The sequence below is a fragment of the Pituophis catenifer genome, unplaced genomic scaffold, assembly GCF_029215685.1.
Source record: "Pituophis catenifer annectens isolate HBS135680 unplaced genomic scaffold, rPitCat1.0.hap2 SCAF_2, whole genome shotgun sequence".
NCBI classification, from domain to species: Eukaryota; Metazoa; Chordata; class Lepidosauria; order Squamata; family Colubridae; genus Pituophis; species Pituophis catenifer.
The window spans coordinates 163,708,302-163,852,480 of record NW_027256882.1 but is presented as its reverse complement, the minus strand read 5'-3'; the positions used below and the strand labels follow the sequence as shown (position 1 = coordinate 163,852,480).

At 40.2% G+C, this 144,179-nt stretch overlaps 4 protein-coding genes across 11 annotated transcripts in view; 2 read left to right on the top strand and 2 right to left on the bottom strand.

The window, feature by feature from the left end:
• The window catches only part of COPZ1 (COPI coat complex subunit zeta 1), a 19,805-nt gene extending 12,283 nt beyond the window's left edge, over nucleotides 1-7,522 (bottom strand). Inside the window, 2 exon segments of the mRNA XM_070934953.1 lie at nucleotides 7,356-7,498; nucleotides 7,501-7,522. Of these exon segments, the coding sequence (XP_070791054.1) occupies nucleotides 7,356-7,498; nucleotides 7,501-7,522 (165 nt within the window).
• Nucleotides 7,523-29,255: 21,733 nt separating this feature from the next.
• Nucleotides 29,256-53,251, top strand: NFE2 (nuclear factor, erythroid 2). Of its 2 annotated transcripts, XM_070937949.1 has the most exons (4): nucleotides 29,256-29,473; nucleotides 41,453-41,534; nucleotides 47,187-47,399; nucleotides 51,695-53,251. In XM_070937949.1, the coding sequence occupies exons 2-4, from the start codon at nucleotides 41,484-41,486 to the stop codon at nucleotides 52,700-52,702; spliced, it is 1,272 nt and encodes a 423-aa protein (XP_070794050.1). In that variant the 5' UTR covers nucleotides 29,256-29,473; nucleotides 41,453-41,483; the 3' UTR covers nucleotides 52,703-53,251. The 2 variants fall into 2 exon arrangements, with proteins under 2 accessions (XP_070794050.1, XP_070794051.1); XM_070937950.1 differs by lacking the exon at nucleotides 41,453-41,534.
• A 4,763-nt stretch (nucleotides 53,252-58,014) lies between these two features.
• Nucleotides 58,015-67,189, bottom strand: HNRNPA1 (heterogeneous nuclear ribonucleoprotein A1). 5 transcript variants are annotated; one of them, XM_070937951.1, is made up of 12 exons: nucleotides 67,082-67,189; nucleotides 66,953-66,991; nucleotides 65,053-65,169; nucleotides 64,652-64,798; nucleotides 63,872-64,082; nucleotides 63,674-63,766; nucleotides 63,505-63,597; nucleotides 63,146-63,241; nucleotides 62,855-62,968; nucleotides 62,058-62,186; nucleotides 58,831-58,911; nucleotides 58,015-58,133 (listed from the first exon to the last, which is right to left on the bottom strand). In XM_070937951.1, exons 1-12 carry the CDS (start codon nucleotides 67,094-67,096, stop codon nucleotides 58,075-58,077), a joined length of 1,194 nt encoding a protein of 397 aa, XP_070794052.1. In that variant the 5' UTR covers nucleotides 67,097-67,189; the 3' UTR covers nucleotides 58,015-58,074. The 5 variants fall into 5 exon arrangements, with proteins under 5 accessions (XP_070794052.1, XP_070794053.1, XP_070794054.1 ...); XM_070937953.1 differs by lacking the exons at nucleotides 58,015-58,133; nucleotides 58,831-58,911 and adding exons at nucleotides 61,245-61,567; nucleotides 61,797-61,859 and having other exon boundaries at nucleotides 67,082-67,188; XM_070937952.1 differs by lacking the exon at nucleotides 66,953-66,991 and having other exon boundaries at nucleotides 67,082-67,185.
• A 423-nt stretch (nucleotides 67,190-67,612) lies between these two features.
• On the top strand, nucleotides 67,613-112,624 carry CBX5 (chromobox 5). Of its 3 annotated transcripts, XM_070937946.1 has the most exons (6): nucleotides 67,720-67,948; nucleotides 86,211-86,388; nucleotides 93,389-93,572; nucleotides 100,902-100,999; nucleotides 104,543-104,723; nucleotides 111,578-112,624. In XM_070937946.1, the coding sequence occupies exons 2-5, from the start codon at nucleotides 86,252-86,254 to the stop codon at nucleotides 104,691-104,693; spliced, it is 570 nt and encodes a 189-aa protein (XP_070794047.1). In that variant the 5' UTR covers nucleotides 67,720-67,948; nucleotides 86,211-86,251; the 3' UTR covers nucleotides 104,694-104,723; nucleotides 111,578-112,624. The 3 variants fall into 3 exon arrangements, with proteins under 3 accessions (XP_070794048.1, XP_070794047.1, XP_070794049.1); XM_070937947.1 differs by lacking the exons at nucleotides 67,720-67,948; nucleotides 111,578-112,624 and adding an exon at nucleotides 67,613-67,633 and having other exon boundaries at nucleotides 104,543-105,141; XM_070937948.1 differs by lacking the exons at nucleotides 67,720-67,948; nucleotides 111,578-112,624 and adding an exon at nucleotides 72,847-72,872 and having other exon boundaries at nucleotides 104,543-105,141.
• Nucleotides 112,625-144,179: the final 31,555 nt, after the last annotated feature.

Sequence of the window (144,179 nt, the reverse complement as noted above, 5' to 3'; positions counted from 1 at the left end):
TCTTCAGGAAGCAATATTATTTTATCCAAGAAAAGTTGTTCTAACATGGTTAATGTAATGATTCTCAAAAACTGTCCCACCCAGTACATGTTAGAACAGTTCAGTCAGGATGTAACTGAAGCACATTATCGATTTTACCGTCATGCACACGGCACAAAGATGTCTGAAAATAGCCTAAGAGATCTCTAAGGAGACCATACCATGGCCCCATTTTTATTAAGATGTTCAATCAGTTTCTAGGCTGTGACTTTGCATCTCAAGACATTTTTTTAAAAAGCTGCAGTTTCTTTTTCGTCATAGTCTCAAGTAGATTATACCAACTCCAGACAGAGATATATAATACCTCAGTGAAACATTCAGTTTAAACTCCAGTATGAATACTAGCTTCCCAGAGTTTCAAAATGAAGGATAAGAATCATCTGCTTCCCACAACCTAAATAAAACAAAATGGTATTTGAACATTAATATTTTATTTATTTTATTAAGTTTGCTTGTTGTCCATCTCACTGCAAGGTGACTTACAATTTAAAATTTTTCTTTTTAAAAATTCAAAATCAACTTAATTCTGGATTATTTATGTAATTTTGTAAAGTGATATTAAACCATACCCTGTTTCCCTGAAAATAAGACATCCCCTGATAATAAGCCCAATCGGGCTTTTGAGTGCATGCGCGAAAATAGGCTTCTCCCTGAAAATAAGCCCTCCCCGAAAATATTTAAACGCAGAGCTGGAAATCAGATAAGACGGCAAGAGGAGCCCCATCTTGCTCCACGCGCCCCAAAATAATAAGACCTCTCTGAAAATAAGGCCAAGCGCTTATTTCGGGGTTCAAAAAAATATAAGACAGGGTCTTATTTTCGGGAAAACACGGTAGGTAATTAAATATAAAATGAGAATAACAAAACAACCTCCTGACAGATGTACTGTAATATTGAATGGACTAAGGTTTTTAGCATGTAATGGCTCTACATAAAAACATTGCTCACATGAATGTCAGTTACCATCATAATACAGTAAAAAAAGGCAGATTCAAAATGGACTACATGCAGGCAACTTCAATTTCTCTATGCATAATTAAGAATGTTGGAGCATTTTTTCTCCAAGAAGCACTGTTGACAATATTAAAAAAATCTTTCCTATTTTAACCTCATAGCATTCCATGAGGTCAGATTATCTTGAAACAACAGACTTAAAATCCCTGATACGGCATCACGTGCATCAGAAACAAGTAAAAACAAATAAAAAAGTAAAAATCCTCATGCTATTTTCATTTTGTTTTCAACCCTTTTGTAGCCTGCCAAGGGGAAAGGAGGACATACATTTAATAAAATGAGTCATTTAGTGAGCTACATAACTAAAAGCATACCACTCTAAACCATTTAGTTTAAACTGAATGAAACTGTTCAGGACTGTTTAGAACTAAATTGAAGCACAAATCCAGAATACTGTTCAGTTAAACAAGCAGGAAAGGCTAGTAGCTGAGCCATTTAGCCTTACCAAGTCTTGAAGTCACTGAAGTAATGCACATTAACATAGATGCAGTGGTGCCCAACTTTTTCTTGGATATATTACAAAAAGGAATAGATGGGGCTACACCAGAAACTTTCATTTCATTTATATTTAATTGAAATTAATTATACTTACCATGATTACTTTCTAATTATGTATTTAATCACTTATCCTACCACATTAAAAGTTATAATGTGATAGCAAGTTTGGGAATTTTCTGCAGGCACAAGTAACTCTGAGCCTCAGGCAGTACATCTCTAATTTAAAAGAAGTGGGTATAACACCAGCAAGTCCAGAGTTTAAGATTACAGAAGGTAATGAAACCAAAATGGCTTATATCCTTTATAAATCAATAAATGAAGCTACTGTTTATAAGAGACTGACCTTGTGCATCCTTTTAATGCAGGTTCTCGAAACATTGCTGTGTAAAGTTTACAACCAAATCAGCCCACTTTTTTTTTCAAAGAAGAGCTAGCATTATTGGGTACCAGCAAAATCAAAAACATTCATTTTCCATCTCAAACACCAATCTTCTTTGCCATTATCTCTGGATAATCCAGGTGAGGAGTAAGAGAATCAGAGTTGGAAGAGGTCTGTTAGACCATCAAGTTGGATTCCTGCTTGGTTCAGGAATTTAAATTACAGCATCCCAGACATGCAGCATGAACACAGTAAGGAGAGCCCACCAGTTTCCTGGATAACTGGTATCAGTATCAACTATTCTTACTCACTGGAATTTTTTTCTATCTTTCAAGTGGAATCTGACTTTCTCCATCTTAAAATTATTACTCCAATTTTGGTACTGTGGAATAAGAAAGAAAAGTTGTTGTGCTGCTTCTTTACATCATCCTTTCAAGCTATTTCAGGAATGCTGTCATGTCCATGCTCCAGTGGTGGGTTCAGCTCAGTTCCACCGAGCCAGTAGCGGTGACGATATGACGTCACCGAACCGGTTCTGCCCCCCCCCCCCGCTGCCCCTGCATTATTCTTACTTTTTATTTGGCCCCACCCCCAATCTATTGCTGCCTCCTGAGTCCCAGCTGATGGGCTATAAGGAAAAAAAAACTGTTTAAACTCTTGCTGTGGGGCTTCAAAGGGCCGCCCTACAGCTGATCAGTGTTAAAAGAAAACAAATGAGTAGACCGGTGCCTGCAAAAATAAATGGGTAGACCGGTGCCTGCAAAAATAAATGGGTAAACCAGTGCCTCCAAAAACAAATGAGTAGACCGATGCCTGCAAAAATAAATGGGTAGACCGGTATAGCTCTGCAAGCAGTTAAGAAGCCTGGTAGACCAGTACCTCTGCTAAATCCTAAATAATTGTCACATGACCATCAAGCCACACCCACAAAATAAGCCATGCCCACAGAACTGGTAGTAAAAAAATTTAGAACCCACCCCTGCCCTGCTCCTTATCCTTTTTTAACATCTTTCAGTTTTTTCCCATAGTGGCCTACACTTTTTTGTCCCCTGATTATATGCCTGTCTCTGTTCCGGTTGAATTTTTTTCCTGGATCCTTTTTAAAGCATAGTACTTAGAATTAAGCACAATAGTTGAGGTAAGGTCGGACCAATGGAGAATAGAGTACAACAATTATTTCTGTGATTTGCAAAGTAGGCTTCAGGTTCACAGAACCTTTAAAAAAGAATTCACTTGCTTTGCAGACACAGCACACTGATGGCTCATTTTAAGTTTGCAATCGACAATTATTTTAAAACCATGTAACTTTTAAATGCACTCGCTTCTTTTAAATTGCATTGTTATTTTCAGCCCCATTTCTTTGACCTATTGTGACTGTTTTGAATATTATTTCTATATTCCAGGTCTGGGGTTCTCAACTTATTTTTTTGCTCATGGAACCCTTCTGAGCCTCATTTACCTCTGTGATCCCTCAGTCACTGCTGAAGGTACTTTATTGTATGCACTGTTTATTAATCTGTATCATATATTGTACTATAAACTATAGCGATTTTCATTGATTATGCTGCTGAAATTAGCAGAGATACTGAAATGTGAGGATTATGACAAATGTCTTGCTGTTAAGTTTGAATACTTCTAAAAATTCTCTGTGGCTTCCTAGAAATACAGGATGACTTCATCAGGGGCCATAGGGCTCCTTTTGAGAATAACTGCTACAGAGCAGTATTTCTTAACCTTTTTACTCTCAGGACCCCATTTAGTAGTGGGTTGCCCCTGGTTCACACCTGTTCTATAGAACTGGTAGTAAAACTGGCGGGAGGCTCCGCCCACCAACCCCGATGTCACTAAAACACTTCTGCGCATGCGCAGAAGATCACGCACACGCGCAAGCAAAGCGAGCGCACAGGGCCCTGCTGCAAACCGGTAGTAAAGGTAAGTAGAACCCACCCCTGACCCCATCCCATATTATGGACGACCCAAAGAGCTTTTGTTTATAAATCGATGCATTCACAGAATATTTATCGAGTCATGTAAAAATAACAGTATTAAATCCATCAGATTACTAACATGTTTCAGAAAAAAAAATTATTTAGAAATAAAAATAGCGAGAAGCGTGACATTATTTTACATTTTTTCAAATATCTTCAATATTTGGCAAATAATTGTGATTTTAGCTATCCCATTCAATTTTATGTTACAACGTCCCACTAATGCTTCAATAGTTTGCTTGCTAGAATAGGTGTTTATAAGAAACACTAATTTCTGCACCTCATCCTATCTGTTTCTCATAGAAAACCTCAACTGGACCCAAGTGCAAAGTTAAATGTTTGGCAACAATAAAGGGGAAAAGAATGTGAGATCATTAAAAACATCTTGGTTTCTCAAACAACTCAAATCATCCCTACCCAAAAGAACTCCATCAGGAGGTGTGTTTTTTTGCAAAACAATTTTTGTATTGATACTAATTGTCATTTTTATTACTGTGTATTACTGTTCTCCTAAGCCAGAGCAAGACAACCCACTATTTTAAAAATTCTGCTAAGAGATCTGAAGTAGAATTTCTGACTCCCTGCTGTTCAATAAGAACAGGTAGAGGCACCTGCCTACTTTTGGATCCTAAGAAGGATCAGGGTTGGCAGGTTCTTAGACCTGCCACTAGACCACTAGAAGAAATTGCAAGCTATAATAGGAAGTCAAAAAAAGTCTACTCCACCTCGAAAATTACTTCCACCCCATTGTCAAGAATATTATATGGTTATATCCATGAAATCAACAGAAATCAAACTTGACTCAAAGGCATTTGACCTACACTTAAATTTACTGCCAAGACTTGCCAATCATGAGTTCCAAGACAAATTCCTAGTCCTATCATTCTTTAATTCTATGTCCTTTGCATTACTTTGAGACATTATCTGATACAGGTTTTCATTATTGTCTCACATATCTGACATCTACTAAGCCTGTTTTAAAAAACTGTAACTGCTGCCCCCTAAAAAGGAGACCTTCCCAGCATTAATGCTACCCTGTTTTCCCCAAAATAAGACATCCCTTGATAATAAGCCCAATCGGGCTTTTGAGCGCATGGCAATAAGGCCAAGTGCTTATTTTAGGGTTCAAAAAAATATAAGGCAGAATCTTATTTTCGGGGAAACATGGTATTAGACCACGGGGATAAATTCTGGTATTTTTAATTTCACTATAAGTATAGTAAATATTAAGAAAAAGAGGTTGGGATGCAGAAGAATCAACATTTGAAAATCATAAAATAAAATTTAATGAGGTAGCTGGTCATATTAGAAGCAGATTCAGAATGTCTTCAAATGCTACAAATTATAAATTATTCCATCTATTATTACAATTTTATGCCATAATATTTTCCTCTTCAAGCATGAAAATATATTCCAGCACCTACAAAATATCAAGCACCTTAGAGCGTCTTGTTGATCTTGTATTTGTATTAATGGCATGTAATGTGTTTGAAATGTGGCTGACTGACAAAGAGATGAATACATACTGGTTCTCCATTGTTCAGAATAAGGCCAACACCACAGGGTTGGGGAATTTATTGAGTACCCCAATATTTCGACCCAAGCCTGCAAAACAATTTATAAAGCACAGAGATTCCAACTAAAAGTTACTCTCAGCAGGATGTATTTCCAGAAGCTGTCAAGACTTCAACTAAAATTGTGCTAAACAGGATTCCAAAATTTCAAATACAAACATATGAGATGCATATGTGATTTCATAATAACTCATGTTGTGGTACAATTGTAGATACTTAGCCAGCAGTCAGTGAACATTTAATGTTCCACGTTTTACAAGATATATGCTGCATACTCATGGAAAATCAAATTTCACTACAACCCTTCTGAAAAGAACAAGAGCGATACTGATTTCAAGTGAAACATACTCCCAACAAGTGCATTTAGGATTATTTGCTCAACTTCACAAAGTTATGTTGTCGTCAGGTTTCTCATCACTAATCTATCAATAAATGGTAACAGGAGGTAGAACTCTTTGTAAAATTTGTGGTGTATCATAGGAATATGATCAAAATAAATAATTTTCTGGACTTGATTTGACTGGATTGAGCAGGGCTGCTATTTCTCATCTGTTAAAGGCTAGATTATCATTTTCTAGTAGGCTCCAGTGTAGATGTATTATGGGAAAAAGTTCAGCAGGAAACTTTTCCCATTGTTCACTTGTATTTTTATCTGTCCTGTAGCTGTTAAAAAGCTGACCTCTGCGAAGTGAGAGTTAGATATTTTACTTTGAATTGGAGACTTCAATTGTCTTCCTGTGATATCAAGGTACTGTACTCTCCAGATGCCCTGAAAAGTTTGGGGCAGAGATAGAGATTCTTTCATGGGATAAAGATTTATTGGCTTTTGAAAGGGGCACATGCTCCAAAATGGAAACTGGGTCAGATGAATAAAATACAGTGAATATGCTTTGTACCTTATACATTAAAAATTACACACTGTCCTTGATAAATCAAATAAGTAAATTAATATAGCAGCGCTTTCTGAAAATGCTTTTGAAGGCTGGTTTAGAGTCTTGATTATGTTTTACTTATGGAATGAGCATAAGCTTTTTTTTTTTTTTTTGGCATCAGAACAAACCTGCATAAAAGTTTTCTTTCAGTTTAATTTTACAAATACCGCAAAGACACCAACCAATCCTGGTAAGTCCTATGGTGGCCTTGTAGCAACTCTGAATGCCTCTGATGCAGATTGCAGATCATATTCAGAGCCAGCTGTTTTTTGCAGCTCATCCCAAAGAAGTTCCAAGGTCCTTGGAAATATTATTTTCACAACCTCCCGGTTTAAAAGAGGCAGTTCTGTAACCAAACATATTTCTGTGGGGGGGAAAAAAAATATCTCCTGCTCCTAAAAGTCAGGTCAACAGCAAGCAGTTAAGAAATAAAGAGTACAAAGAGTGCTTTCCTTCAGTGGAAGTCCCACTTTATCCATCTGTGAAATGGGAACGAAAGGCTTAACTCGGCTTTTTGTTCTTTCCTTGATGAAATCCATAGATGGAACAGCAACCACTGGATTTTTATATATATATATATTTTCTATAAAAGAGAGAGCTGATTTGGCCCACGTTTCTGCTACTTGAGCAGAGAATCTCTAAAAGGGACCTTCCTTGCTCTGTCTCATCCTGGCTGGTGTGTCAAGCAGCACCTGGAGCTTCTCACACCCTCAGCCTGCCGTCCCCTCTCCGCCATACGGACCGGCCCAGCCTCCCTGCGTCTCCACGGGTGGCCGGGCCCGAACTCCCTCCAAAGGAGCTCAAGCCCAGGCCCAGAAGCACCCCAGCAGCAACCGACTAGCTCCGCCCCGCCCACCTGCCGGTCTCCATGGTAACAGGCGCGCACCCCAGCAATTCTCCCTCTCCCCTCTCTTGCCCCTCCGGCTCCTACCAGGATCAGCGCCTCCATCTTGGTCGCCCCGATGCCGACGTGGAGCACAAGCCGCGGCTGCCCAGCATTGGCTGGCTCCGTGCCAATCTGTTTCTTAGACCACGCCTCCACCTTTCTAAGCGACCGCTCATTGGCTAAGTCGCTTCTTCCTCGTCTAACCTGCGCATCCCGTTTTCCTACCTCCTTTTCAGCCAAGGCTACCTTTTGCGAATTTCTAGCGTGGGGCGTGATGCACCTTGAAGACCCTCCCTCATCTGTGATTCGAAGAAAAAGCTGCCGCTCACCTTGCCACGGATCGATGTCGAGGAAGGCGGGGAACGGAAGAATGTGACTGTTTCCATGGTGAAGGAGAAAGCGGTTAGGCCGTTTCGGCCCTAGATAATTATTGGCCAAATGCGATCACGTGATCGTAGAAAGATCATCTCTTCCTGCAAAGGGGGAAATACAGTTTTATTCGTTTTCAAGGGGGGATTTCATTGCTTTTTAACGCGGAGGTTGTATGAAGGGTTGTGACGGAAGTTCAATGGAAGCCTTTGGAATGATCCCGTTATTAGGATTTTCAACTATATTGGGAGTTTGGGGAAGAAGTCACACGGACGAGCAAGCAAAGTGGAGCTGGAGAAAGTAGTGTTCGTTGGTGGCAGCGAAGAGACTTGTGGCATTTTAAAGGCGAAAGCATTTGTTACGACATCGACTTTCATCAGCCAAAGCTTGCTCTTAAAATCCACGAAGTACCATCAGGATATTCCTTCCGTCATTGTTTCCTCCCTCTTGTGTATTGATTTAAAGTTTACCAAAGTTCAAGAAATGTATAAAAACAGTATATACTTTAATATTACGTAATACTTAATCAGCATATTTTAATGAGGATACTACAAAGTCAAAGATGCTCATGTTATATTTCTCTCATATCCGGAATTATATAATATTATTGGTGTTTGCCCTATCTGCAAATATTGCCAATGTCCATGTTTCATTCCGATTTTTCTCACAACACTGATGACATGTAACCTCTTGCCTGCAATGGTAAGCTTGGTTGAAAGGCATTTCTCAGACCATGCCTGAACAGATCAAAATATTTCACCCGGTCTTTCAATGTTCACACTTTTGTAACATTTTCTGTTCAAATTCTAAGAGAAATAAATCAGATTTATTTGTATTAGATTTATGCCCTGACTGATCATAGGATTTCAATTCCTGGCTCAGTGGCTAAGACGCTGAGCTTGTCAATCAGAAAGGTCGGCAGTTCAGCGGTTCGAATCCCTAGTATAGGTCTGCATGAGCAGGGGGTTGGATTAGATGATCTCCAAGGTCCCTTCAAATTCTATTACTGTTACTGCTCCCCATGACACTGAGTGGTAGATTGTACTGGGAGAAAATGACTGGCCGAAAGTCACTCTGTAATAATATTCCATGGCTCATGTTGTAATTGCACCTGCAGCCTCTTGGTTCTAGCTCCACGTTTTAACCTCTATGCTTCACTGGCTCTCTTTATCGGTAACAGCAAAGCTTTGGCAGATGGCTGGCAGATGATTTCAAGGAGACATGTGAGAGCTCTATGTAGAAATAACCACCAGAGGGCCAATTTTAATTTCAGAGGAAAGTCCCTCAGAAGCATGTCTTCTGTTAGACAATTATCTATTTATCATTGCTATAATTAGTATGAAGGGGAAATAGTTCTATCTCAGCAATGTCTGATGAATTTCAGCTACCTGTTCCCCCCCCCCCCATTTTATAGAGAGTTTTTACTTTTCTTGGCTATATATGCTAAGTGTAGGAAATTAGCACCCATTCCTCTCCTAGAAAAATGAAATATTCTAGGAAATATTAAAAAGCAGAATATTTCCCTAAAAGAGAAATAGAAATCTTAAGACAGAAGCTCAGCCCCAGCTCCCTACCCCCGGCAGATACTTTGGTTATTTGCAAGACAAAAGGCTGGGCCAGTTAATCTACAATACAAAAGACAAAGCCATTAAGCCATAATAAGAATTGCCCAAAACCCCTTCATTACATCACCCAGCAAGATTCAACCAGGCCTGGGACACAGACAGCCTACAAAGTTAGCTAAGATCCCCGCCCCCTGGGAGTCTGACAGCCAATGGGATACATTTCTTGTACAGGAACAGGAAACTCTAAGGCCCAAGAAAGTGTATAAATATATCCCTCTCTCTACACCATGTGCTTTTTTTTGCCCAGGACCCAAAAACCCCATGTGGTCCTGTCCACCATTAAACCATCTTTCCAAGCAGTCTCCATGTTTCCGGTGTCTTTCTTCTCACTTGGAACTGAACCCCAGATGGACATTTCTTCCAACATAAGGGAATGAGAAAGCACAACACATCGATAAAAAGTTGATCTGTTTTACTGTGAGGGAGTTGCCATTGAAAAAAATCCCATAGAGGTAAAAGGAGGAAATAAGAATCTTTGCTAAAGTAGACTAGGTAGGCTAAGCAAGGTTTTGCCTATATGCTGAAAATGGCAAACTTTCCTTTTGCCATCCTGTCCAGGACAAGGTTGGTAAACTGTCCATTTTACTTTTTTCCTCTCTTAAAATTAAAAGCTTAGAATATTTTCGCTTCCAAGAACTCTACAGCAAAAGACTCTTCTAAAAGTGCTGATAATACCGTAGATCATGAAAGAAATGAGGTTAGGGTTAGGCATATATTTAAAAACACAATTAGAGACATTCTAAATGATATCTAGAGGAATAGATACAATAAATAGGCAATTGCATATGAAATAAAGCAAGACCCTTTGAAGATACCTATTGCATTAATTCTCATCTTTTTTGTGGTACAGTTGTTAAGGGATCCAAAATGGCTACACTTAGTATTAAAACAGAAGATACAAGAATGCACAAAGCCTCAAAGTGTGATGGAATTAAAGCTATGAGTTCTGGGCTGAGCCCCAACAGTAGCAATGAGATGGAAACAATAGTAACTCTTTGTGGCCATCTTGCAGTCATTGGTAGTAGAAGTTTAGTATAAACATTCAACCATGGATTATGATCTAGAGTGCTATTATATGACCCTGATCCATTGTGGCTCACTTAATAGACCATACCATAACATGAGCTATAAATTTGTGTTTCATTGCTTGAGGTACTTGAATAATTGGCATTTTTTTACTGAATAGGGATGTTGAAAGAAAGGGAGGAGTTGGTGGGCAAATGGAAATAGCTTGTGTTTTTACCAACTATATTGTATATTCCAGATTGCAAAATGCAAGAAGTTCAGAGAACTGAATTGCACAATATATTTAAAAAAGAGTGTTTGTTCTACTTTAAACAACCATGATTTTGTTGGCGGTATTTTCCATGCTTTCTACAGAAGGGAAAAACCAAGAGTTTGACATAACATCTCTCTAAAATATTGATCCAGCCAAGGCTTAAAATACATAGTCCTAATTAAAAATCCAGTTATCTGCAAAATGTTAACTTTAACTAGTTATTAGAAAACAGAGTTTGTTCTGGGGCTATTTGAGCATATTTTCAGAATGCATGTGAAGAGTGTACCATATAGAGAAGAACAGTGATGTCTCATTATTGGCAGCTGATGCAAACCAAAATTGGGCTAGTAAAAAAATCTCACTTCACAAGCAATGTGAGATTCCTGTTCTAGGCAACTTATTTTGCATGTCGTAAAACAGTATTTAAGACTGAATATTAAAATAATATCAAATATTGTTTATGACCTTGCAGAGTGTTTGATGGATTTTCTGCCATTAGTACAAAATAACTTGGTTTGACTATGTTCTTCAGATCAAGGCCTTTTTTTTCCTGCTTTCCCGCTGAAACACCTGGGTAAGGAAATGGTGTGGAAAAATAACTTTGTGTTCAACTAGTGTTGAAAAAGTAATAGTAGCAATCTATGCATTGTTTTATAGGAGATCCAGATAATTAGGTTCCCTTGTTGTTACCTCCAACTTATCTTTCCCACCATTTCTTCTTTACCAAGAAAAGAAGGCTACATCATGCCATTTGATCAGTTATGCTAAGAACGCTCCATCGAGATGCAGAGAGTCAAGACATAAGCTGCAGGTCAAGACACTCAGACAAGATACACCGAGAATGCCCCCCTTTCACATCCCCAGTCCTCTCACTTTAACAAGCATTTGTAATCATAACCATTTCACGATCTGAATTGGGATCTTTGCAGCACTCTTGTCAAATAGAAAAATGTACTTAAGTGTTACATTTTTCTGCTTACATGCAAGACAAAGCATTGGTTTATTAAAAACAATTAAAATCTCATAATACAATAAAGGTAGAAATAAATAAAAAAATAAGATAGGAAATAAGAAAAAATAAAAATAAAAATGAACATATTTTGACTTCAGCCATGTTTCTACTGGGTAATTGCTATTTTGCTATTTCCCCCCTTTCTTTAACCCTTTTTAATCCCTCGTTAAATAAATAAAGTTAAATATCAGCTCTGTCCTTTCTTTTGCTGAGTCCATATAAGGCATTCAATTTTTTTAAAAAAGTTCTTATTGTATTTTCCTGACCAAACTAGTCAGCTTCACCCTTTCTGCAAGTTCTGTCAATTTTATAAACCAATCTTTTACTGTGGGTATTTCATTATTTTTCCAATTCATCTTTGTGCATACAATAGCCTGGTAACATCATCAGTGCTGGTAGGGTGAGGTCTTGATGGTTCTTTGGTTCAGTAGTGGGATTCTAATCCCGTTGCTACCAGTTCACTCGTGGGCACGCACGTGCGTGCGTGTGAAGCTTCTGCGCATGTGCAGAGACATCCGGGCAGGTGAGCGGAGCCTCCCGCCGCCACTGCTACTAGTTCACCCAATTCCGGGGCGAACCGGTAGCAACCCACTACTGCTTTGGTTGGGCTCTTTACTCTTAGCTTGTTTGGCAGTTCCTTGATTGAAATTAAAGACAAAAGAACCACCAAGGTTATTCTCGCCAACATTGACAAGGCAAGCTGTTATAATACAAATTGAGAGCAAACCCCACTCTTCACCAGCACTGATGATGTTACCCAGTCTGGGTAATAAAATGTCTGCAAGAAAACAATCAAACCCAGAGAGCACCAAGGAGCCCTTATTTCAACCTTGAGCTACAAATATTCCCCTCTATTGATATAATATTATTTTCCCACATTTTTTTCTAGTTCAGCATCCATAAAACCTAATAAAAAAGCACTGCCTATTTAATATATGTGTATTGGGATAGAGGGGATGGAGGTTTCCCCCTCTTTAAGGGCAGCTTCTCTGAGTGATATGCTGCCCTTGTTTGCATTCCAGTCAGGACCAGTTCAGATTCTGTGGGTGGATAGGAAAGTATTAAAAACAACAATTCTTTCTGCCCACCATTTTCTTTCCCTCCCTCTTCTATGAACTCTACAGGAGTAACAAACTTACTGTAAAATCTGAAATGATCTTTTTAAACATAAGCCTGCCTTTGCTATCTTGTGGAACCGGAGAAGAAACATGCTTTTGCAGTACTATGCTGCCAAAATCTGAGTCCTTCAGAGGATTTGTATATGGCACAGGCATATTGTAAAGGAACCTGGGTTTTTTTTCCCCAAAAGAGAAGATATGCACACATTCATAATATGTGCAGTACTCTGTATTCTGTACTGTACAATATTATGCATTTGTATTACGCAGTATTATCTATTCCCCTTCTTAAGTACTCTATACACATATTCATAATCTGTAAAATCTGTTTTACGCAACACATTTCAGAAGCAACCAACAACAATGGAATTCAGATTGCTTTGATGAATCAGTCCAAGCGACGTTCATATATTTTATGTAAGTTGTGTTTATATTACATAAAGTACAGATAATTTATATATAAAGTATGCAATTTGCATAAAATGTACATTGTATAAATTCATTACCAGAGGTTTGGCTTCAACAAATACTCTCAATTAGTCCATAAAAATCTAATTTTCACTGTATGTAGATTCCCATAATACTATAATGCTACTATCTTTTGGAGTAAGGAGCTTTATGTAGCACAAAGAGAAGGAGTAAAAATTACCCCCAAAAAATTAAAGGTGTGGGATAAGAAAACATAGCTAAAATAGTTTATACCAAACCCAATCACTATACTTTTTCATATCTTTGCAGACCCATCTTACTCCAATTGTTTATCACTATCCATTGGAACATAGCATATCACTGTCAGCAACCTATGGATTCATACTCACCCACAGGTGACATCAACCCATATTTTCAGGCACATATTTTAGACTTTTCCTTCATAAATGAAACCGTTAAAACTGCTGTAGACCTTTAGTTTCTTTTATGAATTCCATGAATTTATAGAATTTATGGAATTTATCAATTCCACTCTACAAGAACAGGTTATCTTTATTCAAAGGTATTACATTCTTAGTCTCACATACAATTTATTTTTTTGTTCATTTCATTAATTTGAGCTCTTTGCTGCATACTGTTTTTCTAAAATCCAATTTTGCATATTCCAAAGCGAATAGCAGATTGGTCCATATATATTGACTTCCACCATCTATTGTGGCTTTAGTCAATCAAGGTTTTCATATAATGCTTTTTAGTAAAATAAAGTGTAGTCTAGATTACCGATCTTAAATGGGTCATGATGCATGCAGCGTTCCCTGTTAATGATAAGAATGGTGTCAATTAGTTTTAGCATATTTTGGGGTAAGTATGCCAGAAGAACAGCCAAAGCCCAAGCATATGAACCGCGTGCGGTGGCGCAGTAGTTAGAGTGCAGTACTGCAGGCTACTTCTGCTGGCTACCTGCTGCCTGCAATTTGGCAGTTCAAATCTCACCAGGCTCAAGGTTGACTCAGCCTTCCATCCTCCCGAGGTGGGTAAAATGAGGACCCAGACTATTGGGGGCAAGATGCTGACTCTGTAAACTGTTTAGAGAGGGCTGTAAAGCACTGTGAAGCGGTATATAAGTCTAAGTGCTATTGCCATTGCTATCTGCACACTACTCTGTTCAAATTATAAAGGGACTATTTGCAAGCCAACTTATTTGTAGCTATATGGAATGGCCTGCTTTAGAGGCAAAAAAAAAAAAAAAAATCCAAATTTTTACAATATTTTTTGCCAAATCTATGAGTCAGGAATCTGTGAGTACAATGAAATCAGTTTTAAAATGACCAGTTGTTTCTTGGTAAAGACTGCTTACTGAAAACAAAGAGCTTTGGCATAGTCTGTATTAGAAAGAGCAGCATAAAGAATATGAATCACAGTTTGTATCATAGTTCCCTTATCTGTTCTTCCATTGAGCAAGAAGTCATTATAGTTTAGGAGCCTAGTTTAGCTCAACAGACAGAAGCACTGTAATTTAACACCAGCTGTCTGCAATTAAAGTAAGTTCGAATCTTGCCAGGCTCAAGGTTGACTCAGCCTTCCATCCTTTCTAAGGTAGGTAAATTGAGGACCCAGTTTGTGGGGGCAATAAGCTGACTTTGTATAAAATATACAAAAGTATGAAGGCTATTGCTTAACGCACTGTAAGCCACCCTGAGTCTCTGGAGAAGGGCGGCATATAAATCAAATTAATTAAAAAAAAATAGTTTGGTTTAACTTTCAGTCAACTTGCCCTTCTTTTATGCATTAACAACAGTGATGGGTTGCTCCTGGTTCAGTCCGGTTCTATAGAACTGGTAGTAAAACCAATGGGAGGCTCCGCCCACCCACTACGACGTCATCATGGGTGATCTGCGCATGCGCAGAAGCAAAACACTCCTGTTGCGAACTGGTAGTAAAGGTTAGTGGAACTCATCCCTGATTAACAATATCCGACATTGATTTACTGTAGAAACCCATCAGCTTCTTGAATTTCAGTGGAAAACAGAGTAAGAAACAGAGAGAGAGAGTCTGTTGTTGTCATCAGATCAGTTTTATTACCAGTCAGAAGCTCTAACCAAACTTTTCCAGCACATTAAAAAGCATGGGGGATAAAACAAGACCCCGAAGAATGCTTGAGTTCAGTTGCCATATTGTTGAATAAGTCTTCCAGAGCACTGTTTCAAACTACTTTCCAAGAAGGAATAGAAAGGACATATATTCTCCTTCCCTAGCTCTTTGAAAGTTATTTGTTATCATTCCCTTTCCATTAAAGGTACCATAGAATTATACATTTTCTTGCTTTTAGCAATGTTTTTAAAACCAGGAAGTCCTAATTTAAGCACTACTTATCTATGCACAGGAAATAAATGATACCCCACCCTCGCCCCCTTGGACAAGTATTAATATACTCTTGAATTGTATACCTACTACATGGAATTGAAAACCCAACAACATAACTGGTTCTCCTTGCCCCCCCCCTCTCTCTCTTTATTTCTATCTCCATATCTATCTATCTATCTATCTATCTATCTATCTATCTATCTATCTATCTATAGATATAGATCCCGACGATGCAAACAGAATCAGACTCGAAATCACCAATATCCTCTGCACCAGCAAGCCACCCAAAAGTAACTTACCCAAAGAGGAACAGACAGCACTACTTAACCTGAAAGAAGACACCAGCATAATAATCCTACCAGCAGACAAGGGCAATGCCACGGTGGTTATGAACACATCTGACTACCAAACCAAATTAACCAACCTACTCCAAGACTCCATATACAAACCCCTAAACACAGACCCCACCACCTACCTGGAAAAAACCACCAGATCCAAAATAAAAGCCTCCCCCATCAGCGAAGAGATTCAGCAAAGAATCATACCCAGAGAGAAATCATCCAGATGCCCCAAGCTTTATGGTCTCCCCAAGATACACAAAGAAGGAACCCCACTTAGACCCATAGTCAGCTCCATAGGCTCACCTCTACAAAACCTAGCCAAATTTCTCACCAAACAACTACAGCCCTATGCAGAATCCATCACCTCATACGTAAAAAACTCATTCCAGTTCATAGACATCATAAAGCAACAAAACTTACAGCCCAGTGACCTACTCGTGAGCTTTGATGTCATATCCCTCTTCACCCAAGTACCAATCAAAGAAGCCTTGACAGTTATCCAAAACAAATATAACCCCCCCAAGCACATCTTAGATCTGACCAACCACTGCCTATCCAACACATACTTCATCTATAATGGACAGAAATACAAACAAACAGAAGGAGCACCCATGGGATCACCTCTCTCACCTGTCATTGCCAACCTCTATATGGAATACTTTGAAACCCAAGCTCTAGAAAAATCCGATCACAAACCCAAACTCTGGCTCAGATATGTGGACGACACCTTCATAATCTGGCCACATGGGAAAGAAAAACTGGACAACTTCCTCACACACCTCAACAGCCTACACCCCAAAATACAGTTCACCATGGAAACAGAAGTGAACAACCAACTTCCCTTCCTGGATGTCTTAGTCTACAGAAAATCCAATGGCTCCCTAGGACACACTATATACCAGAAGAAAACACACACAAACCGCTATCTGCACGCACTCTCACACCACCACCCTGCCCAGATCAACTCTGTAGCCAAGACACTCATTTCCAGAACAAAACGCTTAGCTGACGAACAACACCTAAAAACCGAACTACACACCCTCACTAACGTACTCACATCCAATGGATTCCAAAGAAATAAGATCACCAACCTAATCCAAAAAGAAACCCCCACTAAAATCCAAGACAGAGAACAAGAAAACGGCAAGGCCCTCCTCCCATACATAAAAGGCACCACAGACAGAATAAGCAAAATCCTCCACAAACATAACATCAAGACAGCATTCTGCACAAACCGAAAAATATCCACCATCCTAAGGAACCCCAAAGACAAAATTGAGTTAGAAAATCAAGGAGTATATGAAATCCCATGCACCGCCTGCCCCACCACATACATCGGACAAACCAACAGACGAATAAGTGCACGCATAGAAGAACACAAGAACTCAGTCAGAAAAGAGGAACCAACTTCTTCCCTGGTCCAACACCTTAAAGCCACAGGACATGATATTGACTTTAAAAAGACCAGAACTATCGCCAAAACTGAACACTTTAACAACAGAATAATCAGAGAAGCCATCGAGATAGAAAAACGCCCACACAGCATGAACAAACGAGACGATACCTCCCGCCTACCAGCCATTTGGAAACCCGCCCTTATTGACAAACGAGTCCCTAACACGACGAATGACACCAGACCCACACTCACAAGTGCCACACCTGATGTCACCACCACACATCCACGCAGAAAGCAGACTCAAACCCACACTGATAATGAGCCACGACCAAGGACCAGAAGCCAGACCGCAGCTGCATCATTAGCCACTTTAAACCCCTCCAATCCATACATGAAGCAGACTGACACCCACCATGAAGAGCTCGCACGGCCACAAACACGAAGCCAAACAACAACAACGCAGCTCACCAGCTCAAATCCCCCTGCAACTCAGACTAAGCTGAGCACAACCAAGCCCCCACCCAAAAAGAACACAACCCCAGCCAATCAGAGCACAGCCAAGCCCCTAACCAATCAGAACACACCTCCACCCAATCAGAACACAGCCAAGTTCCCACCCAATCAGCTCACACCTCCACTAGCAGTTAAAAGGAAGAGACAGCTGCGATCTCACATTGCTCCTGGAAGCACGAAGCCGAGAACACCAGCCTGAAGATGACGAATGAGACTTCGTCGAAACGTCGCCAAGACACTTCCAATTTTACGTGGGAGAAGACCCGAATAACCAAAGACCTACATATAGTATGTATCTATATATCTATACCATATATCTATCTAATCTATATATACCTATACATACACAGACACACACATATATGTACGTATATAGTACTTACTATATGTAGTATATACTATAAAGACTGCTATTGCAGTATTGTAAAGATAAATGTACGGCCCCATTTACTCAATGAATTGAAGACCTGATTGCACTTGACACTTAGGAGCAGATTGCTTATAGACATAGACTTTGTGTGGACAAGTATAATGAGCTATAGAACTCATTTATGCAAAATACAAGAAATTAAAAAAGAATGATAGTTATATAAGTGTATTTGAAATAAATATATATGTACTGTTTTGTTGCTTTTCTCTTTTTGTTAAAAGTGATAAAAATACATTTTAAAACATGGACAAGTATGCCAAATGATTGTACATTCAAATCCCTGTACTATACAGTCACAACTATTTTTTTTTTTTTTTGGTGAGGTTATTTTTAATGTTTTGTTTTGATTTAATGTCCTTGCAGTCATTTTTTATCTGCCAAAGTTTGGAAAATCACTAGGGGGCAGCAGAGATGGGGGAAAAAAAGTTTGTTTGCTACCATCTGGTGGTAGTCCTGATTTTTATATTCTATTTAGGACAGACCCCCATAGCAGAACCTTGTACTGCATCACAGAGTCAAGACAAAATAAAATGTACACGCAGACATTTTAAAGCTCTAAACTTCTAAAATTTGGATAGTCCGTTATCATTCCACTTATGAATTAAAGTGGAAAAACCATGACACTAGGAGGAGCCCCCTTTCTGAAAACATGGTTGTTCTCTTCCTTAAAGGGAGAGAGGAAAATCTTTCTTTTCTCAACATTTATTATGACATAATAAATATATTACACTTTTTAAGATGCCATAAAAATGTTTCCATGCTAAACTAAACTTATTTGCTGCTTTCCTGGAATACTATAGTATCCTGTGATAGGGAGGAATCAGTTTCACCATTCAGACGTTAAGGAAGGGATGGGAAACACCCTACAATCTGCATTCTGCAGTAGACACAAGTCATGGCTTGTGCCACATATGTGCATACACCCGTTTACACATATACTGCTTTCCCAGTTCAACATGGAGCTAGTTTCTGAGAGGTCTTTGTGCCTCCCCTTGCCAAGCAGAGGGATAATGGGGAACATTTTAAATGTTTAAGCTGCTATTGCCTTCCCTTTGTAACCACCTCTACTGTCTCACCTCTTCTGTGGTTTTTCTTTATGCAGAAAACCCATTAAGAAAGATGGCATAACTACAATAAGTTTTTTGATTGGCTGGGCTAGAAGCTATCTGTTTGAAAGCATCCTTTGTTCTATCTTACCACTAGGGCTAAGTGGGGGTTGCTGTTTATGAGGGCTGGAGAGTGTCATGCAAGGGATTTTATTAAAGAACTTTCTTCTGTTTCCCCACAGACAGAACACAGTATAAGTAGTCCTCGGCTTACAACCGTTCATTTAGTGACCATTTGAAGTTACAATGACACTTTAAAAAGTGACTTATGACCATTTTTCATACTTATGACCCCAGCATCTCCATGGTCACGTGATCAAAATTCAAACACTTGGCAACTGACTCATATTTATGACGGTTGCAGTGTCCCTGGGTCATGTGATCCCCTTTTTGCAATCTTCTGACAAGCAAAGTCAATGGGGAAGCCAGATTCACTTAACAACTATGTTGCTAACTTAACAACTGCGGTGATTCACTTAATAACTGTGATAAGAAAGCTCGTAAAATGGGGTAAAATTTATTTAACAACTTTTCACTTAACAACAGAAATTTTGGGCTCAATTGTGGTCGTTAAGTTGAGGAGTACCTGTATTACAGGGATGTGGAAAGGGGATACAGTAGAACCCAGAGCAAAGAATTGTCTCAGTACCAGGGGTGAAATCCAGCAGGTTCTGACAGGTTCTGGAAAAGCAGTAGCCGAAATTTTGAGTAGTTCGGAGAACCAGTAGCAGAAATGTTGAATAGTTTGGAGAACCGGCAAATGCCACCTCTGGCTGGCCCCAGGCTGGGATGGAAATGGGGATTTTGCAGTATCCTTCCCCTGGAGTGGGGTGGGAATAGAGATTTTGCAATATGTGCCACGCCCACCAAGCCACATCACACCCACCAAGCCACGCCCACAGAACCAGTAGTAAAAAAAATTTGATTTCACCACTGCTCAGTACCCCATGTAGTTATAAAAGCAATGTTTGCATATTATTTTATGTTTTAATTTTAATTGGTTGGTCTTATCTTGGCCTAGTGGGTTAAACCGATCATTGTGGCTTTTAAACCATCGCTAACCCTTTAATATGTGCAAGTCCATCCTCTTGTGCCTTGTAAACTGTGGCTTAGTGATAGGTAAACAAGAACAGAAAGTGAGCAAATAAATTCTAGGAATGTTGACAGCTCATGATGAAATAATCTTGGTCTTCTTTTGTAGTTCACTGCACAGAAACCTGTGGCTGCTTTTGAAGAGGGGATGTGGTACCATGCTTGTCTATCTGAATTGTTACCCAAATAATATGGATTTCAAAAAAAGCTGACCAAGTGCAATGTTAAAATAGCCTTCATGTGTAGAATCAGGTTCAGGTCAAACTTGTGCTCTTGTACCTGCTTTGCAATCTTTGCAGATTGCAAAGATTATGTCTGGCTCTCATCTTATTATGCTAACTTGTTGGACACTTGCAAGGAAGTGTTTCTAATTGTTTAGTCCATGCATACCAAAATTGTGTATTTTGTGAAGCAACAGAACTGATGCTTGTATAAAAAGTTCTGCTTAATGATATAGTAAGCATTCTGATCACTTTGAATGGGAGGAGAGAAGTAGAATTGTTTTAGTGGATATTTCAAAGTACTAGTACCATCTAAAGACAAGAAGATTGCAACTTCTGCTATGTTACTACTGCTACTATATTAGCTCCATACATATATTGATAAAATCAAGTATATATATATATAAAAATATGTGTGGCAGGTAGTTCATGACTTATTACCACAGTTGGGACTGGAATTTCCATCGCTAAGCAAGGCAGTTGTTAAGTGAGTTGCATCCAGGGGTGGGTTCTACTTATCTTTACTACAGGTTCGCAGCAGGGCCATGCGCGTGCGCTCGCTCGCTTCGCTCACGTATGCATGTACTCTTCTGCGCAAGCGCAGAAGCTTCTGCACATGTGCAGAAGCATTTTGATGACATCGGGGTCAGTGGGCGGAGCCTCCTGCCGGTTTTATTACCGTTTCTACAGAACCAGTGCGAACCAGGGACAACCCACCACTGGTTGCATCCAAATTTATGACTTTTTTTTTGCCATGGTCAATCAGCGAATCCAGCTGCCCCCATCGACTTTGCTTGTTGGAAACTGGCTGGGAAGATTGCAAATAGTGATCACATGACCCCGGTATGCTACATCCATTGTAAATACATGCCAAATATCCAAAATTTGATCATGTAACCCAGGGGTGAAATGCTCCCGGTTCGGATCAGATCGCCCGATCCGGTAGTGATGGAGGTGGGTGGTTCGGAGAACCGGTAGCAAAAATCCCTGCCCCCCCATGCCCAGCTGAGCCGCGCGATCATCAGAGGCTTTTTTTTTTTTTTTAATTAAAGCATTTTTTCGGCCAAAAAAATGCTTTTAAAAGTAAAAAAAAAGCCTCTGATGATCGTGACCTCTGAAGAGGTTGTAGAAAAAATGCTTTTAAAAGCCTCCGATGATCCCAGCTGAGTTGCCTGATTATCAGAGGCTTTTTTTCTTTTAAAAGCCTCTGATGATCCAAGCTGAGTTGCCTGATCGTCAGAGGCTTTTTTCCTTTTAAAAACATTTTTTCTACAACCTCTTTGGCTGAAGGTTGTAGAACCTTGACCATCAGGCAACTCAGCTGGGATCATCAGAGCCTTTTGAAAGCATTTTTTACAACCTCTTCGCTGAAGAGGTTGTGAAAAAAATGGTTTTAAAAGTAAAAAAAAAATATTGGCCACGCCCACCCAGTCACATTTCCCGCCCCCCCCCCCCCCCCCCAAGTCATGCCCACAGAACCAGTAGTAACAAATTTTAGATTTCACCACTGATGTGACCTCAGGATGCTGTAACAGAGTAAGTGCAAGGACTGGTCATAAATCACTTTCAGCTGCAGTGTAACTTTGAAGGTTGCTAAGTAAATAGTCATAAATTGAGGACTACCTATAATGTGTTAGGGCAATCTACTTTGGTGTTCTGAGGGTCGTGTGAACTTCAGCTTCTAGAATTTTCTAACCAGCCTGGCCATTATTAACAATTCTTCACATTGTAGTCCACCCGTCTGAAAAGTGTCCTGGTTGGGATAGGTTGTATAAGAAGGTCATGTGACAGAAATGGAGTCTGAATTGTTGTTGTAGTACTCAAGAAGGTTAGGGCAAACAAAATGCTCTGCCACTGAATTAAGCTCAGAAAAGGGGATCTGGAAAAGGATAGCAATAGCAATAGCACTTAGATTTATGCACCGCTTCATAGTGCTTTACAGCCCTCTCTAAGCAGTTTACAGAGTCAGCATATCGTCCCCCAACAATCTGGGTCCTTATTTTACTGACCTCAGAAGGATGAAAGGCTGAGTCAACCTTGAGCCTGGTGAGATTCGATCTGCCAAACTGCTGGCAGCCAGTAATCAGCAGAAGTAGCCTGTAGTACTGCACTCTAACCACTGCGCCACTGCGGCTCTCAGGATAATGGAAGAAATGCAGATTTGCCCTTACTAAAATACCGTAACCTTTGCTTTGGCAGGCTAGAAATATGGATGGCTCCAATGCTGAGGTGGCCATTCTTATCCTCTCTTTGCCTAGTCTTTGTATATTAGTTTTCATAATATTTATTTTTAATGTGGATTTTTGTATTTTTATAGCAATAGCAATAGATATAAATATATATTTATATTTGATGTTTTTATATTCACTGTTTTATTGATTATGGTACACTGCCCAGAATTGCTTTTTGTGAAATGGGTGGCTATATAAATTAGATAAATAAATAAATGGTCTAGGATCTTTTCTCCCCTCCTTATACTGTATGCATCATCTGCTTTTTTTATCTGTACTTCTGTTTCTAAACATGACATTAAGCTAGGGGAGCTAACATTTAAATGTTAGAATTTTAGACCATGATTATATATTTTAGTTTTAGAAATATGTTGAAATTAAATTTCAACTTGTTTTAATTAGGTTTATGAGCCTTGTTTTATATTTTTATGTAGTGTTTAGTGTTATATTGTACATTGCTGTAATTTATTTTACTATTGTTATTAGACAACTTGGGGGAAAAGCAGAGTATTATAATAAAGGAAACTCAAACTAGAATAACTAGGATTTTAGATTAGGCAGTTTGAAAATCCTTCCAGGGTCTTCCTTTGCCAGCAAAATCTTATCTTGAATATCTAACTACCAGCTAACTCTATTTCTTCCTTTTTGGGTTTGCTTCCTTTTTCTTCCCAAAAAATCTGAAGGGGAAAAAAGACCAGCTTGTTCTTATTCGAATGGATAAATAAAAAATATAGCAGGGTTACTCTCCTTTAATGGTCGTTTAAAGAAAGTATTTCAGCCATGAATCAGGTCAAGTTATTTCTTCACTACAGTTTAGAATTTTCCAATAAACTAGCCTAGTTTTTGTGCTTTTTAAACAGCAACTTAATCTGCAAAAATCAACAAATAACATTTTTGTGACATGGACAGCAGCAGATAAGATCTTTGTTTAACAGAATTGCTATTAAAGCACAGGAACCAAATCTGCTGTCTGTGTGTGTTGTGGCAAACCTCCCTAGAGTGACATTTTACCCTTCTCAAGGCCTACGGAGGACAAGGCAATGAAGCCAAGTGGCTTTTGAAAATTAAGGTACCAACTATAAACCGATTTGAGATCCGTGCTGCCCAACTCCAGCCACCCACTAGATGGCAGCAAAACTTCCCACATTTTGCTGCCATCTGCTGGGTATTTGATTTTTTGCAGCACATCCGTTAATCCTATCCTGCACTTTTCATTCCAAGAAGATATTCATGGATGTGCTATCTACCATGACCACTTTTTTCACTTACTTAAAGGGCAGTTTTATAATATCCAAGAATTCTCCGTAGGATCTATAGACAGTGCCCCTTGAAAGCAAATGCCAGGTTTTGCAGTCTACCCTTCTTAAGTAAGTAATCTGGATTTATGAAAGCACTCCCTGGTAAATATGAAGAGGAGGAAAGATGCCTCATACACAAACCCATGTGCACGTTTCTGCCTCATAGCATATGGTGCTGGAGGGTAGGGGACAGGGTTCCTCCCCTGAACTCTGCAGGACGATGTTGTGAGGCTCTTTGGATGAGTCTCTGGGGGACCTGACTGTTGGAGTGGAGGGAAGCGCCTGGGTTAGGAATAACTGCCACCCAAGCCTGTCAGCTTGTTGTACAGGAAGTTAGGAAGGCGGATGCATTGTGAGGAGCTGATAACTCAACTCAACGCTCCTTCCTGGCCTTGCCAGCTGCCTCCCCTCCTCCTTTTCTGGTTTCATAATATCCCACAGGCCCAGGGGAGTGGCCTGGAGGTGGGGGGAGAGGGTTCAAAGAGGCCTCTTCCAGGCATCGTTTTGGCTTGGCATGTTTCTTGTACCGCGGATACAAGCCGAGTTCGGTTCTCCCAGTGAATAGTGGATATTAGTGTATAAAGTTACAATAGTGTAACTTTCACGAGTAAAACTGCCTCGGAGCAAACTGACCATCTTTCTCCTTCCCCACTGAATCATCAAGCACATCTTGAAGGGAAGGAAGCCTCGATGCTCATTCTAGAAGGCCGATTGTCTACCAGGCAGCCGCAATGGATGGAGCCATTGAGGAATAAGGAGGGCAACTACACTTGAATGGCAATACCCTTCTAAATGCCCACACCTTCCCCCTTCTGCAAATTTTAGAGTTATTTGTTGTCAGAATGATTCTACTTATTGCATTTCCCTTTGACCTGCTCCAAAAGTGGCCTTGAGAGTCCTACAGTTCCCCTTCCTCTGCTTTTATCGTTTTCTGGATAACATAGGCCAGAATTCCTTTCTTTTATGCTCACAGAGGCCTTCAGGGAATATCCAGAAATAGGTCTAACCCTTGAGGGTTTTGAGGGGTCCATATGGCAGAAGAAGACAGGAGGCACCACAGAAACCACAGTAACTGCCTTCCTGTGGTGGGCAGTCTTGAAAGATGCAACTGTGGGGCAGAGCAAGGTAGGAAAAGGATGGGGACTTAGAAAGGGAGAAACACGTACACAGCAGCATGCCCACCCGGATGATGACATTGTTATATAGTTTGTAAAAGGGAGTATGTATGTCACTCCATATTCTGTCCTGGACTATTAAGAGCTACAAATCTTTTTTTGACTCAGTTGCATGAGCCTAATAAATAGTTGAACGGTGATCAATACAACGCTAGCTTCAGTCCACAGTCTGGTGTCTTCTTCTCTGTGAAAAAGCTCGTTGTAATTTGTGTGGTATATTTCAGAAAATAATTTAGTAGATTGGATTCTGTGGCTGAATTGATATCTGATATTCTTATGCATGCATGACAACTGGGCATGAGATGCCTTCGCTTTTCAGTTATGCTACGTGAAGTTTTAATTTTCCGTCTTTTTTTCTTACAATTCCAACCCCAGTTTTGGTTTTGTCATAACTGCAGCCACATTGAGCGAGCATTTCTATTGGGGGGGGGATGTTTGTTCCTTGTGATTTCATAAGTAACCATAGTGTGTGCAAAATTTCAGATGTGCACTTTGAATATTATGTTGCACTTTCTTTAGCCCAGTTGTTAAATAACACTGGTTTCCATGAACGCATTAGGAAATCCCACTGCTCCCTTATTTATAAATACAGTAAGTACATCATTACTTAAGCATATTTAATTTTTTTTCCTGGACTTCCTGTTTTAACTTGCAACTTAGAATAGAGTAGAATAACAGAGTTGGAAGGGACCTTGGAGGTCTTCTAGTCCAACCCCCTGCTCAGGCAAGAAACCCTATACCATTTCAGGCAAATGGTTGTCCAATCTCTTCTTAAAAACTTCCAGTGTTGGAGAATTCACAAGTTCTGGAGGCAAGTTGTTCCACTGGTTAATTGTTCTGTCAGGAATTTTTTTCTTAATTCTAGGTTGCTTCTCTTCTTGATTAGTTTCCATCCTTGCTTCTTGTCCTGCCCTCAGGTGCTTTGGAGAATAGCTTGATTCCCTCTTCTTTGTAGCAGCTCCTGAGATATTGGAACACTGCTATCATGTCACCCGTAGTCCTTCTTTTCATTAAACTAGACATACCCAATTCCAGCAACTGTTCTTTATATGTTTTAGCCTCCAGTCCCCTAATCCTCTTTCTTGCTCTTCTCTGCACTCTTTCTAGAGTCTCAACATATTTTTTACATCGTGGTGACCAAAACCAGATGCAATATTCCAAGTGTGCCCTTACCAAGGCATTATAAAGTAGTATTAACACTTCACGTGATTTTGATTTTTATTCTGTGATTTTTTTTTCAAAAACACATTTAGCTGCAAATGTATGTTAAATTGTGTATGTCTACTTTTTCTTGCTATTCAAAATTTGCTGAAATGTTGGTTATTTTTTCATTAGAAAGACTTATTTTGCTACATGTCTCACAATGCAAAGTTTAAGTACACTTTACCCCATTGGCATATTTTTGACAGATCTATAGATTTTTGGATTTTCTCTCTCTTTAAATTTGCTTTTGAAATTGCTATTCTTAAATCAGAGAACAAGTTTGGTTGTATGCAGTTGTTGTGATTGTTGGAAAGCAAAGCACAACTGGATGTTGCCTAATCTATTTTTAAAATTGGAGTATTCTCCATTGCAGGTTTCATTTGTGCATAGAGGAAGGGGCTGCAGGGATATAGAAAGCAAAAAGTACCCTTTTCCTCAATTACACATTACTCAAATTATATTTAGTTTGTAAACTTCTTTTTAATAAATGCAAATAAACCAACTTTCTTAGCTTATTGAACTAATGCATTTCCATTGCCATCTTACTGTTATAGTAAGTCACAGTATTAATGCTGGGGATGGAGGCTGAGTAATAAATCCTTCTAATGTATAATATCTAGCATATATACTAGCCTAGTTTATGAAAAACATTTCTTCATGTTAAACAAGCCTAAAAGATTGTCATATTTTTTCTGAACTTTTCTGGTGAAATTCTAATGATTATCTCATTTCTTATACTGCTAATGTCTAACCCATGTTAATCTAGTCTGCCAAAGATTGCTATACCTTCCCAGAAGAGTAACATGCCTCAAACAATAATGATTCCTAGTAATTCTTACTAGTAACTATCTGCTCCTTAATTACTTTTGTCAATTACAATTTACACAGAACATGGGCAGTAGTTGAAGGGAGGGTAATGAAAGTTGAAGCAAGCAGTCTGGTATCCAAGCATCTCTCTCCCCCCTTTTTTCCACCTGCTACAGAAGCCCAACCTTCCCAAAGGGGCCATCCCTCTCAAGCAAGAAAACAAAGACCTCTTTATCACCCCCTCTACCCATATGGGAAATTTGCAAGCACAAGAACCTGTCTTAAAGGAACAGGTAGGTTCTCTGTCCATTCCTGGGCTGTATTGGAAGGAAGCTTCAACACAATAAACTCTATTATAGAATTAGGAACTACAGTACATATCTTTAAAGGGCCATAGTTCGTTCATTGTCCCCCATCTATATGCTAGATCATACATCTAAAACAGTGGTGGGTTTCAAAAATTTTTACTACCGGTTCTGTGGGTGTGGCTTGGTGGGCATGACAGGGAAAGGATACTGTAAAATCTCCATTCCCACCCCACTCCAGGGGAAGGATACTGTAAAATCCCCATTCCCTCCCCAATCCAGGGGAAGGTTACTGCAAAATCCCCATTTCCTCCCAATCAGCTGGGACTTGGGAGGCAGAGAATAGTCAGAATTTTTACTACCGGTTCTCCGAACTACTCAAAATTTCTGCTACTGGTTCTCAAGAACTGGTCAGTACCTGCTGAAGCTTACCTCTGATCTAAAAACCAATAATATTAGCTATCAGAAAAAGCATACCTGAACTAAGCTTCGAATATGAAACTTGAGAGCAAGTTTATAAACGTCCTTTTTATAAATAAGATATCTATGTATTCTACATTAAGCAGAATGAATATAGACATATACTTTTCCAATGGTGCAAGCTAGGAGACAGGAAAAGTGTTTTTATTATATATTGAAGAATAACGATTAATTATGTTCACTTACCATCAGATTGAGAAGATGACTTTCAGTGCCATAAAATATAAAAACCAATGAAAACACAAAATTACTATGATGGTGACATGGACACCTAGGTCTTAGTGGGGAAAAAAATTGCAAATTAAGAAATCACGTATCATGCTAATACCACCCAGCAGGTTTTAAAGAACTCAAGTGTGAAGTCACTGATCATTTGACAAAAATAACCTATTGATATAACCTTGTATAACTGCTATAGCTTATCTCAGGCAATTTAAGAATTGGACTCTAATGTGACAATTAACAGTAACTGTTTTAAGGATTTTGAAAATGTCCCAAAGTCATAATTCCCAAAAGCCTTTGAGATATGCCTTGCAAGCAGTCAAACCAGTTTTTAAATATTGGGTTTGACAAATGGGTACAATTGTTGGTTTCTTTCATTTGGGAGAAGGAATGGGCATTTCATTTTAAAGATAAATTACGTATGCCAAATATCTCTTTAGTCCAGTCATTCCAGGATTCTCTTTGCTGTGCACTTCTGCAAACAATATAAAACAATGCATAGTGTCTGTATTGAATGCCTTTCTCAATGCCGACACAGTGTGGGTGTATCCCATTCATGCCTGTGTTGTAATTAAGTGTGGTCTTGATTTTTCTTCCTTGTTCTGACTATATACCCCGTTCTCTGGTTTGGTTGACTGTGTGGTAACCTCAGAGTAGCTTAGATCATTTCTCTAGTTTTCTTCCTTTTGGTACATGTGTGCATTACTGTATTGTAGTGATCTGCTTGTTTTCTTTTCCTGAGCTCTGAAAACTTAGATAGGAAGCTACTCTGTGGAGTGTGTTTCTTGGAAAGAGTGCAATACAGGGTTTCTTGGGAGGGAAAAGAATACTGCTAGGGCCATCTCCACCAGTACCAACACTGTGGTTTCCCTGCCCCTTGCACAGGGGCGGCTCCTGTTATGTAATATCAGCAGCCCCCAGCGAGGCGAGGCGGGGCTCATACTGTACAGCTCTGGCCACCTGGAGTCTGGAACAGCAACAGCGATGGAAGCACCCTGAAGCCCCATAGCAACTGGGCCCGGAGAGGTGGAAGGCGCTTACATGTGGGGAAAATTGGGGGTCCTTTCTGCTGCACATCCTGGAGGAAAGCCTTTTCTTCCCCACCCCCAAGCTGCACACCTGGCTAGACAGCTAGGAATTTCAGCAGGTAAGGGGCCATGCCACAGCCTCAAAGGATATCATTGTTTCCACTCCTGTTAGGGAAGGAGGGAGGGTGGATGCTATTTCTGTACCTGAATGCCTAACCAGGCAAGCTTTTTTGGGGGGGGGAGGAGTAATGGGACCTCTAACCAAATGTGTGTTTGAAACTCCAAGACCAGTCAGTTCCTTGGCCCATGGAGCTATGCATCACCTTCAAAAGGTTCCCCAGGAAGTAAATTCTGCTGGATTGTTGTTCCTGTCTCCAGGCATTAGGATTTTGCTTGATTTTAAATCCTTCATCAGTGGAAATAGATGTTCTATGTTCCATATAATATGACCCAAGGGATTTTCTGGGAAATATATGGGAATGGAGAATGGGAAGCAAATGAAGGGGTTTTTTTTGCTCACCCGTCAATTCTGATGTAGAAATTGCAGGTGTGTCAATGTGATATTTTGTTCAGGAACTTTGAGATAATACCCATTGAGTTACTCTTTTTAGGCAACATAGCTTTGGCTGGAGAAAATATAACTTTCTAGTGAGATCTGAACTTCTAGGGCAGCAGGAGATCAATGCAGACATAAATGAAGGTGAAGCACACAAAACCGTACATAAACAACGATCTCCTGCATGCATAGAGGAACATATAACTGTAAAAACGAGAAAGAAACTTGTGATCTCTGAATGCCTAACAAATTTATTATGGCATAAACTTTCCTGGACTACAATCCTCTTACTCAGATGTTGATAAATTTCCTGTAATAAATTTGTTGGGTTGTACGCCGCCACAAGACACTGTCTGTTGAACATGATTATAACCACTAGAAAGTATAACTGTAGAAGTTCACTTACAAACAGTGTAGCATACAGTCAATTGAGTGCACAAATGTCACTCCACGATACAAAGATCACAAAGATAATTTTATATATCATCAAGTCTTTTGAATGTTCTTGTAAGCTCATACCAGGAAAACATAGACACAATTCCACACAGATCATGAGTAAACACTGTCTGCCTTATCCATTTCATAGCATTGTTGTTGTGGGATTCAAATTAAGTAGCTCTCATTATCTATTAGATCTCTAGCTAAATGCAGTAAGCAAATAAAATATGAAGCATTCATTGCAAATATCGGATAGATCAAATACTTGGGTATTGGCAGCCACCTCCTAAATTGGTTTAATAGTGATTTTTTTACAGTGTACATGCTTGGGAAATTTGCTTCCATAACATGAGAGTTATGCTTATGTAATGTGATATAAAACATGATGTAAAAATAAAATATTTTTTCAGGTTCCATAATATTCAATAATGGAAGTCGTCTTTTGGGGATACATTGTCATAATTTTAAACTGTTTTTAATAGGGTTGCTGATTTTAATTTTATTTCATTGTGATTTGTATTGGAATTTGTCATTTTGTAAGCCGCCTTGAGTCCCTAGGGAGAAAGGCGGCATATAAATCGCAATAACAAATAATAAATAAATAACAGTGAATGGAACTGGGAAATTTTGTCTGGTGAAAGGCACCAAGTTTAATTTGTTTCATAACTTAAAGCTAGGAACAAGGTTTGGATGTTATGGCTGATGTGAAGTATGTAAACCAGCATAATGCAATGGGGATAAACTCAAATTCATATTTAGCTCTTTCATTAACTTGGACCAAGGCACTCTGCATAATGCCAATAGGTAAGCCGAGAGCTGTACATGCCACAGGGTTTGATAATCATCAGAGGCCAAAACAAAGTTATTAGTTGTAGATATTCTTAGGTGTTTTGCAGAATACTAAAAGTGGCCAAGAAAATTTAATGTTTGTAGTGCATATATGCTATTGCATTTTTAACCTCCAGTAAAGAGGGGTTGTGGTATTATTTCAGATACCTGAAAAACTATTTGACAGGGGATGCATATCTACTAGCTAGCTAGCATATCTACCAGAAAAGCTAAAAAGTCTATTTCAGTTAGAGAATAATTGTATCTTGTTGATTTATCCTCTATGCTTTGTGGTGCGTTAATGTAGATTGCATTTCCTGTACAATCTTGATGAAGAGGTTACTATAGTAAGAATCAGTAACCCAGTTCATACATATGTTTAACCATTATGTGGGTTCTGGCTTAGCAAGTTGTATATACTATGATATGAAGAAGATGGTAAGATGGAAGTTTTGACTAGAAGTCTTTGGTTATGTCTGGTTTATTTTACCCTCTACTGAATTGAAGAGTTCCCTCTACTCTTTGAGTACTCTATAGACGCTTTCACTAATGCTGTTTCCTCCTATATGATATGCAGTACACAAGAACTATTATTGATCCAACCTACGTTGTCTATGATTTATAAGGATGCAATTGCAAACTCACATTTTAAATTCACTGTAATATGGCGTGTTGTGAGCATGCAAAACTATATGTTGTGTATATGTTGTTATATATTTCAGTATCTATATGTGTATACATACATGTGCATATGTTTTCAATCTACTGCCCTCTTCTGGGTGTATATAGGTGACACTGCTTTATATTTTTTTTTTCTCAAGTGGAAACCAGAGGGGAGTCTGGAAAAACTTCAGATGCTGTTCTAGGGATGGAAGTAGGGATTTTCTACCAAACTTACTATGGGTCAATATACATCAATGGGTATGCTCCACTATACATTGATAAGGGATTCAAAACTCAAATACTTGTATGTCCTAATTTCTGTGTCCCATTTAGGGAGCATGTGAATAAATGTTATATGTGGGAATATATCAATGCAGACATAAACAGATAATGTGCTAAGAAGCAAAAATGGGATTACTTTACAGGCCCATCTGTGCATCTGCTTTTTGCAGCAACACAATCAAAGAAGCACCTCTTCTTCAATCACCATATTTTATTATTAATATATGCATTTTTGCCAAGTGAATTTCAAGGTCATTTGCAGCACAGTTGAATGGGAGGATGAGAAGCAAGCAAGCAACTGCTTGATAGATCAACTGCAAAGACTCAGGATAGGACGTTACTTTCCTTCAGATCTGTCTAGCTCAGGATTACTGATTTTGACTGACAAGAACAACTGCTTTCCGAATTTTGACTAGAGGTCTTTCCCTATCACCAGTTAATGATAGTTCAAACTAGAGATGTCTATCATATATATGCTTTATCATCAGGCTGTGGTTTTAAGGGTGTGGGATGAATTGATTATTGTCCATTCAGAAGACGTATGGGACATTCCTTGGCTCTGTGTGTAAATACCACATTCTAGCCAGATTGATTACCTACTTATTTATTACCTAGAAAAAAATGTCCCTCACCCCTATAGTACATGCATAGAATGTTCTCTTCTTGCTTATCACACTTTCTTTGAACATGGAGATTATATTTAGTAGACCATGGGTGTCAAAGTCAATTTCATTGAGGGCCGAATCAGGGTTGTGTTTGACCTTGGGGGGGTGGGGGGGGCATGGCCAGCTCGACAGCACTCATATCAGGGGTGCTTGTGGAGGCCCGAGCACTCTTCCAGCGAAAACGGGCTTCCGAGCTCTGTTTTTTGGCTGCAATGGCCTCCTGCAACCCTCTGCCACTGAAAACGTGTCCGGCCCTCCCAACTCCGTTTTCACTGGCAGTGGCACTGTGGGCCAGTCCTTTGCTGTTTCCAGTTGGCCCCGTGGGCTGGATCCATCCCGTGGACTTTGAGATTGACACCCCTGTAGTAGACACTGGCCATTCGTAACTCATGTTTTCAGATCATGAATCTGATGAAATAACTTCTGTCAGTTGTTGGGCATTATTCAACTATAGTTCCCATCTCTTCCAATGAATGTGATTAATGAGCAGAAATAAGGGGAGTAACAGTTCAACAAGGTTAGAAAAAGATGAATAATTATTCTATATTCATCCTCACTCAGCTAGAATCCTCTAGGCCCACTTTCCAAATTCCCTCTCAAGTAGCTTAACTTTTGGAGGGTGGGGGAAACCTGTTGACAGACTTATTTTCACTCATCTAAAACTCTTGTGTCATTTACCTGATTATTGCTTGAGGGTGGGAGAAGTGAGCACGAGAATGTAACATTTTGGAGCTCTGCTAAAGCCTTCATGCATTTTCTTCTCCTGTCCCTGGAGCTCTGACAGAAGTTCTGGGTGTACTTTTTCTCTCTTGTGCAACATCCCAACAGAGAGGCTGAGGAAATTGCAGGACAGGTCTCTGTTGAAATATACATGAGAAAAGCCAAGAGTGAGTGGCGATAACGGACCACAAAGGGAATGGAGGAAGAAGATCGTGGAACAATTACTTTCAGATATTTGGTGCTTTCCACAGTAACTCCTCCCCGCCCAACTAAGCAACATGTCTCGTCCTTTGCCCTAAGTTATGGTAGCTAAGTGTGATGGCATACAAACTTATTTATCCATCCTTGAGAATCAAACAAGAAACATCCCACAGTTATACCAGAAAGCTATGCCAGTAATATTTCAAAAGAGATGTGTTGGATCGGAATTGTAAAGTAATCAATATGATTCACCGTTATCCAAATATTATCCGCTCTGACAGTTAGGGATTTTTGCAAGATCTCCAACAGAGAGGAGTCTGTCACTGATATATGATTCCCCTTTCTCACAATTGGAGATGGCAATGACTGAAAGCAAAGGAGGTGTATGAGGAATATGACCTGAGTGCTACTATTGAGTTTTTGTCTATCAATAACTCCTTTTTCTTGTAGCTTCTCAGCACAGGTCTAATTTAATCATTACTCTTTTCTCTTAGCACCTTGGCAATTCTGTTTATATGAGGAGGTTTTTAGCAACTTCTTAAGAGGAAACTCAATAGGTTCCCAAGATTCTTGGAGGAAGCCATGCTTGCTAGAACAAGAAAGAGCCATCTGAAAATCATAAGAGATTTATTGTATTTTAACAAGGAGTGGCCGGAGAAGAGTTGGACTCAATTCCTCCTCCTGAAACAAGTGGATTTGTAGCTGAATTTTATCTCAGTTGTATTTATGACATTAGCTATTTTAAAGAAGTGGAGAAACAGCCCTATGACATACCGTTAGGTTTTTTTTTCAACAGAAAGAAATGATCAGAAGGTTTACAAATAATGGCAGGGAGATGGGGGACTGCTCCAGACCTCAAAAACTGCCACCTGCAGCTGTGGTGGCTCAGTGGTTAGAATGCAGTACTGCTGGCTACTTCTGCTGACTGCTGGCTACCTGCAATTTGGCAGTTCGATTCTCACCAGCTCAAGGTTGACTCAGCCTTCCATCCTTCCAAGGTTGGTAAAATGAGGACCCAGATTGTTGGGAGCAATAGGCAGACTCTATAAACCACTTAGGACTGTAAAGAACTGTGAAGCAGTATATAAGTCTAAATGCTATTGCTATTCTTTCCTCATTTTTGTCAACAGCAACAGATCATCCTAAAATGGGCCAGGAGTCCAGAATCTTTAACAGCAACTAACAAAGTGGACTTTGGCCAAGATAATTTTTATGCTGTGCTCTAGTTGAAATATTTAAGATCTTCTCTATATACTCTTTGGTAGCTTTGTTTCCATAAATTAATTTGGCTACTACTTGTCTGGAATTTGTCATGAATATTAAAATGACATAAGGGGTATGAGAGAAAACAGAAGACATAGGATAAATGAGTCCAGACCTAAAGTAATAATATTTTTCAAATACCTAAGTAATTGCAGTAGGACTTCTAGCTGTTTGATCTTCCGAGATTTTAAACAGTTCTCCTTTGTGCATAGTTGTGTAATTGCTTCAAGCAATTTACTAAAAATTATCATTTCTCCATCGCATTCCATTACTCTGATGCAGTCTTTTGCAGTTTGTTCCATGCTGCCAGTCACTTAAATAGTGTCCAATGTTTTCCCCAATTCAGATACCTCAGAAGCAGACGTGAGTGAAAAGGTGAGGCTTAGTGGACATTTCTGCCGTTGGTGCTGCAGATATATAATTTTAGACTTTAATTGTGTAATATGAGTGAGCATGTATCTTTTTAAATGATAATGTTTTATTTCAATAGCCCATTTCTATTACCATCAGCTGAATGATGGCTTAGGCTTCTGTCCAAAATGTTCTATAATTTTACATTTCCATGCTTCTGCCATGTATGTCACGAGGAAATTTGGAATCCTTAGAAGAGCAGGAACTTCCAGAGGTAGCAGGAATTACCCATTATATTTTTAATTCTCTTGGCATATACTTCCCCTCTCAGCCACAAATGACATAAAAATATATTTTTAACCCACTTCATTCTACATGGGTCTGAAATAAGTAATAAATAATGCTTTGAAACAATAAGAACAATCTAAGAGGAAGAAAGTCAGCAGATAGTAGTGACTAAACCACATAAAGAAAATAATTCACATTGTCTGACCATTCCTTCATTTAGCTTGGTATATTTCCCTACCATCACCTCAAATACAAGCTGATGCTAACCTACAGAATCACAGCCCTTTTTAAACAATAAATACTATATCCAAATTTATGATATTAAAGTGATACCTAGTTAAAGAAATCTACTGCTGAAACATGAGTTTGAACTGGTTAATCAAATAATTCATGGATTATATTCGTACATGATTAAAAACCATAATTCAGAATAAGATGATGATATACGTAATATATGTCACAATAGATACAATCTTAAAACAGGTATTTTTTTCCTGCACTTGAGGGAATGGGAAATGCCTCTTCTTAAATGGTATTTTCCATCAGCGTTTCTAATAAATACTTTTACTACAAATACTTTAAAATATTCAATTAAATGAGGGCTTTTTAAAAGGCACGTTTAATCAATGAATTATTTAAACAGTAAAATCCTGAATATATATGGATGGGAAAAAATGCATGTTCTTGTAGAAGGTTTTGTCAATAGACATTTGGTTCAGAAACCACAAAGACTACTGCACTAGATCACACATCAGATATATTTTAATTGCATTGTGTGTTTCAGATAAAACGTGTTATGTGTTTCAGGTAAATATTTGTGAAAACACTGTTCTGAAAGTGAGACTTTCTTAATCACTGACAGACAGATTTGTGACTTTAAAAGGATTTGTACACCGGTCGGATACATTTGTGCAGTACTAGATATATTTCCAAATAGCTGAGGACTTAGTTCAAAGATACTGAGAAATATCCATTCATGCAGCTTTTCACAGAACTTGATTAAAGAGAGAACAGGATTGGAAAATTTATTTGGCCTGTGATTGACATCACATAAGTCTGTTGGATTTTGGAGCACCCCTCCCCCCTCAAAAAAACCCCCTCCCATCCAAAATTTTGTGATGTCATGAAATTTTATAAGATTTGGCCAATCTTGCTCCCCCCCTTTTTTTTTTTTTGCAAGTTCTGTATAAGAACACTGAAAGCAGAAAATCTGGAAATTTGGTGAGATTGTGGGTTATTTTATGAATTTGTTTTGTAATTATTTCTAGATGAAGCTTGGAGTCAGATTGGATACCATGATATTCATGGGTAAAATTTCTGGCTGTCATAATAGATTTTTAAAAAATTATGTAAACATTTTAAACCTTGCCTTTTTGATAAATTCTCATAGTTTGCAACGTATTGCAATAATATACGCAAGGAAATGAAAATATCAAGTGAGAGGCAGGTGAAATACATCATTCTGCTTCTTTCTAGGAGTTGGTTGCACGGATCAACAAAAAAGGCTACATAAACTAAATTAATCACAATTAAATTGTGAAACAAGAGATCACCGAAAGAATCTTTATCACCCCTCAAATTAGAGACTCATGGATATGCCAGAACAGTCAAAGAACACAGTGTGGATCTTTCGATAGGAAGAAAGTATCAATAAAAGGCAATTCAGAATTCATAAAACAGCCAGACACAATCAGACGCCTGCAGTGCAGCCATCTTCAATATGTTCACTTAAGAATGCAGCTGTTGAATCCAGCCAATTGTTTTCTTCAAGAGGGTCTGGAACAGATATAATTGCCTTGATTAACAGGTTTTCTGTTAATCCCCAGTGATCAACTTAATTCACACAATAATTAATTGATATGCAATCATATGAATGAAATTGTATGTCTGGCTTAGTTGAAAAATAGTAAAATCTTGAAACAAATACCCTAATAATGAACATAATTTGATGGAAAACACAAATGAAACATATTGTTTTGAGTGGTGCAGAAAGCAGAACATTGTTCTTCTTGCCCTCCATATTTTATCTGACCATAATGATAATTTTCAGGATTGCTGAACTTTATAGTTAGTGTTTTGTTTTTTTAATGGCTCCATAAAAATGAAAGAATTTCACTTGTTTCAGATCCCTAGTTTAGGTGTGTGTACTGTACTCTGGAGCAGGGGTCTCCAACCTTGGCAACTTTAAGACTTGTGGACTTCAACTCCCAGAATTCTGGGAGTTGAAGTCCACAAGTCTTAAAGTTGCCAAGGTTGGAGACCCTTGCTCTGGAGCACTCCTATTTTGTCCTTGTGCTGAGCTTCTCCAGTGCTGCCCACTTCATGGTACATGAGCATAATTGTTTGTTCAAGAGTTAAGAATATCAGTGAGCTTGCTCCCAGGAGAGAGGAGGCATTTCTGAAGTCTGGCCAAGGGAAGAATACAGTATGCTTAACATACATGTGCATCTAGAAGCATTATGATTGGTCTTGCCTTCTCTCTGTCAGTGCAATGTCAGCCCAAGATATTTTGTTGCCTGGAATGGAGCTAGGGTCAGCATATAACACTTTTTTTCCAGTTCAGACACCGATTCCTGTATTCAGTGTCATGTTTTGCCCTCCATCCATACTGCCATTCAAAGTCAGTTATTCATCTTGCTGAGGAACAGGATTGGATCTATAAACGGAGAGATAAATAAGGGCTATAAGCCATCCCCAGCAAGCTCAGCCTCTGTATATTTATTTATTTATATCCCACCTTTATTATTTTTATAAATAACTCAAGGCGGTGAACATAACTAACACTCCTTCCTTCTCCTATTTCCCCAGTGATAACCCTGTGAGGTGAGTTAGGCTGAAAGAGAGGTGACTGGCTCAAAGTCACCCGGTTAGCTTTCGTGCCCATGGCAGAATTAGAACTCACAATTTCCTGCTTTCTAGCCTGGTGCCTTAACCACTAGTCTAGACCAAACTGACTCTAGATTCACATTTTTAGGTTAAGCAGCAAGATATCGAGAGAAAGGTAAACATGTACTACTATACAGTACCTAAAGGAGGATAGGCATAGGAGATCAAGCTAGGTATGTCAATCTTCTTCTTCCTTTCATTTGTCACTCACAACTTGTGATTAAGCCCGTGTTTCCAATTTACTGTGTGCAAACTGTCCAAGCCTTCCCTCTGCAAGCACATTGTAGCTGCGATTGTGGATTCAAGTATCAGAATACGCTTTTGTGTTTTAATATCAGAGCAGGGTTACGCGTTCATACACAAAGACACACACCCATATAAACAAAAGTGCACAGTTTGTCTCCTGTTGCATAATTTATTCTGGTTTTGGTAATAAGGGGAGTAATTCGTTCTCCACCCTTAACCACAGGAAATCTTATTCAACAACTCTTCTGCCTTCTGAAATTTCTCCAGGCTTTCCCCATCTAATTAACAGCTAATAATTTACTGTTCCAAGAGTTGTAAATAAGATTCTTAAACAGCTATATCCTGCCACTATCACTGTTTTCTGTGACTTTTCTTCTTCTGTTATGGAATGATGAGATACAATAATCAAGAATAATGTTTAGCTTAGAAAGTTTGGTTCATTTTCTCTTCTCTGCTGAAAATATTCTTCAAGACCTTCTTGGTGGGTCTTCTCAGGCATTGGAATTTCCTGGAACATCCTCCTCTACATTTAAAAGAAAATAATCTGATTTCAAAGATGTTCAACTGGTTTTCATAGTAAGATTGCCTTCCTACAAGTCTGTTGCGGTTCTGTTTTTTTAAAGCATTACAATAACTTGTGCTGGCTCTGAAATTTACAGTTGGGCAATACATTTGTTCAGGTCAACTACAGTGTCACAAAATCTTTGTTTTAAAGGCCCATATAGATACGAGTAGTGATGGGATTCAGCCGGTTCGCACCACTTTGGGAGAACTGGTTATTAACTTTCTGAGCAGTTTGGCAAACTGGTCGTTGGAAGAAATCATTAGGGCAGAGAACCGGTTGCTAAATTACTTGAATCCCACCACTGGATACGAGCAACAAAAAGGTATATCTTTTCCCTTCAGAGTTGGCTATTTGAACCATCCTCTTCTTTTTCTTTAACTAAGGTTAAAAATAGAATTGGAGGAGGATTAAAGCATAGAAAATTGATAAGAAGCATTTGGCTGAAGCCCTCCACTTAGAAGAACATTCTTGGATCAGTTGAGCAGAGCTCAAGTAGTCATACCAACTCCAGCTTTCCTCTTAAGACAGGGGTGACAGCTGTCTTAAGACAGCTTGGCTGTCTCAGGAATTCTGGGAGTTGAAGTCCACAGGTTGTAAAAGGGCCACATTTGCCCACCCCTGTGACTTAAGAAAAAGTTTTTGCACACATATCTTTTCTAACAAACTGACAGAAAACGTGTTTGCCCAAAGCAAGCAAGCAAGCAAGCAAGCAAATAAACAAACCAACAAGCAACTAGGCAGTAGAAATCAAAAGGAAGAGGAGCAGTTAGCAACTATGACCATGAGGGAGTAGTTTAGTGAATGAGAAAAAAACAGAGAACTGTTTTAATTCTTAGTGAATTAAAATGTTAATCAGTTAATAATCCAGTAATTAAGAGCGCTTAAGATTTATATAATACTTCATAGTGCTTTATAGCCCTCTCTAAGTGGTTTACAGAGTCAGCCTATTGCCCCCAACAATCTGGATCCTCATTTTACACATCTTGGAAGGATGGAAGGCTGAGTCAACTTTGAGCCAGTCAGGATCGAACCCCTGGCAGTCAGCAGAATTAGCCTGCAATATGCATGCTGACCACTGCGCCATCATGGCTCTGCTAATGTCTTCTAGTGAAGACCCCTTGCCCAAATGCCCCCCAAAACATGGATCTGACTCTCATTATGTTTATATCTTCACCTCTTTCACAATTGCTCAGGATTGTAACTTGGAAAGAGTGGAGAATAATTTTTATTCTCATGATAACCTTACAAGGTAAGTTAAGCTAACATAGAAACAGAGTTCGCATAGCACAGCACTGCAAGCATACTGTAGACTGTTTGTTTGGAGCTAGCTGTGTGACACCTGCCAATTGGTTAAGTTGCTTAAATAAGTCATGGCTCAGTTGCATTGAAGAATACAATTGGTGGCCTATAATTTCCCTTTCTGAGCTTTTGAGGTCCTATTTGAACATGAATTCTGAAAATAAGGCTTGATTTCATGCCATTTTGAAGTGGGAAACTAATGGAAAAAACAATTGTGATTTATGCCATAGCTAAAAGACAAAGAACATTTCCAAAACAGAACTGTCCCCATCTGTTCTGCAGCCTTATTACACCAAACATATGCCATGGAACATCATATAGGTGCCATCTGAAGTCTTGTAATTTCACAAACACTTCCACTATTCAAAAGGTTTGACTTCTTGTTCTCAGCAGCCTTATCAATTTGGAAAAAAGCTTGTAGATGACAGCTTTTCCTTTAACCTCTGGAACAAGCTTCAATAAATAAAAATACAGGTGCTATGGAATCAATTCAATATGTTCTAACAGTTATGACCAGAGCATAAAGTTCCGGAAATCTCAGCTTCATGGAATTTAGCCTGACTTGACAAAAAAGGAAGATGGTGTGAAGGATTGGGCTACTATCATTCCAGCTCTTTTTGTTGCATTCTGCCACATTCTCCCTCAAACTGTTCTTTGTCCTATAACGATGACCTCAGCCTGTACTTTACACGATTTTTAATAATGAATAAAATTGTGGGCCCAGAGCTCTTGATTGATGAGCAGTTGACAAAATACCCCACACATATTTTTTAAAAAGAACACCCCTCCAACACTTCTCTGGACAAACCCTAGGACTGATACGAAGGTTGTTATCTGTCTCTTGCAGGAAGAAACTTGGCATCCTTGTGGCTTCATGAATGTCTGATCCAGGCAGCTGCACGCTGCAGATTCACAGGGCTGCTGCAGAGGTAAGGGGAAGAAACATAGCAGCTTATCGGGGACCAGATGGGCAATCCCACCCTTGCCAAATTGGGACTAAGAAATGGAGGCAGGGAAAAAGGAAACAAAGTTTCTGAAAATCATCCAGAAAGAGAAAGTGGTAAATTGTTCCATTCTACTGCCCCCTAGAGAAATCTCTTATTTGGGCTAGGTAGGAGATGAGACTAGTAAAGTGAGAATGAAGAAAGTATAGAAAATCCACAGAGTAGAGCTTTTGGAATTTTTTCCAACCCTTTTACCACTAGCGGCCATAAAAAGTTTCTGTATTTCATCTGTGTAATAAACTAATGTGCTTTGTGTGTTTCTGTTTTGATTTCTTGTGCTGCATCTGTGTATCCAATAAAAGAAAATATTTGTAGTTCAGGATTGAAATGAGGGCTCCTAGGTACTCCCTGAGCTTGACTGCTTTCTTGCAGATGCTTCATTACCAAAACTAGGTAACACCATATTCTATCCCCGTCCCCACACACACACAAACAGCCAGCCGGGGGTTAAAGAATTACTTGGCACACACAAGGTTCGTTATCAGGAACTTGGCAGCAATATGATAACCGTCTGCCAAGTGCTTTACTTCAAGAAGAGGGAGTTTTCCTCCACCAGATAAACACCAACAAATACACACAGTTTTCAAAAACAGTTCAGCTCAAACAGAAACCTTCAGCAGATTCAGGCATTGTACAAAGTGACTAGCCAGAAGTTAGCTTTGTCCGTCACAGAGTCTAAATGGCCACCACACTCTCTTATATAGCCTGTGGGGTATGGTCCAGTGACTCAGCTTAATCCCTGGCACGCCTCCTCATCTGCTGCAAACGTTTATCTCGCCTTCGTTGGCGTGGATCCAGGAACGACGTATCACCGTCATCGCTGTCATTGGAGACACCTGGCTCCTGGCCAATCTCCTCTCCCTCAGCAGACACCTGATGCATAGCCAGAGAGGAGGGGCCTGGAGAGGGAGGCCTGGCCGGCTCCTCTCCTTCATATTCGGAGCCTTCTCCCTCTGATAAAATGGGCTCGGGGGTCGGAGCCACAACACACCATTAGTGCGAGAAAGGAGTGGGGATTGCTCTCACTTTATATTCTAATGGCTTGCCCTGTCGGTGTTGGCGAGCATGGTCTTTGAGGTTCTTTGGTTGGGCTGTTAAGCTTGTTTGGCAGTTCCTTGATCGGGGAACTTGATTGTTGGTCTGATGTTAATCTTGGAGATAATCTATGTTCATCTAGGTCAGGGGGTGTCAAACTCAGATCGTCATGGTGGCATCACATCACATATCGGGACTTTTTCCCCCTTCGCTAAACGGGGCGTGGCGAGCACATGACGCACCCAGCCCATGGGCCGGGAATTTGATAGCCCTGATCTAGGTGCTGATAGCTAGTGGGGAGATGTTTTGGTCTTTTTGTTCCCTTTTTGGCTTGTTGATTGACTCTTTTGCATAGTATGTAGATATTGTTTGTGTCTATGTGTCTATTGATGGCTTAATTTGCCAGAGTGCCAGGCTTCTAGAAATTTCCTAGTGTTTTTGGACTAGGCTTGGTCTACGATGGTCACAGTTTCCCAGTTGAAATTACGGTTAAGTGATCTGTCCATTAAGTTTGAACTTACCCCAACAAACTCCCACTCCTTACTAGCACTGATGATGTTACCTAGTTTGGGTAATGAAATGTCTGCCAGAAAACAACCAAGCTCAGAGAGCACCAAGCAATTCACATCTGTGTGTTTTTGTGCACATGCCCCACTCTAGAGAATATGAACAAGAGGGAGAAGGACTTTAGACCAGAGCAGTCAGCAGCATTCTGAGTCACTGCCCAGTGGCCTCTCCTTATTGGAATATCCTAGGACCATGATGATGAAACTATGGCACGCATGCCATAGGTGGCACACGAAGCCATATCTGTGGGCACGCGAGTGTTGCCCAACTTCAGTTCCAGCAAAACATGCGCACGCCAGCCACCTGATTTTCGGCCCTTCTGGGCCACTGGAAGTTGAGAAACAGGCTGTTTCCGGCCTCCGGAGGGCCTCTGTGGCGGTGGGGAAGGCAGTTTTCACCCTCCCCAGGCTCCTAGAAAGCTTCTGGAGCCAGGGGAGGGCAAAAAACGGGCCTTCTGGGCCCACCAGAAATTGGGAAATGGGCCATTTCCAGCCTCTGGAGGGCCTACCGGGGGGGGGGGGAGCCATTTTCACCCTCCCCAGGCTCCAAGAAAGCCCCTAGAGCCTGGGGAGGGTGAAAAACGGGCCTACCGGGCCCACCATGCCATCACGTGCCAAAAGCAGGGGGAGCACGGGGGAGAAGGTCACACGTGCATGTGTGGGGGATGGGGCACATTGAATTATGGGTGTGGTGGGCACGCACACGCGCAAACCCCCGGCCCTCCCCCCGCTTTTGGCACGTGACGGCAAAAAGGTTAGCCATCACGGTCTTAGGAGATTTTTTTTTTTTCTCCACAGTCCTGGGTGGAAAATGTCAAACTCATTTTCAAACTGGATCTTCCTTTAGCTAGCTTCTCCCATCGTACTTGATCTTCAGGAGAGAGCGTTACGTCATCCAGAACGGGCTACCTTCCTAATATCCAGGCTTGTGACTTGTGATTGGTTGTCTGGATTCAGCATCCGTTTATTGAACCTCATCCTGTCCATTGCACAGTCTGCAGGCAAATGTCAAATACCTGCTCAGCCTTTGATTTGTGTAGAAAGGAGAGGCAGAGGCAGCTTAGTGATAACCATTGGCATTGTTTGTTTGTTTATTCCATTTCTGTAGTAGCTCATCTCAGCCAAGCGATTCTGGGCAGTTTACAATTCTAAAACTATAAAACAGTTAAAACAATTAAAAGCAATAAAAACATCCAAAAAATAAACATACACAGCAGCCAAGATAGCTAGCCAATTAATAATGAATACAAGAAATGTAGCTGTTGACATATTCTGAGCCCAAAGCCCTGGTACACAGTCAGGGTTTTAAAGCTTTCTTAGCCAACAGGTTTGCAGCCATTCTAATCTCCGATGGGAGAATGTTTCACAAAGCCGGGGCTATAGCAGAGACTAGTTCCCCCATCAACTCTTTGGTTGATGGGCTTTGCAGCATGCCCAATCTGCTGTATCGAATTATGGATGACTGGCAAGGTATTGCAACAGTCAGTGCTGGCAAAAGTGGCCTCAACTTGGCATTCAGTGTTTAAAACAACCAAATCCAGTAATGGTCTCCTGCAAGGTCATCATTTGCCTAGGGTGGCATAGAGGGAGAGAGCACAGCAACAAGCAGAAGTGTGTTTTGGGTGCAGCCGATAATTCAACACTTAGTGATCACCAGATGGCAGCAAAGTGAGGTAAAACCCTCTAACTCTTTGTTGCCATCTAGTGATCATCTGGATTTCCTCTTTCTTCATCTCCTCTCATTTTAAATTGGCAACAACTCTTTTGCCATCTCTTTCTCAGCTTTGGATGTTGATCACACATTCACAATGTTTTGTAATATTTCTGTCTGGTCTTAAGCCTGTTTACTTTTGGGCTAGCTGGTGTCAGCTCTCAAGTAAATCCACTGTCAGCCATAGAAGCTCACTAAGATCTGGGTCAGGGGTGAAATGTAAAATTTGTTACTACCAGTTCTGTGGGCGTGGCTTGGTGATGGTGGGGGTAATGTGACTGGGTGGGCGTGGCCAACTTTTTTTTTTTTTTTAACTTTTCAAAGCATTTTTTCTAATGCTTTGAAAAGCCTCTCTGCCAATCAGGCAACTCAGCTGCGATTGTCAGAGACTTTTCAAAGCATTTTTTTTACCACCTCTTCGGCCAAGAGGTTGCAGAAAAAAATGCTTTGAAAAGCCTCTGACGATCCCAGCTGAGCCGCACGATCATCAGAGGCTTTTTTTTTTTTTTACTTTTAAAAGCATTTATTCGTTGGAAGAGGTTGTAGAAAAAATGCTTTTAAAAGTAAAAAAAGAAAAAGCCTCTGATGTTCGTGGGGCTCAGCTGGGCATGGTGGGAGGGGAGGGCGCAGGGATTTTTGCTACCGGTTCTCCGAACCACCCGCCGCCATCGCTACAGGATCGGGCGATCCGGTCTGAACCGGGAGCATTTCACCCCTGGTCTGGGTGACTTTGAAGCAGCCATTCTCATTTAGTCTGGTCTGCTTCATTGGGTTGTGTGAAAAACACTGGAGGTCAGGGCACCTTGTATACTCCCCTGAACACCTGGAGGAAAAATAGTATATAAATATAATATAATAAATACATAAAAAAGAGCAGGCTGCTGAGCAGTTTGTTTAGCCTGCTTCAAAAGTGGCCTTGAGCAGCCCTTCCAGTACCCAAGAAAGCCATGCTGTGTGGTTCACTGAAAATCCAACATAGTGTCCACTGCCATGTTATAGTTGTACTCTATGCTCTGCTCAGTTATATTGGCTGCAGGATTTATACCATTCAGGCTCTGATTGTGTATTAGTTTGTTTAGTTGGTTAATAGAATTTTTTATTGGCCAAAGTGTGATTGGACACACAAGGAATTTGTCTTGGTGCATACGCTCTGAGTGTACATAAAAGAAAAGATACGTTCATAAGGAATCATAAGGTACACCACTTAATGATAGTCATAGGGTACAAATAAGCAATTAGGAAACAATATCAATATAAATCGAAAGGATACAAGCAACAAAATTACAGCATACAATCATAAGTGGAAGGAGATTGGTGGTGGGAACGATGAGAAGATTAATGGTAATGAGACTTAGTAACTAGTTTGACAGTGTTGAGGGAATTATTTGTTTAGCAGAGTGATGGCATTCGGGAAAAAACTGTTCTTGTGTAGTTGTCTTGGTGTGCAGTGCTCTATAGCGTTGTTTTGAGGGTAGGAGTTGAAACAGTTTATGTCCAGGATGTGAGGGGTCTGTAAATATTTTCACAGCCCTTTTTCTGACTTGTGCAGTATACAGGTCCTCAGTGGAAGGCAGGTTGGTAGTAATTGTTTTTTCTGCAGTTCTAATTATCCGTTGAAGTCTGTGTCTGTCTTGTTGGATTGCAGAGCCAAACCAGACAGTTATAGAGATGCAGATGACAGACTCAATAATTCCTCTGTAGAACTGTATCAGCAGCTCCTTCAACACGTCTCAAGAGACTTTATAACTAACCAAAATGATACAAAAAAGAATGCATTTGTGTGTGCACGCATGCGGGTGAATGTATCACTGAATTAATCAAAGCCCAATCTAGTTAGTTTTGTTTTCTTCTCACACATCTCATACATTTTGACAATTGCATTGTAAAAAAATTGTTGAGTTCTTGTATTGCATGGGTGGCCATGCCCACCCCCGGTTTAGTGAAGGGGTAAAAAAGTCACAATACGTCACATGACGATGACCTTTGTTGTATTGTAAATTTTGTGTTTTTAACTTTACACAGCCTCAGGAAGATGACAAAAATCATAATCAAATAGTAAGGAGAGATACAGACAGTAGATATTAGAATGTATGTATTGATTTCCTGACTAACCATAATCTGCAATTAGTCAATAGCATTTATAACAGTTGATTAATAGATTGAGGCTTAACTCAGTTTAATGTAATGTAAGCAAGAGAGAAAACTGACTAGACTGAACTATTAAAGACAGTCAAATCTAATTCTTTATCTTTTTTTCTATAACAGAACTTTGCTGCCACGGCTGATTTTGGAGGCACCTTGCTGGATCAGACACTGGGCAGAAGTCGACCTGATAAGATGTCCCCCTGTCCACCCCAGCAGGGATGGACTCGGAGTACCTTCCTCCCTTTGTACAACCCCCTGGCAGGGGGGGAAGCTTGCTCACAGGGGGAAATGGAGCTAACCTGGCAAGAGATTCTCTCAATCTCAGAATTGCAGGTAAGCATGGGACTGACAGAATACATTATTATTTGAACAGCTTTGAGGGAGATAGGTTAGACATATTGACAAAAGTCAACATAGTAGTTAAAATAAGAGCTTGCTGAATAGAGCAAGGCAATGTGGAAGGAAGGAGCAAAGTGAAGAAGATTTGTTCATAATAGATAGTCCTTGTTTAACAACCAAAACTGGGACCTGCAACTCCATCTCGGTTAAGCAAGACATCATGTGACTTGCAATTTTACTGCTGGTTTCTCTATTGATTTCGCTTGTCACTAACTGGCTATCAAGTGGCTTGGTCCATGTTTTGTCCTTAGTCAAGTGGCAAAAACATGATGGCTAATATGATGTCTGAACAAGTGGTGGGTTTCAAAAATTTTTACTACTGGTTCTGTGGCTGTGGCTTGGTGGGTGTGACATGGCTTGATGGGCGTGGGAGGGGAAGGATACTGTAAAATCTCCATTCCGTCCCCAATCCAGGGGAAGATTACTGCAAAATCCCCATTTCCTCCTGATCAACTGGGACCTGGGAGGCAGAGAATAGATGGGGGCGGGGCCAGTCAGAATTTTTACTACCGGTTCTCCAAGCTACTCAAAATTTCCCCTACCGGTTCGCCAGAACTGGTCAGAACCTGCTGAAACCCACCTCTGGTCTGAACCCAGTTGTAATAGTTGTGGTGGGATTTGGACAGCCCACAAATGTAATAATAAACAAAACAGGCAAACAGTGTCTCTTGCAGGAAGTGGATCTTTATTTCTTCTTCTTCCCTTGCCTTCTCCACCCGGTATCAATTTACAACCCTTGGCCTGGTATAAAGTGATTCATTCAGATCTTTGGCAAGAATTGTCTCCCTTTTCCCTGGCAGCCAGCTGTGTAAAGCTAAAGAATAGGGGAGAAAAACCAAGAGCAAAATCTGCCATACAGAGATTCTGCAATGGGCAACATAAAAAGAGTGATTTACCAACTGGAAAGCACTTGGTTTTCTGATTGAATACACCTTTATTAGAAAAACGACTTCTCTAGTCTTAAAACCCTGAACTCAATACTATAGCTGTATATTGCTTGCTTCGGTTTTCCTGCTCACGCCATTTTTTTTTTCCTTTAGAAGAAATGGTATATTTCATTTGGTACTTTTGCAAACTTTTACAGCCTTAACATGCTAGTATTTCTCTTCATCAAAGTACACTAATAGTTCAAATTATTTAGACCAGTCTCAATCTAGAATTTCATCTTTTTGTTAATGATTGAACTCCCAACCACCTTTCACCAATAGGTACAGCAAGTTTCCTAAAAGGTGCAGGGATTTAACGTTCAGCAAAATTAGGCAGCTATTCTACTTTTCAGTGTAAGATTTATATTTTCAACTTACAGATGAGTCCTTTTGTTTCATCCAGGGCAGGTGCAGTATACATTTTGTAGATATGATGACAGCATTAAGGAAACCTCCAGATGGTTTTAAACTATCTTCCCCACATTTTCTTGGGAATAACTTAAGTCAACGGCCTTCATTTCCAGACTGATATTCCTTCATTCCTTCCTTCAATTTAACTTAACCAAGTGACTCTGGGCGGTTTACAATTCTAAATTTATTTATTTATTTATTATTTTATATCCAATTTATATACCGCCCTTCTCCCTGAGGACAGCCAAATAAAAACATAAATTACAAACATTAAAATAGTATTAAAAGGATATATATATATAAATTTGGCCCCGTAATTTATAAAACAATTAAAAACAAAAGAGTTAAAAACATCCAGAAAATAAATATCAGTAGCAGCCAAATAATTACTCAATTAACAGTACAGCGAAGAAACAGGACCCTTAACACATTCTGATTCCCAGCCCTGAGGGAATAGCCACGTTTTCAAGCTTTGAGTGTAGAATGTAATATGCAGAATATTGCACTGGCTTTTTTAAAATCTTTATTTTACTTAGAAAATAAAGCAAATCACAGTTACAGGGTAAAGAATGTATGACTTGGCAACAGATAATAAAACATTATTAAAAATAGTATTTAAAATATTAAAAACAACCTAGAACAATGATGGCTAACCTTTATGCCATTGTGTGCCAAAAGCGGGAGAAGCGCGGGGGGGTCGTGCGTGTGTGTGCTCACACCCATAATTCTATGCACCCCACCCCCGCACATGTGTGCGTGACCCCCCCTGCGCTTCCCTTGCTTTTGGCATGTGATGGCATGGTGGGCCCGGTAGGCCCATTTTTCGCCCTCCCCAAGCTCCAGAGCCTTTCTAGGAGCCTGGGGAGGGTGAAAATGGCCTTCCCCACTCCCCTGGAGACCCTCCGGAGGCCAGAAATGGCTTGTTTGCCAACTTCCAGTGGGCCCAGAAGGCCTGAAAATCAGCTGGCCAGTGTGCGCATGTGTGCCAGAGCTGAACTCACGTGCCCACCAATATGGCTCCGCATGCCACCTGTGGCACGCGTGCCATAGGTTCGCCATCACGGACCTAGAATAAAAACAGCAATTAAAATGTAAAAATATCACAGGGGAACAGGGTGGATTTGATTTAAATCGAGTTGATTTAAATCACAATTTAAATCATGATTTAAATCACTAGTAAAAAGGCTTGATTTAAATCAACTCGATTTAAATCATAATTTTTAAAGAGCAACTGTCATCTCTGCTTCTCCTTTGACCCACTGTTGACTCACCGATAGTCCCAGTGTTGCAGAATATACAACCTCATGCTACATAACTAAGCTCCATTTCATGCTGAATAAACTACATTATTTATGTATCTTAAATAGAAAACTATCTTACGATAGATTTTTACCCCAAAAGTTTTTTATTAAAATAAATTTGATAAAAATAAAAAAAATCCGATTTAAATAAAAAAAAATCTGATTTTTTTTATTTAAAAAAAAAATCATTGATTTTTATCCACCCTGCAGGGGAATGAACAATTATTAAAAAGATGTAAGAGAACAAACCAAAATTCCAACTTTTGTATATCCTGTTCATTTTCTTCATTTTTTTCATGTCCTATTGTTGGAGTTTGCCTGCAGCTTTTTTGCTAACATTTTTCAGAAGTGGTTTGCCACTGCCTCCTTCCCAGGGCAGAGAGTGAGTGAGTGGTAGGTCCAAGGTCACCCAGCTGTTTTGTGCCTAAGGCAGGATTAGAACTCATAGTCTCTTGGTCTCTAAGGTTTCTTAAGCACAAACAAGCTGGTTGCCTTGTATATACTAGGGCAAACAATCGTTGGAGGATTTGACCTGTGATGTTTTGCAAAAAGGATAATTGTTTCCCAAATTAAATCAAAGGTAACTTTTCTAGTATAGAAACCAACATTTTTCATCCTTTATGCTTCAATTTTTCCATAACAACAACCTTCCATATTTCTTTTTCATAGCAGAGAGCTAATGACGGAGCCTCTGAATATTTCCAGTATGGTGCTTCACTATTCAGTTACAGTCCCAAGATATGTTTACAGTAATTATTTCGTGAGACAACTCAAAGAACTGAAAACATATCTGTTTAGTTCACGATAGTTGCTGCCAGGTTGGCTGAACAGTATACTGTTGAAGTACTTTGTACATGGAATGGGTGGAGCCCATCCCACAGCTACAAAATATGCATTTGTGGGGGTTAGTCCCTCTACAGAGGAGTGTACTGAATCTAAGTTGCAGGGTGGCAGGTATCCATTACATCCATCTGCCTTTTAAATCTTGAATCTCCCAACACTGCCCCCATTCAATAGCAAACCCTGGGGAGAAGTGAGGTGGGGGAAACCATGTACAATAGGGGATCTGTCCGATGGGATGAATCATTCTTTTGTTCTTGGGGGGAATGTTATCAACCCATCTTAAGGGGCTCAGCACCTGCACAGTCCTTTTGAGCGTCCCTTTTCTTTGCGCACCCCCCCCCACCTTTCAGCGATAAGAACATTACATAGGTTCTTACATAGACATAGGAAGAAGTAGATGCTAGGTTTGGGTAGCTACATTTATGTTACAATGATATAGTTAAGTCAATAGCTAAACAGACAAGGCAAATTTCTAGAAAAAACTGAAAGTTTTTAAATATTTCTGTTGGAAAAAGGTATTGGGAACATTTGCAATTTAGTGAGAGTGGGGGAAAAAAAAGAATGTTGAGACTGGACTAGCATATACAAGATTGACTGTCAGAAAAGAGCCTGGGCAAGCCATCAGAAATTCCTTGAGTTTGACTACAATCCTATCAGCCTCACTTGTGCATTTTCCGCATTCTTTGCTTGAGGGGTGAGGGGGAAGGAAGCGAGGAACTCTCTCAACGTTTTTTCCCCCTTCCTGCAGGGTCTTGATATGCCAGCCGAGAGTTGCTACGATCCAGCTTTATGTGGTCATTCCCAACAGATGGTACCATCTCCTAGCTACGGGCCATGTGCAGGGATGGGCGAGGGTTCTGTTTCCAATTACAATCACCCTACTACTGCAGCCTATGACCATTCCTACCCAGAAAATCTGCCTGCTTCTTGTACACTTTACAGTTACACCGGCATGCTGATCTCTTCCTCCCTGGAGCCTCCAGGATCTGCTATGCTGGGCGGATATAAAGGGATGCCAGGGATGATGTTGGGGAGGGAGCTAACGAATGGCTATGGACCACAGGGGCCTTGCAAGCTCCAAGAAGATCTGGAATCAGACTCTGGATTATCCCTTAATTACAGTGATGCAGAGTCCCTGGAAGCTGAGGGACTGGAGCGGGCAGAATATCCATCTTTGTATCCCTTGGACCACGTTCCAGCATACCCTCCATTGGCTCCTGTCCCAGAGATGCCCTTCCCTGAGCATCACCCAGAGCATTCTTTGGAAAAAGGGCAGAGCCCACGGGGAGAGTTAGTGGGCAACAGGGATGAACGTCGGGCTCTCGCCATGAAAATCCCCTTCCCTGTGGAAAAGATCATCAACCTGCCAGTGGATGACTTCAATGAATTGCTGTCACGTTTCCCGCTGAATGAGCCTCAGCTGGCACTAATCCGGGACATCCGCCGCCGCGGTAAGAATAAAGTGGCAGCTCAAAATTGTCGCAAGCGCAAACTGGAGACATTGGTGCACCTGGAGCAGGAGCTGGATGAACTAAGTCGTGAGCGACAGCGCTTGTTACAGGACCGCGGAGAGTTTAACAGGAGTCTGACACTGACGAAGCAGAAGCTGGGAGCCCTCTACCACCAAGTCTTTTGCATGTTACGGGATGAAGCTGGCAATGCCTATTCCCCTGATGAATATGTGCTGCAGCTCACTATCGATGGCGGTGTCTTCCTTGTTCCACGCAACAAGCAGCCAGAAAGTGCCAATGGCTGAACTGAACAAGTTGAGGTAGAAACTGGGGGGATGGAATGCAGCCAGTTGACCCCCACAAAAGCATCTCTCTAGGGGCTCGGAACCACTCAAATGTTAAGAGTTCAGATTCCATACCGTACAGCTGAACTGAACACCATTCAAATCACCCAGAAATATTTTTCATTTCATTAGGAGAAAAACAGGGTTTGATGAAAACGGTACCTAGAATTTATTCCTTATCCAAACATCCATCCTTCTAAAATTTAACAGTCCCATCAGACTTCGCTGATGTGGCCAGTTGTGATGGATGAATTATAATCCCAACAGTATTTGTAAGGACTATTTGTAATCCTCAACCCTTTGCTTACTTCGGTACTTCAAGCCAAATTACCTTGCATACAATATATAAGGCACTTGCTCATTTTACGGCTTTAAAATGTTCCCAACGTATTGGACTACAATTTCCACTGTCCAGAGCAAATATGAAGAAGCCTATTGTAAATTAGTTGTACATCCCTTTCTACACATTTCCAGAATGTTGAATTAAAAAATAAAAAATGAATTCTGCTACATCCTAGTTAAGACTATATTGCCGGGAGGTGTAAGAAATGAATGTTGCTTTATTCAAAATTATAAGCTCTAAATGGGTTTCCCATTTTCTTTTGATTTTTTTGTCATCCATTTTCAAATCTATGCTATTCCTTTTCAAAGCACTTGCTAGGGTCATTACCACTGTATACCAGCCATAAAAAAAATGGTGGCGAAGGGTTTAAAAGATTTGTAAAAGGTAGAAAGAATCTGTGTTGTTCTAGGACAGAGTTCTTCAAACTTAGCAGCTTTAATACTTGTGGACTTCAACTCCCAGAATTCTCCAGCCAGCTATGCTTGAATATCTATTGAAGTCCACAAGTCTTAAAGCTGCCAAGATTGAAGAACTCTGTTCTAGGACCTAATCATATCTCAGCAGTTAGCATAGTTCAATCTTTGAAAAGCTGACACACTCTTTTAAGATTAGCAAATTGCCTTAAATCAGACGTCTAGTAGCATCTTTTATAAAAAAAGGCACAAGCTTTTTTGTGCCTTTTTAAATGTTAGCCTGAAAAAGTGCTATCAGACTCCTGAGTTTTGGCTATCATAGACTAATATGTTTTTCTTCCTCAAAGTTGCTTCAATACATGATTTTGGCATTATTAACTTGCAATCAGAAGTTGTCCTAATGTTCATCCCACAAAATCCAATTTTCAATTCGTATTGTTTTATAAACATGGATGCCAAAACAATGTTTCGGAATGTTGTGTACACAATCAATACATTATGGAGTCCTCTACTGTAGATGCAAGGTTGATAAATGAGTTATGTGTTTTTGACTTTTGCCAGTTTTTAAGCAAATCACTGCAATTAAGTGAATCATGCAGTCTTTAAAAGTGAATCCAGGCTCTCCCATTGATTTTGCTCGTTGAAAGCCAGCAAAAGTAGCAAATGGTGATTGCATGACCCCAGGACACTGCACCCATAAATACATGGCACTGCCAAATGCCTGAACTTTGGTCATTTGGCTGAGAATGCCATAATGGTTGTACATGCAAGGACCAGTCATGTCACTTTTTTCATTGCTATTATAACTTTGGTTACTAAACGAATGGTACGTCAAAAACTATCTGTAGTGGTTAAAAGGCATTTGATGGATCCTAGTTATCTAGGAGTATGCATTTACAAAGTGTTTTATTTCCGTTAATGAAAAAATACCTCAAGGTGTTCCTAAGTGCCCTTTTCCCTCTCAGAGCCAAACCAATCCTTTGATTTACAAAGTTGCTATGGAAAGGATGGGATGACAGCTACAAGCCAAGGGAAGACTACCTTGGCAAATATATTGAATAATAAGAAAAGAGAAAAATAAGTTGAGGAAAGTTGATATTGGAAAGACAAAGCAAGATACTTCCCTTTTAGCTGCAGAGGGAACGTAGGTTATGTTCTGTAGAAAAATTACTAGAGTAAATAGTTACAAAAGGTAACTGACATAAAATGCCCAAATTAATTACAGTCCCAAAATTCCAGTGTTAAATGCCTCTAATACTCCATGATTGAAATAGTGTCATCTGATGAAAAGATCTGTCCTTTTGTGAGATGGTGATCCTAGAACACAACATGAAAAAAAAAAAAAGCGATTTTAAAATGTCAAAGGAAATTTGGGAGAAAATTTGCTGGTCTCATGTCAACAGCATAAAGCAATAGCAATGAAGAAATAACCCTGCCTTGCTACATCCTCTGCTGCAGGTCTGCAAATGGGCTTTAGTTTCTCTGTTCATTGTTTTTAGATTTTAGTGGATTTAAGATTTCAAGTCACCGAGGAAGATGAAGCTACAATATTGCTTTTATCAATCATGTCTCCTGTTAAATGGGGTAAGAATATCCTCAAGGTTTTGAAATCTGTTTACCTCCTGTTTGACGGGATGGACTCTCCAGTTTAAAAGAAACGATTTTAAGACTGCCATCATACAAGATCTCCTCTGTAGGTAAATCCACGTAATTATATACCAAATATATGCCATTTGGACCTGTTTCCCACAGAAAACACCAAGAGCCACAAAACCTAGGTGGGCTTGGCCAACTCAACATCACTCCCTCCCAGCCACGACACACACCTCGCCACGCCTACCCAGGTTGTGTCTCCTAGTGTTCTTTTCTGTGGGAAACAGGTCTTTCTCTGTCTCCTCTCTTCTCCGTCGCTCTCTTCTTTCTATCTCCTGTCTCTGTATGTCTCTTCTTTCTTCTGTCTCTCTCCTCCCTCCTCCTCGGAACCCCTGAACTGGTGGGAATCTGACATTGGGATAGGAAAGATGTGAAAGATCTGCTCGAAGAACCTGAAAAAAAACCCTCCGAGGAGTATGTTTGTAAAGCAGCCCCCTTCTCAGCCATTCTGCATCCATATGCAAGAGTAGGTTGCTGCAAGAATAGGTGTTTGGGTATGACAGCTCTTCCCCATTGTGTATGTGTGTGCGCAGGCAGAATAATATAACTTGCCCATGCAGGTGCAAAGACACTTATATGGGACAAATCAGGCACATGAACAATTCTTGTGTGGCTGGCAAGGTCCGGTGGGCCAGGCACAGATAGAGACAGATCGTTACACTAGTCCAGTAATCGTCTCCAGGGTGAGCCAATGCGTGAATGGAATGACAGGAACCACAGCATCTCCAAAGCAGATATCAGGTGCAGGGTAACCAAGGAGCGCACTGGCAACTAGGAGTCTTCCCCTTCCATCCAAGGTGCAACCCGTGGTTGGCAGCCCCAGGCCTGTTGCCTCCCCAACCACAGGAGGAGGTCGGGAGAAACACACACATCTTGAACCCGTGCACGTTGCTCTGGTGCTGCTGCTGCGGAGCCCACCAAGAATGACAGACGAGCAGCATGTTGACGATCAACTGGGAGGCAGGGCATCACAGCAACTGACATCTGGGAGGCGAGAGCGAGCCACCGAAAGAAGCGCCCGTGAGACTCAGCAAGTACAGGGGCACTTCACTCCCTCTCTGGCATATGGAGCGAGTCTCCATCCCCCGCCATCACCCATACCTTCTTAGGCCACGTGAGGAATGATTGGGAGGGGAGGGCAAGGGGCTGGGCCAGCCAGTGGTGGGATCACCCAACACGGAGCCAGAGCAGAGGGGCGAAAGAGCTGCATGCAGCTCTGGAACCAAGGATTGCCAACACCTGGGCTAGCTGTGGCATGCTTTGGTAACAGCACTTAACTGGAATTAGAAAACACTGTTTTGCATGGTTCTAGTCCATCTTGACTACTGGAAAAGATGTCTGTATAAAATGTAAATATGATACAAATGCATAGATTTGATTTACCAGCTCAACTGTTGCACCAGAATCCTAGCTTGTTTGGAAAGTTATACATTCCCTATGCAATACAGGTAGTCTTCAGTTTACAACAGTTCGCTTAGTGACTATTCAAAGTTACAAAGGCACCGAAAAAAGTGAGTTTTGACCATTTTTCATACTTACGACCGTTGCAGCAATTCCCATGGTCACATGATTTACATTCATATGCTTGACAACTGACTCGCATTTATGACGGTTGCAGTGTTCTGGAGTCACGGATTCCCTTTTGCAACCTTCTGACAAGCAAAGTCAATGGAGAAACCAGATTCACTTAACAACTGTGGCAAGAAAAGTCATACAATGGGCAAAACTCAACAAATTCATTTAGCAACCTAAATTTTGGGCTCAATTGTGGTTGTTAAGTTGAGAACTATCTGTAAAACTCCAGGCCAATTGCTTAGGAAAATATTAGTGTCCGAAACACAACTGAGTGACAAGCCAAAGACCTCAGTTTTGACTATTAAGGCAGTTCAGGGTGTTTACTCTTTTTGAAGTTTTCCACATAAATGAGGGCTAATCTTCAGATGTGGAGAAAACCAGCGTTTACAATAGGTATGAAAGGCCCAGTTAGCCATCTAGCATCCCTTTGTGTTTTGCCAAGAAGGTAGGGCTTCTTTGCCAAGAAAACCTGTGATTTTGGGGAAAAGGGGAGTTCAAGTCTCATAGAGGATTATGGCAATTCCTCAACCCCATTTTCCAGATAGCATAGCCCCTTGCGCCTATTTTTGGACTATGCCTTTTGGCATGCCATGCAAAGCCTGGATAACATTTGACCCAAGAGAAGTTGAGCACCCTATCTACAATAAAAGAATCTCCTGCCAAAAAGCCAAGGACAAGAATGATCTCTCTCATGTTCCTGGGGCCACCATCAGGTAGCTCTGTGCAGCACACCATTTAACGAAGGCCATGCTTCTTTTTTTATTAGTTTATAATGTAGCATACAAATAAAATACAAAAGCAGCAAATAATAGCAAAAATGGGGAAGGGAAAAGGGAACGAAATGGGGGGGGGAAGGGGGAAAAGAAAGAAAAGGCATTGACTTCCAACTCCCTTTGGTGCAGTAGTGTAAGGCATTAACATCAAACCTCAACTTTTTACTTTTACATAATAGTTTAAACTAGCCATTTCTATAACAAATCTATCTAATCAGTAAATCCCAAAGTCAATCTAATTATTTTTAATACTGGTTCAAGAAGCAAAATGGCTTCGTGAGCTGCAAGGTTGCATTTCCATATCATTTTAGGAAAGCTAATTTATAAGAACATATACTATAGTATAAGTAAAATGACCAAATTATTTCACTCTGTAGAGAATTTTTTTCTGAAAAAATGTTAGTGTGTCCCTCAGACCAATACTGATTTGCTATCATAGAAGCTTGTTCATTTCTTAAACATTCTAACATCCTTTTGGAAGAGATGTTAACAAGTCACAAAAAGGTAGACAAGAAATTTATATCAAAAACTGTTTTATTAAATAAATCTATTCATAATAATATATTATACGTACAGCTACCTAGTAGCAACATAACTTTCTTTGAAAGGTTTATGGTACATCAAGCTGAGGAGTCCTGCAAGACAAATAGCAATAATAAATTTTAAGATCAGATAAATTATGGTAGGGAGGGGGGTACATTTTCAGACACAAAAATTCCCATTTCCTAATAGTTAACTTTCACCATGTTAAATAAATACAGGTAGTCCTTGACATACAAGTTTGTTTAGTGACCGTTCAAAGTTACAACGGCACTGAAAAATGTGACATGACCATTTTTCAGAGTTATGACCTTTACAGCACCCCCATGATCACATGATCAGAAGTCAGATGCGTAGCAACTGGTATATATTTATGACCGTTGCTGTGTCCTCCAAGGTTATGTGGTCACCTTTTGTGATGTTCTCACAAGCAAAATCAACGGGGGAGCCAGATTCACTTAACAACTGGGTTACTAGCTTATCAACTGCAGTGATTCACTTAATAACTGTGGCAAGGTCATAAAATGGAGAAAACTCACTTAACAAATGTCTCACTTAACAATAGAAATTTTGGGCTCTACCTGTAAACATTCAAAGTTCACCACTCTTATCATCTCTCTCAAGTTAAATTACAGCACACTCATTTCTATAACAATAGAAATTTTGGGCTCTACCTGTAAACATTCAAAGTTCACCACTCTTATCATCTGTCTCTCAAGTTAAATTACAGCACACTCATGTTAGTTTATTTGTTTTGGAAGCCTTATTCCCACAATTTAGCATTGTTTTTACCTTTAAAAAGAAAAGGGAAATCCAAAGACAGTCCATCTGTCAGGAACAAAGGCATTTTAGCACCAGACCGTTCCTCTTTTCCTATAAAAAGGGAGAAAAATTAAATACCACCCAATTTTATTGAATCCCTATTCACACTTTATATAAGCATTCCCAACCCCCATAAATTTCTCTGCCTTTATAGCAGCAGAGCCAGTGCACTGTTATGCTAAAATTGTTTTAAGTCAACAAGGCCACACAAAGAGGTATGAAAAGGCAATGCTTTTATTAAAGTACATTTCATTAAAGATGTTGCCAGGCCTGTGACAGTAAAATATTAATTAGTAACGTTCTATCCATCTACTGCTTGCATATTACAGCACTGGGTGAATTAAAAGATAGCTAGACTGGTATTTACAAGGTAAACTCAGTCTCGGAGAAAGTTTAGTAGGATAACAAAACTGTATAGGACGTAAGTAAAATCTGTTCTTACCTACCAGTACAGTAATATAACCTTTCCTTCCTTCTGCTAGTCCTAAGAGCAAGGATCCTTACTCTCGTCTGCCTCCTTCCGATGGTCACTGAGTACTCCCTTCTAGTCAGCAGAAGCCTGCACCTGGCTTATCTGTCCACTTGACTCAAAACACGTGTCTACTCTCAGCTGTAGTAGCGTCTGATCTGGAAGCCATTCGGAGCTATGCTTGCTAGCCGTTCCTAGTAGCTCAAACATCTGCATGCCTCCCGGTTTTGTAATGCTACTTAGTTTTCGGTCCTGGAGTGCTCTCCTTTGTTGTGGTTATGCTACCATGCCAAAAACGAGTATTATTTCATAAATCCTGAGGTCTTGTCAGGATCCACCTGCTACTGCAAACTCAGCCACGGGAAAAACCCATCAGGACTATTAATTTTGCATTCTAAATTAAGCCAGTCACCAATCAGAAGTTTTATATATAAATACACTTGTACACACACCATATACAAGCACCATTGCATCCATAAACATATTTAAGCACACATTTGTCTTATTTCATAAGACACTAAGATAGAAATGCTACAGGTGTATTCAGATTGGACAGAAGATTGATTGACGGAAGTATAATGCAATTCCATGACATTATCTATACCCCTCCAATTTTTAAGTACATTTCTACTTCCATCTCGTGGAACAGAAACATACTACCATGTTTAATGGAACCAGAAATTGGAGCCAGTGTACCCATTTTGTATGGTAAGAGTTGCATTAAGTGGGGAAATATATGAAATTTATTTCATAAAATGGAAACAATGAATTTCCGGTTTCAAAATGCAACTGAGCTTTAACAGAGATGAGAACCTTTTTGGCTCCCTCACAGGAATGAACCAATTTGGGGACAAGTAACAAACTAGTAGCACTTTTAATACCACAAAATTAACTTAAGAGTGCTGTAATAAGATTCACACTATTTTTCTCATGCTAGAACTTCTCAGTACAAAATCTAGTCTACCTTTGAGAAGAGAGCACTGTCGAATTTTAGTTTAGACCAATGGATTTTTGCCTAACAGGTATCAATTATATGAACTATCCTGCACAACCTCGTGACCCTCCCCCCCTAGTTGGGATACTTTTATCCGTTTTTATTAAATTTGTTTGCTGCCATCTTCAAACAAGCAATGTGACTCTTACCAATTTTAACAAATGTTAACATGAGAGGTATTAATTTATATATTCAGCTAGCAGTGGATTAAAAGTCATGTATTTTGCTAGTCTCTTCAGTGGAACATCTGTTTCCTTTTATTATAAAAATGAGATTGCAAGGGAGTCAAAGCAACCTGGTATCAATATCAATGGGAAATTTCACAGCTTTTGACAGCTGACATTCTCTTGCTGTTGAGCCCAAGAAATTGAAATTTCTATAGTTCAGATAAAATGTTGATACTGTATTGGGGCGACTTAGGTCCAACTGGATAACTATCTTGAGATATCGTAAGCATAGCAAGCTCTAGTAGTGACTTATTAGCCAAATGTCCCATTTCAAGCTCCTTGTTAAGTTGAGCTGCTATGCCTATATGCTGATATGGCCAATTTTTTTATTTGCCTTTAATTCAGCATATAAAATCTCCTGCCTCAGTCACTGGCATTTTTTAAACTCAACCAGAAAAAAGGGAAGACATGAGCTGAAAAAGCAAACAGGAAAGAACAATGGTCAAGCTACCAAGAAGATGTCCTTATTTAAATAAGGAATTCATTTTGGAAGTGGTCCTTCATTGAGGAAATTTCTGCAAATTTGTTTTTCATGAAGTTAAAGACGACACAAAATCAATATATTTGGCTTTGAATATAAAGATTTCTTGGCATTCTGAGAATCATTCTCTGCTATTTGACTCTTCACTAATCTTTTCCATGTAGTGAAAATCAATGTACATTAACTTATAGTAAACTAACTTTACACAGCACATTTAAAAAAAAAGACACATTTATTCAGCGTCATGATCAGTCTATTACAGTTTGCAGTCAATAGCATGGGTGTGGAAAAAAATCTACATAAAAACCCTGGTTGGAATGCTTTGCACTTTCCACAGAACACAAAAACTAAAATATCCTGTTATACAGTTAGTCACAAATACAGTCCTGATGTTTGCAAACAAGCGCTTGTCTAACACATGTCTTCATGAGGCAGTTCTACCCTGCCACAACTCTGTTTGGCTGAGTTCACAACTGTGGTAACCTGTAGCTTCCCTGTCACTTCTCTGGCTCTCCTCTCCTGCTAAGCTTTGTTTCCTGTTGAATAACATGGAATAAAGTTGTTAATCTAAACATATTGAGACTCAAGGCTATAATCCAATATCAAGTTGTTCCCCCGATTGCCAATCCATTTATTAGCTTTAACATCTGCATTTTATTCCAAATATGCTTAAACTACAATAACTTGCTCAGCCGTATTATGAGTTACTATTACAATTCATTTAGTGCTCCATATCTATCCATGCGCAAATGGAGGAAGTCTTACCTAGGAATTAAAACCGCCTTCCACCACCATAGCTACTGCTACTACCAGAGCCCCCATAGCCACCTAAAAAGAATAAGTAAGTTATCTTAAATGGGAATGGGTAAAAAAAAAAAGCTCTTTAGAAAAAACAGACTACTGTCTATGAGAAAGAATGAGGAAACTGTGAGGGCTGACCTCAGTTTTTCTTGTCAATCATCCAAGAATTCTACTAGAAATTAATGTGATCCATTTTCCTCCTAGTCAATTAGATCGTACACTTACCACCACTTCCACCATAAGGGCCAGAGCTCCTCCCTCCAAAGTTTCCTCCTTTCATGGGCCCAAAACTTGAAGACTGGTTGTTGTAACTGCCAAAATCATTGTAGCTTCCTCCACTTCCAAAGTTGCTTCCTAAACAGAATAAAAATCATCCACAAATTTACAAGACCTCAAATATTTCATCTATGAAATTCCTTCAGATCTTTCTAGGTATTTTGCCAAATATACCAAGTATACTTAAATGAAGACACATGCTAAACCTAATACAGTAGATTGCAAAAATTCATACAACTAGATGGCAGCAAATATTTGGGTTTTTGTTTTTGCAATTCTCTAAACCTCAAGGCAAACCTTTTAGGTTGGGCATGTCAAAAATTTCCTAACTTGACTCTGCTGGTACATCACCCCCCCCCCCACGTGAAACAATTTTCTCCTCCTATCTAGGTCACTCTGAACAGCGGAACTTCAGCCCTAGCATTACTGCCACTCAAAAAGGCCAGTTTGTGTTGCTCCTTAAGGAGTGTAACCCTTGGGGAATGGTGCAATTGCTCCCATAGCTCAGTTCTCATATGGCCTCTTGAAGTTGTGCAAGAGGGCCATGCTCTCCTTCTCTGGAGCCTCTGTAAATTGCCTAACAGAGGGTCTTACCGCTTAAAAAAAACTTTTTTTTTTTTTAGGTGGCTATGGGGAACCAGTCTGTTACTCCTGAAGAACCCAGGCCATTTTTATGCAGCCTCTGCAAATCAAGTTGTACTAGATAAAATAACAATCTTAGTGCTCAAAATCAAATTGACACTTACCCCCACCACTGCCACCACCAAAGCCGCCCCCGCCGTTGTTGTATCCATCATAGCTTCCACTGCCACCATAACCCCGGCTTCCTCCAGAATATCCAGGGCCACTGCCTCCATAACCTACAAAGCATGTAAGATACTCAATCGTATATTTTACAAATCTCTAAAATGAAGACTATTTTAACAATTTTTAAATTTTATGTATGTGATAAAGATATATACCCTAAAAATAAATCAACATGTAGCAATATGATAGCTTATGAAAAACAGCAACTTTCAAAAGCTCTATGAACTTACCATCATTGCCAAACCCATTATAGCCATCTCCGCTGCCCCCGTATCCTCCTCCTCCTCCTCCTCCTCCACCTCCACCACTGCGGCTGCCAAATCCACCTGAGGAAAAAATAAAATATTAACATATTGATCTTACTTCAGATTTATGGTGAACTTCTGATAAAAGTCATTCACATACATAAGTTTGGCATTTCTGTAAAAAAAAAAATAAAAAAATAGAAGTATATAGAAAATATACACAGATCCAAAGTACCGCTTAATTCCAGAAAGAAACCCAACAAGATGCAATAATGCATTCCTTTAAGTCCTTACTGTGATTAACATCTTAAAATGAATTTTAAATCTTCAAAAACCTTACTTACCACGGCCTCCAAAATTGCTACCACGGTTGAAACTGTCACCACCGCCAAATCCACCTCCACGCCCACTGCCAAAACTTCCAGAGCTACTGCGACCTATGAACAACAACAACATGTAGCATTCCTAGAAAATGTCACTACAGTTATATCTGTTCAAATACTGCACACTTACCTCGCTGACTGGAAGAGGCACTGGCCATTTCTTGTTTTGACAAAGCCTTTCGGACTTCACAATTATGTCCATTTACAGTATGGTATTTCTGAACTAGACATGAAAAGATAAAATAGTATCAAAATCTCCGTAGAAGCTATATATAGAGAAAACAGAAAAAGTTAGGGCATAGCTGAAAGGATGAAATAAGATACTTACTGACAATCTTGTCCACAGAGTCATGATCATCAAAAGTAACAAAGGCAAACCCCCTCTTTTTGCCACTGCCTCGATCAGTCATTATTTCTATAACTTCAATTTTGCCATATAGTTCAAAGTACTCCCTCAAATGGTGCTCCTCTGTATCTTCCTTAATCCCCCCAACAAAGATTTTCTTCACTGTCAAATGTGCTCCAGGTCTCTGGGAATCCTAAGAGACAGGACAAACACATTTTAAACTCTTAGTATTTGTGGCTGCTTGATTATCCATATTGCCAGAGAACACATGATATATCTTAAAGACATGGGTATTTAAAATTTCAAGCCTATCAATTTCAAATTTTAACATACTATAACCCTTAATTTCTCCAACCTGGCAGCGCAAAAAACAATTATTTCAATCTCAGCCAACATATTAGTATATTGGAAGGGAGGAGGAGCAATTAAAACTAAATTTTGTGTTTTGTTCCAATTGCAATTCATGCATGATTTTTTTAAAAAGGAGAACTTATTTAAGAAAACTTATATGGACATCTGTCTTAAAAGCTCTAACTTTGCACAGCTCATAGCAAGAATCATAAAAACAAAATAATTTAAAAAGCTAATAAAATTTACAAATACATAAATTTAAAATAAGATGTCTAATGCAGCAGTAACTATTAAGCCAACTATGTTATCAATGTTCTGTGTAGGATACATGACTGTAATATTTTGGGCTTCCAGCATTTTTGCCAAGACTTTGAACCTGTTGACTATGCATCCAACAGTAGTTTTTCTTACCTCTCTAGATACTGCTCTCTTTGGTTCAACAACTCTGCCATCAACCTTGTGTGGTCTGGCATTCATGGCAGCATCAACCTCCTCCACTGTTGAGTAAGTGACAAATCCAAACCCCCTGGAGCGCTTAGTATTTGGGTCTCTCATTACCTAAGAGGAAACAATATACATTTTTCCTCTAAAATACACAATTGCAAGCAATGTTTAATTTAGAAAAACTGAATTGTCTTGTTTTCTTAGAAATAGGGTAGTGATATACTATAAAGGCAATATTAGTACTTAATCTAGTAGTTGGGAGATTTTTGTCCTGACTATTCTATACTTTATATCTTAATTCAAGCAAAGTACACATATTTATTAATTTTGTTTGCTGCCCATCTTGACACAAGCTGACATATACTTACCACACAATCTGTAAGTGTGCCCCATTGCTCAAAATGATTGCGAAGGCTCTCATCTGTTGTCTCAAAACTCAGGCCACCAATAAAGAGTTTTCGCAGCTGTTCAGGTTCCTTGGGGGACTGAAACAGAAAAGTAGGCAACACTAGGAAGGATATGATCACAGCGTATAATGGTGGTGGTAATGAAAATAAGCATGATTTATTCAGCGTATACCAGGTCCCATCAGCCAGAGCCAGATAAAAAGTACAGTAATTAGCTATTTAAGAAATAGGAAGTGCTTTTAGCACATGCACAAGCAATATAGCTGTTGTGAGTACCAGAAGCAAGCTCATAAAACTTGAAAAACCATTTCTGACTTGGTGTTGTGACTTTTTTCCAATTAGGTTTTTATCTAACAACTGCAAAACCTAAGTACAAATAGTCCTTGACCTATGATGAAATTTGTGAAGCTAAGCAAGACAATTAAGTGAATTTTCCGCATTTTACAACCTTTCTTGCCACAATTAAGTAAATCATTGCAGTTAAGTTGCAGTTGCATATGGTTAAGTGAATCCGGCTTCCCCCCACTTTGCTTGTCAGGTCACAAAAGGCAGTCATATGACCTCAGGACAATCTTCATAAATACACACAACCACACTTCCAAATTTTGATTATGATATGGGAATGCTGCAATGATTTTAAGTATGGAAACCCAGTTATAAGCCACCTTTTTCAGTGGGCTTATAACTTCAAACTGTCACTACAAAAATGGTTGTAAATCAAAAACTACCTGTAATTTAGAGATCACTCAGAAAATGTAGCCTTATTTTTTTCTTTGAGCCATTCTGTGGTGTCATAAAATGCAAACTTTCACTCTACATCAATTAACTGCTTTGCTTGTTAATGTACAAAGAATCCCAAGACAATAAGTAGAACATTAACATTAGCATACATCTCTAATGCAATTAAGGTGTCTAAAGCATTTACTGTACATTGTTGGCTGCTTTTGTATTGTTACAGACTATAAGGAATTATATTTTAGGAACAAAAGCCACTGTTCTGATATGCCCCCAAAAGGAGAAATACAACAGATCGTCCTTTTAAGGCATACAGGAATGCAATTAGGCCTACCAAAACAGTATCGGTACCGTCTTAATAACTTTACTCCCGTTTTCCCAAATAAGGTGTATTTTAGTGTTTCCAGCAAAGTAGTTGCTCTGATACTAAGGAGTAAACGTATCATTTAAGGGGGAAAGGTGAGATTACGTTCCAATTTCCAACATTGTATAAGCAACCTCAAATCTTATAATAGAACACATACAATGGCTGATGCAACACGCTTTCTCAGCCACCTATTTGTCAATGTAAGTGTTTTCAATTTTAAAACTCTTAACTAGAGCTTCCTCGGGCACAAGTCTTGGTTCAGAATGGGCCTGCATTCTCTTCTCACCCCCACATAAAAAAAATCACCCGAAGGAAAAGGAAGAAGAGCCACCCGGCCGTCTCTTCCCATTTGCAGAGAAGTTGGAGCAGAGAAACGTGAAATTAAAAGGCCGAGATACCAGCTACCAGAGACAAAGCAAGGGAGCACGTGGCCTTCCCATCCCCCCCCCACACGCAAACTCCGAGCTGCTCCGGCCCGCTGCACGGCGCAAGCGCAGCCATGACTAGCGCAGGAGATGGCAGCTACGAACGCCACGCACTGGAAAAGATGGCGCCTAAACTAGCAACACAACGCGCATGCGCAGTTTTGAAGTCACCGTGGGGGAAGGGGGGGAAGTAGGCCCAAAAAGAAAGGCCTACTACAAAGAAGATTCAGAAAAAGCCAAACGCGGACAAGCGGCGGAAAAAGACGAGCGCAAAAGGAAAATAATGCATTTGAGTAGCGGGAATGAGGAGAGAAACGGTATTTGTAACACTTACTGCGTTAGGCGACAGATCGCACCCATAATCAGACGATCCCTAAAGGCAAAGGAAACATAATTCCACAAAAACAAGCCACTGGTATAGAGTCGTAAAAACAAAATAAAAATGCCCGTCATAGGCTCTTACCTCAGATTTGGACATCTTGGCGGTAGCAAAAGGGTAAGGCCGGCCTTCTTCACGGACGACGCTACCTCACTCTGCACCCGATACCGAAAGGGGCAGACTCACCCTTGCGTCGTCGCCTCACTATCAACACCCACCCCTGCCCACTGTCATTGGATGGCTGTGTAGCTTTTGTCGATGCCTATTGGTCAACAGGCAAATAGTCTGCTCCTTAGTGGACAAATACGCAAAGTTATGCCCGTTTCCTCTTCATTGTCCCACCTCCTTTTTCTTTCTATTGGTTGAATTTCTGTCACTCCTTTGACTTGGTGAATTTTCCCGCCCTGTACTCCTAGAACTGCAGCTGCAAGGCAACACCCTTCTCTTTCACATTGTTTCCTTCTCATTGGAGCATTCGGAAAGTAAGTCGTTCTGATTGGCTTTTACGACCGGCCATCTTTATAGAGATTGGTCTATCTTCTCTTCATTCATTAGCATAGAGGCGGGAATTAAGTTCGTGTTCTACACGGGTTTAGGTTGGTGGTTAGAACTATATTCATCCCTGTGGTGGTGAAGGTACATGCCAGGGTAGAAGGGGAAAAAAAGATCGTTTTATATATAAAACTTGCGTCCAGGCAGGCGTACACGGTGAGGCGTATTGGTTCATATGCGCATGCGTTTTGAAATATATCCGCCGAAGGAACGGTTGAGGAAGATAGTAAGGTGCGCGCGCCTCACGCCAGCGCGGTGAAGCTGGGAAGGGGGCGGAGGGGCTAGCGCGTGCGCATTAGAAAGCTGTTTTGGCGGGCGTTGCGCAGAAGCGGTGGCCGTGAGGGGGTACAAACCAGGGAGGGGGAAGTTGGTTTCGTACCGAGCCGTTACTTTCCCCAGGTGAGCGACCACGGGAAACAGTCTTGGCGGGGAGCGCGTTACCGAGAGCCAGTGATTCTTCGGAAGAGGGTGTGGTTTCGGTGTGATTGGAAACCTGATTGACTGAGCCGTGAGGCACCGTTGGGAAGAGGGCGGGGCTTGCATCTTGGGCGGAGCCCTCAAAAGTGAGTGACAGCCGAATGAGTGAAAGCTCGAGGCAGTTAACAGCGTCAGAACGTTGAGATCCCGTGTGTGAAGTAACAGGCGTTTTAACCAACGAGGGTGCTCCGTTTGTCTTCGGGAGGGTTGGCCCGGTGCCGTTTGATTGATGTGCAGTCTGGCCAATGAACGGCTACAAGGAGCCTTCCTTATGGAATGTGGGGGGGGAAATCTAGGAGTGAAAAGCGTTCCCGCCGTGACTCCACCCGCTCAGTGGATAGGCGCTCATTTGGCTTGCGTTTTATTCTGTTTCCCATGCAGAATTTCTCGCCAAGCTTTTTCCCCCGATCCACAGAAAGTGGGAGTCGTTTTCTATAAAAGCGGTGGCCGGGTATCTGCACCTTCAATGGTTTCTGTATTATGTATGGAGAATTTTACAAACATTTTTCAACAATAAAAATAATATCTAGTTACTTGACCGTCCTTTTCTGTGCATCCGTACTACTTTAGGCGGTCCCGTAATTACCTGCAAGCCTGTATCAGGAATGTGATGGTTGCAACTCTGATAAATTTAAACCTGAGTATCCCAATAATTGCATGAGACGAACTACTTTATATGCATACATTCTAGAGCATTATTATTTACTGTGATAAACATTTGTAATTCTATAATACCTGTTTTACTATTTTTGTTTGATTTATATATTGCTTTAAGAAAAATAGAACTCAAAAGTGAGTTAATTTTTGTCCAGTCTGGCAACATTTATGTGAGATCTCATATTAAGTCTCTAAGAAATGACTGTGGAGAATTTTGTTGTGATACTATAAATCTTTTAGACGATAAATCTATACATATATATTTTATCTATAATAACATAGCTGTATGCAGCCATTTCTATTTTTTAATTGAACTTGTGGAACTAATAAAGCATTTGGATGTTATTAGTAAATTTCATTGACTCTTAAAAATATGAAAGCAACATTTTCATGCAATAAAGTTTCTTCCCCTTTGTGTTCATCCTGGACTGTTTCAAAGGTGCTTTTTAAAGAGGCAACTGGACTTCCTTCTTTTTCTTGACATTTTGCTTCTCATCCAAGAAGCTTCTTCAGCTCTGACTGGATGGTGGAGAATGGAAAGATTTATACTGCTTGCAGACAGCTGGTCCCTTCTCTTGGTTCAATTTTGACCTAGATGGCCTCTTTGACCTCTCTTTCAAACCAGCAGTCCTCTCTGTCCAAAATGTGGACTTTGTTGTCTTCAAAAGAGTGACCTTAGTCTTTAAAATGCAAATGGTACTGCTGAATCTTGTCCTGATAGGTTTTGTTCTCCTATGTTGTGCCATGCGTTTATGATGTGGTTGCTTTGTTTCCCCAATGTACAGATCTGCACATGGCTCACTGCTTTGTACTGCATATACTACATTGCTCAGTTTGTGTCTGGGTGTTTTATCCTTGAGGTGGACAAGCTTCTGCCTTAGCGTAGTTGGGTTTGAAGTGTGCACATATGTTGGGTTGGCTGAAGATCCTCTTGAGCTTTTCTGATATTCCTGCAACATGTGGAATGACAATGTTGCTTCGTTTATTGTTCTCTGTCTGTTATGGAGGGGCTCCTGTTGGGTCTTTTTTGAGATTTGATGAAGGCCCACTTGGGATAGCCACAGGTTCTTAGGGCTTCCTTGATGTGTTTTAGCTCTTTTTCTTTCCTATCGTTGCTGGTAGGCAGGCCTTCAGCTCTGATAATGGTGCAGGGTTCTGATAATTCCCATTTTGTGCTCCAGTGAGTATGAGAATGAAAAAGTAAATATTGATCTCTGTGTGTGGGTTTTCTGTAAACTTCAGTGTTAAAACTTCTGTCTTCCTTGATGTGTACTGCACAATCCAGGAAGGCTAGATTATTTTCCTTAACATCTTCCCGTGTGAATTTGATGTATCTGATGTATCATAGAAAACCATGGTCTCATCCGGATCCAGTTTTAGTTTCCAAATCTTGCTGACGAAACCTGTGAATTGTTGATGTGATGGGTGGTGTTGCCAACCAGAGGAACTAATAAGGTGGTTAGATGTTTTGCAATTTTTTAGGTGATGTGCATCTTCCTATATCAGTGCCACCTGATAAAGGAAGATGCATAGTCATCCTGAACACAGATGACTACAAGGCCAACAGTTTTCTGAAGGACACTGCCATATGGGACACTGCCATATGGAACCTGAAGAGATCCCACAATAGTTGCAAGAAAAAGGTCATTGATTTCTTGCAACAACTACTGAAGGACAAGGCCATCAACAAGCCACAATACTAGTGTCTACCTTGGGCAAGCCATATGGACTCCCCAAAAGTCCACTTAGAGCAATTGTCAGCAGCATCAATTCTGTCACCTACAACATTGCAAAACATCTAACCATCTCATTAACTCCTCTAGTTGTCAACACTACCCATCACATCAACAACTCACAGAACTTAATCAGCAAGGCTTGGAAACTAAAATTGGACCCAGATGAGACCATAGTTTCCTATGATGTAACTTTCCTCTTCACCTGCAATTCAACAACTGAAGCTGTCATGGTAGTGAAGAAACGATTCCTGCAAGGCAGCACTTTAGGTGACAGAACCAACCTCACGCCAGACCACATATGTGCCATGCTGGACCTGTGCCTTATCACTACCTATTTTAAATACAGTGAAGGTTTCTGCAGAAAAAAACATGGCTGCGCCATTGCTTCACCTGTGTCCCCTATTGTGGCCAATCTCTATATGGAAGAGGTAGAAACCAAAGCCCTAAATTCCTTCACAGGAGTTCCATCCACTCACTGGTATAGGTATGTGGGTGATACTTGGGTCAAGATCAAAACACAGGAATTGGAACCATTCACCAAATTTAACTCTGTCGACAGATCAAATTCACACGGGAAGATGTTAAGGAAAATAATCTAGCCTTCCTGGATTGTGCAGTACACATCAAGGAAGACAGAAGTTTTAACACTGAAGTTTACAAAAAATCCACACAGAGATCAATATTTACTTTTTCATTCTCATACTCACTGGAGCACAAAATGGGAATTATCAGAACCCTGCACCATTATCAGAGCTGAAGGCCTGCCTACCAGCAACGATAGGAAAGAAAAAGAGCTAAAACACATCAAGGAAGCCCTAAGAACCTGTGGCTATCCCAAGTGGGCCTTCATCAAATCTCAAAAAAGACCCAACAGGAGCCCCTCCATAACAGACAGAGAACAATAAACGAAGCAACATTGTCATTCCACATGTTGCAGGAATATCAGAAAAGCTCAAGAGGATCTTCAGCCAACCCAACATATGTGCACACTTCAAACCCAACTACGCTAAGGCAGAAGCTTGTCCACCTCAAGGATAAAACACCCAGACACAAACTGAGCAATGTAGTATATGCAGTACAAAGCAGTGAGCCATGTGCAGATCTGTACATTGGGGAAACAAAGCAACCACATCATAAACGCATGGCACAACATAGGAGAACAAAACCTATCAGGACAAGATTCAGCAGTACCATTTGCATTTTAAAGACTAAGGTCACTCTTTTGAAGACAACAAAGTCCACATTTTGGACAGAGAGGACTGCTGGTTTGAAAGAGAGGTCAAAGAGGCCATCTAGGTCAAAATTGAACCAAGAGAAGGGACCAGCTGTCTGCAAGGAGTATAAATCTTTCCATTCTCCACCATCCAGTCAGAGCTGAAGAAGCTTCTTGGATGAGAAGCAAAATGTCAAGAAAAAGAAGGAAGTTGCCTCTTGAAAAAGCAAGGGACAGTCCAGGATGAACACAAAGGGGAAGAAACTTTATTGCATAAAAAAGAATTAGAACAGAACAGAACAGAATAGAATTCTTTATTGGCCAAGTGTGATTGGATACACTAGGAATTTGTCTTGGTGCATACGCTCTTGTGTACATAAAAGAAAAGATACATTTGTCAAGAATCATAAGGTACATCACTTAATGATAGTCATAGGGAAACAGTCAATATAAATCTTAAGGATACCAGCAACAAGGTTACAGTCTTAAGTGGGAGGAGATGGATGATAGGAATGATGAGAAGATTAATAGTAATGCAGACTTAGTATTACTAGTTTGTCAGTGTTGAGGGAATTATTTGTTTAGCAGAGTGATGGGGTTCGGGGAAAAAATTATGGTTGTAAGTCAAGGACTACCTATGTATAGTTAGCTTCTCACTAGTACCTAGTCTGCCCAAGGACAATTTATGCCTGATAACATGATTGTATATACGTATCAAGTACATAGAGCCATTTTTGTCTAATAGTTGAGATACCAGGCTAGGTCACTTAGTTGCAAGCCCCTCCTTAGCTATGAAAGCCAGCTGGATGACTTTGGGCAAATCACTCTCTCTTAGCCCAACCCACTTCACAGGGTTGTTGTTGTGGGGAAAACAAGAGAAGAAAGATGTGTTGGATATGTTCACCACCTTGAGCTATTTGTAAAAACAATAAAGGAGGGATCCAAATTAAATATACAGTTCTAAATTGGTTGCTGGAATGGTGGTAAAGTTGTGGTTGCTTCTCAGTAATAATTAAGAACTACATGTACGTATGGTGTAGCATGCTTGGGCAAAAAACACTTAACGGGGAAGTCAGTGCAGTTCTGGGATATTAGATTCAAAATGTTCTTAATTGTTCTATTGATCCCCACACTTGCAGCGTTTTTCATGTTGGCCATATATAGCCATAATATCCTATTAATAGTGCATTTAAGCGTGAGCCTGGCTTACATGGAACTCTATACGTTATAAAGTTTACAGGTAAGTGCTTTTTGCATCCTAACTTTTTGTTTAGTATTTAACATGGAAGAGATAGTTGTGGCCTATTTACGGTAATCTGCACAGATAAATAGTATCCTGATTATCATAAACTTGATGACTCAAGAACAGAAGAAAACTGAAGAGTAATCACAAGGATTCAGCTTGGAACATGGTAGCATTCAGGAGATTTCAAGAAAGATTCCTCTTGAAATGTAAAAAATTGATTTCTTAATCTCAACATGAATTATGTTGGTACGTTTCAGGTTATTTTGTAGTAAAAATAAAATTGGTTTGCTATTAAATGGAATATTTACCGAGAATAAGAACAGAATCTAATCTTCTGGCTGTTTTATCATGTGTACTATTTACACTGTAGCTTTATTTTTGCTTAAAGATAATATTTTTTCTGTTTTTCTATTATGTACACAAAATAAGTAACATGGTTTTGGTTAATGAGATCTATATTTGTAAAAACATTGAACAAAGCAGGAATAACTTGTAAAAAAAGCATATAAGATTGAGGTACACATGAACATAGCTTACATGAGCAAAAGATAAAATATTTATTAAGGAAAGAAAAAGTAGTTGCTTTCTATGTAGAGCTTGAAACTCAGAACATTAAGATGCTTATGGAATGGTGGGAGCCCTGAAATGACAATGTACTCATTGATACGTTTCTTAGTGATCATCAAACTCTTAGCTTGCTAAATGTTGTTTGTGGGTAGTTTTCAACTCTTTTCCAATTAAAACTATCATGCTGCAAAGCAAACCACAAGCCTCAAATCAAACTTGCATTTTAACTATGCTTTATGACTCCAGAGATGGAATTAGAAAATAGGAATAGGTGGATGCAATAATAATGCCCACATAACTCCCAAAATTCTTAAGTGTGCCAATTGACCCAAATAATGTTGGAAATCCTTGCAAAAGGCAAAAAAAGGTTCCCTATAGACTTAAGTGCATGATCAGATTGTATGTAACCCTTTTAATGATTTTCTAGTTCTTCAATATAGATGTGAGTCCATACTGTAGTGTTAAATGCAATCTGTAATTTTTAGCAAATCAGAACTTCTGACTGCAAAATGAAGTAGTGGCAGACTCAATTCATTGTTATCTGTTTCTGTCATGCCTGGAAGCCATATTACCTCTGTGTCTTGAGGATCCAGGCCTGCCACAATCATACCGTGGGAAGTTGGGAGGGGGGATTGCATGAGTGAAGTAGAGATAGCCATAACAAACTTCTCTAAGAGAAGTTCAAGGCCATGGTGTCCGGCAAAGAAGAAATTGGAGGATGCCTTCTGTTCAGGAAAGAACTGATTGGAGCTGTGTGGGAGATGTGGGCAAGATCTTGAACTTTCTTGTGGGTGAGGAAAACCCGGAAGCTTTCAGATTTAGTTTTTCCCAGATGTGCCAATATGACATCCCTAATAAAAGTTAGCTTTGAGGAACTTCAAGCCTCGGAGTTTGATTTCATTGGGGGTGTTAGCTTGGAACCCTGACAGTTTCATTGTCCCTTCATTAAGAAAAGTAAACTAGGCATGGGGGAGATTTCTGTACATAGTGTGAATCCAGTCCAAGAATTTAAAGCACATTTCCCTATATTAGATTAATAAATCAAAAAAGTCTCTAGATTAGCTACTTTGAAAAAAGTAAAGTTTTTTTTTGCTTTCTGGGAGGAATATAATCTCTAAATTATTCAGAAATTTTGGTGCACCAGATAGTATCCAAAAAGTTAATTTCTCGAAGTACATTGATGCAAACAATACACTCATTCTCTGAATATTAAATTAACAGTGTCCTCCAGAAAATTCAGTACAACTCTGTGAAAGTTTTTTTTTCTAACCGTCTTTATGTTAGGGTTTGTACATAGATATCACTTCCATTGAAACTACCACTGATTCCCTTCCCTCCTGTTGCAGCATTTAATATTGCTACAGTTTGCTACCACAACGACCTACATTGTTGTAGATGCAGATCCATTTTGGTTATAAGCATGGTCATAAAAGTCCTGACTATTATATCCCTATTATTAATCAAAGAGCAAATTTTTATCATGTGTTTTATTACATGTGTAATCTCATCCTTGTTTCAAAGATCTCAAATTGGTATCTTCAAAAAATTGGCGTGGCTGGGAAATATCACACTAGTTTATCAATTTTTAACCTTTTGAATCATGTAATAATTCCTTCTGTGATCTAGAAAACATAAGTGTGTTCTTATGGGAACTATCAGGTCTTATCATCTGATTAACTAATATCTGGCAATCTTGAACAAATGTTAACTGGTATATTCAGTGTGGAGTCATGTTATTAATCAGATAAGGTAAATGGATGATCTTTCAGAGTGATTCCTGAAATGGGCACAATCATATTTTAGGTAGGAGTTCTCTAATTTTATATTCAGAAGAATGGAAATACCTGATCACCTACCTGATCTTATAACCACAACTGGGACCAGAATTTCCACTGCTGTGGTCATAAAGTGCCATGTCACATGATTGTATTGCTTAAGGATGACAATTCCGGCACTCCCCATTACTATCATTAAGCAAACTATTAATTGTTAGCCAAGGACCCACACAAGCGAAGGCAAACCATTTGGGGCTTTGTCCCTCCCAGCTCAAGCCTGAGTAAGGAAAAGGAGTGCCGCTAACTCCCCTATTTGCCCCATTGCAGCTCGGGCTTCTTGATATCTTGCAGCCCTGGAACTGCAAAAAGGCCCTGAACCACAGTGTGAAGCCCAGATCCAACCTGGCTCAGCAGTGCAGTGCAAAGGGGCTTCTTGGTGTGCTACAGCTCTGCGGCTACAAGATGGCCCTGAGCCACAGCACAGTTCGGCTGTAGCATGGTGCAAAGTCACAGCTGCCCTAATAGTCCTTATCACCTTTCACTCCAAGGCCCCTGTTGCCCTGTCACCCTGATCTTTGCAAGGCAGCTGTTAGCCATGTGGCCATCTTCTCCAGGTCTTGCAAAGAAACTACTCCAAAGCATGAGGAAGAGAGCTTCATGCAGCCAGCGGCTATCTCAAAGGGTCAGGCCAGACACACCTCAGCAGCAGTGGGAGCAAGAAGATGGTGAATGTCAGTTGGAACAGCAGCGTGCAGGGTGGCAGGGGATTAAAAGGACATAGGGGAAGATGGGTTGGAGAGTTGAAGCTCCCTTGGGGTCATGTGAGCAGGCTGCCAAGTGCCTTAATTTTGATCATGAGGCTGTGCAATCACTTAACTTCAGAGACAGATCATAAGTCCCTTTGTTCAGTGCCACCATAACTTCGAACAATCATTTATTTAAAAGGTAGATGAAGCCGTTTATATTCAAAATTAATAAATAGTTTATATGTCTTAGTAAGGTTTTTTAACACTAGAGAATTATTTTTATTCCCTTCAATGATTTGAAGCTTAAATTAGGTTATAGGGGTTCCTTGTTAATAAAAATATCAAAGATAAAATTATAAAGCAGTATGAAACACAGCTGTATTACAAAACAAAATCAGGCAATCAGAGACAGTTATGGAATGAGTTTCATTTGCTGCCAGAGTAAAGGTAGAGTATTCATTAATATATACTATAGAAACAAATCCATGTATTGTTAAACTGGAAGAATAACCATGTACACAAGTGGTTTGGAAATAGGTTTCATCAGACAATTGGTGATAGTATAAGTTACTGCTATTGCTATAAAATAAATGTAAATAACTAAGAAATTTTTTAGATCATATTTTGATACTAATTTTAAGATTTGATGTTCAACATTTTAATTATTTTAAATTAGACATTATCAATAGATAATTATAAAGCAGGTGTCCCAAAAATGACTAATTTGTAATAATTTGTAATGAATAGCAATTTAAATATGTGTTTTTTAGAAAGTATATTTAATTCAAAATAGATGATCCAGGAGATAGTAGATGGTCATTCTTGTCTGGGCTTAAGCTAAGCAAAGCTTGAACTTGGTTGATACTTGGCTGAAGTATCAGGGAGTATCATGGATATACCTAGACTGGAAAGTAAAAAAAAAATCAGAAGACAATAGCAAACCAAGAAAACTACATGGACACATCCATAAAATCACTAGGAATCAGGCTTGTCTTAAATGAAGCTTTGCTTTTTACAAATAGTTCTGGACAACCTGGTAATCTGTTCTTTAATGATAAATTATATTATGGATGGATTTTAATTAAATATTTCCACAAAGTTTTTATTATGAAATAAAAACTATTCTTCCTTTCTTCAACAAATCTTTGTGAATGCCCTCAAAATCTGCTCTAGAAATGTCCTGGCCAAGTGAGAAATGATTTTATAGAAAAGGCATATGTATTGGATCCTGCCTTATATACTTAAAATATATAAATATTAGAGTTCAATTGCATAGCATGATATTAGTATTTACATTTTATTAGTGTATTATTAGTTTTGTTCTAAAGGCCTCATTCATCTGATAAAATTGTAACTACTGGTAAGTTAATATTAAACAAATAGGGCTTCTGCCTCAGAAGATATTAGTTGTGATTGGAAGTTATTTTGAAGGAGGATGAATATTCATATCAAAGTTACTAAGGGTGGTACTGATAGTTTAGTATATTAATATGACCATAAATGTTGAAAATGGTAGTTTCTCTTAATTATACTATGGACTGACAGTTAAAATGAGATTGGCAACACTCACCAAACTATTTGAAGAAATGGGGACATTTCAGCATGAATATCAAAAGTCATCTGATATGGACATTTCATTTGGACATCAAAGAAACTGACAAGCAACTAACAAAATGGTGGCTATATATTGCCATCTCTTTAATTCTCCAGATTTCAGTGGCTTGTAGCTATATTTGCAATTAATATTAAAATGATTTTAAATTCAAGCAATGTTTTTATTGTCTGAATAAACTGAAATGTTGAGTTTTATACATCAATCATACTTAAAATCGCAAATATACTTACATATGATTCATTTTATAAAGTCATGGTGATTTTACCTATAAAAAATAATGTTGCTTTCCATACACCCTCCCCCAAATTACCTTTTATTTGTTGCAACCACCCCCTGCACTCCCAGTTGCTTCAAAATTATCAGAAGAGCTACCTGTAGTGACAGCTGAGTATCACTAGAAGAAAAATAAAAGTGATTTTATGCAGCCAACTGAATTTTTCTACCTGTTGAAGCGTCTTAACAGCCACAAATACACTGATCTCTTGTTAGAAATCAGCATTGTGAGATGTGTAAAGGCTGCTTGAACAAACTTTGATCAAATAACATGAAGTGGATGGATTTTCCCTGTATTCATCATATAAGAGACATTTCTATTATATTTTTCTTTATCTTGTGGTCAGATGAATATCCAGTACAAGGATGGACAATGCAGGGATCCATCCAGACTTTCAATATCCCATTTATACCTTTCTCCCCATCGGAAAATCATGCTACTAAAAATTCAATACCAAAATGGCTGAGACTTGACAGTTGAGTATTTCTCTTTTTTAAATTGAGGGAATGGAGTGTGAGACCTAGAGTAGTCCCACTGCCTTTCCATTTGCATCATTAAAACAGCTTAAATTTCAAAGTTGGCTCCGTCAGTTCTGATGAGGCCACTGCAGATTGTCCTTTCTTATGACCACAATTGGGACTGAAATCTTGATGGGTGAGTGAAGTGGTCACTAGGTGAGATGTCATGTGACCTTCGTTCAACACTGTATGGTGAAAATCACGGGTTGCAACCGGCTTTACTACCGGTTCTCTTCGTGCATGCGCTTTGCGCGCGATCACTTTTAAAATTTACTGAATATACTTGAAATTTCTATAGGCCAGTGATGGTTAACCTTTTTGCCATTATGTGCCAAAAGCGGGGGGAGCGCAGGGGGATCACGTGTGCAGGTGCCCACACTCATAATTCTGTGCTCCCCAACCCCCTGCGCTCCCCCACTTTTGGCACGCGATGACCCAGTGGGTCCATAGGCCTGTTTTTTTTGCCTTCTCCAGGCTCCAGAGGCTTTCTAGGAGCCTGGGGAAGGCGAAAACAGCCTCGCCCCCCTTCAGAGGCTGGAAATGGCCCATTTTCTGACTTCCTGTGGGACCGGAAGGCCCGAAAATCAGTTGGCCAGTGCACGCATGCGCGCCGGAGCTGAACTCGCGTGCCCACCGATATGGCTCTACGTACCACCTGTGGCACATGTGCCAGAGGTTCGCCATCATGGCTATAGGCTTTATCTGGTATAAGGCTATGCTTTGTGGTTCATTTGGAGAAAGACCCAAAAAGGAAATGTACACAGATTACTTTTTCCTTCGAACTTTATAATTAGAAATGGAAACTAGCTGCCAGAACAGAATCTGGTGTATCCATTAGGTTCATTTTATAAGAGGATTATTATCTTAGTGCAGCTACCACTTAAATTCATATTTAAGTGGTAATTTCAGGTAACCAGAAATTGCAAATAAGTGAATGCATTGGGTAGAATGAAGATTATTTCTAGGAGAGGACATTTTTATAATTTATTATGACCACTTTTTTTTAAAAAAGACATAATTTGCATAGTTTCAGATACTTTTGTTTTTATAGTTGCAACAATCATGTAATCTAGGTTAATGAGTTAAACTATGAGAACATTTCAGAACTTTATCCTACTGCTTTTACTTGCTTGCAATTCTTGATAATCTACTCCACTAAGCCTGGGAGGCCCAGGTCCTCTCCTAGTGCTCCACTTTTGTTCACTTAATGACCACAATTGGGTGACCTGGGATTGCAGTCATTGAGCAAAGCAGTCTCATATGTCTCCCTTAACAGCTGCTTCACTTGATGGAAATCCAGGCACAATTGTGGTTGGAGGAGAGAACTAGGTATATGCAAGTAGAAGAGCATCAATTCATCTCATTTAGATCTCTACAAATCCACTGTAGGTAATCCTCAAAAATACTGGTACTTGCTTGGAGCATAATGAAAAGAAAGAAAGCTAATAAGGAGGCTTCTTACTGAATGGCTTCTAAACATTGAAGAACAGAGGTACTAAAGCATTGATCAGTCACACCATTTTTCTATGGAGCAGGACACAGCAATTTCCTTAATTGGGATGTTTTGAAAGTGCTATCAGTTCAGAAATACTTTCTTCCTGAATTGGGTTATTCTAATAATAATAGACCTGCAGTTATCTGTATCATTCTACACAGTAGATCACCTGAGTCAGTTCAATACTTTAGGGTTTTGAATATCCTTTTTTCTGCTCTGCTTCCCTGTGTAACTCCAGGACAGCTAGCACAGGTGGAGCTAACATTATTGTTTATAATAATGCACAATATACCTCCAGCCAAATGCCATTCAACGCTAACTAGGCCTTCCACCTCTGATTTTTTTCCATTGAATCACCAGCTTCTTCTGTCCCAAATTCAGATCAGCTCTTTCAGTAACTGCAAGCTATTCATCAAATTCTTCAAAATCAGTTACAGAAGACCAGGGATTTTATAAACTTTGCTGACCATTGTTGCCAGGCCAATCCTCTGAGTTGTGTGGACTTAGAATGGGTCCCATCTAAGTATCTTGCTACCTGTAACCCAATAAAGAAATAGGATCACTGCTACCTAAGGCTAATCCCAATGGAAGCTATTATCAACCCAATGATTTCCGGCTCAAATTCAATTTCCATGTTCATCCTGTATTTCATCATTCCTTGTTGATCCTGCTGCCTCTCAACCCTCATTGCTCCTCCACACTGGTCCCACCATCCATTGTGCTTGAAGGGGAACCTGAATAATATTGGTAACCCACATTCTGGACTCCTGGCTCCATTAGAGCTGTCTCTAGCATCTGGTGGATTGGAAAGGTTATGCACCATAGGAGCATTCCTAGGACGATGTCAGTGATGTTCTTCCTCCCTGCCTCACATGCCTGTTTCATTGATGGTATCCAAAGAAGCCCAGAGCTTAGTCTGCAGGGGAGGGGGGATAATGTCAGGGTCAGTTTAGATTTGGAAAATGAAGAGGCTTATCAGCCTGAAGTGATTCAACTGGAAGAGTTGGCAAGCAGAAAAAGCAGTGTTGCATAGCAACCAAGAGAGGCAGTTATCACTGGCCTCAGAAGAGGCGGAGCCAACCTCCTCACCCATGCCAAGGCCTGCTGGGAGGAGAGGAGGGCTGAACAAAGTACTAAGTCCTGCCCAGTCAAAGGAACAAATCCAGGTCATAGCACCATAATATAAGGGGAGTCATGTACCTCACAGATCTGTTGGTGACAATTCTCCATTTATCTCATGTTCCTCAACTCTTTAGCTGCCTTCTTGTTTAAGCTGTTTGTCATTAGAATTCTTTTTGAAAACCTTTTTAATAAAAATACCTCTGTAATTTCTGTGGGTCAGGACAGGACAGCTTCTTCTAAAGACCATCTGAAAGCTACAGTTGGTCCAAAATGAATGAGTGTGGGTAGTTATGGGCACACCTTGGGTTATCCATGTAACAGCACTATGTGAACTTCAGTGGCTCTCTAATAGTTTCCCGGTGCAATTTAAGATGCTGGTTATACTTACAATCCTATCGGGCAAAGGATTGAGTTATTTTTGTTACTACCTCTTTCTAAAGACATCTGCTTGTCTCTCTCATTTTAATAGAGTGGGCATGCTTTGGATCTCTTCACTGAAACAGTGCCATATGATAGGAGCCAAATAGCTGCCTTTTCAGTAATGGTGTCTACCCCCTGGGACAATCTCCTTCCCATTTTTCAGTTGGCCCTGTTTAAAAAGGGCTTAAAATATGACTACCTTGAGTGTTGGGGCCTGAGTAAGTTCCCATCAGGAAATTTATTTATTAAATTTATTTGCCACCCATCTTGTAACAAAACGACTCTGAAATAGTATGAATGTGAATCAGGTTGTCTGTCATTAATTTTGTTGTTTATTGTAGTTTGGGTGGGTTGTAAGCCATTTTGAGTCATATTGTTAAAATTTAGCCAGCAGCCACATAAATTCTGTAAATAAATAAATATTCAGTTCTTATCGTTTTTACATTGCCTAAAACAAAGCTGTCAAGCCCGCGGCCCGGAGGCAGGATGAGTCACGCACTGGCCACTCCCACGCCCGGTTTAGCGAAGGGGAAAAAAGTCCGGATACATCACGTGATGCCGCGAGTTTGACACCCCTGGTCTAAAGCTATTTGCTAGGATAAATTACAAGCACATTCATTTGAATATTAGAGGTAGATAATATGCGCTCTACCACTGATTTAATACAGTCTAGTTACAATATTTTTTCTACATTTATGTTTTCACGTTACTCAAACTGACCTTCTGAAATCTAGATCCTGTTAATATTTTTCTATATTCAGTATAAAGATTTTTTTATATATGTATGCGTTGGTTTATTGCACCTTGAGACATTTAACAGTGACCGATTGTGAACAGACGTTTCAACAAGCAGAGAAATATTCCTTTTATCCTTATTACAAAGAACCAAAACGTTTTAGACAATTTGTGAGCAAATAAACATATTTCATGTCAAGATTTATTTGTCATTTTTTCTCTTTAATTATGTTTGCCAAAGAGAATGTCATTCAGTGCTGCTTGGTCACCACAAGGAGATTGCTTTTTAAATTTCTTATTTTGCAAAGTAGATAGGTTTGGTTAAGACAATTTAAATGCATTCTATTAAATGTGAAAATATTAAACTCTTATTCAGAAATAAAGGTTTAGCACCATACTGTTTATAGATTGCAAAAGCATGAAGACTTCAAGTTGAGGGGTCCTTGATGCTCTCTGAACTCGCTTGTTTCATTATCCAAACTAGGTAACATCATCAGTGCTTTGAGTTGGAACTCATACTCAGGGTCACTAATAAATAAAATAATTGTTTAAATATAGATGTCACCCTGTGCTATTATTAAATTAATATTAAATTAATATTTAATGGTTTTAATCTTCTGGAAGTATAGTAAAACAGAGACTTCCAGAACTTGGTTTAAAGGACTTTAGAAACAATAAACAGAATTTCATTTTGGTCTTAGACAATGGAAAAAATCTGGTTAGAGATAAATTGCAAAATAAAATTACCATTGTTAATAAAGCAGTTTAAGACATTGACATAATTTTATTTCAGTATTGTGTAATTATATTAATGAAAATGATGTAATAAGACATTTTTAAAAAACTCTCTCCATCAAGCACAGCTGAATAGTGTTTATGTAGTAATCATCTACATTCAAATTATTTAAAACTGGGAATGTAATTTATAATTGCCCAAGGAAAGTATAATTACTCCCCTTCCCCCTTGCAGTCTGGTAACTTGTGGTACAGGTAATTGATTTTTTTACTCTTGGAAGATCTGAAGAGCCAGATTGGAGACAGATCATCTTGGAAGAAGTCTATGTGTTCACTAAGAACATATAATCAATCAAATCCACATGTTTCTTTGAAGGGCAGAATATTAGCATTCACTCAGAGCTGAGTCCTCCTAAGCCAATATTTCAAACTGCGGTGAATGTTTATAGCCAAGTTATAAATTGCTGGAAAAATAATGCCTTTGTATAAGTAGCTGTGACAGTACTTTTAACTACTGATCCACGAACACAACATCACTGCATTCCAGGTTATTGTAGCTGTAGCAGTGGGACTCTAGGTCATAAGAAGAATCAATCATTTCAGTTATTTAGTCTTTTAACCCCACTTTTGAATCAAACTCACTTATTGTATGTCATTTTTAAAAAAATTAATTTTGTCTATCAATAGGTCCACTAAATTACCTAATTAACAAATGAATTCTCTAACTGCTATGAATATAAATAACCTACTATGTATGTGTATGTCTTCTTTTTACAATGGGAAGATGAGGATTTAAGATAATGTGTTTATCTTTTAAGTGGTTTAATACACCCTGTTATTAACACAGCTGCCTGCAATTTCTGCAGGTTCGAATCTTACCAGGCTCAAGGTTGACTCAGCCTTCCATCCTTTCTAAGGTAGGTTAAATGAGGACCCAGTTTGTGGGGGCAATAAGCTGACTTTGTATAAATATACAAAAGTATGAAGGCTATTGCTTAACACATTGTAAGCCGCCCTGAGTCTCCGGAGAAGGGCAGCATATAAATCAAATTTAAAAAAAAAAAAAAACAACTATGTAGAAGTGGAACAATATTTGAAGGTGTTTTTTTTTAATAAAGTAAACATCCAATTACCCTTGCAGCAAAGATTTAAATATTTCATATCAAATATTTCTTGCTGTCAAGAGCATCATTTCTGTCTCTTTTTCCCCTCCTTTTTATTTCTAGATCTTTTTTTTGAAATCCATTCTCCATCCACATTCCTATTATTCCCAGAATGACTCCTTTGCTGTTTCCCTAGTCACTATACCAAGTGTTAAAATGTTTATATGCTTCTATAACATGAGTAATAAGAGCAATCTAGCAATATAAGCATTATGAGCATTATGCTACAGCCATGATGGTGAACCTAAGACATGTGTGCCAGAGGTGGGACGCAGCGCCCTCTCTGATGGCACGTGAGCCATCGCCCCAGTTCAGCTGTGCCACACATGCGCACGTGTCTCCTGCTGCTAGCTGTTCTTTGGGTCTCTGCCCTGTGGGAGGGCCACGTGTGCATGCACGGGGGGGGGGGGGGCAGGGGGCATGCACGTATTGTATTTTGGGGGTTTGGGCGCGCTTTGGGCACTTGATCCGGAAAAGGTTAGCCATCACTGTGCTATAGTATAATGGTTAAGGTGTTGGATTTTGATCAAGGAGACCCAGCTTCAAATCCACTTTTAGCCATGGAAAATTACTGGGTAACTTTGGGCCAGTCACACTCTTTCAGACTAATCCATCTCACAAGAGTGTTGTGGAGATGAAATGAAGTGCAATCCCAGTGGAAGCCTCTTGAGCTTTTGAAAAACAGGATGTAGACTATCAAGTAAATACAATTCCTGTTCTAATGGTAACTTCTTGTAAATTCCAACCTGACGTACTTTCTGCCTTTTCTTTCCTCAACTAAGTTACTTAGATTTATCTTTGTACTAAAGTAACAAATTTATCTTTGTACTGTGTTCCAAAGTAAATACAAATGAGTTCATTAGTTCTTACTTCCAGAAAGTGAAATGCCTTAGTATCTGGAAACCTTTATATTGAATACATATACAGTGATTAGCAGAAAGCACAAAAAGCATGCTTTTTTATGTTCAACATTATTCTAACATCATAACTTTAGTAACCTCGGAATTTCATCAGAGTTTTCTGTGACTATATATTGGATTTGGTGGAACCTGGATCCTGAGGCAAAGTAAGCTAAATTGGAAAATTTTAATTCTGCTCCAAGGTGGAGTAGAAAAGTCTGAATTCAGTCGATGACTTAACAAAGTTTCATTCTGATTTGTTTTCAAGAAGACCTGTAAAAAGTGCTAAAGGTGAAAAAAGTGGGAGGTACATTTATTCATGCACTTAAGTAAACATTAAGGTAGGGAAAATGTGGGAGAATCGGGATGCTCCCTCTGCTTGAGAAGATTTTTAAACTTCTCAAACTTTTAAATGTTTACATTTGAGAAGATTTTTAAACAGTCTTACAGGCCCTGTGTACATAGCAGATGACAATGACAAATAATTCTGTTTTCTGGAAGCTATATATGAATTATTCATTTAAAATGTGTGTGAAATTACCATTTTAAGAATAAGATACTGCACGAATAAATGTCTGTGGACAGAGGCAAGGACAATACCTTTTCCTGGTTTGAGTCATTCATTTTAAGTAATTGATACCTATGTTAAAACACTTTTAGAGGAAATATAGAATTTAAATAAATAGGGGTTAAGAATATACTAATAAATGTAGGAGATTGGGCCTTGATTTGGATATTCTCATTATTTATCTACAAAGAATTTTGAATTTAAAATGAACAGCCGAACAATGCTCAGTTTGTTGAATTCCAATCAGATCTGCAATAAATAAAACATTGGTATTTAATAATTTGTGGGCTAATTTTACCATTGTGGATTTTTTTATGAGATAAATAGTTTTTTCTGGATGTTATAAATTATATCAATTAATTCAGCTGCACAGTCTTTAGCAACTGGTATCAAAATGGTTGATATTTCAGCTGAATTGTAGGTAGCTTTAAAATTGTATGTGGTTTTGTGGATTGTTATGCTTGTATCAACCATCTTAAGGGAGAACATGGAAGAAAAAAATTAACTGTTTATTTCTCCTTGGTATCGAAATTCTCCTCTAAAATATGCTTCCAGATTTCCCTGTTAAGCAATGAATGTTAGTAATCAGATATGAGACCTTTGAGATGTGTACTATATGGATGGATGTTTAGCATGAGATTATGGAAACAGAAACCGGTTTGCAGTTACCACCAATTAACATTTCACTTCCGATTTGCAGGAATTGGGTAGCCTTGGTGCATTAGGTACAACTTCTGCGCTATGGGAAAAAGAAACAAGAGGACAGCAGATAGTTCGTCCTCTGAAGAAGAGGAGGAATATGTTGTGGAGAAGGTTCTAGACAGGCGTGTTGTGAAGGGTCAAGTGGAGTATCTTCTCAAGTGGAAAGGATTCTCTGAGTAAGTCCAACTTTCCTTCTGACATGGGCTTTGATCTTTCTTGGTAGCAGAGCTCCAGGCAGTGTTTCAAATTAAAAATCCATTGCCATTATTCAAGCTTTCCCTTAAAGGAGGAAGGTAAACCCCACAGGTGGGAGCTTGCTTTGCTCACTCCAAATAAGAGTGGCGTGCATCCATTTAAATAAGTGGGTCATGAGGCAAAGCCTGGGACCTTAAAATGTGTTTTGGAAATACTGGCATCTGCGTTCCCTCTCTCACTTCACAGAGTTGGTAGTTCCACTTGAGTTATTCACCAGCACTAATGCTTAAAGAGCTTCATGGAGGAAAAAAAAGTTAATTCCCTGCACTCCACACTATAATATATTAATTCTGCAATAATTCTGTAATCTTAGCTTCCCCGTTGTGGATTGGACTTTTGCCCCACTTGGCTAATAAAAGCAGTCAAGCAGGGGACTAGAAGTAGGATCCAGGCTGTAATCAATCTTTCTTTTGAAAGAAGGGGATTCCTAGAAGCCCCTAAAGAAGAACTTCCTTAAAAGACAGGACTAGATACAACAAACATCCTCTTCCTTTTTTGATTAAGTGGTGGTGGTGCAATTGCAGAAGGCTCTGGAGGGTGGATTATTTTAGCCCTTTGTAGTTTGGGTTCAGACCTGAGCGTGGGATGGAAGCATGTGGGTCACTCTTCTGGCTGTCCTACAGCGAGGCTTGAATGTGACCATCTGTTCTGTCCCTGTCTCACACACGCACACAAACAGTCAGCCAGGAGTTAAAATAAACTTGCAGACAATAATTTCCTTCGATAACAGAATTGGCAGCAACCCAGTAGCTGCTTGCCAAAAACTTTACTCACAGAGGGAGGTGTTCCTCCTCTGTCAGATAAACCAAAATAAATTCACAAAGCCAAAGAATTGTCAAGTCCAGTCCATAATAAATCCAAGGAAGGCAGATAACGAAGTTCCAGAGACACAGTATGAATTGCTAGCTGTTCAGTTTTGTCCGTCACAAAGCCTGAATGGCCACCACGCCCCCTTTTATCCCCTGTGGGGTGTGGTCCAGTGACTCAACTTAATCTCTGGCACGCCTCCTTCTCTGCTGCATGCGCTTGTCTTTCCGACGCTGGCGGGGATCCAGCCAAGACTTATCTCCGTCGCTGTCTAACTGCGGCTGCTTGGAGATGCCTGGCTCCTGGCCTATCTCTTCTCCTTCGGGAGACACCTGAGGCATTGCCAGAGAGGAGGGTCCTGGAGAGGGAGGCCTTGCCAACTCCTCTCCTTCACTTTTGGAGTCTTCTCCCTCCGATAAGACAGGCTCGGGGGTCGGAGTCACAACACCATCCTTGTTCTTCTGAATCTCTTTGATACCGTCGACCACAGTCCTTCTGGATTGCCTGCAAGGGATGAGAGTTGGAGGCATGATGCTGTAATGGTTCCACTCCTACCTGAGGTGTCCAGATGTTGACTGTGGAGGAAAAGAGGTCAGACTCCTAGACAATTCTGTATGAGGTCCCTAGTTGAGTCCTTTCCCCTATCCTCTTCAACTTCTATATGAAACCACTGGGAGAAGTTATCTGTTGGTTTGGAACAAATTATCATCTATAAGTGATTGCACTTCTCTACCCTAGGCCTACTAGGAGAAAGATAGAAGTCATGACCTGATGTCTGGAGGCAGTCAGAGTCTAAGTGGGGAAAAGCAGGTTCAAACTCAACCCAAGCAAGACAGAGTAGTTATTGTTTCAGAGAATATCTGATTCTAGGATTGCACCAGCTTTGTGCACCTTTGGGCAAAGCACATGATTGCAACCAATTTGTGTTTGTGAATGGCTACTGGTCAAAGACCAGGTTGAGACCATGGCCTGAAGGGCTTTTGCACAGCTTCAACTAGTTCACCAGTGCAGCTTCCCTGGAACACAGTGCACTGAAGATGACTTCACGCCTTTCTCATCTTCAAATAAGGTTACTATAACCTGCTGTACTTGGAGCTGCGCTTAAGGACTGTGTGGAAGCTTCACACAATATGCATGCTCAGCCAAGAATTACAAAACTGCCTCTGTGGCAGGAGCTGCACTGGTTATCAGTAAGCTTCCAAGTGCAATTCAAGACTCTGATAATTATCTACAAAGCCCTACAATGGCTCAAAACCTGGGCATCTTAGGTAGTGCCTTTTCCTAGCTGCTTCTGTCCTCCTACCCAAACAACTAAGAGTTCCCAACCTATCAGGAAGTACTGCAGGGAGTGGGGAAGCTAGTGATGGGTGTTCTCTCTAGTAGCTCCCTCCTTTAGAATACCTTGTCCCCCTCCTCAGGACCTTTCAGAAGCAGGCAGATGCATGGTTCTTTTGGAAGGCCTTATGGATTAATTTTTACCATGGCATCATATTCAATAAATTTAACATTGTTTTTAACATCAAATCAGATTGAGATTTAATTGAATTGCCATTTTAATTAATATCATCTCTCTATTGCATCATAGGGAAATTTTGTAAGCTCCTTGAACGTAATAAAAGCATAGAATTTTGGTATTGGATGTTAGACATCCTGGATATTTCCGTTTTTACTTTTTTAAAGGACCTTTTTAGCTGCTATAGCAATTAAAGTAAGTTGAAAATTGCAAGATAATGCCTGAAAATCTGTGGAGCCAAGATAGGCCAAGCAGAATTTCCAGGATTATGTAATGGACCTTAAGTGAATAGATAACTGCCCAGTTGAATGTATCGAGAGCAAGATATGCAAAAGAGTGGGGAGTTTTAAGCACCCAAGATGAACATTCCTTCTCACTTAACTTACTACAAAATAATTGTTCTGAAAAAGATGTTTCTGACTGTGTGTATTCATATGTATTTGTATCCTGGTTTATTAACCTGATTCTGCCAGATAGCTTTACAGTTTCAAAAGATCAAAGTAGGTTATCTGTTTGTAGAATCATTACCTACAAGATTCAGATTTGAGGATGTGATATTTAAATGGATGCACACTACTTGATTGTAGGAAGGCAAATCCATCAAGCCAGTATTGAGGTGTTGACCTATTGTGCAGCAACTGAAACAGCAGGTCCCTCTGATATCACAGTAAAAAATTAGAAACTTTCTACATTTGGCGGGGGCTTGCAATATTTCAGTTAATCAGACATCCTGAGGTCTTACTCTGTCTTATTCTGTTACCGAGGTAAAATAGCTGTTGATTATTCATCTCCCAGACTTGCTGGGAGTTGGGTGACATATAAGCTTAATTCTTTTTATTATTTCCAAGATGCTTTGATATATATGGTATTTTGCTGTGATCTTATTTATTTAGCATATGTGATCCATATATTGGATACAAATTAGCCTAATTAACCTGTGGGATTTTTTTCATTTCATCATGTCTTTTTTCCTTGAGTGGATTTCTTTAATTTCTTCTTCTAGCCTGGATGTTTCTCTGACACTCAGACATTAGTTTGCTGCCATGAGGTTTTAATTGGCTTTAATAAAGGATTATTATATTATTTATTAGCATTTATTTAACATCTTAATTACTATCTTAAGAAACCGGATGTGTAAGATAAGGGTGTTTTCTGACAAATACTTTGCATTTTAAATGTCATGCTGGTCTGGTATACAGGAAATCCACCTACTACTTGGGAAAATGCCCTTTACCTGTATATGTTCCATTTGTAAAAGTGATTCTTACAATATGCATTTCTATAATAAGATGTACATCTAATGTTTTATACAGGTAGTCCTTGACTTACGACCATAATTGAGCCCACAATTTATGTTGCTAAGTGAATTTTGTTCCATTTTACAATTTTTCTTGCCATGTTTGTTAAGTAAATCACTGCAGTTGTTAAATTAGTAACATGGTTACAACTACACGGTTGTTAAGTGATTCTGTCTTCCCCATTGACTTTGCTTGTCAGAAGGTCGCAAAAGGGGATCACATGACTCTGGGAAACTGCAACCGTCATAAATGTGAATCAGTTGTCACGCATTCAAATGTAAATCATATGCTTGCTGCAACAGTTCTGTGTGAAAAATAGTCACAGGACACTTTCTTCAGTGCCCTTATAACTTTGAACAGTCACTAAACGAAGTGTTGTAAATCTGAGGACTACCTGTATATCAAGGTATCAAAACTGACTTGTAAATAACAGCCCTATGCAGGAATGAGATGGTAGATAAATATAACAAATTTCGTAAGTGCCTGGACGTTTCGACAAGGTCCCACTCGTCATCTTCAGGCTGGTGTCTTCGGCTTTGTGCATGTGTGAGCAAAGCGTGATCGGAGATGCTGTCTCTCTATAAATACTGGTGGGGAGGTGGGGAGTGCTGGCTTTGTTGTTGTAAGCGGGTTGGTTGGCTGTATTGTTACATCTTAAGTAGTTGATGGAGTTGATGTTTGCATCTGGTGAGGATTATTGGTGGTGGCGTCATGTGTTATCCTGTGGCTGGTGTCAATGTTCATCACTTCCCGTCTGGACTACTGTAATGCTCTCTACATGGGGCTCCCCTTGAGGTGCATGCGGAGGCTCCAACTGGTCCAGAATGCAGCTGCGTGGGTGATATCGGGAGCGACATGGCGCTCACATGTAACACCTCTCCTACGCAAGCTGCATTGGCTCCCAGTGGTCTTCCGAGTGCGCTTCAAGGTGTTGGTTCTTACCTTTAAAGTGCTCCATGGCTTAGGACCTGGGTACTTACGAGACCACCTTCTGCAACCAATAACCTCCCACCAACCAGCACGCTCCCCCAAGGTGGGCCTCCTCAGGGTGCCATCACTAAAGCAATGTCGACTGGTGGTTCCCAGAGAAAGAGCCTTTTCTGTGGGGGCACCTACCCTTTGGAACAGGTTACCCCCAGGGATACGAATGATCCCAGATCTTCGTACTTTCCGTCGTGCACTTAAGACCTTTCTATTTCACCAAGGGCTGGCATAAATCTCTTCTAATTGTTCTAAATCTTTATGCTGCAAATTCTTAACCGATGAACCAAATTGGCTTAATCATTTTATATTCACATTTTATATGTATGTTATTTTAACTGTTCACCGCCCTGAGTCCTTCCGGAGAAGGGCGGTATAGAAATTGAATGAATGAATGAATGAATGAATGAATGAATGAATGAATGAATGAATGAATGAATGAATGAATGAATAAGTAAGTAAGTAAGTAAGTAAGTAAGTAAGTAAGTAAGTAAGTAAGTAAGTAAATAATGTTTGTGGCTGGGGCTCGTTTGTTGACTAGGGCTAGTTTCCAGATGTTCCAGATGAAGGAACCAAATTAATCTCCAAAACTGAACACTTCAACAAGAGAATAATTATGGAAGCCATCGAAATAGAGAAACACCCCCATAACATGAATAAACAAGACGATACCTCCTGCCTACCAGACATCTGGAAACTAGTCCTAATCAACAAACGAGCCCCAGCCACAAACATTGATACCAGACCCAGGATAACACATGACACCACCACCAATCATCCTCGCCAGATTCAAACCCAATCCCATCCCATAGACGAAATGCAGCCACCGTCCAGGAACCGGACCGCGGTGGCATCGCCAGCAGCTGCGGCCCCCCCTCCGATCCCCACACAAAGCAAACTAACACATGCCATTAGAACATGACAAAACCTCAGACTCGGAGCCAAACCAAAGCCCGGGATGTTGCATCACAGCCATCTGCTCAAGACAATACATCACAGAACTCAGGATGTTATAACACTAAAGCTCAAGATGTTACAACACAGCCAACTACCCAGGATGTTGCAGCTCAGGACTCAGGATGTCACAACACTGGAGCTCAGGATGCTGCCACACGGCCCATTAACCAGGTCGTTACAACACAAAAGCCTAATGGGCACACAGCTAGGACCTCGTCCACATAGGATGTTACGAAACAGCCGACTAATCTGCAAACATCAACTCCATCAACTAATCAAGATGTAACAACACAGCTAACCAACCCGCTTACAACAACAAAGCCACCACTCCACACCTCCCCACCAGTATTTATAGAGAGACAGCATCTCCGATCACGCTTTGCTCGCACATGCACGAAGCCGAGGTTTACGTAGGTAGAACCTGGCTAAAGAGAAATACACATAAAACCTACGAAAAAGAAAGAAAAACAAATATTGTACCTTTACAGGGAGGATACATGAGATGAGGGTGTGGCTAACTGATGAGGCCTTATAAGGCCGAAATAGATCTATCTTAGTCTCCCAATGGGCAGCAAAGGGTCTGCTGGCTGCCAGAAGAAAAAAAGCCCAGAAATTAGTGAATTGTGATTTCACTGAACTAGGGCTCCATAATATCTTGGTTTACGTAGGTAGAACCTGGCTAAAGAGAAATACACATAAAACCTACGAAAAAGAAAGAAAAACACATACACACACACACACACACATTCTAATTGTGTTAATTGTTATATTCTATACATATATATACATATACATATACCTATATATACATATATATATATATAATAAAAATTGACACAAACTAATAAAAAGAAAAATCAGAAAAGAAAAAGGACAAAAGTGCAAAACGAAAGAAGAAACTGAAATAGAAAGAAGCTTCCAATTTTGTTTGCAGCAAATATAAGTACAATGGCAAAGTTATGTCTTACTCTATTACAAATTACAAAAGAAAGCTCATTCTTTGCTATTATCCAGGTTTTTTTCTAATCAAAATCACAAACCATAACTACCATAACTGGTGACAAATACCAATGATACATCATTTTATAAAAATTCTCTTTAAGATTAGAACATAATGCAAAACGTAATGTATAAGCTTGAGTTTTAAAGCAAATCTAGTTTTCAGTAAACTTGAGAAATAATTATATTGTTTTGGTAAATGTCATGAATTCCTGGAAAAAAATGGAACTGTTCTTTCATACGTTGATTATGACTTCTCTCACTTCTCAGTTGATGTTTGTGATCACTGAGTGGGAATGTCTTCATTTTTTCTTCTGTTTGTTACTTTCCTTTCCCCCCACTGTTGCCCATCTCTTGTTGTGTCAGGGAGCATAATACCTGGGAACCTGAAAAGAACCTTGATTGCCCAGAACTGATTGCTGAGTTTATGAAAAAATACAAAAAAATGAAGGAAGGTGAAAACAAGCCTCGGGAGAAATCAGAGGGCACCAAGCGAAAGTCTAGCCTTGCCAACAACACTGAAGAGATCAAAGCCAAAAAAAAGAGAGAGGTGAGTATCCTTGAAGATCTTTCCTCTTTTTATAACAATTTCTGTTTGGCGTTCTTATGTAGACAGTTCTTCCTGCGTTTTTAAAATTGGACAGAAAACTTCAGTTTGGATTTTCAAATAATATCAAGAGTGAAAAACATCTTTTCAAAATAAAGCCCCTACTTCGTTTGTGTTAATTTTTACATGTCTCTTGTGGAAAACTATCTTGTAAAACAGGATGAACTAATTGCCACAGCTATATTCTAAGGTAATTGTATTTTAAAGCTGTATTTTAAACTAATTGCCACCACTATTTTCTTTACCATTGTAAAGAAAAGAAATACTAAAGTAATTACAACCTTTAAAATATAATAAAGATTAACAATCAAACAGGGCACTATGTAGAGTGGATTAAGAGCTGAAGAAATGCAATTTATCATTCGAAAGGCTGGCTGAAGCAAGATTCTTAATTGTGACTATAAACAAAGAATGCATGAGGCTGAAGACTTCTCTGCCTAGATAGATTCTTCCTTTTTATTATCTTTAGTTTGCTTCAACTTCTTCCAACTTTTGTCTCTAGAAAAAAGAGCTTTAAGAATCCGGGGGGGGGGGGGGGAATGTGCAGCTAAATGTGCTGAAACCTTTGGTGCTGAAATTATAGGATGTTCAGAGCAGATGCGATTCATGAGGAAACCAGGGAAAAGAACCTCTCTGGGGGTTTTGGTGCTCACTGAATTCAGTATATTGGATATTTGTGCATTGCTTTGTCTTAGGAAGTGTGCCTTCCCTGTCATAGTACTTGAGGTTTGGAATAGATCCTTCTGGAAGTTTAGACTGTCTGACCCTGCAATATTCTTTAAATATATGGCTTGTTTCACAAGCTATGGGACAGGTTGATAATGTGCCCGTGTGATGCTTACTGTTGATTTTGGTTGTGATGTTTCCACTAATTACATGTTTTCTTATTTTGTCTTTAAGCATTGTCCTGGTTTTAATTGTACAATATGCTGCATGGAATCTGCTTTCAGTTGATTTGGCCTTAAAACTTGTAGTTATAACCTAAATATACATTATGTTTATACATTCATTCATTCATTCAAGTATCTTTACTGGGCACTGTGAACATGTGAAATCTGTATAAATGAGGATCTTATGAGCGGCATTTTACGTCTTGCCATTCCCTTCTGGAAGAGAAAAATCATCTGTAATTCCATGTGGTTTTTTTTTAAAGTCTTATTTGAAAAAAAAATGCCCTGCCCTTTACATCTATGCCTATATAAAATTATGACTAAGTCATTAGAGTTTCAAATCTGCACTCTACTCTTAGCCCTTAATGAAATCATGAGGGGTAATAAGGTCACGCATTTCATATCCAGCAGATTATTATCAGTGTATTCGGATTACAGTTTTATAAAACCATTATGATTTTTCCTTAAAATGTGGGAAGTAAATCTGTCAGTTGTGAAATGAATAATTTGTTTCCTGCCAGAGATACTTCAATTCTTTTAACATTTTAGGTTGCCATGGTTCCCTGTTCAACATGATGCCTCTGTTTTTTCAGAGCAAGTCGATTAGAACTATGCATAGCAGGGATTCATAGAGGCCTAATTTCCTATTAAGTACAGGAATCCAAATTAAAATAAGTGCCTTTTTAGCTTCTGCTTCAACACATCCAGTGAATGTGTCCAGTAACATTTCTGGATAGTTGCTTACATTATCAGTTTTGCCTTTAGAATGTTTTTCCTAACATTTAATTGAACATCCATTCAGTGGACTTGAACTTAAATTTAGCGTCCTAAGAAAACTCTTGCATGATATCTGTCATCTAGGTGAGATGGGTGAAATAAAAATTTGATAAATAAACATCCTTGGTTTCTGAAGAGTGCTTTCATTATTCTTCCTCAGTCTTCTCAAGGCTAAACGTTCCTAACTTCTTCATGGTATTTAATTATTGTTATTAAACAGGATTTGGAATCTTAACAGCAGTTAATATCCTAAATATACATTCAACCCATAAATGTAGCCTTCTGAGGAGGCAGTACAACAACAGAGAGCTACTGGGAATCATAGATTGGCAATGAAGTTATTGCTGATCAGATGTGTTTCTGAACATTGTGTTCTTTGTGCACGTTCTTCCTATGGCCAATATATGCACTATTTGATAAATGGTATTTGTGTAAAAAAAAAAAAGTGCAGATAGTTGACCTCATTTTGCTCTGATAATGACTATTACATGTCAATTTTGCTCCCTTACTGTAAGTTAGAAATTTAATGTTGTTATGTAGGCATCCTCTCTAGTACTTAAATGTGATAAAGAAACTCGAACCTGAAGGTAGTCAGCAAAATATTTTTAATAGCACATTCCTTGCTGTGTTATATATTTTGTTGCAGTGTCTGTATATCTCAAGAAGTACAATGTCCAATCACCCCTTTGATGTTCCCCTTAGTACCCAGAATAGTTACTTCAAGGTATTGTTGGAAGAAAATTTCCTCTGTTACTTTCTCAGCTGGGAAGCAGTCTCTGATGCTGAGAAGAAATAGACATGAAAGCCAGCTGCCAGAAAAGGGATCCTTTAATTCAGGAAGGCAAGAAAAGTAGTGACACAGCGAGGGTTCTTATCTTGCAAGCAAACTTGGAAATGTGACTCTGAACCTTTTATGCTTAATTCCCCTTTGAAGCTCCTGCAGCTTGATAGCTTTTGATGTGTTTCTGATTGCCCTGGGTTTTGTTTTCCTGGATTAATCTTGGTCCCAGGTCTTTTGTTTTTCCTGTCCTAGGAGTTAATCCTGTCAGGGAGGCAGGAAAAAGGGAGTTTCCTTTTACCTTGGAGAGTTTATTTTTAGCCTGATTCCCCTTATCTTAATAGTTCTACTTAAGTGTTCCTTTCAGCTGATGCTTTTGCCTGGGTTTTTTTTAAAGGGGGAAGGGCTGGTTTAACTCTCTTGACACTGTTTTCTGAGGTTTCTGGTGCTGTGAAGTTTCTGGCACTGTCCTTTTGGGATATACTTCCCACAGTATGTTATAAAGAAGGAAAAGAGGCCACCATCCAATGAACCTACCTAATAAAATCACTCCAGCATCACTCCAGTTTTCAGTTATCTGCTATTTTTTAGTAGAAAGACAGGTTTGAACTATCTGCTGTTAGGGGATTGGGATTGTAACATCAGACTTGAAAGGAAAAGTAAGTGGTGCAATAATACACATATTTTACTTATTTGCTAATTTTGAGAAGTTCAATAGACATGTGTGAGCTATCCGCTATTATTTTAGTGACCTGGGATTGCAGAGTTGAGAGGTACAGTAACGGCTTGCCACAGTTTCTGTTTCTCAAGTTCTCTTATCCCTATCTCCTATAACTGGTTGGCATGCAGATAGCTGTGTCTGATACTATTTGTAGCTCAAGACTCTTCTCATTCACCAGTGTTTCCTTTCAGATCTGTTTCCTAGAACAGAAGGCTATCTCCATTTTTGTATAGCAACATTAGATTTCCATTAGATGTAATTTTCTGGAAAATTCTTTCCACACATTACCATATCCCCACAAATACACTGATCATTGAAATATCTAAAAAGGCAATTATGATAATTATGGGATTGGAAAGTTAGATACCAGAAGAACCAGGAGCGCAAGACAATATTAACTTACAAGAAAAGTCTTACGTTTTGCCTAGGTGGATGCTTATATTCAATTCTCTTTATCTTGTCTAATATATTTTGCAAGGTTATTACAGTATGGGGATGTTTGTGCTGTTTTTAGGACAAGATACACTTTTGCCTGGATGAATAGGAACCGAAAACATATTCAATATCTAGATCCATCCCTGAAAAACAAATCTTTTAAGTTATTGTTTTGTATTAGTTTGATCCAGCCATTGAATCTGTATTACAAGATGTCAGTTTAGGGTTTTGAGAAACACTCTAGTCGTAAAGGAGTGATCAATTCCGATTGTGCACAATATTTACTAAATATTGTGTATGCATATAACGTGTGGCTTGTAGATTGTACCTCAGCCTCCTGTATTCTCTAGGGGACAAGAATACAATGAAACTTGTTAAAGTTAGGTCTCTTTTATAAAAGCACTTTGGTATCTCAAGATTCTGTAGTACTACTGGCATGTAGAAAGTCAGGGCCACCCCCTCCTAGAAGAATGAAATATTTTGAGGAATATTAAAAAGGGCAGAATATTATATTTCCCCAAAGGGAGAAAAGGAGAAACATGTTTTTTTAGAGGCAGGAAGCAGACTCACTCTTTCTTAATACACCCCCTCCCCCAAATAGATATTTTGTACCTATACAAAATATAGGGCCACTATATTGGGCCAGCCTTTCTACAAAACAAAAGACCTGATGGGATGAAGAACAGGAGTGACCCTTCAGGACATAATAGGATTAACCCACTACCATTTAGCAGAAGATTATGGATTAACAGAGTTGGAAGGGACCTTGTAGGTCATCTAGTCCAACCCCCTGCCCAAGCAGGAAACCATTTCTGACAAATGACAGTCCAATCTCTTCTTGAAAGCTTCCAGTGATGAAGCTCCCACAACTTCCAAAGGCAAGCTGTTCCATTGGTTGATTGTTCTCAGTCAGAAAATTTCTCCTTATTTCTAGGTTAAATCTCTCCTTGATCAGTTTCCATCTATTATTCCTTGTCTGGCTTTTGGGTGCCTTGGAAAATAGCTTGACCCCTTCCTTTCTGTGGCAGTAGAGCTCACTACATTGTACAATCTCCTAAGGGTATTTCAGACATTGCACCACCCCCAGAGCAGTTGAAATTTCAACCAAACTTAGCTCAGACAAGCATTTCTGACAACATAGGGTTTGCATTTCCTCTTTTGCCTATAGAACCAGCTATGACCCCTACATGACCCCATAGGAATCTCACAACAGCCAATAGAATATTAAAGGACAGGAACAGGAAGCTCAAATACAAAGCCCAAAGACAGTTTAAAAACCACCCATTCTCAATTCCATTTGGTCAGCCGCACCAGAACCACAAATATGGTTTTGTTTATCAATAAATGGACCCTCTTTCCAATCAGCCTCCAGCCTCCATTTTATTTCCAGTGCCTTCCTCCTCGCTGAATCAGATGGATATTTCTTCCAACAGGCACTATACTCAAAGAAAAGTATTTATTTGGATTTTTAAAATTAGTGGTGGTGGTGGTGGTTTTCACTTTCTTTTTTTCTCTACATGGTTGGTTGCAAGCCTTTTGTGGAATGAAGGGCTTTCTCTGTCTTCAAGCATAGATTTTATTTATTTATATGCAAGGCAGGTTTGGGGCATGTCATTTAAAGCACAGGAGGAGAATGCAGGCAAAGGTGTGAAATCTTTAACTTATTAAATTTATTTTCAGTAATGGAATTTGGCTTTGGGAATATTTACCAGAGGGTATATCAGCATTCCCTTCTGCATTGGTGTTTTAAATTAAAAGTTGTATGATCTGCTTTTTGGACATCCAAAAATGGTATTAATAAATTGTACACATATACAGATATAAAACCCAAATAAACTATCTTCAAAACCTTCAAATGTGATCAGAGGGAAAAAGAAGTTGTCTGTGTGTTGTGAGTAAAATAGGCAGTCTCTAAATTTGCTAAATATGTTTACAACCTTGCTTAGACAAAACTCTGTCTGCAATATCACAATGCAGGACAAATCTTAATTATAGTTACAAATCCTGCTGAAAATACAGAATTTTATAAAATAATATAATTTAGTCAGCCTATTATCTGTTACTGCTCTGGCTAATTTGTATGTAACAAGACTTTTGGTTTGAAGAAATTTTTCTATCAAGTTGCTGAGTGATGCAGTAGCAATCTTTAAGGCTACACTAATTTTAATGGTTGCTGGTACTTTTAAAAAATTAGATATTTTAAAAAATGTTCAAAAACTCATTTCATATGCCTATTTACCGGTATCTAAATTGAATGGGGATGCTATAGCACTCCAGGTAAAATGCTGAACTACAACTCCCAAAAACCTCAACTCTCTTGGCCAGTAATAAGGCATTCTGGGAGTTGTGGTTTAGCAGTATCTTGGAGATATTGGGAGGATTGTAGGTACCCATTTCTGCTGAATCTAGATACATTGGGGTGTTTTTTTTCTAGTTTTAATTCTGCATCAAGTTCTCAGTTTTTTCTATCATCACCATATGCGTTTCTTTGGAGGCTAAGACCAATTCATTTCTTAAAATTTCCCACACTAAATGAACTTTTTTTTTAGGTTTAAAAAAAATTCCTGTCCATAATATTAAACATTTTTGAAAAATTAAAAGACGAGTGTGTTTAAGTACTTTTTGATGGATTTCTTTTGCAATAGATGGCACAATTTGTAAATTCCTTCCTTCCTTTGGGTTGTACCAATCATTAAATGAGTTGGTTCGATCTTGTTGCCCTTTCTTTTCTTTCACTTAACTATCACAGCTTATTGTAATGCATTTCTTTTCTTTTCCTTCTTTCTCACTTTGCAACTGGCTTTAGTACTTGCAAAAAAAAAAAAAAAAAAAAAAAGCCAGGCAGTCTGCCTCTGACATGCTTGGTCTGCATAGCTGCATCTACTAGACAGTATGTGTGAGCAACAAATGTGTGGATCTCTAGCAGAATAGCGTGCGGTGGTGGTGCTGCTGCTGCTGCTGCAAAGCAGGGAGAACGCTTCTCGCTCCAGGCTTGCAGTGACTGAAAGCTGTTACCAGCCTTCAGATGGTATGTGCAGAGGGAGCTGATTGACCCTTGTCTGGGGGCCCCGGAGGCTTAAGTTCTCGGTTGCAGCAACAACAACCAACCAAAAATTCCCCCCCTTCTGCATGAATGGGACACACCCATCGACGGCACCACCGGCACAAAGACCTCAAGGACTGCGAGAGCCCGTAGAGGTGGTGCGCTCTGGAGCGGGGGAGGCGTAGCAGGGATGGGGAGCTTTGGAAATCGCGAATGGCTGCTGCTGCAGCTGCTGCTGCAAAGGCAAGATGACTTAATTCCCTCAATCTGCCCCCATCGCTTTCTTAGTTCATTTTCATGGCGACTTCGGGTCTTCCCCCCCCTCCTCCCTCCTACCTTTTAGGCTTCTTTTCTTCACCTCCACAATCTCTCTCTCTCTCTCCCAACATGTAGTGTTGAGAGAGAGAGAGAGAGGGAGTGTGTGTGTGTGTGTAAAGATTAATAATACAGGCAGGAAAGATATTAAGGCCTCCTCGGCTGCTAATTACAATCACGCCACGTATGGCATCTGTTTATCACCTGCTTCTGAGTGGCCCTGGAAGCCTCTGCTTCATGGTTGAGGAGACTAACAAATGGCTAAGGAATAGGAATATTTTAACTCTTTTTCTTCTCACTTTCTCTCCATCAGAGCACCGATATTGCCAGGGGCTTTGAAAGAGGATTGGAGCCAGAAAAAATCATCGGAGCCACAGACTCCTGCGGAGATTTAATGTTCCTAATGAAATGGTGAGTGTGCTTCTTTATTTTTAATTTTGTTTTTTTTTAAAATCCCATCCTGTGGTCTGATAACTGCATATTTTCTCCTTTGTGAAATAACCCCAGTAAATTAACCACTCTTGGGTGAGGCGCCATGGTTTAATGGCAGTTCCTTGGCTGGGCTTTGTTCTCCCTGGAGTGGATGTTAAGCTGCTTTACAGATGCAAGTCCACCCTGAGTTTACAGTTATATGGATTTTGCTTAAAGGGAGGCAAATTTACTGCCTCCCTCCTTGCTCCCCCAAAGTAGAGAGAGCACAGGAAATCCTTCTGGAAAGGTTTTGACTTGCCTCTTGTTTTTGTTCCTGAGCTTATCTCTGCGGGAAGCCTCTCTGCAGACAGACAGGCAGGGCAGCAGAGAGAGAGAGAGAGACAGTGAATTGGCTAGGCTGCATATGCAGCAGCTGCCCCTCCCCCAGCAGAAGCCGAGACAAAGAGCAGAGCCTGGCTTATCAGCCAGCCAGAGGTTATAGCATAGCTGCCTTTAAGAAAATTGCCTTTTGCTGCCTCCCCATGGCCCCCCTCTTCCTCCTCCCAAACTCCATCAGGATTCCATCTTAGGAGAGCAGGTCTTCCCCCACAACAAGGCACTGGAGAAAATAAGCCCTTGTCATCCTTTCCTGTCTCTAAAGCTGGCTAGGCTGAGATGGGGCTGCTGCTCCTTGCAAGATAGTGGGGGCGGGGATCCAGCTGCAGGCCACTCTTTAGAAAAGGAGAAGTGGGGGAGGGAAGGAAGGAAGAGCAAGTAGTAACTAAAGGGCTTGGTAGTTTTCCACCATCATGTTTTCTTTGTTATGTGACCAAACGCTGGGGGCGGTGAGTGAATGCAAACAGGTCTCTGAATTATCCTGTAATGGTTGCAATCCCTAATTTGGGCATTCCTGCAGCATCACCTGAATTGTAGTTGTAATTTAGGAGTGATTGTATACTTTGAGGCCCTAATTTTCAAATCCCAGATTATTGATCAAAATAAGATAAAAATGCTTACTGCTTGAATGTCTGTAGGGTTATCACTGTCAGTTGACCTGAATTCTGAAGGACAAAAAATGTATTCAGTAAAGTTAATAGAGTAATATTTTAGATAACCTAAATATATATAGTTTATTGCGGTACTTACTGTATATAAGAATTACAGTAAATACTATAGAAAAGTTTGCACATTCTAGTGAGTTAGATTGCTTTTATTGATTTATAAAAGAACTGAATTAAAAGAATGAGACTTGATTCAGGTTTAGATTCAAACCTAAGGCTTGTAGGCCAAGATCAAATTATTCCTTAGAGTGCATTTGCACTTAGACCAGTAAATTACCTAGTTCGAAAGAGCCTAATCTCCTATACAGTGGAATTAATCAAGATATTCTTAGAACAGATTGCAAAATTCAGCTACACTAACTGTAATTAACTCTGTGCTGTGCTTTAGATTATTTTTTTAATCTTACCTTTGAAATTGATGGGCTCTATATTCATTAGTAACACATATTGTTGGCTCTTTAACTCAGTTATTGAATTAAGGTTGCAGTCCTATTACATTTGCTCTAGAGGAAAGCCCAGTGAAAATCAGATTTTCTAATGATAATTTTATCAGATAGCAATTGTTTGCAAATTTAATAAGCAGTAACCTTTAGAGCTATAAGAAAAGCTATATTTTCAGCTCTGCTGGAATATGAATTAATGTACACTGCTTTTTAAAAAAAAGCAAAATTAAGGCTACAATTGTAAAATCTTGGCTTAAACATTTATTTGTATCAATTGTCATTGAACATTATCAGTTTTAGTTACTGATTATTGTAAAAGCTTTTGCATTACAGACTATAAGTACTAATGTTGGGGAACATATGTAAAAGAAAAGTCATCCTCTAATTTCTTTTATCAGAATTGCTGGCATAGTTATAGGGCAGAGGTGTCAAACTCATGTCATCATGTGACGTATTGCAACACCCCCCCCCCCCTTCGCTAAACCAGGCATGGGCAGCATGTGAGGCATTCAGCCCACAAGTTTGACACCCCTGTTATAGGGCATCCAGATAGACAAGAGTTCTGTCTCAGAATGTGTGTTTGTCATTTGTGACCCTTTAGTTAAATGAGTGAAGGTTAATTCTGATGAAATCTTTAGTAGAGTGCCATTAATTAATTAAAGTTTACTGCCTTAATCAGTACTACTATTCCTTGAATGGTAGTTAAACAGGTAGTGCAGGGGTAGAACTGAACAACAGACAAAGCTAATAAACCAACTGATGCTTTTTTCTATTAGAATTTCTCATCCAGGTGTTACCCAGATGTTCCCTCCAGTACACGGGTGTCAAAATCGTGTCATGTACTTTTTCTGTTTGCTTAACATTTTTACAAATTTTCATTTGTCTTTAGGACCTTTTCATCTTATATGACTTTGTATTAAGATTTTAAAATAGAAAATTTAAAATATCTGTAGAAAGTAGAAAAATACACATTTGCATAAATACAAATCCAAGGCCAAATGATATATCAAGAAAATGAAACTTGGGAATTTGAGAAACAGGGTTTTTTTTTGGGGGGGGTGCATTGTAAACATTTGGAGTACTTTTCTGCCCTTGACTATCTTCATGGGGATCTCTTGTGAAAATGGGCAAAATTGAATAAAAGATTCCAAAGATGGGTATAAATTTTTACAATTTACCTCTTTAAGATAATACCTCTGGAAAATGCCATGCCTCTCAAAAAGAGGCTTGCTTTCTTCAACTCATATAAGCATTTGCACTAAAAATGTGTCATTAAAACTTTCAGTTAATCAGGGGCAAAATATTAGTGAACATATTTTTTTAAAACAGATTTGACAGATTTATTTTATTTTGGCATCTTACTTGAAAATACAAAGCTCCTGTAAACAAAGAGGAGATATCTCCCTATGTTTCTCTTCCCTTTTGCAATTCAGACATTTTGTAGATGGAGAGAGAATTGTGGAAAAAATACATCTGTCCCCTTTATCAATTATAGCTGTTGAGGATGCAATGAGATTTCTTTTTGAATGTTAATAGCAGTTACAACACCAGTAAACTTTCTGCAGCATTAGGCTCATCAGTTTCAAAGGATTGGATCCACTGGACCAGCAGTGTCCTTTTAAGTTAGCCACTAGCACTCCGGAGTAGCTGGGACAAAAGAAACTGCTGGCAGTATCCATCCATAAATGAATTGTCCAGAAGGAGCAGTTGCTGATTAAAGCAGTAGCATATTCACATTGAAACATATATTATATGATATGCAGTAAATGTAACTAAAATTCATAAAATCAATGGGTATCAAAACACTTTGCAATACCTGCCTCCCTTCATAATCCCAAATTAATTGGCAGTTCAGACAGGGGCTTCCTGGTAGTGCTGTTGGTGGTTTCCTACTGATGCTGTTTTGTTATTGTTTTCCATTATAAAATAGGTACGTAAAACCTTGTTTATTTTTATTGTACCACCTGTTGGATGGAATGTTTTTGCTTAACCAGTTAGTGACCAGTGCTCCTTTTGTTGCTTTTTGTTTATTTCTTTAGGAAAGACACAGATGAGGCTGATCTGGTTCTAGCAAAAGAAGCCAATGTGAAGTGCCCTCAAATTGTGATAGCATTTTATGAAGAGAGACTGACCTGGCATGCATACCCAGAAGATGCTGAAAACAAAGAACGGGAAGCAGTGAAAAGCTAAAGTGGCTGGGGTTCTCTGTCCATCATAATTGTACATATCCACCATCCCTTTCCCTCTGCCCAAATGCATCCATGCAAATGTGCTTATTACTGTGCTCGACAGGAGAAATGTTGATATTGGTTGGTTTAGTCATAACATAAATGTTGTGAGTCACGTTTGGTTTCCCTCCAGGAGATTGACATGCAGTGTGGAGTTCTATCACCTCCTCATTGATAACAATAATGATTCTTGTTTTTAAAGCTTCCTCAGAGCCTCCAGGCCTTTTCTTCCTGCCTGGCTGTTTAGTTCTGCATCATCATGTTCTGTGTAGAGAATTGTTAAGCATCATTGTTACTGATTTAAAAATGGCAGGAGCTCCCTGAATTCAGGACAGATCCAACTGATCTACCACAGGCTTTGGATTCTTAGGTCACCAAAATAACAAGCAAGCTAGATCTTGGGGAAGGGGGGGGGGGCAGGGCTTTTTCTAGTTTTTTTCAAAATTGCTAACATGTTGCTTGAATTGCATTCAAAATGCTAGGTAGCCATTTTCACCCAAATTTTCTAACTTCAGGTCAGAACAGGAACCGTTTGAACAAATAGAAATTAGTTGGCAGGGGTAGCATCCCTCTTTTGAACCTGTCTTTCTCATCTTATTCCTTTCATTCCTTCCTATCTCTTATCTTCCTTACTACTGGTGCTATTTGCATGACATGTTTAGTTAGATTATAAGGGTATCTAATTAATCATGTTGTGTGTACTCCAAAAATTAAGTTAATTGACCCATAGCCTATCCTGGCAACAAGTCTTTCCTCCCCCCCCCCCTTTGTGCAGACTATCGGTACTTACTAGACAATTAACTCCCTCTTTTAACAACTGTGATCAAAATGTACTCCTAGAGAAGTCCTATAAAATTGCTCCTTCTGTGGGCATTCCATTTCTATAGTCCTTTTGATTTTTCATTCATTGCACTCCAGGTGTGTATGTCTGAAAAGTGAGCAGATACTGTTGGGATATGTAACTCCATGAATCTGCAGTGACACTAACCTTAATTGCATGATGGCAACTTTAATTTTAAATTTACTTTCCCAGGGGGTGGAGGGTACAGCATGAAGTAAGAAAGAAAATGATGCCTCCTGTGAAGACTAAATACAGTGTCACTGAATGACCATCTCTGTCATTTGGGATCATGTGCCCTGAGTGTGTCAATGTGAATTAATTGGCTTAAAGAAAACTGGATCATTCATGTTACACAAATAGGGCCTTTGTGTTATGTAGGTAAGTAGATCAGCCAAACATAGTGTCATACTTGGAATCATTAAATAGTTCCTTTTTCCTTTAAAAAAACAACAACAACGAACCGTGGTTCCAAAATTCTAATTTGATTTGTTTCTGGGCAGTTGTTTCTTTAGAGACCTCCCAACCATATTCTCTCTGCTCTTTCATCCTAGTATGTCAATACGTTATTTTCAGAATAAGTATTTACTTCAGGTATATTTTCAGAGAAAACTACCAGCTGAGCATAATTATCTGGCTGCATGACTAGAACAGCTTAGAAAAATGCAAAAATCCCAGACTGGCATTTTTATTCTGAACAATTGACAGTTAAAATACATAGTGAAATAGATTTTACAGATAAAATACATTAGCAATTTAGCCAAAAATACCATGTTACAGAATAAGGACATTTTGGACTGCAAATCTAATTATCCTTCATCACTGGCTATGCTGGATGGGAATTGCAGTTCAAGAACAGTTGGAGGGTCACACATTGCCTGTCCCTGATTTGGAATGTTGATCATTAAGGTAAAGGTTCCCCTCGCACATATGTGCTAGTCATTCCTGACTCTAGGGGCCAGTGCTCATCTCTGTTTTAAAGCTGAAGAGCCAGCGCGGTCCGAAGACGTCTCCGTGGTCATGTGGCCGGCATGACTAAACGCCAAAGGCGCACGGAACTCTTACTTCCCACCAAAGGTGGTCCCTATTTTTACGTGCTTTCAAACTGCTGGGTTAGCAGAAGCTGGGACAAGTAACAAGCTCACCCCATTAAACGGCACTAGGGATTCGAACCACTGAACTGCCGACCTTATGATCGGCAAGCTCAGTGCCTTAGCCACTGAGCCACCGCGTCCCTTATCATTAACAAATGGTTATTTCAGCAGTGGCTTTCCATCTTGTTCTTGAGCTTCAGGACAGGGTAACAGAAAGCAAAGGCCCTTGGCAGAGCCCTTTCTCATGACAAAGCCCATGCATTTTTTATTTCATGTGTAATGCCTGCATGGTGTAGCATGGTTGGGATTTCATTTTCATGTTCCACCGCGCAGACTCACTTGGCTGCATCAGCTTTGAAAAGTGCCAGTATCCTACTACAGTATCTGAATTTCTGGATACCTCACAATAGATGGATCCTCCATACTAGTAAGATTTGATAGGAGCTTGGATCATTACTGAAATGGTACAGGCTACTTTATAATGGACACTGGTCCTTAACATTAATTCAGAATCTGAATTCATGCTCTTTGGTCTCTGCTGCCTTAGCAGTACTCTTTTTTTTTTTTTTTTTAATAGTGAGGAAAGATGCTCCTATCCATGCTTGATCAGAAAATCCCACCACTACTTACTTCATTTCTGCATTGTTGAATTTATTTCCTTTTGTTTAGCAAGCAGATGAAGTAGGTTGCCATCCTTCTATTTACATATTCTGTATCCTGCTAATCTGTCAGGAATTGCAACTGGGCATGGTGTGATGTAGCATGACATGAATTACATCTTTGACACAACTAATGATTCATATGATTGATTAAGTCCTATATCTTGTTAAATGCCCAGCATCAGAAAATTGGTGGCATTTTTGTTTTGGTGGATTTCCTTTGATTCAATTGATAGGTGTACTTCTGTCAACCACATCGAGATAAAACATTTATGAAACATGTATTCTAATTTGTTTGGATCATGATATCATTCCATGTATGTAGTTTAAGAATCTATTTTGCAACCAGTCCATCTTTCAGTGGTTTTGAGGCAGGTTTGCCTTTATAAAATATGCAGCCTCCATAGCTTTGCTCAGCATATTCTATTAGAACTGAATAGATTTTTACTGTTTGCTTCCTGAATGGGGATGGGTGACACTTTTAAGAATTTACTTTGAAAGGGATTTTGTTGAAAGAAATGCCCTGCTGCTAAATTAATAGAAATATGTTTCTTTTCTAGAATCCTTATTTGGTGCAGTCATTTTCAACAAACGAGATATGTGAAAGTTCAGACTATAGATTGGACATTAGCTTTGCATTTCTGATTCCACTTGAAAGATGTCACATAGAACACATAGACAAAAGCATAGCTGCCTGCATTTGGGTAATGGCCAGCTATTGCTCTTGAATCCCACTGAATTTCTTAATTTTTGACTATTAGCTCTTCAGTGTGGGGGTGTTTTCATTAATTCCTCAACCACATGAGCTGGAAGAGGGCAGCAGTTGCAAAACAGGATTTGGGAAGCTATATGGATTTAACTGTTTGCATGTGATTTGTACCACTTACACACTGAATAAATGATTTACTTGAGGGGTTTTTTTTTAGTCAAGAAGAGTCTCGGGTTCTGATTTTTGCATGTGACTCAAATGAGAAGAATATCCCTTTCATCCATTATGCTTCACAGAATGCTAGTTATCCTGCCCCACTCCCTTGGAATTCTCTAATTTCTGTATGACAGCTGAAGAGATCAAATTATTATGTATTGTATGACTACTATCAAGGATAAAAGACAATTTACTAATACCCATCTGTCTGAAATGAAGCAACACATAAAGACCCCTAGGTGTTCCACATCTTCCTGAAAGGAAGACTATTCTGATTTCTAACTCCTTCAAGAACAGAACAGAGAAAAATAAATGCAATATCCAAGTTGCTGCAGCTTACTACCTCCCTACCTAAAAATTGCTAATTCCAGCAGAAAGCAATTCTGGAGGCTTTCCCTATTGCAAATATGTGTGCTTGTGTGACACATTCATTGACTTGGACCCACCCCCTAACAAGGACAAGGCCATGATAAAAAATAAATTGAATAATTAATGACCAAAAATAATTGCCTATAAAACAAGGTACCCATTTGTAAAATTAAATGTTTTGTGTGTAGTACAAGTCCACCGTTCTGCAAACAAAAGGATACATGCATTCACAAGAGGCCATTTTCTTCCAACAGACCACAAAAACAATGGCAATGGAGTATGGAAAGAAGAACAATGGTAAAACAAACTGGGTGGGGATGGAAGAATGAGGAAATAGACGAATATCTGGAAGGAGTCGAGAGGGACAAACCACCACCACCTCTAGAGTGAGGACTAGAAAAATACATGTCAAGGGATAAAGGTGGCATTTTTAGATCCCTCCCCCCCAAGAAATGTGTTGGCAATAATTTAAGCTCTCTTCTACATGCGTCTTCTGTGAGAATTAAACACTTGGCTACATACAGTATTTACCCTTGATGGTACCGTTTGTTAGCCCTATTAGCTCAGGTGGGAAGCTGAGTCCTTTAGCTTATGAGGAAGGAAAACGGTGTCCTCAGCTATCTGGTAGGAGGTGGCTTAGTAGGCCAGGGGGAAAAAATGCTGGACATCTGAAGACTCAATGCTGAGAGCAAGAGTGACAGGTAGTCCTTCACTTACGACATTACAAGACTGACCCACGGTACTTACAGTCTGGTTTCAAACAACAGCCATCTTCCCCTTGCTGTCATGTGACCACATTTCAGACACTTGGCAACTGGCCTGTATGTTTACAGTTATATGATTGCCTTTACTTCAGATTTTTGGCCTATAGCAATCAATTGGTTTCTTAAAGACCATTGCATTTAAAAAAACCATAAAATTGTGTCAGTCACGTGGGTGGCCTGCTTTATAGCCATCATGACTTAACAACTGTAATGAGCAGACTCCATTAAGTTGAAGACTATCTGTATTTGCCTCAGAGCCTTGCCTCCCCTTTAAAGGCTATATACCTTTAATAATGGTTTATTTTCTTCCCCTCAAGCACTGGCCAATGCTCCCTCATGATTTACAGCACGTAACAAATTTCAGCCATCGCCGAGGTGCTATAATTTGGCCTCATTATTACATTGGCATGATGATGCTCTAAATCACTCCTGGAGATTTCACCCATGCCTCAGTATTTATCACTGCATCGTCTGTATTTTGTGAAAGTGGGCAAAGTGGTGCAGAAGGAGTATTGAATCTGGAGCAAGTGCTGTGGATGATTGATAGTCTGCCATTCCTTTCTGTGCTGCAATCCTATAGAATCAAGTCTTAAAATGGAGAAAGTCTCTGCTGTTACTAACTAGGGTATTGGCTTTCCAGCCCATATCTTTTTCAGGTATTTTGGCTGGCATTGCCTCTTACCAGCTAAATTCATTGGGTGAGCCAGAATCAAGTTGAATTTGCAGGCTAAATAAGAGACCTTTCACAAAGTGTTGAGGAATCAACTCTGATAACCTTTAAGTATTAAAGTCCTGCTACCTCGCTGATTTTGCCCTTATTTTTATTCTCAAATGTATTGGAGAGGAAGCTTAAGACAGCCTTGAAGTGCACCTTTCTTTCCTACTCTGGTATGTACCAGCCTAAAAACTACCTTCTTCACCAACAGCTGCTAATAGAAATCCTTACATAGAATTAATAAGGAAGACTTCTGTGATTACAAGCACTTGTGTGTCAGGCTAAAAAGAAAAAAAGGCATTTTAGGAAGTTGGTAGCAGCAATGCCATTAGTATAAAAAAAAATGGCATTTCTCTTTCCAAGTATTTGCTAGGATTTTGAGATGGACTTGTGCATGTATGTTTTAAATGACTATTCTTGTACATCCTGTTGAATGCATGCATATACCTGATTTGTTGCCATGTGGGAAGAATCCTTAGAATAAAGTGTTCAATCTTGGCTTTCCTCCACTCCCACAACTACACAATTTAAAATTCTATTTTGGACGCACCATTAATATAAAGTAGCACACACAGGACCCTTTCATCGTTTGGCAAATTTGATGAATATCTGAAGGTTCTTAGAGTTCTTTGTCAAACTTAAATGAAGCAAAAATAGGGCAACTTGACACTTGAAGAATTGCTTTAGCTACTGCAGTTGAAATGCTAAAACACTAGTTTTTTCTACTGGCAGAAATGTAAGTACAGCAACAGCTTTTAGTAAGTTCCACAATATGACCTTAGTGTAATATTTTTAACCCTATTCAAAAGCTCTTTTTTTAAAGGCAAGAGTTCTTTTTAAACTATCAACAAAGAATGCCCAGATTTTTTTTTAAAGGAAAAAAAAAAGTTTTCACCCTTTACCTGAAGATCATGTTAAGTTTGTCTTAGTGTAGTAGTAGAACTAGCCAGCTGATTCTAAATTTCCAGGATTTCTAAGCCATTCATGCTGCATTTAGGTGACTTTTAAACTGATCCCTCTTCCTCACTTTTTGGCTCCTGGTCTAAATGTTTCAATGGCACAAAAAAAAAAAAAAAAAAAAAGCTTTTCGGTGTCAGTTTTTTTGCGTCTTCTTGTATTTAGAATTTGTGGGGATGGGGCATATGTGTATGATGCATTGGGAGGTTTGAATCTTGGCTTTTTGTGTATCTGTTTAAATTGCACATTTTAAACTGATGACCACTCTCTGAATTTATCAGAATTTAAATTTATGGTAAGACTTCAATTATGTAGGTGCAGTTTTCTGATGCAACACTTTCTTAAAAGGCTATCAAACATGAATTGTTATCCTCAGTCACCTAAGCGTGGATTAAAATACAAAGACAATTAATTTTGTGTTAATTAAACTCATTAATTTTTGATTAACTATATAATTTTTACCCAGGTGGCATTTAAATCTTCTCGGCTGTATGGGCTCTAATGATTTTTGTCTCCTCCCACCAGCAGGAAAAGGAAGAGGAGAGAAATCACCCAGCCAGCACAATTTGAATTATCTCAGAACATCTATACCACTGCTGCCTTTTCTTTGTTTCACGTGACCTACTACCTATCATTTTTGCAAGAACTATAGTTTTATGCAATTCAATTTGGTATTTAGCCCTATGACAAAATTGGTTCAGCTTTGGCTCATAGTCCTTTTTCTTTCTGTTTATCTATCTCTTTCTGTCTCTTTCTCTTCCTTCCTTCCTTCCTTCCTTCCTTCCTTCCTTTCTTTTCTTTCTTTCCACTGGGAACCACTACTCTGCAAGTTTTCTAGTGGACAAGAGACATCTGAGATAATACCTCATTCCACTGCTTCAAAAGCAAACATTCAGATTTCTTTCCTTCTGAAAAATGAAAGAGAATTGGCTTAAGGAACTGCTCTGCTTTTGATTGAGCTTTTTGATTGCTTGAATCCAACTGTGTTTCTGACAGATAAGACTGCATGAATTGTTCACTCTGGGTCGAGGCCACAATTCTTCATACAACACTTTGAATCATTTGCAAAAGTATGTCAAGTTGCAGCTTTTGCTTGCAACAAGCAGTCTGGAAGATTCATGAACACCTATTTGGATCCAGGTGAAAACACAAGCCCAATCATGTGCACAGAATGTGTGAAAAGGCCTTGGAGGTTTAATGCCCCTGGTGCTGGTTACAGAAATGAAATACAGTATATCCAGGTTCCCTATGATCAGTATTTAAACTCCTGATGAAAAAGAGAAAGATGGTGTGTCAACTCTTCCCCTCCCAATATGCTGCCCTCCACAACAGAATGTTGAACTTTTGGCTAACGGGTGTGTCTGTGCATTTGTGTTAGACTTCCTTGGGGTAACATTTTAGCCAAGCCTTTTGATTCTAAAGTAGGTTATGCTGATTTTTAAAAGTGTGAAAATAATTTTTAAAATGAGCTCTTTGTTGTACAACCTGACATGTTACAAACAACCCCATGTTCATCATCTCCGCTCTTTCATATTTCTTGTATCAGTTCTAATAAATGGTTACTTTTCAGTACAGGGTTTATTGTCTTTTATTCACCCTTTCCTTCTTTTTAAATCCCTCAATATTGTCTGGATATGGTTATATTTCATATACTTCGTTGCTGTTTAGATATGGAAGGTAGTTTTGACCAATGGTGGAATTCAAATTTTTTTACTACCGGTTATGTGGGTGTGGCTTGGTGGGCGTGGCTTGGTGGGCGTGACAGGAGAAGGATACTGCAAAATCTCCATTCCCACCCCACTCCAGGGGAAGGATACTGCAAAATTCCCATTCCCACCCCACTCTGGGGCCAGCCAGAGGTGGTATTTGCTCAAAAATTTCTACTCAAAATTTCCACTACTGGTTCTCCAGAATCTGCTGAATAGCATCCCTGGTCTTGACCTAGAGAATTTGACCAACTGATAAGGCATAGCAGTAGCGTTATGAAAATTTAGCTGTTTGCTTTACCGAATGTGGGGTTGTGCAATTGACATTGTATAGGTGCCAGTGATCTTTAGCTTTTCTGGAACTGAAATTTAGTTTAATTAATCCCATGGTTCATTATTTTTTTTAAAATTCTCCTTTCCCTTCCTTCTGTGATTGCTTTTCTCAGCCAGATATTCTGGCCTCTAACATCCATCTAAAGCCACTTTCCGTCATGCTGGCTGGGAATAAAGGATAGATTTGGAGGTCAATAGGACAGCATTGATAGCTATTAGCTAATAGCATTTGGGGGATAATAATAGCTGATGACTGCAGTTCTGTGGAAGCAGTTTTCTGAGTGGACTGCCCTACTCCCGTTTTAGAGTCATCCTTTCCTGACTGTTGGGTAGTAACAAGATCAATATATAACCTTCAAATGAAATAGATCTTGAAACACTAGTCTGTGTATCTCTGGCTGAGAGTCAGGGAAATTTTGAGCTTGGCTTCCCTTTCTCGCATTTCTTAGGTTCAAGTGCTCTTTGTCCTCCCTCTGCAGTAGTTCCTGTGAGTGCAGCATCCAGAAATGGGATCAGATTGCAAATATTTTATACTGAAGGGAAAAAAAATAAACTTATAAAAGCAGAGAGAGAGAGAGAGAGCACTCTTAAAGTAGCAGTTTTGGTATCCCTGTACTTAACATAGTATGTGCTACTCAGGGATGTCAAACTGGCAGCCTGCGGGCCAGATGCGTCATGTGCAGGCCACACCCACCCCAGGAGAAAAAGGTTGGGAAACGTCATGTGACGCCACGAGTTTGACACCTGTGTGCTAGATTGTGAGGTCCTTATTGCTCTCTCAGCTTGGTTGCTTACTTGCAGACATTTCATTACCTAAATTTGATTACATTATCAGTGCAGTTGGTACATACTAAATTTCCACACTGGTCACAATTCCTTCTCTGTGTAGTCTGGGTCTATTTCTGAGGTGGGATAGGATATTATGAATTCTCTTCAGGGAAGAAACATTGCATGGATTTCCCTCATAGAGCGAGGGAAGAGAGAGAGAGAGAAAAAAAACCCTGCTTCCTTATATGTAAAATACCAATGAAGAAAAGGTAAGGGAGGACAAAGATAAGCTTTGGACATAACTTTCATCACAAAATTTTTTTCCAACAGAATTCCAGGCTGATGATATGTAAGGATAGGGAGTTCTGCAAGATAGGAGCCATTGCTGCGAAGGTTTTGTCCCTATTTAACCTATTTTAAAGTAATTCAAAGTAATAAGGCCTCTGGTCTAGGCACCCCTTCTTATAACTCTTCACTAGATAAATCAAAACCAACCCTTTCAACTACACCTGGAAATGCAGTTGGCAGCAAATTATTGTGGGATGTTCTTGCTGCCTAGAATGACAGCAGCCAAATTATTGCATATGGCACCAGTGGAATTCCAGATTTTTAAAGATTATTCTGCTCCAAAATCCTTACATTGATCTACTAGGAATACAGTGATTGCTGGACTTCCCAGTGACATAGAATGGATAAGGAATATGACACTCAGATGACAGCTGCCCTGGCCTCCATATTTTTTTAAAATGCCAAATCTTCTGAAGATTTCAGTGACTTTTTATAAGATTGCAGAAAAAAGCCAATGATCTTTCTTATAATCTCATAAAAACGTTGTGATTTGTGGGAGAATGCTTAAAGCCAGGAAGTGTGTGTTAACATTGCTTGTGTGTCATTTAAATTTCATTAGATGAAATGTGCTTTTCTACAAATAATCTCTTCCCAACATGACAATTTTTTTTTTTAAAGGATTCTCAAAATGCCACTGTGAAAGTTTGTTTTTTGAAGACTAGATGGTTGGTGGATGATTGCATTTGAGCATATATATGTATAAAATGTCTGGGCTATTACATATACACACATCTCAAATTTCCCTAGAGAGGACATGACCTTCATTGGAAGGCAGAATACTCCCTATTCATGGCAGAAATAATCTCTGGGAGGCTAATAAAAAACTATGCAAGCTGAAACAAAGAGCATGGCCCTTTATCATTAGTCTGTGGTTTTTTGCAAGCACAGCAAAAGGAAGGAATTTCAGCAAAGAATCTGGGCATGCAGCATACTTACCTACTTACTTCCCCATCGTACTATTCCTTTTCAGGGTAAGAAACATTCTACCCCAACAGGGACAAAATACCGTGTTTCCCCGGAAATACAACCTATCCCAAAAATAAGCCCTAGCTTGATTTTTACATGTGTGCTTAATATAAGGTTTAATATGGGTTTTTAACTTTTATCTGGTTTAATTAGATATTTTAACTTTGTACCGTGATTATTGTGGATTTTATTGTTGTGAGCCGCCCTGATCCATTGGAGATAGGGCGGCATATAAGTTAAATAAAATAAAATAAAATAAATAAATAAATAAATAAATAAATAAATAAATAAATAAATAAATTCTACCCCAAAAATAAGCCCTAGTTAAGGCCCCGCCCATTCTGTCCCACCGTTTGGTTGTATGAGGTGGGGTCAGGTGCATGTGTAAAAATCAAGCTAGAGTAGGGGTGGGGGATAGAGCTGCCACATGCGCCTCACACCCGCTTACCTTAGGACAGCTGCAGCCAGGCCTCCCATGCCCTGACACTTGTCACGCTGCTGCCTGACTTCTGTGGCCGCTTGCAGCCCCTCATGGCCAGATGCTACATGGCGCACTCTGCTGGTGCCGTTGCTCGAGGCAGAAGGTCGCATAGCGCATGCGCAATGGCACAATACATCATAGAGCCTCCTGCTGCGAGTGGTGGCACTGGTCTGACATGCCACATGGCCTCCTGCCCTGAGTGGCAGCACCGCCCTAATGTGCTGTGTGGCCTCCTGCCGCAAGCAGCACCAGCACAAGCCACGCAGCATCCTTCTACGAGTGGTGGTATTGGCGCGATGTGCCACATGGCATCTGGCCGTGAGCAGCTGCAGAAGACGTCAGGCAGTGGTGTGAGAGGTGTCGGGGCATGGGAGGCCTGGCTCTGGTGGTCCTAAGGTAAACAGGTAAGACATCCCCTGAAAATAAGACCTGGTGTTTATTTTGGGGCCCAAAAGAAAATAAGATGGGGCCTTATTTTTTGGGAAACATGAGTAGTTGAGGAAATGAAGGTAATTGATACATGAGGGGAAAGTGATCATGTTTTCCTTGAATGGGTAATATCCAGGGGAGGAAGAAGTGAGAAGAATCAGATTCACATACTGAACTTCAAAAGAGAAGATCTTGATTATCTCCAAGAAAAATGAGGTTGGGTCCAAGAGACTGAAGCCCAGCATCTCAGGAATATTCTAGTGGGTTTTGCACTAAACAGATGTTTGACTTTATGATTATAGGGGAAAAAATACAAATGATTAATTATTTGGTTATCATTATGTATTTACTGCCGGAATAGGGATGCATTGCAGGATTTATTTTTCCTCAAATAGCCAAATAACTTGGCTCACATAGTGTCTTCCTCAGAGCAAAATGGGCTCCATTTACTGGTTTACAAGGGCTCCCCCTGCATTTAAGTCAAAGGTCTGACTCTGTATGGAGGCTATATGGTTTTGGATGGGGAGAAATAGATGCATCCTAGAGGTGTTGGACTCCCCCCACCCCTTTTAAAACATTTCACTCCTCATCCAAAAAGCTTCTTCAGTTCAGATAAAACATGATTATTATTTTTTTAAGGCAAGAAAGTCCACTTGCCTTTTGGAAAAAAAAAAAACCTGTTGGAAGGAAAATCCATCTGGTTCAGTTCCAAGCTGGGAGAAAGATGCTGGAAACAACATGGAGGCTGGTTGGAAAGATGGTTTAATGATGAACAGAACCAACAGCAGTCCTGGGCCAGCTGACCAATTGGTTTGAAATGCACTTAGGAGATTGTGGAATGTAGTGAGCTCTGTGTCTTCTGCTAAATGGTAGTGGGTTAATCCTATTATGTCCTGAAGGGTCATGTCCTGTTCTTCTTAATCCCATCACCCTGAAGCTGAAGGTCTTTTGTTTTGTAGATAGGCTGGCCAAATCTTTCTTAATGGGCACAAAATATCTGCTGGGCATGGAGCTATTAAGAAAGACTGAGCATGTTTCTCCATTTCTCCCTTTGGGGAAATACAATATTCCGCCTTTTTAATATTTTCCATACACCTTTGGGAAAACCATGACATAGCTGATTGAGAATCTCCATAGACTTGGGAAATGGACTGGAATTTATCTCTAGCAAGATCCAGTGGCTGTGGATTTTAAGGCCCCCCTGGACAGGGGTGAAATCCAGCAGGTTCTAGAAAACTGGTAGCGGAAATTTTGAGCAGTTCAAAGAACTGGCAGCAGAAATTTTGAGTAGTTCGAAGAACTGGCAAATACCACCTCTGGCTGGCCCCAGAGTGGGGTGGGAATGGAGATTTTGCAGTATCCTTCCCCTGCCACGCCCACCAAGTCACGCCCACAGAACCGGTAGTAAAAAAATGTGGATTTCACCACTGCCTCTGGATCTATAGATTTTCCATCTCTACTGTAGTTCTAGATGGAGTTACTCTCCCTCAAGCAGACCCAGTACAACAATAACAAGTGATTGTAATAACAAAACAACAAAAATCAAGGCACAACAATTGCACAATCTGGGGTTCCTCCCAAAATTCACTTCTGCTTGAAGAGTAGGTGACATCTGTAGCTCAGAGAGCCGCTGCATACTATGGGCTGAGCTTTTCCTGTAGTGCCATCTGGTGGCCACAGCATTTCTCTGTAATGCAATTTAACACACCGGTTACAGGTGGTTGTGTCATACTCATCAAGGGTCCTACTGCCATGCAGAGAGTGCTCTATCATTCTCATGCAAATATAGTACAACTAAGCAAATCCCTTATGTAAAGTGGTTTACAGGGGGTGGAAATGCTTCCTGCATTTCAATCTGCATTTAGTATTTTGGCTTTAAAAATTGGTTCCACTTGTGTTTTTCCCCCTCCTTTCCATCTCATGCATGTGAACGCCTGCAAATAATGCTAAGCTTAAAAAAGTCTCTGAGGTTTTTTTTTTCACTATAGCTTCCAAAGATTTATTAAAAGCAAAAGTCAGATGACAATAATTAGCAAAAATACACAGACAGCCGTCTAAAAATAAATTATTGCAAGATTCTACACATAACAAATCAATAACTGTAAAGCTTATGGGCACTAGATACTATATTTGCTTTAAATAGTTATACATTACCTAATGCATTTATAGATTTGCTGACAGTTTGGGATAGGAATCAAGACTAAAACAGTTAATTATATCAGTCACCAAGATCTTGATACTTTACAACACAACACAGCTAGAACAATAATAAAACAAAACCCAAGATACAATTGTTGCAAAGCAAAATTAGAGTAGAAATGTACTCAAAAACACATAAAAGGCTACCCTAAAATAAGTAGGACTCTATATGCTTAAAATACTTTGGCAGAGGTCCTTCAAAGATCATGGGAGCATAAGTACAGCATCTCTTTTAAGCAGCTGTCCTCATGTCTCCATGCAAACCTGAAAAATAAGTTGTAGGGTTTTTAAAACAGGAACTATGCTTATGCCTTTTGAAGCCCTTCTTCTGAATCATTTTTGAAGCATGTGCAACCCTAAAACTAAGCACCAATTCAAAAGGTTGTTTCCCCCAAAACCCAGTTGCCATAGCCTGATATCAGGAGACTCTTAAGGTCCCGGCATATATAGGCAAATCTGTCATTCTGTAGTCTCCTGGCCCTGATTTGGGTTAGGGTTCAGAGATATAGATTAAAATGGAGCACCGAAGGTGGCCAAATCTTGGCATGCTTATATAAGGAGCCTTGCAGCTCTTCCAAAATTTCTGAGCTAGATAGTTTGCCTCATGCTTTTAGCCCCTGGCAAACAGGCCCACAATTGTCTTAAACATTTCCCCTGCCTCCCCAATGTTATTTCCATTTCTGTAAATACAGTACATAATGGCTGTGTCTGTTGAAGAGCATTTCATTTTATTTCTTTCTCTATCGCTTATTCTCACTTTGCATCTTGATCTTCACTTCTTTACGTGTTCTACTCATCTAAACTAGTAGATATGGTAAAGGACACGTTCTGGTCATGGTCCTTCCCTATGAAACCATTAACATTTAAAGAAAGTAATAGAAATCCCCAAATAAGCAAAACATAACCATTTTACAGAGGCAACAATAGGCATTTAAAAATAAAACTTGAAGATTAAAGGGCAGTCTGAAAGATCCTTTGGGGAACTGCCTGGAGGCATGACAGAACTCACTGCACTGATTCACATTCAAAACCATGACAAAGGATCCGATTTCCAGAGTTCCCCTAATTAATTAGTTGGCCTTCAATTGCCACGTCAGGATTCTAGGTTTTGCAGCCTCACCAATGGTCATCTCTGTTTACCATTGTGAATATCTGCAGGGAAACATTAAATTTCCAGACTTCAAAGAGCCACTGTTTTTATTTTTGAGAATGCTTGTGAATTGGCATAAGTGGTGGAGAGACTCCTAAAAGAAAATGAGCTTAGGAAGGCTCTGTAGTTGGGTCACAAAGAGTCAGATAGCCACTAGATGGCAGCAAAGACTTTGAGTAAAGGTTTCTGTAGCTCTTTGCTGTCATCTAGCAGCCAGGCTCTGCTTTGCTTTCTATCACACCTGCTAGATGTTTAATTTTGTTCTCCCTTAGAGAATTTTCCAAAGACTAGAGTCAATTGAGCTTCATAGTCTTTACGGTCACTCTTGATAAATTTTCAAGTGTAAAAAATGGGACACATAGTAAATGATCATACTTACTGGGAGCCCATAACTCAGTTTCTCAAAAATTACAGGCAAGTACTGCAAGTCCAAACCCTGAGTAAAGTTTTGGAAAGTTTTGCATCTTTGCAACAAAGCCGCTGTCTGTACTTCCTAGGACTTCTCTTTCCCCTTTTGTGCTCTTTCTTGTATGCAAAATGATCTCCAGGTTAATGGAAGTTAACAAGTTAATGGATGACTAACAAGCAATAGAGCAGAGGAGAGCTTCTCTGCTAGCCCCTTTTCTCATTTCACCAGGAGGTACCAGAAAGAAAGCTGATTGAGGCATCATCAAGGGAACGGAATTCACTGAGGGCATTTTTATGACTGTTGCTTCAACCTCACACGGCCTGTTGAAATGCAGGTGCAGAAATCAGTGAACTTCTGATTGATTGATGGTGTGACATCAGTTTTGGACAGGGGTATCAAACTCGTGTTGTCACGGCATCGTCATGTGATGTATCATGACTTTTTCCCCCTTTGCTAAACGGGGCGTGGGTGTGGCCAGCGCATGACGCATTCGGGCCGCGAGTTTGACGGCAAGTTTGATTTAGGGCTACAATGTTTAAGCTGTAAAAAAAATACCAATGACTGCTAGATGGCGTCAAGAAGCTGTTTGATAGCCTTATTATGCCTATGACCAGATTTAATCCATAGCACAGGGGTCGGCAACCTTAAACACTCAAAGAACCACAAAAGTCCTAACTAGAAGCCCCCGTTCAATTCTGGAGCCAACCGGAAGTCCGGTTCCCCCATCATAGAGTCTCCTCCTAGCATGGCGTCCTTTTTCCTCTGCTGACTGGAAGTCAATTTCCCTACCATCCTCCTAGCGCTGCATCCTTTTTCCTCTACCTGTCCTAACCGAAATCCCTATCAATTGTGGAGCCGACCAGCAACAGGGAGCCACAGCAGAGGGATGAAAGAGCCACATGCGGCTCCAGAGCCGCAGATTGCTGACCCTTGCCCTAGCATCATAAGACCCTTTACCTGTCATGTTAAATGTGTCCCACTTCACAAGAGGATCTGTACCAAATTGTAATCATGTCAAAATGAAGAAATATGTGTGAAGATGTCATTATGTAGATGCTCTGCTTACAACCTTGAATCAAAACATTTCTGACACTGGTATGTAATCTTTAGTGTTTGTGATGACATCATCTCACATGTGTTGTCATATTAATTGATTAGATTTTTATCTCACCTTTATTACACCTTTATAAGTAACTCAGGATGGCGAATAGATCTAATGCTCCTTCCTCCTCTTGTTTTCCTCACTGCAACAACCCTGTGGAGCTGCTTCCCTCTGCAGACTCCCAGGCTGCTACAAAGCAGTTCCCAATCTGCTTACCAAAATATTCTATTTTGCCCCCAGATATAAAAGGCCGTGTTCTACAGATTGCAGATTTGTTATAACTCTGCCCTGTGTATAACTTTTAAAAGCAGCAGACTATAAACTGCAACTGTGATAAGTCTCTTGTCTATGTCCACCCCACTCCCTCCCTTTCTGATCCTGCTTGCATTAGCTTCAGTTTCCCATATCTTTTGATAATGTGGTGTTGCTATTGCTTAAGAAAACGAGAAAAGGGTTTGGGGATTGCTGCTGGAAAGTAGCAAGGGTCCCAACCTCGGCAACCCTCTTGCGGCATAACCAAACCTAAACTCACCGTGGATAGTCAGGATTTTGCAGCTATTTCCCCAGTTCTGTGGTGAGGACTGGATCTCAGGCCTTTTGCATGCAAATCATGTGCTCTCCCATTAAGTTATGGCCTATCAAGAAGATACTGTGAGCTTTAACATTGATTACAGAAAATAAATACAAAAGATTGTCACCTAGAATGGCTCCAGTTTCTTGGAAACGGGACATATATTTTACACCATATTCAGTCGTACCCTCCAACAACAGAATAATATATACATGTGATGAAAAGAGAAAGTAGGCAGCATAATTAGAATTTAACAAACTCTTTTACAACTGGTGATATTTTATACTCTAGGTATTTATGCATTGTTAATCTACACTATTGGTGCCTGGGATTTATTGCTACTTTATCCTACATGGAAACTTTATGAATTTACTGTGCATGTTTATTAATTGTAAAATATTAATCAATTTGATGTGACTTGGTCAATAAATAGTAGTTACTGGTTCTTAGTGGCCACCAGGTGGCGCATGGATAGGAAGATAGTAAGAAAGCAGGCAATTCCAAGGATGGGTAGCTGATCACATTATGCCTTTCCACTGAAACAGGCTGATACTTTTAGATGCTGTCATTTTAAGCTGTCAATCAGTCCTGCATACAGTACAGCTAATCTTGTTACTTTCAGCATACCTGAATGAATTGCCTGAATAGCAGCAGGCCTAGAATTTGGCTGGAGCTCATCCATTGCTGTTATCCTCTTATTGATAACAACAGGTCTTTAAGGCATAAAGAACGCAGTCCTCAGCTCAGTCCCTGAAAAAAGCGCAGTGCTTTCCTACGAGTTGTCATCCTACAGTTGCAGGTAAATTATACAAACGCCTTTGAACTACAACTCCCAACATCCCTCACTGTTAAGCTGGTCAGGTTTGCTGGGATTCAACTGCAAGTTCCTAGTATCAGGCGAAATCCTAGTGGACACGAGGAGGGAGACGACTAAGTACCACTGCAGCAATGCAGAGAGATTGCATTACTTTGCTTTAAATACAATTTCTAATGAAAAGGATCTGTTCTTGAGATCCTTCCCCAACCCCAACGACCCTGCATTAGATGAGCAAACCCTCTAATTTAACTTCTCATTTGTTTAAAAAGAGAGAGAGAGAGAGAGGCTATAGACCAGTAATTAGAGAGCTTCTGCTGCAGATACTGTCTCAGCCAGGTTCGCTGAATGATGAATGGATGGGAGCAAAATTTGGGATTGCATGGAAGCAATTATGCTGAAACAGAGGGCTGTATTGAAGCAATAGACCACTATTCAGAAACGTCCCTTAATAGTCCAATGTAATTTGGCTTGCACTGAAAGCTGGACAAAGAGGCACATATCCAGGAACACTTTTAGCGAGATGAATAGAAGGGTCCTCAGTGAATCCACCCTATTTTATCACCATTTGAAATAAGAGAAGTAATAAATGGAGCTAGCTATAAGAGCAGCTTTCTCCCCTGAATTATTACCGTCAGGGTCTAAATTTATCTATCAGTACTACTGACTAGTCCAATCAGAGACACAATAAATTTAGCTGCATGGGATATCAGAATTCAAAAGGAGCTGGGCTATATTGGGAAATTGTCAGGGTAGCAGAAGGGGGGGGGCATTTCTCTTCCCTCCATCTCCTGCCAAACTTTCTCAAACGCCTCAATTTTTCTCTTTTTTTTGAGGAAAAAGGATTGGACTCACATAGCCATTTTTTTTTCCTTCCCCGGCCAAAGAAAATTGTCAAATTGTCTTATTGTATAGAGAAGCTAAGAAGGTTTGACTTATAGCAGAAATTCATCAAGGGGAGCAAGAAGCTACACTTGGAATGTTTCTGTTTCGAATGAAATGGATTTAACTTTTCTGTTTATTAGCTTGAGCATCATCAATCAAACACACACAAATTCTCCAAGGTTGAAAAAGGGATGACCAAAACACACCCAGACAGGTCACCTACAACTGGGTCAGTGGTGGGATTCAGCCGGTTCGCACCACTTCGGGAGAACCGGTTGTTAACTTTATGAGGAGTTTGGTGAACTGGTTGTTGGAAGAAATCATTAGGGAAGAGAACCCATTGTTAAATTATTTGAATCCCACCACTGAGCTGGGTCCATGAATGTTGACCTTCTTCATCCATTGTGATTTGGTTAACCTAGCTTTTCACATAATGCTTACTAAAGAAAGGTGGCATTGCCAGCTTTATTTTATTTTTTATTTATTATTTTATTATTCATATTTCTATGCCGCCCAACTCTCCAAGGACTCTGGGCGACTTACAACAAGAACAGTATGAACAATATACAATAAAAAACGTTAAAAAAACCCCATACACACCGCTCATGGCCGGATCTCGCAAGATCGCAGTGGTGAGATCAACGGCCCCAAGCCTGCTGGAAAAGCCAGGTTTTCACCATTCTCTGGAAGGCCAGTAGGGTGGGAGCGGTCCGGGCCTCAGGAGGTAGCTGATTCCAGAGAGCCGGGGCAGCCACAGAGAAGGCCCTCCCCTGCGGACCCGCCAGCCGACATTGTTTAGCTGACGAGACCTGGAGGAGACCAACTCTGTGGGCTCTTACCGGTCGCTGGGAGCTATGCGGTAGAAGTTTAGACATTATCAGGGATTATAGGCATGTTTAGACATGCCTATAATCCCTGATAATGGCACAATAGGGTTAAGGGTTATACTGGCACATTTTAGCCAGTAGACCATAAGCATAGCTGAAACCCAGATTTACCCCAACTATGCTCAGACATCTAGGGAAGTGAGGACATGCAATGTGATATGAGAAAAACCTTGGGAGACAGGAGGAAGAGAAACTACACCCTAACAATAGCAATAGCACTTATATACCGCTTCACAGTGCTTTACAGCCCTCTCTAAGCGGTTTACAGAGTCAGCATATTGCCCCCAACAACCTGGGTCATCGTTTTACCGACCTCAGAAGGATGGAAGGCTGAGCCCCATCAGGATCGAACTCCAGGCTGTGGGCAGAGTTTGCCTGCAATATTGCACTTTAACTACTGTGCCATCAGGGCTCATAGAATCGTCAGACAAGAGATATCTCAGCCCACAGAAGCAACGAGGTGGAGAAAGCATCTAAGAAGGAACCCTCCCTAGTTCTTTAAAAAGTAAAATGCTTTCAGATGTGCAAGTTTCTGTTACTGTAACCTTAACAATATAAAGGTAGTGTTAGTATCTTGTGTTTTCTTGTCTGGACATCTTGAAGGGCTGACAATGTATTATTGCCTACATCCCAACAACCAGAAATTTCCGATACCGGTTCTCCAGAACTGGTCAGAACCTGCTGAAACCCACCTCTGAGATAGAGGGAGAAATGTAAAGAACAGTAGGAAATATATTTTTTGTGGAAGCACAAATGGTTTTCAATGTTTGGAATGCAGAGTGGTAGTGAAGGGATAACTATTAGTGCAAATTAAATTTAATTAAATTTCTTTTCCTTTCATCTCTTGCCTTTAAATTCCTTTGCTTACTACCTCTTCCTCATTTTCTCTTTTTTCATATCATTCCTTACTCTGAAGAGGAGTAGGCTGAGTTTATATATATGAATGAATGAATGAATTCATAACAGTAAACAGGTCAGCCACCGAACCAATTATTCCCCCTAGCATTTTTAAAGCTCTCATAATACCATTAAGCACAAAATATCTCTTTCATGATTTTTTTTAAAAAAATATATGTAAGAGTAACATCTTGATTATTCTGGTAGCAAGCAGAATTCTAGAAAAACTGTTCCCTTTCTATTTGAATCAGAATTTACATGTTTTGGATAGCTGAAACTTTGACTTTTAAATTGTTAATGCCCTCTCAATTCCTGGCAAATAGATGGGGAAGAAATGGAGGTAGTGACAGATTTTATTTTCCTTGGCTTCAAGATCACCGCACATGGGGACTACAGCCAAGAAATTAAAAGAAGCTTGCTCCTGGGGAGCATGGCACAGTTAGCAGCATACTAAAAAGCAGAGTCATCACCCTGCCAACAAAAGTGCATATAGTCAAGGCTATGGTTTTCCCAGTTGCAATGTATGGTTGTGAAAGTTGGACCATAAGGAAGGCTGAGTGTCAAGGAATTGAGGCCTTTGAACTATGGTGCTGGAGAAGACTCCTGCGAGTCCCTTGGATTGCAAGGTGATCCAACTGGTCAGTCCTAGAGGAGATCAACCCTGACTGCTCTTTAGAAGGCCAGATCCTGAAGATGAAACTGAAATACTTTGGCTACTGAATGAGAAGGAAGGATTCACTGGAGAAGAGCCTAATGCTGGGAACGATTGAGGGTAAAAGAAGAAGGGGACGGCAGAGAATGAAGTGGCTGGATGGAGTCATTGAAGCAGTCAGCATGAGTTTAAATGGTCTCCGGGGGATGGTAGAGGACTGGAAGGCCTGGAGTAAAGTTGTCCATGGGGTCGCGATGGGTCAGACACGACTAACAACACATTAACTAACAACAACAACAACAACACATTAAAAAACATAGTTCCAGACTGGTTGAAATCCCAGTTTATTTCTGTGACATTATCAGCATTGACTGGGGTTTGTAAACCATCATGACAATTGGACTGTTGTTGCTTGTTTTTATTGCCCACATAGTCCTGGGGTGTTGCTCTAGCAAATTGTTGCCAATGTATGTGTAGCTGGAATATTGCAGTCCCAATCCACGTGCACAACTGGCGGCTAGACTAGGATTTTTTTTGTCCAGTTAAGCCTTGCGTAGGAGATGACCAGGCTGAGCCAGAAGGAGGAGTCAAGTGTGTTATCAGTCTGGAGTCCCTTCGTGCCCACAAGAGATGTACTGTAAGTCCAGCCCTCCTTGAATTCCGTTGACTCTTATCTACCACCAATTTGCCTTGATGGTTAGTTCAGATTCTTACTTATGGATAGCATGGAATAAACTTGTACTCAGTTGAACAACCCTGGTTCCTTATTTCTTGCACTTGACATCTTATCTAGCTTAGATGCCCTTCAGACATGTGGGCTTCAGCTCCCAGAATTCTTAGCAACAGCTTTGCTGATTTGGGGATTCTGGGATTAAAGATCATATGTTTAAAGGGTGACAGGTTGGAGGATGCTAAACCGATCTTCCACTCTGCTGTGAGGTGCCTTTAATGTCATTTAAGTCTTGGCCATGCTGCACCATTGGTGGCAACCATTGCAGGGTCTAAGTTGAACAACACAGGTTTACACCACACACACACACACACACACACACACACACACACACACACACACACAAAATCTGGCTGTGGAAAACTGCTCCTGCCTAGTTTGGTCTTGAGAAATGGCCAGGATATGTCAAGATGAAGGAACAGAAGCAAAACTAAGAAAAAGACATGACATAGTTGGAAATAGCCATTATTCTTTCTTGCCCTGCCTCCTTACCCCAGTTTTCTTCCAGTTTTCTCTTACCATGAAGATTTCTCTTCTGCACCTACAAACTTTGGATCTTTCATGGTCTGCTTTCTTTCCACTCTCTAAAGACACCTTGTTGAATTACGGGTAACACTGCTCTCTGCCTTGTAAAATATTATGAAAACATCTGTAGCACTACTTGAGTTTATGATTTGTGACCTTTGGCTGCTCACTTTGAATGCACCAGCCCTCGTGGGCTGGCACTTGAGAACTGTCAGCTGTGGAGCTTCAGGCAAAATTCCTCATGTGTGAGATGGTGAGGAAGAGAAAAGAGGCAAAACGGAGAGAAAGGGATTTCCCCATATTTTGATGGCTCTGGAGCAAGGAATGGGGCAGATGTGGCTTCAGACTATCTTGGTCACAAGTCTGACGTTTACTTTGGGGATTGCTTCAGCTACAATAATTACAATAATTTATTTATTTATTTATTTATTTTATTTAAATTTATTTAATTTTGTATACCGCCCTTCTCCTAGTGGACTCAGGGCGGTGAACAGCCAGAACTAAAACACATGCAGATACAAAATTTAAAATTGTTAAAAGAATTATATGACTGGCCCAATTTAAAACAGTTCAATTTAAAACCCCATGACAATTTAAAACTAAAAAACTAAAAAGACTAAAAAAGGGGGAGGGGGTTCACGCCAGCCCTGCTTGATGGAAAAGAAAAGTTTTCAGGGCACGGCGAAAGACCTGGAGATCTGGTATCCTTTGTATCTCCGGGGGCAAATCGTTCCAGAGGGCAGGAGCTGCCACAGAGAAGGCCTTCCCCCTGGGGGTCGCCAGCCGACATTGCCTGACTGACGGCACCCTGAGGAGTCCCTCTCTGTGGGCGCGTACTGGTCGGTGGGAGGCTATCGGCGGCAGAAGGTGGTCCTGCAAATACCCAGGTCCTATGCCATGGAGCGCTTTAAAGGTGGTAACCAATACCTTGAAGCGCACCTGGAAGACAACTGGAAGCCAATGCAGCTCACGCAGGAGAGGTGTCACATGGGAGCGCCCCCTGGCTCCCATAATCCCCCGCGCGGCTGCATTCTGCACCAGTTGGAGCCTCCGGGTGCTCCTCAAGGGGAGCCCCATGTAGAGAGCATTGCAGTAGTCCAGGCGGGGAGTGACAAGTGCCTGAGTGACTGTGTGTAAGGAGTCCCGATCCAGAAAGGGACGCAACTGGCGAATCAGGCGGACCTGATGAAAAGCCCCCCTGGCCACGGCCGTCATATGCTCTTTTAAAGACAGCCGTGCATCCAGGAGGACGCCCAAGTTGCGAGCCCTATCCGTGGGGGCCAATAACTCGCCCCCAATAGCCAGCGATGGCACCAGCTGGCTATATCGGGACACCGGAAGCCACAACCACTCGGTCTTGGAAGGGTTGAGACGAAGCCTGTTACTCCCCATCCAGATCCGCACGGCCTCCAGGTACCGGGACATCACTTCAAGGGCATCATTGGGATGACCTGGGGTGGAGATGTACAGATTTTATTATTTATTGGGGTTAGATTTTGCTCCGGTCACAATTCACTCTGAGACTGAGTAGCATACATGCCCAAAACAGTAATCAGAGAAAAGTTTTTAAAAAGGTATAATTAACTTATCTATTTATATCCTTTTTTTCTTGTAAATTTACCCCCTGAAATTATAGCTCTTATAAATATCTCTTGCTGCTACTTGATTTGGGGACCTCTCTATTGAGTTAGGCCCTGGACAAATGAACATGTTGGGGTCCTACTCTGAGGGCATAATTGTTCATCAGTGAAGGAAGAGATTGCCAACTGTGGGTGGCACCTCCAGAGAATTGTGAGCAATTTTGTGTATGTATGTGTCTTGTCCAAGCAAAGCAGAATCACCACCAATACTTCTGCTCTGTGAGGACAAGGTGGTAGCCAGCTTGCCATGAAATACCCTGAGCAAGTTTGGAACATTTCAACAGCAGCATTGTCAGAACTTGTTCCTCTCTGCCTGGGCAAGTTGATGGCGAAGTCAGAATTGTCTATAGTTGCTGCTATAAATTCAGAATAAAATTATAGTGGCTGTTTCAAAAATTAAATCCAGATTCTGGGAATTATGCCAAACTAAATAAGCTCATCCTTCCTGTTAACTAAAATGGTTTTAAACTGGATTGTTTCATTATTTCTTCCCCACTGGAAATATTCTATTTTATAAAGTTCTAAAATACGATCATCATTTTATTAGATACGTAGATAAAAGTGCAGCTTCTTGATTGATTTGATACAATTCGATTCCGGCACTGCCCAACTCCAAACTAGGTGACTTTCAATCTAAACAGAACAAAATAAAGAACACAAAAAGGGTAAATAAAAATACACTAATGGAAATAAACCAGATGTAAAATTAGGACAACCAACATCAAACTTATGTCAAGCATATCCAAAGGAGATTTCATCCAGTCTATCCCTAGATAGGTGTTTAAGCCTCTCTTGAATGCTATCAGGGTGGGAGCCACACAAATTCCATGGTGCAGGAGGTTCTGTCTTAACTTCAATGTAATCATGAATTCCCTTCATGGAGGAGGGACACACAAGTTCATTTCTCAATTTAAAGCAATGTTTTTCAAACCTGGCAACTTTTAAGATGTGTAGACTTCAACTCCCAGAAGAAGGGTTGAAGCTGAAGTTGGAAATTGAAGTCCACACATCTTTAAAGTTGCCAAGTTTGAAAAACGCTGCTTTACAGGGTTGTGGCCTACCGAGTGCAAGAACCCAGATGAAAAAGCTGAAGGAAGCCCCCAGCCCTATTCAGCATTCCATTGGATACGCTTTGCTGTGATCCCATCACCATTCATTTTCAGGATTTTCTTTGCAGCTCCTTTTATCTTATCTTTAAAGATAAGGAAAATAGATTCCTTTGCAGCTGCAAAAAAAAAGAAGAGCATTGCTTCTCTGGAGGCTGACACTGACTTTTTCATTCTGAATGTCTTGCTTGCCGTATCTGAGAATACACGCCTGGAATATACTGGCAGCCTTGCTTAAATGATGCAGAAAACTGCAATTCAGAACTTCTGTAGTTCCCTTGTTGTCCAATTCAGGAAACCTCAATGTTCCCCTGGTGCCTCTCCTTGCTCTTTCGGGCCTGCCTGCCTCGTCTCTCTTCAGACACGAAAGTCCGTAGGTTCTGACTCTACAAGCATCAAATACCTCAATTCCTGGCAAAAGAACAATTTCCAAATCCACAAGGCATACATTGTTAAAAAAAAACCACACACACCAAAAACACACCAGCCCTGATCCTGACCCAGTCTGAAAATTATGTGGAAGTAGGATACCTCTAGGCCAGGCCTGTAGCTCCCCTCCATAAATTTGTTGCTGAGTGCATTCAGACAATACAAGCAGCATGATCCCCATCAATCCCAGTAGAATAAAATACATTTATTAGTTAACACTGGGGAAATTCATCAAAGGATATCTATTAGGTATCAAAGAGGGCATTCATTTCACTGAGTGCAGAGATCCCCAAACCAGATTGCACTTTAGTGTCTCCACGTTGAGAGTTAGTTTCAGGCCAAATGATTTCATATGCAGGCACCATTCTATCCAGTGAACATTGCAAAACAGGGAAGAACCAGATCTCATCAGCAGAATGCTCGCTTTCCATGCAAAAGGTCACTGGTATTTACAGTTAAAAGGGGAACTGCAGATAATGGGAGAAAATCTCTTTACCAGAGAGCACTTTACTCTTTAACCTATATAGGAGGGACAGAGAGAGGGCCAATGGCTTGACCAGTTGCAGTTCAGGAGCTTAACAAGAAACCGTCATGCTAGAATGTGAAATGGTTCTCTACCTGCAGTCTCTCTCCCACACATCAGACATCTCATAGAAAAAAAAAATATCCCAGAAATGCTTTTATCCTCTGCTTATGGTTCCCATATCCTGCCATCCAGGGGCTGACAGGTTCTGGAGAACTGGTAGCAGAAATTTTGAGCAGTTCGGAGAACTGGCAAATACCATCTCTGGCTGGCCCCCGAGTGGGGTGGGAATGGAGATTTTGCCGTATCCTTCCCCTGCCACACCCACCAAGCCACGCCCACAGAACCGGTAGTAAAAAAAAATTGGATTTCACCACGGCTGCCATCCCTGGTTGCTGATTAACTCATTCTCCCCTGCACTTCTTAACTATTGAGAGTAGGATTGTTCTATAGATCTGAGCTGTCCTCAGACACAGCTTCTGGATTTTCACGTGGGACAGCCTAGAGCAGTGGCCCCCAACTTTTTGGGCACCAGGGACCGATTCCCTGGAGAGAGGTTTTTCTGCAGACTGGAGCAGGCATGGTTTTGTATGCTCCCTGTATCCCACAGATGGAGCTTCGCTTGTTTGCATGACCCAGTTTCTGGCATGCCACGGACCTGGGGGGAGGGGGACATCCCTGGCCTACAGAAGCGGTTCTCAAAGTGTGAGGGTCCCCTGGGGAAATTAGAATAGAATAGAATAGAATAGAATAGAATAGAATAGAATAGAATAGAATAACAGAGTTGGAAGGGACCTTGGAGGTCTTCTAGTCCAACCCCCTGCCCAGGCAGGAAACCCTACACCACTTCAGACAAATGGTTATCCAACATCTTCTTAAAAATTTCCAGTGTTGGAGCATTCACAACTTCTGCAGGCAAGTTGTTCCACTTATTAATTGTTCTAACTGTATCTATTAATTGTATTTATTAATTAATTATATTAATTGTTCTAACTATATCTGCAAGACCATTTCAGGGGGTTCACAAAGTCAAATAAATATTTTAAAACATGTCATTTTTCTTTCTAATACAGTTAATGTTGATAGACTTTTACAAATGAAAATTATTTTTTAAAGTTAGATATTTTAAAATATTTACAACTGGAGAGGTAATTTGATAAAGTGGTTAAGGTGGTGGCCTAGAAACCAGGGGATTTTGAGTTCTGGTCCTGGCATAGGCATGAAAAACCAACATGGCTGTCTCAGGAATTCTGGGAGTTGAAGTCCACAAGTCATAAAAGGACCATACTTCCCCACCTCTGTTTTAGACTATGGAGTGGGGTGGGGAGAAAGGGGGAAGGCTAATCATTTCAATGTGCAAATAGTAACCTGCTCAATTATCTTATTTTGTGCTATTTGTGAAAGATTATTAGAGAAAGTGGCAAAGACAGTGGAGAGGAGCATGTAAAAGCCACAATAGCAATGTGAGTAAAACAAGCCCTATACAGTATTAAACTGGCTATCTCAGCAAACTGTTCACTGGTAGAAAGATGATCATTGAGTGGTTTGGAGGTCAGGTGCCACCATTTTGCTTAATCTTATTCACAGGTTGTTATGAAGGCAAAATGGAGCTGAGAGGAAAGACGCATATTGCACTTTGAGCCATTACAAAACAGGTCTGTTTGTTACAGGAGTTCTGTGCCTTCAAAATTAACTGAAAACTGAGTTGGGGGGTGTTTGGGGGCTGAGGTTTTGGGGTCTGTATGTATTGTATTTTTATTATTTGTGATCAGGTTATTCTAAATTGTGACCTGCCAAGAGTATTTAGGACTGTAGTGGTAGAATATAAGCTAAAGGTAAAGGTTCCAGGGATGGGTTCTAATTTTTTTTACTACTGGTTCTGTGGGCATGGCTTACTTTGTGGGTGTGGCTTGGTCATGTGATTGTGGGAGTGGCTTCATGGTCATGTGACTGGATGGGCATGGCCAACTCAATGTCACTCACGGCAAGGGATCCCTCGCCTGGCCCCTCCCCTCCCAGCCATTTCTTGTCACACACAGCCTCAACGTATCTATAGTTCTGTAAAAATGTTGTTCACCTTTTTTCAACTTTATTATCTACATGCTATAGATGTACTTTCATGGACCACTGAAAGGAGGAAATGGCTCACATGCTTTGCCCTAGAGTGTGATAGGCAACAGGTTTTTAAGGGGCTGCCAGAAAGAAGGGGGGGGAAATGTATTTTCCAAAGCACCAGAAGGCAAAATAAGAAGCAACGGATGGAAACTGAACAAAGAGAGAAGTTAATTTTTCTCCTAAAACTAAGGAGAAACTTTCTGACAGTGAGAACCAATATAGGTGCAGAAATATTTCAGGCATAATTTCACATATAAAATAGCCATTCGTGTATATTGTTCCAAACAGTAATTAGTATTATGGCTGATGTTTGATAGCAAGCGTAAAAGTCAAAGATCACAAGAGTCCTTCTTTTTCTGTATGTATACAAAACATCACATACCAGGGATAGCATATTAAGATGGACTTATGCAACCTGTTGTACAAAATAAACACACACATATTTATGCTCTGGACTATAGACATTGAATGCATGTAAATCCCTGAAAAATATGTGGTAGCTCTGGGCAAAAGAAAGGCAGTAAAATCATTCTAGGTGTAGGGACAGTGTAAAATATTACATGATAAATAATGGAACAATTAAAAATAATAGCACAGAGTTTTTTTCTCTCTCTCTCTTCCTTCCTCTTTCTTTCTTTCTTTCTCTCTCTCTGTCTTTTTGGGGGGACGGTGTTTGTGGCTATGACAACTACTTTCAAAATTGTTACTGGATATTTCCTGTTACATGAAACTGCTAAAAGGCTTTTGCAGTCATATAATGCAACAAAACATTTTTTTAATGGTAAAAGTAAACTGACATATGAAGCTACTTCTAAATAACTATGTAAGAGAGGAATAAATATTTTTCTGAAAATTAATGACGCAAATACACAAAATTAGAGCTGTAAAGTGTAATATTATTTATAATAGAATTTTGGTGGAGGAAATAGAGTAGCAAGGAGATTGACACATTGAGAACTACATGAAAGGAACACGAAAGTGATAAAGTCACTGTATATGAGTTGGGTAGCTATATAAATTTGTTTAATAAGTACAATGGGAAAGGTCTTTGGGGATTCCAGAATTTACATGGCACCAATTAGATTTTTGTTCTCCCTTTCATTTTGAGACATAATAGACTAGTTTTACACTATAACTAAATTACACAAGAGAATGTAGTATATATACCAAAAATAATTCAATAACAATTTAATCTGATACATTGGGTTAAGTGATGTAGGGCTTGATCTAATTTCAGGCAAGTTCAAGTCTCTGTTAAGAGATACCGGCATTCTCTCTCTCTCTCTCCCTTCCTTTTTCTTTCTCTTTCTTTCTTTGTCTCTTTCTTTCTTCTCTCTCTCTCTTTCTCTCTCCCTTTCTCCTTTCTCCCTTTCTGTGAAGAACCCCAGAAGGTCTTTGGTAGGAGGAAAAAAAGCCAGACATTTTGAAACTCAGAACATGCCCATTGATCATCTGGCATTCTTAGAGCTCCATATTGATTAGCTTAGCTTGAGCAAGGATAGCTAGCAGCCACTTAACAATAAGCTCTCAACTCAAGCTCAGTGTATGTGGGGATCCCCAAACAGTGAGGAAAAATGTTTTGTAGCTTAGCCTGAGCAAAGATAGCTAGTGCAGGACTTACAATAAGCTCTCAACTCAAGCTCAGTGCACCTGGGGATCTCCCTAAACATTCAGGATTTCTTGTGTTTCTTTCTCCCTTGAAGCCCCCTCCCACCGCAGCCCGTTTTTGCTTCCAGGGGGCTGCAGGGAATCTTGCTAGGCACCCCCCTCATGCCCCATTTTGGCCTTAGCAAGCCTCCCTGCAGTCCCTGGGAGCCAAAACAGGGCGTGGGGGGTGGACTCCTGTAAGGGGCGGGGAAGGTAAGGTTGTGAGCCCGGTGGGGGTGGCGCAGCATGCTCGGGGGTTGGGGTAGTAGGGCGACTTACCTATAGGCAGGAGGTAGCAGCTCAGTTGGGGCATACGGCAGGCACCACATGGGAAGGCAGCAAGCTGCCCGGGTAGTAAGGAGGAAAAGGAAGTGACTGGGTGGGGTGGGGACCGGTTCGGGGGCGTGGCCAGCCAGCAATTAATACCGGTTCTGTGACCCTCACCAATTTATCACTACCGGTCCTTCCGAACTGGTGCGAATTGGTAGCAACCCACCACTGAAAGGTTCCCCTCGCACATATGTGCTAGTCGTTCCCGACTCTAGGGGATGGTGCTCATCTCTGTTTCAAAGCCAAAGAGCCAGTGCTTTCCGAAGATGTCTCTGTGATCATGTGGCTGGCATGACTGAATACCAAAGGCGCACGGAATGCTGTTGCCTTCCCACCAAAGGTGATCCCTATTTTTCTACTTGCATTTTTTACGTGCTTTTGAACTGCTAGGTTGGCAGAATCTGGACAAGTAACGGGAGCTCACCCCGTTACGCGGCACTAGGGATTCAAACTGCTGAACTGCCAACCTTTCGATCGACAAGCTCAGCATCTTAGCCACTGAGCCACTGCTCAGTGGTGATTAATATATATGAATGAATGAATGAATTAATTAATTAATGAGACTTGTGAAAAGAAAATTAGAATTTTTGGACAAGTCAGCACAGTACTGGCAAAATTAGCAACTGGATCAAACTTTAAACTGACAGAATGAAGCCACAAAGCTTGGCTTTGTCGTAAGCCAAAAATAAGTCATTAGTAGATGTTTCTGGTAGTAGCTGACATACCAGCAGATGGGCCAGACTCTGTGTCTTTCCACATTCATATAGCATGTTGTTATCGTTTAAGAGCCTCCACTCAAGCATATTGGTTTTACATTTAGGCACTCCAACTCTCAACCTATTCAGGTCATCCAAATAGTATAAGGGAGGTCAGAATCCTTCAGCCATATCCTCCTTTAATGTTATTCCTAGCTCAATAATCTCCTTTCTCCATCTTTTAATTCGATTTTGTTCTTGTGTACCCTCAAGAATGTTTGTTCTTGCACATAAAGCTGTTCCTAGATATGAGTCAGCGGGCTTGGGGCATATGTCCGTTCAGAGGATGTCAAGAACCATTCTCTTGCTTAGTTCTCTCAGCATCTGCTGCTACTTCTTGTTCTGACCTAGGCTTCCTGAGACAGTAAAAAGCACACAATTAGTCCAGGGGTGGGTTCTAAATTGTTTTACTACTGGTTCTGTGGGCGTGGCTTATTTTGTGGGCATGGCTTGGGGGGTAATGTGACTGAGTGGGCGTGGCAAGTTTTTTTTTTTTTTTACTTTTAAAAGCATTTTTTTCTACAACCTTAAGAGGTTGCAGAAAAAAATGCTTTTAGAAGCCTCTGTCGATCAGGCAACTCAGCTGGGATCGCCAGAAGCTTTTAAAGGCATTTTTTTTTCCTACAACCTCTTCGGCCGAAGAGGTTGCAGAAAAAAATGCTTTTAGAAGCCTCTGATGATCCCAGCTGAGCCGCGCGATCATCAGAGGCTTTTTTTTTTACTTATAAAAGCATTTTTTCAGCCGAAGAGTTTGTAGAAAAAATGCTTTTAAAAGTAAAAAAAAAAAAAAAGCCTCTGATGAGGTGGGTGGGGTAAGCGAGCGGCGACCAGGCCGGGGACTGGTTCGGGGGCATGGCCAGCCAATGTTATTACCGGTTCTCCTACTACAAATTTTTACTACCAGCTCTTGCGAACCAGTGCAAACAGGGAACAACCCACCACTGTACTGCAGGCTAACTCTGTTCACATTGCCAGGAGTTTGATCCCCTTAATCCTGACCAGCTCAAGGTTAACTCAGCCTTCCATCCTTCTGAGGTGGGTAAAATGAGGACCCAGATTGTTGGGGGCAATATACTGACTCTGTAAACTGCTTAGAGAGGGCTGCAAAGCACTGTGAAGTGGTATATAAGTCTAAATGCTATTGCTATCTTGCTGCAGCTGGTTCTTTTAACAGAACAAAATCACAGAATAACAGAGTTGGAAGGGACCTTGGAGGTCTTCTAGTCCAACCTCCTGCTCGGGCAGGAAACCCTATACCCGTAATGGCAAACCTATGGCACGCGTGCCACAGGTGGCACGTGGAGCCGTATCAGTGGGCACGCGAGCTCAGCTTCGCCAGCTGATTTTCAGGCCTTCCGGGCCCACCGGAAGTCGACAAACGGGCCATTTCTGGCTTCCGGAAGGCCTCTGAAAGGGTGGGGAAGGCCGTTTTCTCCCTCCCCAGGCTCCAAGAAAGCCTCTGGAGCCTGGGGAGGGCAAAAAACAGGTGTACCGGGGTCACTGTGCCATCACGTGCCAAAAGCGGGGGAGTCTAGGGGGTCGGGGCGCATTAAATTATGGGGGTGAGCACACATGCGTGCGACACCCCCCCCCCTCGTGCTCCTCCTGCTTTTGGCATGTGATGGCAAAAAGGTTAGCCATCACTGCCCTATACAATTCCAGACAAATGGCTATCAAATAAAAAAATACCTCTCTGCCGATCAGGCAACTCAGCTGAGATCGGCAGAGACTTTTCAAAGCATTTTTTAAACCACCTCTTCGGCCAAGAGGTTGCAGAAAAAAATGCTTTGAAAAGCCTCTGATGATCCCAGCTGAGGCGCGCGATCATCAGAGGCTTTTTTTTTCTTTTAAAAGCATTTTTCCTCGGAAGAGGTTGTAGAAAAAATGCTTTTAAAAGTAAAAAAAAAAAAGCCTCTGATGATCGTGCAGCTCAGCTGGGCATGGGGGTGGGGGCTGCAGGAATTTTTGCTACAGGTTCTCCGAACCACTTGCCGCCATAGCTACCAGATCAGGCGATCCGGTCCGAACCGGGAGCATTTCACCCCTGATCATGTGCCCCATACTGGAGCAGCATACTCTGCTGCAGAGATGCTCAAGGGCAAAGCTGATATGCGCAACGTAGATGGGTGAGCTCCCCATGTGTAGTTAATCAATTTCCTGAGTCATGAGGAAGTGTCATGAGCTGCTTAAAGCAGTTTTCCCTCCTCTTACGTTGCCAACTCAATAAGAGAGAGAAAGAGGAAGATGCTGTTTCTCAGCGGGAGCCCAGAGAAACTCCAGCTTCCTCAAATAATATGCATATATTTTATGGATGAAAGCAGGAGAAGGCTATATGAGTGTCAGATAATGTATTTAATAGGCATTTCCGCTCACAGCTGAATGTATATTACACGTTTGTTTTACTTGGTGCATGGCAAGAGATCAGTCCATCTTTCCTGGCTATTGCTTATCTAATTGCCCCCCCCCCCCCCCGGCAGTTTTTTTATGGCTGGGTACAACCATTTTATCCTTTTAGGCCAGTTGCCAGAATGGGAGAACTTGTCTACTTCCTGCCAGGATTTTGAAAGTTTTTGGGAGAGAAAACTCCCTTTAGCCCCATCAACATCTGAAATGTATTTAGGCAAGACTCAAAAGAGAACTCTTTTTGGAAATGGTGCAAACTCTGAAACATCTTTCTTTAGAAGGTCTGTTTAATAGCATTTTGTAAAAACCAGTCTTTGAGCTGAATTTGGGGTGTGCAAGATGTGGGAGAGCTCTCTAGCGTTCCCATTATTCTCTGTGGTGGAACACACAAGTCATTCGGAGTTGGACAGTTTGTTCCAAGCATGGAACAAAAAAAACATGCTTGCTGTTTGAGCCAATAGGTCTGCTCTGAGCATGTTTGCATTTTTTTGCTAGGTGCTGACAAAGTCAAAAGTCAAATACAGGCAGCGTGAATGTGTCTTGAGATCTTGTAGCATTAATCCTTTGGCTTTTTCAAGCCTTCCTTATTTACTTCCTGATGGTATTATTAATTAAGCAATGTATTTTTCTAATCGTTTCTTTACTTATCAAACTTGCATGTTACCTAAATGGCCAGAGGCCATTGTTTGTTTGTTTTGTTTTGTTTTATTGGATTTATATACCGCCCTACTCCCGAAGGACTCAGGGCGGTGAACAGCCACAGAATAAAACACTTAAATACAAAAATTTAAAATAGAATAAAAACGAATTAAATAATTTGGCTGAGACAAATTTAAAATACCCAATAATTTAAAAACAAATTAAAATTTACATTTAAAAGGGGAAAAGATTTAGGCCAGGCCAGCTTGATGAAATAAGAAAGTTTTGAGCACGCGATGGAAGGTGCGCAGATCCGGAATCCTCCGTATCTCCGGGGGAGCTCGTTCCAGATCGTAGGTGCCCCCACAGAGAAGGGTCTCCCCCTAGGGGCCGCCAGTCAACATTGTTTGGCAAACGGCACCCGGAGGAGCCCCTCTCTATGGGAGCATACTGGCTGGTGGGAGGCTATTGGTGGTAGCAGGCGGTTCCGTAGATAACCAGGTCCTAAGCCATGGAGCGCTCTAAAGGTGATAAGCAAAACCTTGAAGTGCACCCGGAAGACCACCAGGAGCCAGTGCAGCTCATGCAGGAGAGGTGTTACATGGGAACGCTACGTCGCTCCCATAACCACCCGCGCAGCCGCACTCATTCTAGGCGGCTTACAGACATTGAATAAAATACACTACAAAACATTAGAATGAGTAAATAAGGATCTTACATTTACTGTTTTGCTGTTACTTCTTAAACTTGATTAATCAGTGGAATGGCTTGCCTCCAGAAGTTGTGGGTGCTCCAACTCTGGAGATTTTTAAGAAGTGATTTGTCTTTAGCCATTTGTCTGGAATGGTATAGGGTTTCCTGCCTGGGCAGGAGGTTGGACTAGAAGACCTCCAAGGTCCCTTCCAACTCTGTTATTCTGTGATTTTGTTCTGTTAAAAGAACCAGCTGCAGCAAGATAGCAATAGCATTTAGACTTATATACCACTTCACAGTGCTTTGCAGCCCTCTCTAAGCAGTTTACAGAGTCAGCATATTGCCCCCAACAATCTGGGTCCTAATTTTGCCCACCTCGGAAGGATGGAAGGCTGAGTCAACCTCGAGCTGGTCAGGATTGAGGGGATCGAACTCCTGGCAATGTGAACAGAGTTAGCCTGCAGTACAGTGGTGGGTTGCTCCCGGTTCCCACCGGTTCGCAAGAACCGGTAGTAAAAATTTGTAGTAGTTCTGAGAACTGGTAATAACATTGTCTGGCCATTCCCCTGAACTGGTCCCCGGCCTGGTTGCCGCTTGCTTACCCCGCCCACCTCATCAGATGCTTTTTTTTTCCTTTTAAAAGCATTTTTTCTACAACCTCTTCGGCCAAAAAAATGCTTTAATAAGTAAAAAAAAAAAGCCTCTGATGATCGCGCAGCTCAGCTGGGATCGTCAGAGGCTTCTAAAAGCATTTTTTTCTGCAACCTCTTCGGCGGAAGAGGTTGTAGGGGAAAAAAAGGCCTTTAAAAGCTTCTGGCGATCCCAGCTGAGTTGCCTGATCGGCAGAGGCTTCTAAAAGCATTTTTTTCTGCAACCTCTTAAGGTTGTAGAAAAAAATGCTTTAAAAAGTAAAAAAAAAAAAAAGAAAGTTGGCCACGCCCACCCAGTCACATTACCCTCCCCAAGCCACACCCACAAAATAAGCCACACCCACAGAACCGGTAGTAAAAATTTTCATACTAAATTAGATGGTTTGGGGTTCTGCCAGACAGTTGCCAACATTTAAGTTGGGCAAAGACAAGGTTGTAAGCTGTGGTTTTTGGTTTATCTATTTATTTTAAGTGAGCAAGATCTCGGGATCATATCCCCCCCTTTCTCTCTCTCTCTCTCTCCTCCCCCTTCTCTCTCTCTCTCTCTCTCTTTACACTAATCCCTGTGCTTTCAGGATAGCAAGCATGGTTGTTATGCTAATACTTTGAAAATAGGACTTTGGAGTTTTGCCCACAAATCCTCCTGCTGGCTCATTAACTCAAAGTCTGCACCTAGTGGGCTTGATGAATTAGAAATAACTTCTGAAGAGACTGTTCTTGCTTATGTCACTCCTGAGGCTTGTAAGCACCTTCTTAACAATGGTAGAAAGCTAGCTTAGAGGAATTATGGAGCACCCATCCTCATTACCTCCACCATTAAGCACGGTGATGCAGCAGTAAAAACGGGGAAACTACGAAACACGTGTCTACAGTATGTAAATGTCAATCTGGAACATCCCAATCTAACATCTCTTTAAAATGATGGCATTTTTAAGACTACCCACTCCAGCTCTCAAATCTCAGGAGCACAAACTCCTGTGCTCAAAACAGGGAGAAGAGTCAGTGGCCATGTGGATTTTCCTTTCATCAGTGCAAACCAGATTAGTCAGCTGCCAAAGGTGATGGAGACAGTTTGGTACAGTGGTTAAGACACCAGGCTAGTAAGCAAGAGACTTGGGAGTTCTAGTGCCGCCTTAGGCATAAAGCCAGCTGGGTGACTTTGAGCCAGTCCCTCCCTCCCTCCCTCTCCACCCAACCCAACCCACCTCATAGGGTTGTTGTAGGGAAAGTAGGAGAAGGAAAGAATATTAAATATGTTTTTGAGTTGGTCATAAAAATAAGGTAAGGTATGAGTAAAGATAAATAATCCAGCTACATCTGGAAAGTCACAAATGTCTCTTCCTCCACAGTATTTCCCTTCACTGAGCTTCTGCAGTTGTGCAGTTTTCCTAACAACAACAGGACTATTATGGCTATTTTCCAACTCAGAAATGTGTAATGTGTAATATAATTTTAAGTAAGCTCCCTATGCATATGATTTCTTGGGACTCATTCAGCACTCTCAGAGATGAGAAGTGTTTGAAGATGGAAGGAAGAGTACCTTTACAGCTGTATAGGAGATACATACATACATACATAGTTTGAATACGAGTAAGGGTATGGCTAGCTGTAATAGTTTATCAAGGATAGCTGAAAATAGGATCATTGGACATACCAGAGAAGGAGTGGTTCTTTTTTTTTTTTTTTAATTTTGATTTATATGCCGCCCTTCTCCGGAGACTCAGGGTGGCTTACAATGGGTTAAGCAATAGCCTTCATACTTTTGTATATTTATACAAAGTCAGCTTATTGCCCCCACAAACTGGATCCTCATTTCACCTACCTTAGAAAGGATGGAAGGCTGAGTCAACATTGAGCCTTGGAGAGATTCGAACCAGCAGTAAATTGCAGGCAGCTGTTTTAATAACAGGGTGCGTAACCACTGTACTATCAAGGCTCTTTTCCTTCCTTAAACCTATACTTATTTGATAAGGAAAGGATTTTGATATGCAATGATGTTGTGAGGGCAGATATCCAATATTCTAGATCAGGGTCCCCAAACTTAGCCAATTTGGCCACTTATGGACTTCAACTCCCAGAATTCCTCAGGCAGCCACGTTGGCTGGGCAATTCTGGGAGTTGAAGTCCATAAGTTTTTAAGTTGCCAAGTTTGGAGAGCACTGTCCTAGCTAGGGGAGCATTCAGAGGAAGGATTGCTAAATTATCCCTCAAATCCCCTTTCCTTTTTGCTCTGTTCAATCCTCTCCAGAGATCTGTATATATTTCACAAGACCAACCCTAACTTAATCCACAATCCTGGGACTTTCAGGTGAGTTTCCCACCTGAGGATAAATCTGACTCTGCTGAGTTTTGGGGGATCAACTAAGGCCAAGTAGGTGCTGCCACCTAGCTGACCTCAGAAACTAAACACAAGATCAATATAGTCCAAAAGATTTTTTATTCCCAAACATTTCCCCTCAACCAGGAGAAAAATGCACCTTCTTTCTTAAGTCTCCGCTCTAAAAACAAAGTACATTACGCTGAGCACGGAACAAAATCCTTCAGGCTGGCACGTTCCCAGTCTGTCTGAGTAGATGGTGCCCACTTGCCTCTCCTTGCCAGCTATTCATTGCAGAAAGCACTAAACATCAGTGAGCAGTTTTTAATAAGCAATTGGTATTTAACTGGCTAAAAGGTACTAAATGTCAGATCGGGGAACTCCAAATCCATTGCAGGTTTAATGGACTAGGAATGCAATCCATTAATTGCTTCTGTTTTATGTTAATTACACTCCACCAGGGATTGATGGCCAAGCTGCCCTGCCAGCACCCGCCATGCTGGCAAACTCTGCTATGCTGGGAAGTCTGGAGATGGAACAGAGTCTGGTAACCTGAGAAAATCTCCAGGGCTTGTGGAAATTGTTAGGGGTCCTTATAATTCAGGGAGGGAGGGAGGGAGGGAGGGAGGGAGGGAGGGAGGGAGGGAGGGAGGAGAGAGAGAGAGAGAGAGAGAGAGAGAGAGAGAGAGAGAGAGAGAGAGAGAGAGAGAGAGAGAGAGAGAGAGAGAGAGAGAGAGAGAGAGAGAGAGAGAGAGACCAAGTTGGAAGAGTACTTTCAGAATCAGTTTCCATCTGAAGAGACAGGAGCATTCTGGCACTCTTGTAATAGTTGGTGACAAATCAGAAGCTGAACAAGAGCAGATTGTCATGATTAAGACACGTAACGCCAGTCTTTAAAACGGCATCAAGCCTTGCCAAAGCGAATCTACTGAGTGAGAGCCAAGTTCCAATTCCTGTTGCTTAGCCACGCCCACAATCCCATGATCCCCCAGTCTGTCACGAAGGCGCAGTAAGTCAGGACAACAAGGAGTCAACAGTAACCCCAAAAAGGAAAACAAACTCCAACACACCCACTCAGAGGCGCAAAAAATTGCTGAGCACATTGTAAGCCGCCCTGAGTCTTCGGAGAAGGGCGGCATATAAATCAAATTAAAAAATAATAATAATAATAATAGGGTTCCACTCGTTCTCCAGGTTGTACAGACCCTCAGAGCCCGGGCCTTCGACTGATGTTGTGCAACGCCAGGTCCGTAATACATAAAGCCCCCCTCATTTGTGATCTGGTTCAGGAGGGGGGAGCGGACCTGGCGGGTATTACGGAGACCTGGTTGGGCCCGGAGGGAGGAGCCCCTCTGGTAGAAATGTGCCCACCAGGCTTCCTGGCATTCCATCAGCCGAGGTCACAGGGGAGGGGCGGGGGAGTAGCGGTTATTATTAGAGAAGGCCTTAGGCCGAGGGAGGCCACTGTTCCTCAGACGGCCGGTTGTGAGACCCTCCTTGTGAAGTGGGGTCATGGGGTTCAGAGGGGTTTGCTGATCACGTACCTGGCTCCCTGCCACGTGGCAGCAGCCCTGCCCGAGCTACTCAACGTTATCGCCGCGGTGGCGGTTGATACCCCCAGACTAATGGTCATGGGGGATTTCAACCTGCCGTCCGTGGGTGAGATGTCTGAGGTGGCTCGGGAGTTCATGGCTTCCATGACGGCTATGGATCTGACCCAACGAATTCATGGCCCTACGCACATGGGGGGAAACACACTGGACCTGATTTTTGTCTCTGGACAGTGGCTGAGTGATCTCGAGATAGGGGACATAGTCATCGAGCCCTTGTCATGGTCAGATCACTCTCTCCTTCGCCTTGACCTTCGAACCGCTGCACCCCGCCGCAGGGAGGCGGAACCGATGGGATGGTACCGTCCCAGGCGCCTGATGGAACCTGATAGGTTCCAGACGGAGCTTGGGCCAATTCCTGAGGTTCTGGCTCACACCTCGACTGGAGACCTAGTGGCCGCCTGGGATAGGGCGGCCG

Excerpts from the sequence above, each read along its gene's own strand:
- CBX5 (XM_070937946.1), top strand. The coding sequence starts at position 86,252 with ATGGGAAAAAGAAACAAGAGGACAGCAGATAGTTCGTCCTCTGAAGAA. Across the intron at positions 93,573-100,901 it reads AAGCCAAAAAAAAGAGAGAG|AGCACCGATATTGCCAGGGG; the intron begins GTGAGTATCCTT and ends TCTCTCCATCAG. Across the intron at positions 101,000-104,542 it reads TTAATGTTCCTAATGAAATG|GAAAGACACAGATGAGGCTG; the intron begins GTGAGTGTGCTT and ends TTATTTCTTTAG.
- HNRNPA1 (XM_070937951.1), bottom strand. Across the intron at positions 64,083-64,651 it reads AGAGAGCAGTATCTAGAGAG|GATTCCCAGAGACCTGGAGC; the intron begins GTAAGAAAAACT and ends CCTGTCTCTTAG. Across the intron at positions 63,598-63,673 it reads TGCCTCTTCCAGTCAGCGAG|GTCGCAGTAGCTCTGGAAGT; the intron begins GTAAGTGTGCAG and ends TGTTGTTCATAG.
- NFE2 (XM_070937949.1), top strand. The coding sequence starts at position 41,484 with ATGTCTGATCCAGGCAGCTGCACGCTGCAGATTCACAGGGCTGCTGCA. Across the intron at positions 41,535-47,186 it reads TTCACAGGGCTGCTGCAGAG|AACTTTGCTGCCACGGCTGA; the intron begins GTAAGGGGAAGA and ends TTTCTATAACAG. Across the intron at positions 47,400-51,694 it reads TCTCAATCTCAGAATTGCAG|GGTCTTGATATGCCAGCCGA; the intron begins GTAAGCATGGGA and ends CCCTTCCTGCAG.